The 126,491-nt window shown below is 37.8% G+C and overlaps 3 protein-coding genes and 1 pseudogene across 4 annotated transcripts; 2 read left to right on the forward strand and 2 right to left on the reverse strand.

The window, feature by feature from the left end:
- The first annotated feature begins 19,050 nt into the window (after positions 1 to 19,050).
- Positions 19,051 to 46,950, forward strand: LOC149819370 (acyl-CoA-binding domain-containing protein 4-like). Of its 2 annotated transcripts, XR_016427154.1 has the most exons (15): positions 19,051 to 19,192; positions 20,132 to 20,250; positions 20,441 to 20,518; positions 20,605 to 20,718; positions 20,854 to 20,920; positions 21,131 to 21,192; positions 21,714 to 21,853; positions 21,975 to 22,101; positions 36,921 to 37,035; positions 37,156 to 37,244; positions 44,859 to 44,942; positions 45,817 to 46,137; positions 46,213 to 46,272; positions 46,356 to 46,611; positions 46,845 to 46,950. XR_016427154.1 is itself a non-coding variant. In XM_089984659.1 (14 exons), the coding sequence occupies exons 2-14, from the start codon at positions 20,167 to 20,169 to the stop codon at positions 46,557 to 46,559; spliced, it is 1,545 nt and encodes a 514-aa protein (XP_089840785.1). In that variant the 5' UTR covers positions 19,051 to 19,192; positions 20,132 to 20,166; the 3' UTR covers positions 46,560 to 46,818. The 2 variants fall into 2 exon arrangements, 1 of the variants encoding a protein (XP_089840785.1); XM_089984659.1 differs by lacking the exon at positions 46,845 to 46,950 and having other exon boundaries at positions 46,356 to 46,818.
- Positions 46,951 to 47,795: 845 nt separating this feature from the next.
- LOC149819371 (malate dehydrogenase [NADP], chloroplastic-like) lies at positions 47,796 to 61,185 on the reverse strand (annotated as a pseudogene).
- A 7,717-nt stretch (positions 61,186 to 68,902) lies between these two features.
- LOC149819372 (putative fucosyltransferase 9) lies at positions 68,903 to 70,435 on the reverse strand. Its single transcript, XM_089986393.1, has one exon. The coding sequence runs from the start codon at positions 70,433 to 70,435 to the stop codon at positions 68,903 to 68,905; it is 1,533 nt and encodes a 510-aa protein (XP_089842519.1).
- Positions 70,436 to 91,445: 21,010 nt separating this feature from the next.
- Positions 91,446 to 93,228, forward strand: LOC149819373 (fucosyltransferase 6-like). The gene has a single exon (XM_089984510.1). The coding sequence runs from the start codon at positions 91,554 to 91,556 to the stop codon at positions 93,174 to 93,176; it is 1,623 nt and encodes a 540-aa protein (XP_089840636.1). The 5' UTR covers positions 91,446 to 91,553; the 3' UTR covers positions 93,177 to 93,228.
- The last annotated feature ends 33,263 nt before the right edge of the window (positions 93,229 to 126,491 follow it).

Genomic DNA, 126,491 nt, shown 5'->3' on the forward strand with positions numbered 1-126,491 from the left:
AATTTTGCAATTAATCTTTTTTCAAAGTTAAAATGATAATACATTGGAATATTTTTTTGAAAAGATCAAGTTAGCAAACCCTGGTTACAGGAGAAATATCGAGTAAATGAATTAAGTCCTCAAATGTCTTAAATTTCAGTTAGTATTTTCACACAATCATTCAAACTCATAACCATTCAAACCCAATATTTAGATAGAAACAATTTTATACAAAAATTTCATATACAGAATATTAAAATGTGCTTCGGAGCGAATAATAAATAAAATAGATTTTTGACATCATCACGTCATCACCTGTAGTAGCTGTTTACTTACCACCTAGATCCCATAAAAAGGATCAAACTCATAAAATCTTGGTAAGTACAACAATGTTGATGTCATGTAGTTATACGAAACTAATAAATGTATTAAGCATACTTTAATAACATTGTAACACATGCAACTAAACGATTCACAAATTTGTATAAGTGGAGTATCATTTTTATTTTAATAAATAGTTTAAATATTAACCTACATGTGAGTATTCACATGATGAAATCGTGGATACAACCTGAGACTATTTAGAGGTTTGTTATTTCATGTAAATTAGTACCTCGAATGATTAGGTGAATCTGATCCAAATGAGATGATATAACTATATAGGTCGAGAAAAAATGATGATGCATTTTAAGTTCTGCAAAAGTTTTGGGATCCACCACTTAGGACAATAATTGGTAGCTCTATTCTCTAACTCCGATGATTGGGGATGCCAGGTCATTATCATTCATGCAACATAGTTGTTAACAACTTGTTCATTAGAGCTTGTACCTCTTCTTTTCTTCAAATAAACATTACGTGTGAATGAGTTATTGGGTCCTCTATTATTAAGGGTGTTGCTACATTGGTATATGCCTTGCTTGGGTAAACCGCATCTACTCGTTATGAGTTGGTTTTCAAGTTTGTTATTATTATAACTCATTCATCATGCTCTGGTTTTGAAATCGATTGAGCATCTTGCATGTGAATGTGATCTCTGAATTTGCATGTGATTTTTTCATAGGACAATGCATTGTTGCGCTGCAAGGTTTTGTATAAACCTTGACTCATTCATCAGTATACGAGCATGTCTTATAGTACATAATGATGATAATCAATCCGTTTTTTAGGAAAGATTAATGCTTTTGTGTCTGAAAACCAACAGAGGTATTCTAAGAAATTATCACTATAAAAAATGATATCTCGATCCTCAAGTTGAGGTAGATCTAAGTTATTTTCATATGCATATTAGAAAACTTGATGTATATGTGATCATAGTCCACATAATCAAAGTTTCATATTTGCCCATTCAAAAATAGATTCAGTTGTGTATTTCTGAAACATATCAAACTTATTTTTTTTTCAAATATTTTAATGTTCAAATCACGTAGGGTTAATGTTTCATAAAGTTTGATAATAAAAAATGTTTGATGCGTGCGAACGTAGAACCTCGCACATGTGCTATTGAAAAGTGAATTACAACATGCGTACACACATTAAAATGTGTGTACATATGTAAATCACACATAATTTAATAAAGCAAGCACACACGTAACTATGTACGTAAATAAATGCATACATAATTTAATGAAAGCAGTATCCGCATAAATGTCATCGTAAGTAAATGCACACAGAATTTAAATAAAGCAAGCATACATAAATAAATGCACATGTAATTTAAGGAAACCAATGTCCACATAAATGCTATTGTAAATAAATGCACATGTAATTTAAATAAAACAAGCATACACAAAACTACATATGTAAATAAATATACACGTAATTTAAATAAAATACGCATACACAAGACTATGTACACAAATAAATTATACATATATATATATACATATTTTTATGTATATGATATGTATGTCAGGACCATACAAATACGGTCATCATATATATTTTTCATACCTTAAAAAATGTGTGATCCTTGGCGAAGTTCGAGCATAGATGACAACTCACTTGTGCTTTGGTATTCGTGTCAGAGGTACAAGAATGCATTGATACGCGTGTTTTAAGCGCTCACATATTGATGTCTTGAACATTGAGTTTAGGCATGCAGTTGCTCGAACTGATTAAGGATATAGATGTTCGACATACATGTAATAAAGAACTTTCACAAACAATTGATGGTGTACATGATAAAAGGCTCACTACATAGGATTTGAATTCGCGTGGGCAAACCAGTACCAATGATCTTCATCACAGTAATATGGATGACATCTAGCCTTTCAGGGCAGATAACAAAGCTAGGCATAAGTTGTTAGACTTAGTAATTTATGCTTGAGATATGGGTGTAATGATGGATGTTGTATTTTTATGATTAATCTTAAAAGTTGAAAATACATGAATATTGCATGTATTAAAATAAATGAAGCGATAGATACAATGAATTTTGATTTAGTTTGTGAAACAAAACAATCAATTAGTGGTAGCAACGATGATGTAAACAATGGATAATCAAGATGATATCGATGATGATGAATATACCATGTCTGTTGAGCCAAACTCAGAAACGATAAGAGATGACCAAGACACTGATGACATGGAACAAATAATGGCGGGTCAAAATAATGCACAAATGATAATTGGGAAGTTGAGACTTTGGTATGTTGTATATACTATATGAGCATTTGTTGGGTAGCATAAATGTTTTATGCTTTTACACTAATGAGACATGATTGAATAAGTTTTTGTTCAATGAATTCTCATACAGTGAAGAATATTTGAAAATTATTGAAGTTGATACATCTAAGTTGTACGAGGAATTGCATAACACAAAGCTTAATGATTGTAAATATTTTCAGTGGCTAACAACATGCTCAAATGATTGAGAAATTATTTTTAGCAAAAGGTTTAATGATCTTCAGCATTGTCGTGATTTTTTGAAAGATCATGCGATCAGTAATAATTCTAAAGCAAAATTCGCAAAGAGTTGTAATAATAGTCATTGTCATTTGCACAAGAAAGAACTTGCAGACTATAATTGATTGCCCCTAAAAGATCCATTGCACAAAGGTATGCAAATATGGTTGTCAACATGTTGGGTTTGGTTCAGACTCAGGTGATACTAGACTTGGACCTGATTTTTGGGTATGGTATCGGGTCTGAACCCATGTCTAAACGGGTTTACTATAAGAAAAACCATACCCATACCCAATAAGAACTACATGAACTAGACCCGAACATTACCCAGTCAAACCATATTTTTTTATCATTTTTACATTGAAAAATTATGGGTCTTAATCGAAACTTAGGTCAGGTTTAGGTACTTAGGTCAGGTTTAGGTCTAGTATAAAATTTTACAAACTATACCTGAGTCCATGTATTAGTCGGACCTTCGGGTCCAGACTCAAGTCTTATTATTTATCACCATACTCTAACCCTATCGGGTTTGTTTCGGGTCAGGTTCGGGTAAACCAGATCCGTTGACACCCCCATGCATAAAGAGCGTCCTTTCAAGTGAAAAGTATGAAAGCGAGCATACATGTGGTGGATCATTGGATAACCTTTTAGTGAAAAAAGTGTATTCAAAATGGATTTTAGGTGTTATTTGCAAACTAATGCACAATAACCCAATGATGACTCCAAGAGAAATCATGAATGACTTTAATCATGAGGAAGGTGACATGGCGTGAATGAGAATGGATAAGGGAAACACTATATGGTTTATTTGATGAGTCCTTTAGGATGATTTCTGCCTATCTGTTCTTATCCTTCCTTCGATGCATTGATGTGTTTTTGAAAAGATCTCCTTCAGTTCTTATAGTAGATAATGCATTTCTCAAAGAAAGATACATGAATATATTGTTGTTGGCCCATAATATTGATCATTGTGATAAGTTATTTATGGTAGCATTTACAATTATAGATAAAGAGTCGAATGATTCATAGGTGTGTTTTCTAGAGCATACTAATGAAGAGTTCACTGTCTTTGATGAATATAAAGAAATATTATAGTTTAGAATTATCTCAAATAAACATGAAGGTCTAAAGTATGTTGTCCCTCATATATGGCCTACATGTCATGTGTGATTTTTTTTTTAGAAAATTTAGTTCACCACTCAATGTACTTTGGTGGAATGTAGCTCGAGCAGCCATAAAACAACAGTGCACTTGTTTTCTTCAAAACATGCAGGAGTAAGACTTAGTCACATACAATTATATTGTCACTTACATGAAACTAGAACATTGGGTTAACAATCACTTTTCAACAAAAAGATATGGGTGTTTAACGTCTAATGTAATAGAGAGCTTTAATTAGTGGATTCTCACCATACGTGACAATCCCTTAATTTCTCTTATTATAAGGCTTATTCTCATGCTTATGAAACTTTTTTGAGAAAAGAGATTATTAGGCCAAAAATGTCAAGCATTATAGTGCCTTGGGTAAAAGAAAAACTAGAGGAACTGAAGAGAAAGGTATAATGATGCGGAGTCGACGATGAAGCCGACCCACAATCTGAGATCCAACTGGATCTCCACGCGTAGAAGCTAAGAGTTGTAATAGGAGAGTCCAAACATGACTCAAATGTGTTGTGATTTGAGACAAAGGAGATCTGTTTCAACAATTGGTATAAACATGAAAAATATGCGCGACAGACACACATTTCCAACGGATCCAAGAACACAAATTTTGGATCTGTGTAGTTGGAGTTATGAATGGATCTCTAAAGTAGATTAACTGGTCGCTGGTTACCCGAACGAGTTGCAGTCAGCCGACTTTGAAAGGGTTTTTGGACTCTCTGCCGAAGGAGTTTGGAAAAACTCCAAACAAAAAACATATGCGGAATTGTATTATCTTTTCAACAAATCAAAATTTGCAATTTTTGGATTATCACATAGAAACTTATGATCAAAATACGTTGATATACTTTCTGAGCTAAACTATTTAAGAATTCAAATGGAAACTTTAGCATGCAGAACAAAACAAGCCACTGTTGAGAACAACAGAAGATTGATTCAACAAATCTTCAAAACATGAAAGATATTAATCTAGATGTTATCTTTCTATAACATCAATCAGATTAATAAACAAAGAAGTATTCAGCAATCCACGACCCAAATACTAAACTCTGTCAGAAATTAAATTTTTTATCAGCAACGAAACTAGTTCACAAATGCATGATGAATGTGTCAAAATATTTAGACATTTCTCAACACAGATTTAGACAAAATGCTAAACATGAAAGTTGACGGGTTGGATGTCAACTTTCCAACAAGCCAAAGTTTGTAAATTTTCGTTCAGCCGTTTGAGATAAGCAAACAAATTTCTGAACTCTACCAAGGGTTTTAGTCATAGTCTTCCGACTAAAACACAATTCTGGTTCATAAAACGAATCTCATATTTGAAAAAAAAGATACAACTACAATAAGGAGATTAACAAGTTAAGCAACTCTATTTCAATGCAAACATCAAATCAACAGATTGTTTAGTACTACTATGCAGTCCAAAATAATGATTCTTCAACAAAATTTGACAAACAGTCTTATGATTACAAGGAATGAGGAACAAGCTGCAAAAGAAAGTATGTGTTTTGCAGCTAGCGAAAAACACAATTTCCAGCCACCACACGAATGATTCACGAACAACTTGAACAACAACACACGGCGTTTACAACGTCCAGGACAACCTCACTACAGCAGCCAAGGCTTCACGCCCTTTGTTCACGCACAACCACCTTCCAAAACGTCACAAAAGTCTTCCGTTGTTGAGACAACAACCTTCATCACCACCAGCACCTTCCAAAATCTTTCTTCTAAAAAAAATGAAAACAGACCCCTTGGTCGATCTCCCCTCTTGGATTCTTAAACCCTAAAGAAAGACTCTTCATAATGGAGGGGAGACTTCCCCAAAGTTGCCGCCCACCAGGGCCAATGAGAAGGTTGTTTTTGAATTAAGCCATTAAATCTATTCAACAACCATAAGTCAAGGTTGAGTCAAATGAGGGCTAGAATTGTCTTCTAAAGGTGGCGCCACATAGGGTCCGAAATGGGTTGGATCTTGGAAAGATCCAAACAACTCTAAAGATTGGACCCAGATAAAAAAAGGCCTAAAATTTTTAATAAGGCAAAAAAAGAAAAACTACCCTACAACCCCATACACCCTCTAGTGTCATAAAAAGATCCTATAGGGCACTAGAACTATCCGAATTCGTAGAATCTAACACCTAAAAAAAAAAAAAGAGAGAACATCTAATATGATTTCAAGCTTAACAAAATGGAATCAAATATCAAAATAGCAGAATCGATGTACAAGGGTTACTCTGAGGACCCACTTGCACTGAAAAAGTCATTAATGGCATTGGATCGTCTCGGGTAACGTTGCCCTGATCTCATCTAGAGAGTTGGATTATGATCCAATTCGTCTTTACTGCTTTGATTCTCTGGATTTTCTACATCACACAACAAATTCATGTGCAAGTAGTGCATTGTTACTGACATCAGTACAAAGCCTACGACTGATCTCATAGTTATAGTATTGATGTTGAGAAGTTGTTATGTTCTTGTAAAGAGTGACAAGTTAGAGAGATTCTATGCAAACATGCAATCATATGCATTTTGTATAAAGGCAAGCTACTAGCACATTACTGCGATAAGTTCTTCATAGTTGAATCATATTGAGTTGCATATAATGCATATTCATTTCTTTTGATGGTGAATAATGTCTCTCACATCACTCTATAGACTCTTATTTATGTTTATCTACCAAAAGTGGTTTATAAAGTAAGGCGACCTAAGGTGAAGAGACATAAAATATAACATAATGATGTGTCATATAAGGGCAATTATTGTGGTAAGGTTGGCCACAACAGGTAGAAGTATGAATAAAGTATGTTTGAGTACCTATGCTTTGCAAAATATATATTTATTTAAAGTTGTTTAATGAATTGCTTCTTTGTATTTATCTATTATTTTTTAATAAATAGTTTCAATATCTTATCTCTTTTATTTATATCTTAGGTATTTTGTTATGAATACTTATACACATTAGAAAAATGTGACAATAAAAAGGGAACCAAATTCCCACCCCCACCCCTAAGTAAGGACCCCGTTATGGTGCCTAAGGTATAATGAATGTCTCGAGTCATTTGTGTATACAACTAGTGGTACTGACATATACATGTTTATATTTAACTTCAATTAATAATAAAAACTGGTTAATGAGAATGAAAAAGATACGCAATAATCAAAAGAACTGAAAGAATATGAATTTTACGATAAAACTATGTTGCAAAGTGACGTAAGTGTTAGGTTTTCACGCTTGTTTGTTTGTTTATTCTTTTGTTACATTTGTATGTAGACTAATTTGAATCTAACATGAATCTATCACATACTTTGATTATGTAACATCTAGTAAGATTTGTAGAAAAACTCCAAACATTTCACAACCAGGACATGACAACATGAGCAAAACTGCCAATGACCATTTACCATACCCTGTATTTCTATATGAGTTTTAAAAGCGCTATTTCTATTATTTTTCATCAACTAATAAAAACTAACTGGTAAACATTAATTGTTAACAACAAATGGTTGAAACTAAAGGAATGCAAGATGGGGCTCGTGAGTGCTTTGAGATTGACAAATTATCATATATTTTCTTTGAATCTGACAAGATATTCGTTGGACAACTTTGTATACATACAAAACATAAATTTCTGTATACACAACAATTTTAAATTCGATTTATATTGCAGATCTTAATTTCTATCAACTAATGTAACCAATACTGGGTTTTTTGAAAATTTGATATGAATGCGAGGGAGTTCAGGCTGTACAATTTTATGAAGTTCACAACTAATATAGATAAGAACATCAAATAAATAGTATAATAACATTACTTATTTAATAATGTGCTTATTGTTCTCTCATACTCGATATGTTTAATGTTGTACTGTAGATTCATTTTTTGCAGAGTGATTTGGTTAAAGTTTTACATTGATTGGATGACTTGTCTCATAGATGGTATTCCTCAACGTGAGAATAAGTAATTACTTTGTATATATTTGTTAACTCAATTCATAAGTGTACATGTTCTTAACTTGGTATATAATTGTTACAAGTATGATTGTGGTATATTTATCTTACTGTACATGTAATACTTGGACAAAAACACGAAATTAAACTTCACATGTACATATTTATATATCTTATTTTGCTGTATTTTTTGCATGTAAGTTATAGTTAGTTGTTTGCTAATAACCCTTTTCTCAAAGTAATGTAAGAAACTACATGAAGCATATGATCGAATTCTATAAAAGCGCGAGGGAGAAGACTTTCGAGAGTACTAAAGAAAAGGTTGGGGTAAATAACAAAAAAGAACCGCAATAGAACATAAAAGGTTCAGAAGCCAAAAAAAAGGTGGAGGATGAAGAGACATCAAACAATAAGGTATTAGATGGCAAGATATCAGAAGTTAAGCAGTGGACAATTTTGGATAGTATAGGTTGATTACTATTGTAAATTTTATAGAATTGTTATGTAAATTATGAGTTTAAATTTTGGATGTTCTTTAAATGTTCGATGTTCTTTAAATTATATTTTGTAAGTTATAAATGTTCTTTAAATAGGAAGAAGTTCTGCAAATTTTGTATTTTTAACTTCATTCTAGCTTTAATGTTATGTGACAAGGACTTGTGCAAAATATAGGAAATTATCATTTAGGACAAAATCCATATATTTAGGAAGAAAATTACATATTTAAGAGAAAATCACATATTTAGGATGAGAACTCATATTTAGCACGAAATCCACATATTTAAGAGGAAAATCTCATATTTAAGATGAATAATTATGAAGAAAGTCATATATTTAGGAACAAATCACATATTTTTGTTGCAAAAGTCTCAAATATCCTCATGTTTTGCAAATATAGGTCTTGTTTGCAAAACTTTTTTGCGGACTTTCCCATCCTCACAAATCTTGGTCATTTTTTGCATACCTTCTTATATGAAGATGATTAACTTTAGCCATAGTGCGTGAAGTTACATGTAATATTCAAATTTATAATTCAACATATACCCAATTCACTTGTAACATTCAAATTCGCCTGTAAAATTTAAATTTGCATCAGGTAACATTTAAATTTACAACAGATACACAATTCACCTATAACATTCAAATTCACCTATAATATTCAAATTTATAGCAGATATACAATTCACCTATAAAATTCAAATTTATATCGGGTAACATTCAAATTTATAGCAAATATACAATTGACCTGTAACATTCAAATTCATATGTAATAATCAAATTTACATGTATACAATTCAACTGTTATAGGTATTCAAATATAAAACTATATATATTTATTCACAATTTAAAGTTAAGTTATTACAATCACATAGGTGTATATAATTCAATCTTGGCGTACATTCAAACTAATTAAATTGTTATAGGTATTCAAATACAAAACTATATGCATTCATTCATAATTCAAAGTCAGATTCTTAAGCATAAAATCAATTATAGCTGCATTAATAATTATTTATAAACACAATTTACTTAATTATATTGATTTAAAGAATAATTGAAAACAGAAGTCATTGTTGTGGATATGTTAGGCACGCTCGTAGCTCCTCGATGATCTTATTATTAGCGATAAGGTTAGCATGAGTCTGTATAATGGGCTCCTTTGCTTGAAGCAGCTTCTTCAATATGCAATTTGCAGCCAGTGCAATAGAAACTTTGCATTCACTCCACTTGCAGTCCTTTTGTGCTTCAGACTCCTCGCTCCAAGTTTCTCCACCTCCTCAATGCCCCTCTTTGCAGAAGGACTACTTGTAAACTACAAGTTGTTATAAGCTACACCCTTGTCCTCACAAGCACGTACCTTGGATGACAAGCCGATGTCTTCGTCATCGTCGTGACAGTGTTCAAGTTCAAAGAGGAATATTATGGGGTGATCCTTCATTATGCCTGAGACGGTTTTACTAACTACACGAGAGCTACAAGGTAGTTTCTAAACAAACCCAAATTGCCTGGCCATTCAACTTACCATTTGGCTCTCAACTTCATTCATGTTGTATAACTAAATGTTCCTCCTCGCGATGTCCTTCATTTGCATAACCACATCCTGATTCTCTTCCTCTTCTTCGCATTTTTGTAGGGACACCACTTTACCTACAGAACAAAGTTTCATTTATGATTACTCCTATATCATATTATTTATAAAAATATAAGAAATTATTTCAAGAATACTTACATTTGCCCTGATCAGCTTGCATAACGATTCTGCACAATGAATCCTTCCCATGTGAGGACCCAATGCTCTTCGATCATTCTCCTCTTATTCATTGTATGACCTACTCTATATTGCAACATATGAAAATTCAGGGAGACTGTCACGTCTCATGAGACTTCTAATGAATATGTGCTCTTATATCCAAACCTGCAAGGATCAATACAAAGATTAACACAAATTAATATATAGTATAATACATCAATAATGTTAAATAATATTTCAATATAAATCAAAAGTTTAGATATAATGAAGAAATAAACTCCTCAAATAATACTAACATACTGGAGATGCTTTTTCTTCCATGCCTCATGCTACTCAAATTTATATATAGGTGTGCAAGTGAGGGTGCTCCTCATCCGTATTCATCAACATGTTTCAGGTTTTGCAATAGTTGAATGTATGATCCATTGATTGACTTTTCACTAGTATAGATGAATACACATGTGACAGAGAAGTACAATAATAACGTTGTCACCTCCTTCTCCACCCTATGACTGCCCTTCCCTCCAATACATGGTAGCTTTTCCTTCATTCTCCTCACCTTGCTGGGATCATAGTGCTTCCTCAACCATGATAACTTGAGCATTTCTCCTTTGAACGCATCCTCATATGCTTATAGATAAACACCTAAAATGTGCTTGAAATCTTTCCACCATGACTTTTAAATCTCGTGATTCATGTCATGTCCTCCAATGTGATGGTCATCTTAATATTTTCGAACTGAAATATTTTGGTTACCGGATTCTAAAACCACATAACGGTCTCTAAAAGATTATGATCAATGTTTCATGGTGTGATCTCTAAAAATTTTAAAAAATACATCTAATCTAGCCTGTCATTCACTTCCTCCATTAGTTTTAAAAACCACCCATGTACTTAAAACCAATAGAATCGGTGCATGCGACTTGTTGGATCTTCTGAATCTTATCATTGTGGATCCTATAGTTACAATTAATGAATGAATTGCAATACTCAACATAGTTATCTTGCAAACATTCTTCATACACACATATAACATTTTAAACATTGAACTACAAGAATCAAACTAGTTATCATAAAAATATGCTCTCCCACATACACATATATATGACAATTTAATCAATGATTGAATGTAAAATTGATAATGATTATAAACATCTTATATATATACAAAATAATGAATGAACAAAGTACCTATCCACGAACACCAAACTTTATTCTTCGTTGTGACCTCTTCTTTGAAGCATGCACTTTCTTCTCTAAGGGTTGATATACTAAGACATCAACCTCAGACTCCCGAGGATCCTTCTCTAATCCAACCAAAGGACCATCACTCTCCTCTCATTTTTAAAGACCCTTGGTATCAATTTTCTCCTCAATTTCTCTAACTTCTTTATTCTTCATTTGCTGAGGTACCTCTTCCACCATTGTACAAAATCCTTCTCCTTTGTTCTCCACACTCTCTCTCTCCATCTGGCCACTGCCACTGCAGGTGATTGTGTCTCCAGCTTCATCTAACAGAACATTGAGGTTAGAACAACCTCAGAGTGAGCCAATGACTCAAATTTCTTTACCACTAAGTCCTCGTCTACCTTCTTAGATGCTTTCGAGATGGGAGACAAGATTGTGGTTACATACTTGTCAACCTTTTTTGCAGATTCAGCCTTAGGTTTGGGTCATAATGAAAGTGTTAGATGCTATTTGGTCTACATTGAAAAAGTGTAGCTGTTGTGGGGTTGAGCGCAAATTTTTGGGTTTTAGCCTAGTGATGCTGCATTTTTTCTGTGAAAAATGTCTCACACCTAGGCTTTTGGCCACAGAGCAGGCTCTCTCTCTACCCAGGTGTCAAGCCTACTTCATACTTTATAGTAGAAAGTATCACCCAATGTGTACTTTTTTTTTCTTTGATTTTTTTGATGTGTTTCAACACTAGCAAATAGTGTAGGTATGCCCCCCTCTAAGATAGTTTTACTACAAAATTTTGTACTATTAACTATAGCTGTTGGTCATAGTTAATGTTAAAAAAATCATAGTAAATAAGTTTTAACTACGATCAATGGATAATATTGTTCCTAATACCATTAACTATGACCGAGCCATAGCAAATATAACCGTAATAAATGAGCATGACATTAACTATGGCCGATAGTCGTAGCAAATGAGGATACTAATATGACAATGACAAACTATCAACTACGGTCTCTAGCCGTAGTTAATGATGAATATTAAGTACGGCCAGGGGACCGTAGTTAATGACGGTAGTCATTGATGACTATTAACTATGGTTGATGGTCATAGTTAGTGGTATTTCTTTTACATACGTAGTTGAAAGATCTAGGACTACTTGTAAGCAAAACTCCTTACCGGTTTCTACCAGAAATTGAAAGTGTTTTCTTATTGGAGTTACCAAACAAGAAAAACAAATAACAACTAATGATTAAATCAAGAAAGACATATCTAAAAAAGAAGTCAATTGAACAATCAGTTCCAGATTCCAATAATAGTTAGAGAAGACTTGTAATAGCAAACATAAGCAGCAGAAGAATCTTGAGCTAAAACAATTTACCATTAATACATCGCTATAGAGCAAGTAGTTTACCATTAATACATCGCTATAGAGCAATGACTTGTTTTATTTATGAAGAAATTAAGGGGAATTCATAAAATGATATAGCATACTTGGACAAATTTGGTTTCCCTCACACACACAGTGTAACAGTCCGAGATATAGGAAGACCTGAGAAAACAATAATTACAAGTTTGATATGATTGTGAACACAGCAAAAAGCATACACCACAATCTGACCCTATTGATTTGACTATATTTCTCTTAAGAGCAGTGGTGATCATTCAGGAAAACAAGCAATTGTAAAGAACCTCTCAGGAAAAAACAATTGCTATGATCAAAGTAAAATAGCTAAAAAAAATTACATGCCACTATGTATAAAAAATGCTTTAAAACATTTGTTGGCTAGCAAAACAAAAAAAAAGGCACAAAACAAGAAAAGGATAACCTCTCTATATTCTGTCTCAAACTTAGACAACTCCACTCTTTTAGACAAAATCAGTGTTTCAACATACCTAAGTTTCTTCTTCTCTTCAAAAAAGGGTGCAGCACATACAACTTCTATGCAGTAGCTTGCACCCTTCAAGAAGTTGCCACCTTAAAAATGAAAAGCAAAGAATGAAGAAGAAACAAAGACACACACAAAAGAGGACTCAAGAAAAATACCCAAAAATTCAAAGAAAAAGGAAACCCAATTGTGTGAGTTTAATGAAAATGTTTTTTAAAATAATATTTTTAAGGAAAACAAGTGTGAAAGTCAAACACCAAATAATAAAAACTGGCTCGCACGAGTGGTGGAGTCCGGGTCAATCTCACGGAACGGAAAATACTTTGTATTCAAACACACAATTTAACTACACTTTATTGCCTTAAAAAATAAAAGATTAATTAACTAAATAAACAGTAGAGTGCTGCCCCTCTAGAGGGCTTAAACAAATAATTAAAGTGCCTTATTATAAACCCAAATGAATTAAATAAATGAAATCTTAATCTAAAATAAAAGAAAAGATCTTCAGTGTTTGAGTCTTTTTGTCCCCTTGATCTTCTTCTGTTGTGTTTCTCTTTCTTTTGAAGGCTCCCTAAGGGCTCTTTGGGAGCCTGAAGGGCCTTTTGAGGGAACCTTTTAGGGACCTCAAAGGACTCTTCAGGGGCTTAAAAAGAGGCTCACCGCACGTCCAAACGCTTCTCTGCAAAAATCAAAAACACAAAACACAACAGTATGAAGAAAATTAAACAAGAAATCTAATAACTACTGAACAAAATAAATCAACAAGAACAAGAATTGAACTAACTAAAAACAAACTACTAACAAGTACTAACTATGAACAAACTAATAACAACCTAACACTAGAAGACAAAATAGCAAAACAACCTAACTAACAATAATTCAAGAACTAATTTCTAACAACCTAATAACAACTAATCTAAGAAATCAAGAAATTAACTAAACTAAAAGATCAAGAACACAATCAGCTGAACATGATAAACTAACTAACTAATCAAAAAACTAACATCAACAAGTAATAAAATTAACAAGAACTAAAGCAAGAAAATTAATTAACAAACTAATGTTAACCGATTAACAAGAATTAAGTAAAACTAACTACTGGACTAAATGTAAGATAGAAAAATTAATTAACAGCCAACTGACTCATAATGAAACATGTTGTACGACATTCAAACTAAATCATGAACAAAAATCTGGAATAAAACAAACTATATTCTATAACCTAACTTGCTCTCAAGAAAACTCTAGCTAAAAAAATTGGCTATGACTATTTTCTTACTAAACAAGATTGACGTCAAAAGTTGGGCTGGACTAATGAATAAACAATGAATCTACTTTGATTAACCTACTTCTGAAATTAATAAATTACTAAATGGTAAAGGAAGACATCAATTGAGTCTACGTTAAATAAGCTACTTGCAAGAATGAAAGCACTATATTATGTTCCACTGATTCTATTTTTTCTCTAATAAGATTAACTATACTAACGTGGATGACATACCTACTTTGACTAATTAAATCAAATGACTATCAAGCTACAACAATACCCAGCAAAGAAAAAATAATGAAATAAATAATCTCACCTATTCTCAAGGAAACACAAGTTATCAAAAACAAAATACAATCGGCTATTTGAAAACACTAAATAAAAAATGATAATTGCATAAAATGAAAATTTTCTGGAAGTAAAAGAAACTACTATTTAACTGATAAAATAAAACAAACTAACTTTAATCTACGCTACTCTAAAAAATTCTAATTGAATACAAGAAAGCATATCGGCTAAATAATAAAAAATGCTAAAATGTTATTTAATGGATCAAGAAAAAGACAAAATAAAAAAAAACATGAAACAATCTATTTTAAACTAGATCTAACCTAAACTGATCTAGAACTAACCAAGAATCGAGAAAATATATGAAAACCCTATGTTAGACCTATCAATTTACCTAAATCAAGACTATTCTATGCATAAATCAAGAAACGGCTACGCTAGACCAAAACAAAATATATATTTTTTCTTTTTATTCTTTTCAGATGCAAGATATGAATTAAACTAGATTAACGTGCAGATAATATGAAGATCAACTAAAACTAATATGATGCTATGCTTTATGCAATGTAAAACCTAAAACTACGTAAAACATGAGAGAAAGAAACAAACCTGATGATCCGCTTCCGATGGATTGGATGAGAGAAGAAGATGGTTAATTCCAGCTGAACACACGCCTCCCCAACGAAAAGAATGGTTGCCGACGACGGATTGGATGCGAAGAGAAAAAGAGAAAGAAGAAGAAGAAGAAGAAGAGAGGGGGGGAAATCGACAAGGATCAAAAACAAGGGAGAGAGAGAAGAGAGGGAGGGAGCAAAGGGGGCTTGAGGCTGCTGGAAAAATATTTTTTCATAATGAAAACATGCTATTTATACTAATTTAATTAGGTTAAAACAACTTTTTCAAAACAAGTCCAACAAATTTTCAATAATTTTTAAATAGTCATTTTAAAAAACGTGTTTCATAAAACTACCTCTCCTAACCCAATTCGAACTCCTACTTAAACTCTTCTAAACTAATTAAAAATTCCTAAACTAAATAAAACACTGAAAAAATGTAGGGCAAGCTTTGAAACAAACAATTTTATGATAATTTCTAATTCAATGTGATTTCTTGAAACTAACGATAAAAATGAGTTTTTAAAATGATTTTATCATGGATCATGCATAAATAAGATGAATAAAATGCGAATATGTATGCATGATCTCTCAGTAACACAATTTTCTAGTTGAGACCATCTCAGTAACGTAAGACACAAACAAAATGCACAAATCAAACTAAGTGAAAAAGGCAGAGAAAAAACACAAAGAGAAAAAAAAACTCATCAAAGTGGTGTAGCTCCCACAAACACCAAGCAGTTGGCAACGCTGCATCAACACATCCCAAAAAAGAAAAAATAAATCAGCCACAAATAAAAGATATGGGGAAAACAAGCCAATTACCCAAAAAAAAAAAAATACACATTCTCTTAAAGACGAATAAGAAACCCACATATTTGATGGCATGAGAACCAATACTATGCAACAAGCACAACGAGAGGAAAAAAAAAGAAACTCAACAAACACAAGTAGTTTGCACCATTGCAAGAACATAACACAGAGAAAAGTGCTAATAGACAAAAATGAAAAGATATACAACAGATAAACAACTAAATTGGAGGATAGAGGCATATAAATAGTTAAGGTAACAAATGATTTTGGATAACTAGTTAGACAAACAGACACTCACACTCAAATGATTTAAGTAAAGAAAAAAAAATAGGCTATTGAAAATGCAAAGATAACTTGAAAATCATGTATAATTATTTCAAAAAATAACTAACTCATGGCAATGTTTAAAAAAATATTGATTCAAGCTTCTGTTTAAAAAAAAAAAAATGGTTAAGCCGTTGAAGATGTGCTTACTAAAAAACTCATCATTTATGATTTTGAAAAACTCGATGATAAAGTGCTCTCGATGAATCACTAAAAATAGTTGTTGAAGTCTTTGCCAGGAGAAAGCATGTTGAGATCAACAAAAAATCTTAGTTTATGCGAACAATTGATTTTTAAACAATCAAAGGGTTGCATTTATGTTAACACAAAAATCCACAATCAAGAAGGAAATTTGCAATGTAGTTTCACATATGGAGAGCATATTTGTCTAGGGAGATTCACATGCATGATTCATGAAAGTTGTACATTTTTGCGATGGTCGTTTCAGAATGCGAACTTCACCAAAATTCACATATTATACGAATGTCTACACACTTTTGTGGATCTTATAACAAATTATTTACTCTAAGGAGATTTACATGGTATCTCACTATGCGAATGTAGTACCTTATTTGCGGACATCGGCAAGTACGAAGGGCGATAACATTCACAACACTAAGATGCGACTGTTCCTAATATTTGCATACATCCTTGAGAATCAATTACTTAAAGGAGATTCACATGGTATCTTGCGAATGTGAAACTATATATGCGAAGTTATGCAAGTTTCGGTTCCAGGAGGTTCACAAATTCGGTTATGAGAATATCTTGAGGTCTCAAAAAAATCATGTGAATCTACATTTTAGTGAAAGATTGCGATACACGGAGTGCATATTGATATATCGCGTGAACCTCATGAAATTCGGTCATGCGAAAGGTAAACAAGTCTCAAAAAAGTTGGCAACTTGCAAACTTAGACATGGGACAGATTTCATAATTTGTGGGCATTTTGAGAAACATGTCATTTTTTCATATATTTTATTTACATGTTTTTTGTAATCCTATTTTTTTGAGCTCTAAAATAATGTATTTTTTAATAAACAAGTGAGCTCGAACTCAACTTGTTTAACTCAGGCTGATTATCAGCTTGAACTCGGTTTGACTTGCCACAAGAATGAGCCAAGCCGCCATACTTGCCTAAATTGTTAAACTTTTTTATTAACATTAAAAAGCTTACATCAGTGCTAAAAATCTCACTCTTAGAAAAATCTCGGCACAGGAATCTCACGATATTCTGAAAACTATTGTTGGTCGGAGAAAAATTTCGGAATTATCGGCATTTACAAAATATGTAAAATATATAAAACAAATGAAGTATATAAACCAATACTGGTTTCGAAACAAATGAAGTGGGTCCCATTTAGGATGTCAAGGGTTCCGATATCTGACCCAAATCCGAATCCAATTAATCAGATTTGGTAGCCAAATCCAGATCCCATTAAAAATTGGGTTCGGATTTGGTTTTATTTGTGCATTGAAATTCAAATCCCAGTCCAATTAAGACCCAAATCCAATTAAGATCCCAGCTTCATTAATTGTAAATATCGGGTTTCAGACTAGGCAGATACGGATTCAATTTTAATCTTTTTTTCCATTCGACTACAAATTTGAATCCGATTAGGTCTGATCCGATGAAATCAGATTCAGTAGTGCCTAGTTCCGCACTGAATCTGACCCGCTGACAACCCTAGTCTCATTTGTTACACGGGTCGGACTCATAGGATCCAAGAAGTATGTGAACCCAGGTCTGATTTATGAAATTCCCAAGCTGACCTAGTGGGTCCTAAGTTCCAACTAAGATCCGGTATTTCAAGGCATAAAAATTGCAAAAGAAAAATAATATTTTACCATGTCTGGTGTATGGATCTCTATAACTAGACCCGAATCAGTCTCTGCTTACGCTAGGTCTGTCCGGTCCCTGACCTGGTACTGACACCTCAAGTCAGGCTATGGTCCAGACTAGGGCTGTAAATGGATCAGGTGTCTGTTAGAATCCCGACCGGACCTGAACACGAATGTACAGTTATGGGCATAAAAATTTCTGCTCGAACATTATTTGGGTCGACCTGGATCCAACTTGAGTAACATGTGGGTCAGGCTTGAGGTATAATTTTGCGTGGATATCCAACCCGACCTGCCTGACCTGAATATTTTCTATGTATTTTTTACTGTAAATATACGTTTTAAATACTTTCAGATAATATGGGTCGGGGTTGGGATTCATTTTCTTGGCATGACATAATCCAGGTCAGGTACCCGAACCTCTCTGGTTGTTATTTGGATGGGTTTGGGTAAACCCTGATCCGGCACAAACCCGACCTGTTAACAGCCATATTCCAGATCCACTCGGATCCAACCCGTTGACAAGCCTAAAGACTAAGCGTGTAGTGTACCGTTCAAGTTCTGCCTTTGACTTTGAACCGTAGATCCGTGAGCTTCGAGTGAAGCCTCCCGTCCGATCAGAACAAGAGCGTTACTGGAATTCCAGAGTCGTTACCCTCTTCTGAATCTTCACACCATCGAGCCGTCGAAGAATTTCGCTCGTAATTCATCACCATCTTCCTTGGTACGATTTTTCTTACCGAAATCCTTTTCTTTTTCCTTTCTTTATGGGTTTTTTTAGGTGGGAAAATATTTTTTTTCGTTGTAAGTTTTCTTTCTTTGTAGATTTGTTGTATACCAACATTACCATTATCGCCAATTATGCAAATACACGAGTTTCTTGTAAACCTGTTTGGTTTTTTAAATGACTGAGCTTCTTGTTTCATCAGCTACCAACCTACTACATTGTAATCTTTTCTTTTCGGGAAGTTTCGTTTTCTTTGTCGATCACCATTTTTTGCGATCTTTTGCTATGATGGGCAACGCCCATTTCATATCTTGATAACCCAACAAAGGAAAATCAAGAGATTTAATTAGTAAAGAACAAAACCGAAGTTGGAAAAGGCTAGTTGGGTACTTAATGATTGAATTCGAAAGATTGGAAGCTGTGACATGCGTTATCTTGTGCACCACATTGCGTTTCTCGCGACGTCGAGCTCCTAAATGCTTCTCTCAGCTCCCAAATTGCCAAATCTAGTGTAAAAGATGGACCCAATTCTCAGAAGACAATCTGAGAGTTAATGTGTTTCTTCATGGTTATGTTGGTGTGAGAGATATAAACCTTCTCGTTTCTGTTAGGTTTTATTTTTATGTTATTCTATTTGTAGGATACTTTTCTTGTTTGGGTAACTAATTAAGCGAGTCTCAGTGTCTTTGTTAACCTAATTTCTCCCATAAGCATTTTTCTTTAGTTCTTTATCCTTTCCCTAGATGGTGTTTTGGCAACAAATCAGAAACATGGTCTCTGGTCAGTCATCTTGATGGCTACACTTCAATCGATTGACGACTTCCTTTTCTTGTATTCACCTTCATTTTCATATATGGAATTTCACGCTGTCATTTTCCTCTGCAATTTCGAAGGTTATTTTGTTCTTTTCGTGATTGTGCATCTCATCATCTGTAGCTATGTGAAAAGAGGGGATCGGCGAAGAGGCTCTTATGGAAGATTTCCAGCCATCGATACCTTATGAACAGTGGACACCACTCCCCACATCTGGCTCCCGTCCGCCTGCTCGTTACAAGGTTTTAACATGATTGATTGATGTTCTGTTCTGGTTTCAGCTTTAATTTTGGTGCAGTTGTCTCAGTAGGCGTATCTGTATTATGCCATTGGTCTGGATACAAGTAGTGCAACTCTCTCTCTCTCTCTTTCAATTCTTTTTGTTCATGTATTGCATGCTGACGGATTCCATTGCATTTCAAATATATGCAGCATGCAGCAGCAATAGTGCAGGAAAAGCTATATGTGATTGGTGGTAGTCGAAATGGGAGATATCTGTCTGATATACATGTAGTGTAAAAGGATTAATGTTTTAGTTCTTTGTATTCAACCATCTCTCTGTTTGTATCTCATGATATTCACATAACTTTGCCCAGGTTCTTGATTTCAAAACATTGACATGGTCTGCAGTGAAACCAACATTTGATCAAGGTGACCACCCGGACGGTGGTACTCCTAAACTATTCCCTGCTTCCGCAGGACATTGTGTGGTCAGTATTACGATTAATCTATTACCTTATATGTAGACAGTACTTTCTTCAGTGTTTCTTGGAGGGAGAATCCTAACATGCTTTGTACATTACCTTGTGCATTCTTCTGCATTTCCCCTGTTTATTCCCATGCAGGTGAAGTGGGGAAGTAAACTTCTGGCTGTAGGAGGATATATGAAAACTTCTGATGATACCGTGACAGGTTTGTTTCTTTAAAGTAGAAGTCCAGCTTGAATAGAACTCCATTAGTTCTTTTACCATGCATAATCCAATATATCCATCTTATCAGCCTCATTCACTTCATGTAGTTCCCTTGATCCAGTTCATGTCGCCTGCCAATAAGGCTCTAATTTCAACTATTATCTAGTTAATTAATCAACAATTTTTGCTGTATACTTTTGGTTCTAAGCAGTTCAATCAATTGATGTGGATACTCACTGCTGGAGCATTGTTAAGACATCTGGGAAAATCCCGGTAAGGTCATAGAATTGTCAGCGCTTTCAGTTTGATTTTGTTGAATGATAGACAAATGACACTGTTTCCCTGGAATTATAGAATTTGAGCTTTATCTAGTTTCCATTCAATTCTAGACCTGCAAACAGCCTTTGTTTAGTTAATCTCCTTGCTGTATTCTTAAGTTTTGTTTTCTCAAATTCTCTGTATGTTGCTTACTGAAAGCTGTGGATCTGCTGCTCTTGCTAAAGGAGAAAAGCAGAGCCTCTTAATCGCACATGCAAGCACCCCTACACATACACGCACCCAAATGTGCGTGAAGACATACACATGCATGCCCACATGTGCGCACACATACACCCCCACAAGCATGCCTGTGAATGCACACACACACGCACACACCTGCAAGCATGTGTGGATTCATACACGCAGACCCTGCAAGCATGCCTGAATTCACACATGCACACCCTGCAAGCATGCCTGCACATACATACACCTTGAAAGCTTTGAATTGCTTATCATGCGAGCTTGGTTCACTTCAGGTAGCTCGAAGGGGCCAATCTGTCACACAGGTTGGCTCTAGATTGATCATGTTTGGTGGTGAAGGGGCTAAAGGGCAGCTTCTGAATGACCTCCACATTCTTGACTTGGAGAGAATGCATTGGGATGCAGTGGAAACAACGTGAGACGCTACCTTCTTTCTTCAAAATATCTTATTAATAAAAATTCATTTTATGGCAGCATGTTATCAAACCTGTTCTTCTATTCAAAGTCCCATTGCTTATAGATACTCATTTCTGCAGTCAGGAGTCTCCCTTGCCAAGATTTGATCATGCAGCTACAGAGCATGCTGAGCGGTACCTTCTGATTTTTGGTGGTTGTTCACATTCAACATGTTTTAATGATCTTCATGTACTGGATTTGCACACAGTAAGTTTAACTACCTATAATAGTTAGTAGTGTAAATACAATTTGGAGTTGCTGCTTTTTCACTTCAACATATGTTATTTGAATTTTTTTTTATGTTTGTGAAAGCTCCAACCTAACTATAGTCATCCATATGATTGCCATTTAATCATTTGGATAATGGTTCATCCAGAATTTTATGTTTAATTGGTGGTCTAATGGATTTTTGCATATGATGAGAAGTAGAAAATGTGTGATAAAACTAGAAAGAGCATGACAGACTAAAAAGGATGCAATTACTCTAATTGTCACATATTTTGTCCCCAGATGTTCACCAAAAGAATCTTGAGAGCTGTTGATCCCTCTTGTAAATCCTGGATGTACACATGCATATAGGTACACACATCAGAAACACTTGACTTAAGATGGAGGAGCCTACCCTTATTCCTCAGCTTCATTTGCTTTCTGAGAGTGTTCTTCTCATCCAATGTCACAACCAACCAGCTCACAAACATAAGCTAATAAGAAGACACCTAGGATCTGTACTTCAAGGAGATCTATAAAAAAATGTAATTAATATAGATGTGCAATCATTCTTATTGCACGTTTCAAGTTTGTTTCATAACAGGTTGTGGGTGCTATGGTCATTCTTCAACTGATCATGGTGAAATGAAACAATAAGGGGAGATACAGGAAGTACAAATGGGCACAAAAGTCAAGCATAAGCCACTAAGGGCAATACAACAAGCCACTAAGGGCAAATACAAATGCTCAAAGGCACAAGGTACAAATCGCCAAGACGGCCAACACGTAAAAAATATAAATTTTATTAATAAAATGCTCATTAAGAAGCGTACAAGATAATCGGTGAAGAGCCCATTTATATACAAAATGGAGAGAAGATTGAGAGATCCAGAACTACCCTTCTCGACACCAAGTTCAGGAGGAGGATCCACATATACCTCTTCATTGAAGTCTTTATTTAGGAAAGTATTCTTGACATCTAATTTGTATATGAGCTAATTTCTTAGAAAGGCTATCACAATGAGAATTTTAACATTGGTTATACGGGTTATTGGATCAAATGGTTTCTCATAATCTATATTGTATCCTTAGGAATATCCTTTGGTCACTAGCTTAACTTTATACCTTTCTAATGACCCATTGCTTTTAATTATAACTTTAAATACTCACCTACATCTTATAGTTTTCTTTCTCTTAGGTAATGATTGAATTTGCCAAGTCTTAGCTTGCCTCTAACTCTACATTCATAGCTTCTACCCATTCTTTTATATTCTTGGCTTGACTATAGGATGAGGGTGCATGATATGAATGAATAGATACATGAGACACTCTATAATTGGGTGACAAGGATTCATAGGAGACAAATCTACTTGGGGGTCTTGAGATGTGCTTGGACCTCCTAAGGCTAGGTTCTTCGACTTCATGGGATTGACTGTATTTATCAAGGGCACATGGAGGATTTTCACCATTCTGTCAAGAGTAATGTTGAGGTTCATGATTAGGTTGAATTTTAACATCATTACGTTCAACATTATCACCATATTTTAGATTCTCAACCTCATTCACAAGAATCAAAATCAACTATTGTGTCATTGTTTTTAGGCAAAATATCAAATAAGAAGGCACACTCTATTATCTTCCTCAAACTCTCTTGCACCAAATCTTTTTTCATTTTTAAGGAATGTGACATTTCTAGAAACATAAAGTTTGTCATTTTCAAATCATAGCACCTATAGCCTTTTTTATTTTCGGCATAACCAATAAAAGCATAATCTATGGCTTTGGGAGGGAGTTTATCATGCTTTTTAACAAGAACAAAACACTTGCATATGAACACTCAATCTTTTCAAATTTGGTCTAATTTTAAGAAGTTTTTCAATAGGTGAAACACTTTCCAAAGTTGATGAATGCATTTTATTTGTCAAATACACTGTGGTGAGAGCGGCTTCGACCCAAAAATTTTTAGGAACTTCTTTTGAAATAAGTAAAGTTCTAATAATTTCAATGATATGACAATATTTTCTTTCGGCAATTTCATTTTTTTGAGGTGTTTTAGGGCAAGATTTTTGGTATGAAATACTATGATTTTTCAAATAGTTTTGAATTTTATTAGATAAAATTTCTTTCCCTAAATCGGAGCAAAAAATTTTGATATTGGTTTTGAATTGATTTCTAACTAGATTGTGAAATTTCTTGAAAATTGCAGACTTCAGACTTAAGTTTAAGGAAATAATTCAAGTATATCTACTATAATCATCTATAAAAGTAACATAATAAGATAAACCTCCTTTTGACATGACTGGAGCCGGTCTCCATAGATCCGAGTGCACCAATTCAAAAGGTTCTTCAGTCATAAAAGTTTTAAATCTAAAGGGAAGCATTTTTCATTTTTCCAAGTATACAATCATTACACTGTCTTTTTTCTTACAATATTTTTTTTAAAAACAAAAAAAAAATAATTGACATACTTGGGTGTAGTAACGAAAAGAGTCTTTAGGTAAACAAAAAAAATCGATATAGTAGAGATCTCCTCTTCTATGACCTTGCCCAATAAGCTTTCATAACTGTAGATCCTGCACCAAACAAGCTTGAGATGAGAAGGATATCTCATAATATGATATTTGAGAAACAAAAGTAGATTTTAACTTAATTTTGGAATGACTCTAACCTTTGGAATAAAGAATTTTTTGTAATTTTCTGAAAAATCTTTTAGGTTTTCAATACTTATAATTTTTAAAAAAGTTCAATTGGTGGTAGATACATATGAAAAGTATGGTGCAACAATCGGATAGGAGCGACTCATTAGGTGTCATATGGAAGGAGGCTCCTGAATTTAAGATTTAAGAAAATATACCAGGAGGATAAGAACTAGATATAGTGGCATCGGAGGTGGATGAGGAGGCCTTTAGATATTGTGAAAGTGCTTTCACCAATTGAGAGATTGACAGGTCTTTGAGGTCTCCTCTTTTCTTGCTTGCTTTCTCTCTTTTAGAAGAATCTTCACTCATAGAGGTTTTCTTTTGAGTTTGGGACACTTCGGTTTTAGATGTCCCAGTTCATTGCAAAAATTGGAAATGATCTTTTCTTCCTCCTACTCCATCGTGTTGTCTTCCAAAATGAGGTTGTTTATAGTCTTTCATATTGTTGACCGAGCCAGATACAAGAACTTCATCATTTGATTTGCACATGCCAAGCTGTGTTTATTCTTGCCATACTTTGACAAGTTTCTTATTAATAGGAGGCACAATGGTCCTGTGAAGAAAAGAAAACCCAACTTGTCGGATCCAAGTCCAAATAACAAAATTAATAATTAAATTTAAAAAAGTATAAGATTTATAAAATACAAGACATACCTTTATTAGCATGCATCTTGTTTGAAGATGGATCTTTTGTACGTTTCTTAGTTGAGCTTGGTGAAGTATCAAAAGGAGTAACATATATATCATCCAAATTAAAAGCTGGATCCAACCAAGAATCTTCTAATGCATCTTGTGGCAAAACTGGATCTTCTTTTTCTATAATCCACTCATCATCAGAATCAATATTTTCAAGACACAAAGGATCCTTAACTGTCTTCCTTCTTATATCTCTTTCTTTCAACTTCATATTGTACATGATAAACACCAAAGCATTGAGTTTTTCTTGCTCAAGGCGATTTCGCCTTTTTGTATGTACCTATAAATTAAAAATTTATATAATTACAAATTTGCAATATATTATGCAACAATGAAGAATCAATAATATGAAAATATCTATATTTACCAAAGAAAAAGTGCTCCAATTACGCTCACATCCTGATGCACTACATGTGAGATTCAACACTCGCATTGCAAAGTTTTTCGATTCTTTTGTTTCATCACCAAATGTATTCCACCAATCAGCTGAGAAAATAAAATAAAAAAGAATGTTAGTAAGAAAAAAATTAGATCAATTAAAATTGAAATTAAGACAATATAAAGAAAAATACATACCTGGATTTTTTCTCTTTCTTGTGCCAATTGCCTCTGGTCTACCAAACAAACCAATTGTATTTTCATATGTATCAAGCTGAATCAAAATCTCACAACGTTCTTCTATATTGGGCACCATCTTTTCTAAACATTCCATAAACCCAATTTTAACTTTTTTATCTTTTACACAATCTTCATCATAATGAAAGTGTGGGTTTAGAAAATACCCTGCAGAATGTAAGCAGTGATGCATTTGATTATCCCACCTCTTGTCAATAATATCCCAAATGTCTATATAGTTGCTCTTATCATTGCCTACATTATGAGCTATTTCTTCCTTTGCCTTTCTCATATCATTAAACAAAAATCCCATAACTGGTTTATCATCTGAATCAACCCTTCTCAATACTTTCACTAAAGGTAATGTGACTTAAATGATATAAACAATTGCTTTCCAAAAATTTCTATCTTCAGTGACAATGTATGTTACTTCTTTACCTTTTGGATTTTTGATATAATACTCACTATCTTGAAATTCTGGAGATAAGAACATATTCTTTAATGCATTTTTGTTTACACCAATACTTTGAAGAGTAAGATAAGAAGTTGCAAAACGAGTAATAGCTGGCCGTAAGAGCTCTTTACCATTTGTATATTTTCTCATCAAATTTAAAATCCATGCATGTCCATATATAAATGTAGTTACAATCTTTGCTTTTTCCAATACTCGTTTATGCAAATGTATCTTGCCAATGTCTTCAAGTATCAAATCTATACAATGTGCTGCACAAGGTGTCCAAAAAATATGTTGAAAAGCTTCAATATCTTTTAACTTCAAACCTGCAGCCTTGTAATTTGCTGCATTATCTGTAACTACTTGTACTACATTGTGTTCTCTGACGTCTTTAATAACTTCACTAAATAACTTTACCAAATTATCAGCTGTCTTTCTTATTCCACTAATATCACAAGACTTCAAAAAGACTGTACCTGAAGGATTGTTCACAAGAAAATTAATCAAATTTCTACTTTTACCATCCGTCCAACCATCTGCCATTATAGTACAACCAGTTCTTGCCCATGTCTTTTTGTAGTCCTCCAACATAATTTGAGTTTTATCCACTTCATCTTTTAAAATCCAAGTTCTCATCTCATGATAACTTGGTGGTTTAAATCCTCGACCATAATTAGCAATAGCTTCACACATGGATTCAAAATATCGACTATTGCACAAATTAAATGATAACACATTTGCAAAAAAGAATCGCCCAATAGCATTACATACTTCCTTTCTTTCTTCTCTTTTAAATGCATTATTTATCGTTGTCTGACGAGCTTCTGAACTCACAAATTGATCCATAGGGCCTCTTGTTTGTGAACTTCCAACTCTACTAGTAGTTGGAGAAGAAAGTTCACCACTCATCAGTCCTTGAGTAAAGCTTTCATTCATACCACTTTGTAATATATTTTTTTCTTGTTGTTTTTCTTCTTTCTTCTTTTGCAAGTATTTTGCAAAAAATTGTGTCACCTCATTTGGTGCATGATCACATGGTTTAGCACCCTTGTGACTTCCAGCTAGATGCTCTTTTATTCTTGCTACACCACCTTTATAAACTACCTTACAATACATACATACCAAATTTCCTCTTTTTTCCTTATCATTCAAATCTTCTTCAAAACAATGCTTCCAAGTTGGATCTGTCCTTTTCATTTTTTTTAAGATAAACAACCATCTGCACAAATTTAGATTTTTTTTAAAACAATACAATCCATAATCAAGAAAACATATATTTAAAAGCATCTCTTTATTTTGCAATACAATCTCTTTGTTCATATTTGATGCATTTTTATATGCCCCATCGACCGCTCTCTTTGAGGTATGTTATTTACTCATTCTACAGAATTGGAAGATCAAACAAAAACATGTAGCATATTTAGATTTAATTAATTCTTATGCACATTTCAGTTCAAACTCTGTGTTTGTTATTCAGGCTCTGCGTGAAGAAGCATTTCAGTTCAAACATGTAGCATATTTAGAATAAGGCATGTGACCAAAATATTGTATCATTTAAATAGAACTGTCAAGTGTTTGATCAACAAAAATAAATGCACATGACATGACCAAAAAACCCTCATATTGTTTCATCCCTTGCTATAGTTAAAAATTAACCGCAAATTGTAGAACACATCACTAAACAAGAGTAGCTTTTCAAGAAGAATATGAAAAACAAGAGTATAGAGAAAAGTTTTACAGCCTAACAAAATCATCAAATAAATAAAGAGCTTGCTTAAAATGCTGCAATAGACTACCATAAGCAAAAATACTTGACATATCAAGATTTCACAATCTAATCCCCAAATACTGAGATCTGTACAATGTAGTGATCTACATATGTCCAACTTTTCAAGCTACTGGAGATGGAAAATAGCGTGGTCATCTTTCACATTATAGAGTGGAGATATGGAGATATCTTTCGTTATTGAAAACGTGAGGAAATCTGAACTGTTCTGAGAGTCCTAGACAATGTTGTGAAAAGCTTTGAGGCGTAGTGCAGTGCTATGCCCTACTATGAAGGGAAGTCTAAGCCTCAGTCCCTCACAAATAAATATTAAAAGATTTAGTAAATTATAAAAACTCACAAATAAATATTAAAAGATTTAGTAAATTATAAAAACACTTAGAGAACACAAATAGATAGAATCAAATGCATTATATTTCCATAAACAACTAAAATACTCCTTATGCATGACTAACTGTGTGTGTTTTATATATCCATCCAAATGGTGCAATGAAATATTCCCAGTTCTATACACCTTAGCAACCAAGAAATCATCTCATTTTCAAATAATCAAACTCTGAATCTATGCAGAGGCCTTAAACTTTTTGTAACTTAAGGAAAAAAAATGTCAATTAAGAAAAAAACATTGTCATTCAAGACCTAAATAGGAACAATTTATAATTACTGAAGACGTACTCACAGAAAAACATGAATCGATAATTTATGTAAACAAACATCAAGATGTATCAAGAATGCACATTCTCTCCAATATCGTGCATGACTTAAATAGGAACAATTCATAGTTACAGACTGCATACTCATTGTAAAGCATAAATACTTCATGTAAACAGAATCACGACTACCTATGGATAATCCTAGATAGGTTCTTGCTGTCCTGCTGGCACCAGTGAGGCCCTGCGTTAAGCAAGCCACTTCATTATGCTTTTTTATCCCACTTCTTGATAACTCCAGCTGACAGGCCTGGATAAGCCGTCCAGAGTATGTTTGGATGCAACAAAATTCCCAAAATTTCCTGTATTATCGAGTTTTCTACTACAAATGGGAACATTGAGTAGCTGGAGATAATTTTTATGGCATCAGCGGACACCATTGGGTGGCCTGTTCGTACTAGGAAAATCAAGAAATCAGGAAATTTGAGGGTTCTACTGGAATCAAGAAAAGGTTTAACTAATAAAAAAGTTCATCATCTTATATGAACAAAGAGATTGTATTACTCACACGAGGAAGGAGGCAGCGTCGGCTCCCCTGAGAGGCGTGGATGCAAGGTAGTCGGCGCTGGGAGCGAGAGACGAGGAGAGGAGAGGAGGAGGCAGGTGCAGGCTGACAAAGCCCTCCCTCCCCTGTGCGATTTTTACAGAGGGTTGGGGGAGGCACGAAAAGGGAAATGAGGGGATGCAGCGCGGGGGGGGGGGGGGGGGAGGGGATGAGGGTTTAAAACATTAAAAGAAAGTAAGAAACCCTTTCGTATTTCAATTTTTGGGGGTTGTACATGAGGCGTACGCCTTATAATCGAAGCAGGACTCGAAGCGAGGAACCCACAAACGCTTCATATAGTGCTTCAGTATTTTTTTTTTTCGCTTCGCCTCTAAGGCGTACGCCTCAGGTACTGAGGCGTATGCCTCTCACAACACTGCGTGGCACTTTCAAAATTTTAGGAAGCGGGAAGCGTGGGACGATTTAAAAGTGAATCAAGAATCGTCTCGGAAACTACCTAGGAAGCAAACCGGAAGCGAGGGGGAAGCAAAAAAAAAATAAAAATAAAAAAACAAAAAAAATGAAAAAAAGGGGGAAGCACGCTTCCCATCAATGGGAAGCACGCTTCCCATCAATGGGAAACACACTTCCCAAAAAAGGAAAACACGCTTCCCAAAAAAATCAGCACTTCCCAGTGCGTTTCCCCACTAAGCTAGGTGCTTCCTGTAACTCTGAGTTAGACTAGTTTTTAGACATGTCTAACGGCTGGTTGGCTGTTTCTCTCCCTCTCATTATGTGTATTTATATGGGCAACCTCCCCATTGTAATGTATGCCTTTAGTGAGCATTATTATTTATAAAATTTATATTTTTTATGTGTTGCTCTCCTGCTCTCATACACTCTTTGTTTTAGTGCATTTGTATTGCCCTTAGTGGCGTGTGTTAATGGCTTATAGCACTCTTGTATTACTTTATTGTCATTCAATTACAAATATATCTCGGTGAAGTTGACCTTACTTTTCTATCTTTTCTAGCTCTTATATCTTCCCATGATATTATTTTTATCTTGTTAATACATGTTTTCTGGTTTTCTGTATTCCTCATTGATTGTCTTTGTTGCCAATTCCTTCTTATCGCACACTATGATTATTCACCAAAAATTTGTCATGCTTGGCTTCTGTTTTTCTAATAAAGAGCCTCAATATGATCTGAAAAAGTGGTATTCTGGGTCATTAGGACCCGACCAAAGTCCATTGTATGTACAGTTTGGATAGGACCCGAGTCATGTAAAGTTTGTAATGTTTTATTTTATTCGGGTCTGGACACACCAGACCCGGATCCATATTATTGTAATGTAAACTTATTAATACAAGTTTAGGTCACGATTCCAGTGGTTGAAAATCGTGACAGCCGCAACCCCTCTTACCTTTCTTCTTCTGTTTTCTCTCTCTCTCATCTCAATACAGGTACCAGTGGAGATTCTAACATGGTATAAGAGCGGAGATCCATTTGAGGGCCGAAGAGGTTTCCGACAGGTGCGGCGATCAGAGATTTGAGGTTTTTCGTCCCTTCTCTTCTACTCTTCTTCATTTCCTTTCTCCTCCTTTCTATTTCTCATTTCTTCCCCTCTTTCTAAATTTTTTTGTGTACCCACGTCTCACGTGGGCGTGACATTCACGTGGATCTGAGATTCACGTGAATCCTGTTCACGTGAATCCTGTTCACGTGAATCCAGACTGTGCAAAAGGGGTGATTCTATTTCACGTGAATCGCTGAAATCAATTCACATGAAATACAGAAACAACCACGATCCCTATTTCAGATTTTTTTTTTCGTTTGGTATTATCTGATTTGTCTCCTTTGCCCAATCTCCTCCACGCATCTATTCTGCATATTCAGATATCCCAGCCTTTCTCAGTGACAGTTTTTTTTGCTGTGTGATTTTCTTCCTGATTCTTACTTTCTACATTTGCCCGAAAACATATCTAACGTGTGAAAGTGTTTTTCATCACGTCAATCTCCATTCTTTCAAGAGTGTAAAGGAAAGTTCAGGTCTGACTATCTTCTGAATCTGACAGCCTGCGATTTCCTGTTCTTTAAAAAAAAAAAGGCTGATCACTTCGTGAACACTCTTGTTGAATTTTATTTCTCAATGGATCCTTATTCTTCTCAATCGAATCTTTCTTCAAACTTTCTCAATCAACTCGTTTCTGAAAAGTTGAATACCTCAAACTTCTTGATTTTGAAGAGACAAATTATTTCTTTTATAAGCAGCTAAGGTCTCTTAGGTCACCTGGATGGAACCACTCCAGTCCCACCAGAATTTGTCCCGAGAGAAGAGAAAGATGATAAAGGGGCGAGTTCAATTGTGTATGTCAAAAATGCAGAATACCTCAACTGGGAAAGGAAAGATCAATCAGTAGTTGCATACATCACTTCTACCTTGTCTCAAGAGGTCCTTGTTGCCATCCCTGACAATTGTACAACCCTGCAACTCTGGGAGCGATTGGTTCAGACGTATTCACAGGTTTCACAAGCGAGGATGATTTTTCTCAAGAGGGAATTTCAGTTGCTGAGAAAAGATTTCATGACTATCATAGAATATTTGAATAAGATAAAGATTATCACAGATCAACTTGCAGTTATAGGATGTGCGGTAAGTGACAATGACATGGTGCAACAAACTCTGAGTGGATTGGGATCTGACTACAATATGATCGTCACTTCACTATTGTGCCTGCCTGTCCTTCCTACCTTTGATGAGCTACGAGCTAAATTGATCCAGTATAAAATGACTTTGAAGGGTTTTCCTGAAGAAACTCATGTTCACACAAATCCCCAAGAAGTTTTTGCCACAAGAGTGACTTATGGTCGAGGACGAGGACGAGGGGGGCAAGGGCGAAGTGGACACGGAGGACGTGGTTTGCTTCCCACTCCAAATATGTTGACTCATGCGCAGGGACAAAGACCCATCCTCACTTACTTCCTTTGTAACAAAAGGGGGCATATTAAGGCGAATTGTTGGCATAATCTAGAAAATAAAGGAAAGGCTCCACAGACAGAAACGAAAAGAAAGTTCACAAATATCAGAGACAGTGGAGAGATTAAAGATCTGCTGATATCTGCCTTGTCAGAGTTGAAATTGAAGCAGAGTGATGAAGACACTTGGTTTGTCGACTCAGGGGCAGCAACTCATGTGACAGGCGATGCAGGTAAACTTTCTAACCCTATTCCTTATTTTGGCAAGAGTAAGATTGTCACTGGTGATGGATCCCACCATCCTGTTTCTCATGTTGGAAAAACTGTCATTCCCATGTCACATTCTACTCTTAAACTTTCTAATGTTCTTCACGCTCCCGACATCAAGAAAAAGATTGTCTTTGTTTCCAAACTTATTGATGATAATCATGCTTCAGTTGAATTCACTCCCTTCTCTGTGCAGGTCAAGGACCTACGCACGAGGGAAACATTCGCTGAAGGAAAGAGACAAGGAAATATGTATGTCTTTGAAGAAGCTCCATGTCATTCCGTCTGCCCTGCTCATATGGATTCAAAGTCTTCATTAGAGTCGTGTTCCTCCTCTTCTGCAAATGTTTTTAGTATTTCTGAATGTAATAAGCCTTTCTTATGGCATAGTCAATTAGGACATTGTGGGAGTCATTTTATTGAGAAACTTGTCTCTAATAATCTCATTCCAAAAGAAAGTCTCAATGGGGATGAGAAAAGTCAGAAGTGTCTCAGTTGTCTTTCATGCAAAAGTCATGTATTGCTTTTTCATTCCATTAATAAGAGAGCTTCAAAACCTTTTGAGATAATTTGTTCTAATGTATGGGGACCCACCCCAATTGTCTCTGGATCTGGGAGCAGATACTACCTAATCTTTGTTGATAACTATTCTCGATACACTTGAATATATTTCATAAAAAATAAGTCGAAAGTTTTCCCTTTGTTTCAAAATTTTCTTTCCTTAGTTAAAAATCAATTTTCTGAGTCCATCCAATTTTTCCAATGTGATGGAGGTGGGGAGTTCTCATCTCGTGATTTTATTTCTTTTCTTCAAAATAACGGAATAGGAAGAAGGGTGTCCTGTCCACACACCTCTCAACAAAATGGGATTGCTGAGCGAAAACATAGGCATATCGTTGAAAGTGCCATGAGTATGCTTCATGACAATAATCTTCCCATCAACCTATGGACAAGAGCTTTTCATTCTGCCGTACATGTGATAAATAGATTGCCTGTGGTTGTTCTGGAAAATAAGTCTCCTTATTACTGTCTTTTTGGAGCTCACCCTAGTTATTATGATCTGCGTGTCTTCGAATGTGTTTGTTATGTGCATATTGATCAGTCCCTGAGAAATAAGTTTCAGGACAAGGCTCAGAAGTATAGATTTGCGGGATACGCAGATGACTACAAAGGATATAGGTGTTATGATCCAACCAACAGGCGTATCAGAATCTCAAGGAATGTTGTCTTTGATGAGCAAAATTTTGATCACAGAGCCGACACGATGGATATGTCTCCTAAGACAACTGAAGTTTACTATCCTTGGCTGAATTTAGAACTTTTTGCTAGTTCCAATGAAGTCTGTTCCCCAGATTGTGTGCAGCAAGAAGAAGAGATGTTTGAGAACACTGAGACATCGGGATCACAGAATGAGGAAGAAGTACCATCATTCGTACCGGGCAGATACAAAGGCATTTTCTATTCTAGACAGAGACCAAAAGCATCAAGCCATGCCATCCAGATCATGCCTCAGTCGCCGATCCTACTTCCTCTCATACTCTTGAGGTCAGAAAATCAAATCGCATACGACATCCTATTGATCGGTGAGTCAGCTATAACAACTTCTCATTGGATCTTCAACTCTTTTTAACTGCACTCAATAAGGAAGATGAGCCCATTATGTACTATCAGGCAGCCACTTCTACCAAATGGGTAGAAGCCATGAATGATGAAATGCAGGCCTTACATGAATGTGGAACCTGGGAAGTTGTTCCCAGACCACCTGACAAAAATGTTGTCGGATGCAAATGGGTCTACAAAATAAAGTATAAGCCAGATGAAACCATTGAACGATATAAGGCAAGACTTGTGGCAAAAGGTTTCACCTAAGAAGTAGGGCAAGACTATGATGAGACCTTCAGTCTGGTGGTGAGAATGGGAACAATTCGAATTATTCTTTCCCTGGCTGTTGAACATGGATGCAAGTTGAGTCAGCTTGATGTGAAAAATGCATTCTTGCATGGGGATTTGAAGGAGGAAGTTTATATGGAACAACCCCCTCGATATCAAAAAAAATTTGTAAAACCCATGTGTGCAGGCTAAAGAGAGCTATCTGTGGTCTAAAACAAGCATCTCGTTCTTGGTTTGATAGCTTCTCACTTGAGATTCAAAAACATGGATTTTCACGTTCCGTACTGGATTACTCATTATTTATTTTTAGAAGCCAGAATGTGACCACTCTACTATTAATTTATGTTGATGATATTGTCATCACAGGAAACTCTTAAGCTCACATCAAAGAAGTAAAAAACTTACTAGGTCAGAGGTTCAAAATGAAAGATCTTGGTGTCCTGCGCTATTTTCTTGGTGTAGAAGTTGATAACCAGGCTCATGGTTTGACGCTCACTCAGCACAAGTACACCGTAGATGTTCTCAACAAGGCAGGCATGAAAGACTGCAAACCTCTAGGAACTCCAAGTGTGCTTCACCAAAAACTTAACGCTCATGATGGAGATCTGTGTGAGGACCCCACCAGGTATCGCAGTCTAATAGGAATGTTACAATATCTCACATTCACTCGTCCTGATATTGTTTATTCAGTCAATCAAGTGTCTCAATTTATGCATGCACTACGTACTGGACATATAGAAGCGGTTAAGAGGATTCTTAGATAACTGAAAGGGACTATTGGGGATGGATTGATATATTCACCACAGTTATATGGCAAGGATGAGCATGAACTTACTGTATATTGTGATGCAGACTGGGCAGGAGATCCTGATGAACGAAGATCTACATCAGGATATTGTGTTTTCATTGGAAGAAATTTAGTCTCTTGGAGAAGTAGAAAACAAAAGGCTATCGCTAGATCAAGCACTGAGGCTGAATATAGATCCATGGCTGCCTCTACTGCCGAAGCCACATGGATCAGACATCTACTAACTGAAGTAGGAGAAAAGATCTCACACTCTATCTTACTATGTGACAACCAAAGTGCTCTCAACATGTCATTCAATCCAGTACATCACAGTCGTGCTAAGCACATTGAGATCGACCAACACTTTGTGAGACAAAAAGTTGAAGAAAAAGAGATTGAGCCTGAGTTCGTCAATACTGAAAGACAAGTTGCAGACATATTTACAAAGGGCTTAACAAAGGATCGTTTTTGGATGCTTAAAGGCAAGTTGTTCATGGTCCAAAACCATGATCAACTTGAGGGGGGGTGAAAAAGTGGTATTCAGGGTCATTAGGACCCGACCCAAGTCCATTGTATGTATAGTCTGGATAGGACCTGAGTCATGTAAAGTTTGTAATGTTTTATTTTATTCGGGTCTGGACACACCAGACCCGGATCCATATTATTGTAATGTAAACTTATTAATACAAGTTTAGGTCACGATTTCAGTGGTTGAAAATCGTGACAGCCGCAGCCCCTCTTACCTTTCTTCTTCTGTTCTCTCTCTCTCTCATCTCAATACAGGTACCAGTGGAGATTCTAACATGATCATCTTTGCACTCTCTGCAATCTGCATGCTTCAAATATCTCCATTATTTTTTTATCACTCTGAGTTCAGCTTCTGAAAGTTCATTTGCCATTGCTGCAAATTGACTTGGTTGCTTTATTGTGTCATCGTGTTCTTCTTTTACTGATAAACATGGTGCCTTTACATTTTGTGCTCAGAACCTCAGAACAAGCATGCACCAATTTCATTCAGGATCTGGAATGTTTTAGCTTTTGTCCTCTATCCAAGATATTCTTCTATAGCACAAAGTAGCCCTTTTATGGGCTATATTGTGGATACTCTAGGATTTGCTTCTCTTCACTTAAATCTTTGCTTTAGTTGTTTAGTCCCTATTACCTGTCACAGTACCTACTATCATTTAGGTTTTCTAGACCCTAGATGCATCTTTAAGTTTGTACTCATTTTGGATGATCCTATCTAGCAATAATAACCATAATTCAGAAATTTCTATTTTAATTGGTTAGTCCCTATTTACCTGTCACAACAAATACCTACTATCATTTAGGTTTTCTAGACTCTAGATGCCTCTTTAAGTTTGTACTCATTTTGGATGACCTTATATGGCAATAATAGCCATAACTCAGGTAAAACTTGCAACTAACATTTCAAGATAAATTCGTGCTGCAGATGGAATGGTCCCAGCCACATATTCAGGGTGAAGTTGTGAGTGCTAGGGCTGGTCATGCAGGTGCCACCATCGGTGAAAATTGGTACATTGTTGGTGGTGGGGACAACAAGTCTGGTACATAGAGGGTGTTATCATGGAAATTGGTTTTGATTTTACAATTTATCTGCTGCTTTCTGAGGCTTTCTTATGTATCAATCACTGCTATTTTTACCCCTAAATGATTCAATTGTGCAGGTGCTCAAGATACCCTTATGTTAAGATTGTCTAAGCTTGTTTGGTCAGTGGTGACTAATGCCAAGGATCAGGATCCAATAGCCAGTGAGGTTATTTTCTATGGCTTCTCATAAACTCAGACATGTATAGATGAGCTTTTGGTTGAGAGATATGCAGTAGTGTTGGCTTCCTTTGAGTTAAATTACACACACTAGCTGAAAATAATTGAATGTTAAAATGGGGATACAAAACCACAAAAAGACTTCTGTTTGTTCTTCAGAAATGTCAATATTTCAGATTCACGAGTACGGTTTCATGATGCTTTTGTTCAGTGGAATTGTTAATCTGTGGCTAGAAAATTGATTTTCCTGTAAGGTAAACTTTTGTGGCTTTTGAAAATAGAAGCTGACATAGTAAATTAATAATTTATGGGTATTATCTTGTCTTTCTTCAGCTATGTGCATGTCCTTGAGGTTATGCTATAACTATTACCAAATGTTCTTTGTTAGTTTTATTTGTTAAAACATTCTTTAAAGGTTTGTGGACTTTTTTTTTCTCTCTATTTTTAGGTTCGCTATTAGCTCTGAATATGTTAGAAAATAATTGGCTATGAAGTCAGGAGAAAATTAGCAAGATTTTGTGATGCCACCTGTAAGGTGGTACTCTACTTTTCAAATAGAGACACCAACTTTTTTGTTAATTCCATGCTGGTCTTTAACATTGCATGCCTAGTAGAATCATGATTTGTTTCTTTGAAAAGGTATTACAGTTCTCTTTTTTGTCTTGAAGTTAGAAGTTTCTTATTTCGTCATCATTACTTATCTCTACCTCATAGGTGTAAGGAAATGATAGGTGTAAGGAAATAAGTTCCTCCGAAGATATTCACTTAAGTCACCAAAAGTGGACACTCAAAAGAGTTCCATCAAAATACCAACAAGAACACACAAAGAACCACAAATGGGTTCACTCACAAACACTCTCTAAAGGGCACAAGAACAAGGAATGAAAAAATAATACTCTTATTGATTTCAACCCATAAAAAAAGCTTATAATTGAGAAGGGGTTTCACCCCTATTTATACACAAAGGTCTCCTAAAAGAGACGTTGGGAGAGGTCCCAATGGCTCCAATAGAGCCGTTGGGCTCTCTCTCCAATGCCTCTCTTGGCTGAAAAGAAGCTAAAAATAAAATAAAAGAAAACTAACCTAGTTAGACCAACTGAGTTAGACTATTTACTAGTTAGGTACTAACCTAACATATATCTATATATATACACATACCTTGTATATACCTTTATATGTATATACATTTACATTTTTAACAATAGGAAACACTTCCTTTCACAATAGTGTATTCGACTTGCTGGCCCCATATGGATTCCCAGCTTCGTATGGGTCTGCTTCATTTGAACATTTTTTAAGTTTCTACCCTCCATCTGACTTTGCTTAGTATGATGCATTGGATAGGTATAGGCCATAGTTTTTTGTTTCTTTAAAATGGATCTTTTCTTTGTTATGTTTCATAATATAATGCATCAATCTCTAAACAAATTGGAAAGAATTGACATGTATTCTTATGCTTACTGCCTATGTCACATGTATTAGAATATGGAATATGGATTGGATATGGATCCGATAAAGGATCCATATCCAATCACATGTTTTACTTCCTTTGTATTCTAATGTAACATGTGTTACTAATGAGGGGCACTTTTGTCCTTGTAAAAGATTATTGTAACCCTATTAAGACTAATGTAGCATTACTGCAGCTGCATGAGTTAATAGTGGCTGCCGATTTTTCTACTGTGCATCTCCCTCTCTCTTTCTTTTTCCCTCTTCCAGCTGAAATGCATTTGTGGTGTTCCACACGAATCTGATATACCTTTTCTTACATGGTATCAGAGCGGGATTAATCCTGTGCGTGAAGAAGATCTGAAAGTTGGCAAATCACGTGTCTGGTCAGCGTGAACAGCAGATCCCTTTTCAGCGTGAAAATCTGAAATCCCTTTTTAGCGTGAACAACAGATCCAACGTGGACTTGGCAGATCACGTGCCTGATCAGCGTGAACAACAGACCCCTTTTCAGCGTGAACAGGTTCCAGCGTGGACAGTTCTAGCGTGAACAGCAGATCTGAAATCTCATCTTCTGAAAGTTGGTACCTTTTCTCTTTTCCTTTCAGCGTGAAAGTTGGTACTCATCCTTCTTTTCTTTTCTGTACCTTTTTCTTTCCTTCTATTATTTTTGCAGATCTGCTATATCGTAAATCTGAAATATCTTCAGATTTAACATCGTCTCTCTCTATCTCTGTCGCAAATCTGAAAACGTACTCATCTTTCTTTTCTTTTCTGTACCTATTTCTTTCCTTCTATTATTTTTGCAGATCTGCTATGTCGTAAATCTAAAATATCTTCAGATTTAACATTGTCTCTCTCTCTCTCTGTTGCAAATCTGAAAGCTGCGACAGATTTGCGACAGTTTCTTCTATTACTCGCAGATCTGAAATCCCTTCAGATCTGCTATTCTGTCTTTGTCACAGCCTTTAGTGATCACTTTGTCTGTCGCAGATATGAAAATAATTTCAGATCTACTATCAGTCTTTTTCAGCCCTCAAATCTGTCTGACACACCTACTTATTTTGCCTTTGTCTTAATTCTTTGTCAGTCCTTCATTTTCTGTCCCAGCCACTAGTTTCTTTCCGCTGTCAAATAGTCTATCAATGGATTCTTCAGGTCTCTCTTCCAGTTTCCTGGGGCAGTTAGTTTCAGAAAAGTTAACTACCAACAATTATTTGACTTGGAAAAGGCAAATTGCCCATTTTATTCGGAGTCAAGATCTTTCAGGCCACTTAGATGGATCGACTCCAATGCCTCCAGAATTTATCACCACCGAAGCCAAAGAGGATGGAGGATTGCCGAATACTATTCGCAACCCTGCATTTGTTACTTGGATGAAGCGTGATCAGGCACTCGTCGCATACATCACTTCCATGTTGTCACAAGAAGTCTTGATTTCCATTCCTGATGATTGCACATCTAAAGTTTTGTGGGGTGCTTTAGCTCAGACCTATTCTCAAATATCAGAGGCTAAAGTGTTGTTTCTTAAACGCGAATTTCAGATGTTGAAAAAGGGTACAATGAGCATTGTTGAATTCTTAAATCAAGTCAAAAGCATCACAGATCAATTAGCCATGGTTGGATGTCCAGTCTCAGATAAAGAAAAGGTGCAGGAAACACTGAATGCCCTGGGATCAGAATATCATGTTCTTGTTACATCCTTATTATGCTTGCCTACGTTGCTCTCCTTTGAGGAATTACGCGCCAAACTTTTTCAGTATGAGATGACACTGAAAAGCATGTCTGAAGCTTCAACAGGACAATCATCTACGCATGAGGTCCTTGCCACAGGGGTGATAGCTGATCATGCACGAGGAGGACGTGGCAGAGGCAAGGGAAGTCCAATCCATGGTGGACGCGGGTTACTACCTACACCAACTTCCAATGTCAGTTTTTCAAAGAATGTTCCCACATGCTATCAGTGTAACAAACGAGGTCATATCAAGGCCAACTATTGGTTCAACCCACAAAATCGGAATAGAATGCAAAACAATAGAAATATTGGTATATCAGGAACTGCAGGTACATTTCGGGTCAGTGATGATGCTAAGGATCTTCTACTATCTGCTATGGCCAACTTGAATCTGAAGCAGAATGATGATGGAATATGGTATGTTGACTCTGGGGCAGCAACCCATGTCACTGGCAATGCAGGTAAGTTCTCTACTTTGACTCCCTATTTTGGTAAATCTAATATTGTAACCGGAGATGAGACTCACCACCCTATTTCAAACATAGGCAATGTTCTCATTCCTTTGTCTGAGTCATCTATCCCTTTATCTGATGTTGTTCATGCACCGAACATAAAGAAAAATATTGTATCTGTTTCTAAGCTTGTTGATTCTACCAATTCTTCTGTGGAATTTACTCCTACTTCTGTCTTTGTCAAGGATCTTCAAACGAAAGAGATGTTCGCTAAAGGAGAGCGACGTGGAGACATGTATGTCTTTAATGAAGATCCAGCTTCCAGTGTCCTGAAGCCCAAGTCTAATCTCATCTCTAAAAGCGTCCTAAGTACATCTAAATGTAATAAGTCACATCTCTGGCATTCTCGTCTTGGTCATTGTAGTCAAGTCTTTATTGAAAAGTTAGTGTCCAATGGTTTTCTTTCAGAGTCTGTTTCACCCTCATTGAAGAATAAAATATGTCCCAGTTGTCAGGTCTGCAAAAGTCATGTACTCCCTTTTCATCAAATAAATAAAAGAGCTTCCATGCCCTTTGAGATAATATGTTCAGATGTTTGGGGCCCAACCCCTAATCCTTCATCTTCTGGAAGTAAATATTATGTATCTTTTATTGACAGTTTCTCTCGTTTTACCTGGATATTCTTTATGAAACACAAATCAGAAGTTTTTTCCATTTTTCGTCACTTTCATGCTTATGTTAAAAATCAATTCTCTCAAAATATCCAAATTCTCCAATGTGATGGAGGTGGTGAGTATTCCTCCAAAGAATTTTTAGATTTTCTCCAAGATAATGGGATGCATCGTAGAGTTTCTTACCCGTACACTCCACAACAAAATGGAATTGCTGAACGTAAACATAGACATATTGTGGAAAGTGCAATGAGTATGATGCATGGGAGTAATTTACCCATTAGTCTTTGGACTGAAGCTTTTCACACTGCCACTCATGTGATAAATCGTCTCCCTATGTCTATTCTTGAAAATCAATCTCCCTATTATGTTCTCTTTGGTGCACATCCCGATTATAATGAGTTACGAGTTTTTGGATGCACATGTTATGTACATATTGACAAATCCATGAGGACTAAATTTCAGGACAAAGCCTCTATATGCCAATTTGTAGGTTATGCAGATGAACATAAGGGTTACAGGTGCTATGATCCTGCCAATAAGAAGATTAGAATTTCTAGAAATATTGTTTTTGATGAAAATAATTTTCTGAGAAAAGAAGCAGACGTCAATCGTGAATATATTGGTGCAGTTGCTAATTGGTATGACCCATGGCTTAGTGCTGAACTTATTTCACATGCTGCCGAGCATACTATTTTGACTCCTGAAAACATACATGGTGAGACAGTTTCAGATGATGCATCACAAGCAGAGTGTCTGAGATACAAAGGTAATGTGTATACCAGGAGACCTAGAGAGCAAACGAATGTACCTGCTGAAGAACACATTGCATCGTCTAATAACAGAGAAGCACCAAGAAGATCAGGTAGGATAAGGCATCCTATTGAAAAGTGGGTTAGTTATGACAACTTTTCTATGGACTTTCAGATCTTTCTATCTCAGATTGAAAAACACGATGAACCTCTTGGTTTTCATCAGGCTATCCAATCCAACAAATGGATTGAAGCGATGAATGAGGAGATCGAGACACTTCATGAGTGTCAAACATGGGAGATAGTTGGCCGCCCTCCAGATAAAAATGTTGTTGGTTCCAAATGGGTTTATAAAATTAAATATAAACCGAATGGTAGCATTGAACGTCTTGTAGCCAAGGGTTTCACTCAAGAATATGGTCAGGATTATGATGAGACATTCAGCCGAGTGGTAAAAATGGGAACTATTCGCATTATACTTGGCTTGGCAATTGAACATGGCTGGATCCTTAGTCAGCTTGATGTTAAGAATGCATTCCTTCATGGGGACTTAAAGGAAGAGGTCTACATGGAGCAGCCTCAAGGTTATGCAGAGGGAGACCCAAAAGAATATGTATGCAAATTAACCAGAGCTTTGTATGGATTGAAGCAAGCTTCTAGGTCATGGTTTGAAAGCTTTTCCTTAGAAATCCAGAAACATGGTTTCTTTCGTTCCCAACTTGACCATTCTCTGTTTATATATAGGGATGGTACCACTATGGTTTTCTTACTCATATATGTTGATGATATTGTTATCACTGGTAATGCTCCGGACCACATTTAGCGAATTAAAGTTTTGTTGAGTATGCGATTCAAAATGAAAGATCTTGGGGAGCTGAGATATTTTCTTGGTGTAGAGATAGACAGACAAGATGAAAAAATGTCATTAACTCAACATAAATATACTCTTGATCTTCTGGCTAAAGCAGAAATGACAGATTGTAAACCTCTACCCACACCCAGTGTTGTCAACCAAAGGCTCAGTATTTGTGATGGTGAGTTATATCCTGATGCAGTCAAGTATCGCATTTTAGTGGGTGTGGCTACCATAAGAATCAGCCGCATCGGGTGCGGTCAGCCCGCACCCAGGGTTATAAATGTCAAGAAATGGTCTCGGTCAATCATGATTGAGTCCATTTCAGTCCAAGTTAAAAAAAAAATCATGCTTTTTAGGGGGTTAGGGCACAATTATGTAACCCCCCTTCTCGACTCCTCCTCCGCCTCCTGTCCCCACTCCTCCTCCTACGACAGCGGTGGGACACCAGTCTCTTCCTCCTCTTACTATGGCAGCGGCGGTGACACCGGTAAGCTTCTCTCTCCTCCTCTCTTTCTTCTTCCTTCTCTTCCTCCCTCCACCGCCTCTCTCTCTCTCTCTCTTCTTCCTCCTCCCCTTATTGCCACAAGTAGGGGTGGCAAAATCTGACACGACCCACCAACCCTCTTCTTAGCCGGGTTCGGGTTTGGCTTAAACGGGTTCGTGTTGTAAATGGGTCGACCCGCCTAACCCGTTTATTAAACGGGTTGGGTTCGTGTTAGGGGTATGCCAACCCGGCTGACCCGTTTAATAAACGGGTTAGGCGGGCGGGTCAACCCGTTTACCCGAACCCGACCCGCCAACCCGTTTACCCGACCTTGACCCGCCCGCCAACCCGTTTACTCGAACCCGACCCGCTAACCCGCCAACCCGTTTATTAAACGGGTTAACCGTGTCGTGTCGGGTTACCCGTTTAATAAATGGGTCGGGTTCGTGTTTGCCACAGCCGACCCGTTTAATAAACGGGTTGGGTTCGTGTTGAGGTATGCTGACCCACCAACCCGACCCGATTGCCACCCCTAGCCACAAGGACCGAACCCAAGGTTGGGTTTGGCTCCTGGGTTCAACAGAACCTAAACCCAGGCCTTGGTTCAGCTCTGCTGAACCCAGGCATGCTAGGTTGTGCTTCTGGGTTCAGCAGAACCAAACCCAGGCTCGGGTTCAGCAGAACTAGAACCCAGGGTCGCTGGGTTCGGCTCTGCTGAACCCAGGCTTGTTGGGCTCAGCTCTGCTGAACCCAGGCTTGCATGAATTTATGATATGATAATTATTTTTAATTGGATTTATTGCAAGAATTTATGCATTATGAATTGATGATCTGATAATTATTTTTATTTCATTAGTAATACTAACTTAGTTAAAGTATATATATATATATATATATATATATATATATATATATATATATATATATATATATATATATATATATATATATATATATATATATATACACCCTCCTCGCACCCCTGCACCCGCACCTATGTGACATAGCTTACTGCAGTATTTGTGTCTTGGCAAGAATCATGTCATCAATCCTTCTTGTGCTTAGAGTTTCTTTCTAGTTTACTTTCATTTATTTGTTTTGGTGTTGGATGTTTCATCTTTTTGGAATTACCATTATTATGCATTGCCTACCTACTTGACTAATCTGAAAATAACTTTTGCCTCAAAAACTTTGTGATTGATAGGGTCTCACCCTTGCCACATTGTCATCAAAAGGGGAGAAGCTTTTGGTTGCTTTTGGAGGCTATAATGGAAAATACAACAATGAGGTAAACCAAAAATAACATTTTTATGCTTTTCTATGTGTCAGAACACCATGTTAAGACCCCCAAATTTGAAATTAGTTTTTTTAATGGTTGCTAATTAATACATGCATTCTAGACCATTCCTTTGTTATGTTTCTTTTCGTACTTCAGCACTCTCAGCAGAAGGCTGTTGGATTGAAACACAACTGTTCTCTTCAAACATACAAAAAAGCTTCCTCTGAAAAATCTAAGATAGTTTGGGAAATGAACTATATGTTAAAATACATTGCGTGTATATATATATATATATCAGGGGTATTTTGGTCATTTTATATGTTGTAATATATACAGTCCAATAGGGACTGTATTGTCCTTTAGTTTTCTTTTATTTCTTTTTATTTTTTAATGTAATCTTTTTGGTCTGTTGTGAAGCAGTCCAATCCTTTAGTTTTCTTTTATTTCTTTGTATTTTTTTTAATGTAATCTGTTTTGGACCATTGGGAAGCAGTCCAACTAGTCGTTGGACTGCTCTCAACGGTCATATTTCTTACCGTTGGAAGCAGTCCAATGACTGTTGGACTGCCTCCCTTCTCCTCCGTTTTGGCTGCATGTTCAGCTCTATAAATAGAGCTCCTTGTATATTGCTTAGGTATGCTTTTGAAGCATATTTGTTGAGAATATAAAGAACATTTATTTTTTTTCATTTTCTTGTGAAGTTTGTGTTTTTTTTATCTCTTTTATGAGATTGTATTTGGTCCATTAGAGACCATATTGTGATTGTGCACTTGTGTAGTCCTTTGTTGGCATTGTGATTGTTACCTTCTTGTTCCATTTCACTATATGCATTTTATTTCCAAGCTATTCCCAGGATATGCTCTAAGACGCCTTTTTGCCCCAGGTAATTGTTTTGAAGCCTATGCTGAAAAATGCTCCTCAGCCTAAGATTTTTCAGTCACCTGCAGCGGCAGCTGCTGCAGCTTCTGTAAAAGCTGTTTATGCATTAACCGAAAAAGGAGAAATGATGGATTCCTCAAGCATTAAGGAGACATCAAAGGAAATCACACATGAAAGCACCAAACGTGATGCTGCAGCACAAAAGGATTCTCTTTCTGCAGAAATCAAATTGCTGCAATCAGCTATAATAGAAGCACTGACAAATAATTCCAAACAAAAAAGTGAGCTTGATGAGAAGAATCAGACTTATGCTGAACTCTCCAAGGTACCTACATTCTTCAACAGCTTATGTGGATCTTGATCTTTTGGAATTTTCTAATTCCTGATTGCTGTTTCCCAGGAACTGGGATCAGTCCAAGAGCAGCTAACTGCTGAGAGATCAAGGTGCATTAAACTAGAGGTACAAAATGTCTTTTTTGCATACAAGGGAAACTGTTCTTCAAACAAAGTGGCCTGTAAAGTTTTGTTTATGATGCTTGCCAGGTCCAGATATCTGATATGAAGAAAAAGCTAGAGTTATCACATTCTTTACAACAGGAGCTACCGTTGCTTCAGAATCAGTTGTCCATGTCCAGACAAGATCCAGTGGTGACGGATCCTTCCATTCAGAGGAAAAGATCAGGAGGGCTGTGGCAATGGATGGCAGGCACTCCTGGAAGCCCGGATGATGATAAGGCAAAATACTGAAAGTTCGTATCAGCTAAAATTACCTACCACTCATCGAACTTGTGCTGAGCAGGTTAAACTGCTACAACCATGATTTTTTTTCCTCATTTTTTGAATTTCTTGTAGCAAAATAGCCCCCTTATTGTTGGCCTACATGAAACCAATATTATTCATCTTAGTTGGCTGCCTATTTCATGAGTTTGTAACAGTAAAAGTGAATTGAGTTATCTTCCATGTGGTGTATCATTTGTTTTTACTGACTCAATAAAGTTGCTTCGTCTATGCTATTTTTCTTAATTTATGCAGGGAACTTTTCCGGTTTTGAGTGCATATACAACCCTGTTAGTGAAGTGGGTTGCGGATTTTGAAGAAACCATTTGATTGGTTCGAGACATGATATTCATGTAAAAAACATTGGCATGACTTTACCAGCCATTGCATCAAATTTACTTACAAAACTTGCCAGTGCAGCGGATTGGGAAAAAGAAACTGTTAAGAAAAACACAGAAAAGGCCTGGGGTTACACTTGCATGTTTCTCTGCAGTCCAGTATTTCTTGGCACGGTCTTATGGTTAATGTCTGTTTGATCAGAAGAAAAAGAAATGTTGTTTTCCGGTGTTTTCAGTTAATTTCCAGAATGTTTGTGTGATCATCAATGAAGTGGTAGTGGCATACAAACAAGAGGTTGCAGATCAAAACAGCAAATGTTTCAAGGTTCATGTTGCTTGCAAGTTTTGTTAGTTGGTGCAGTTGAGATTATGATGTTGTGTAAGTTTCTACACAAAATTAATTGAGTAAATTATCCCTGCAACTATTCAAGTGAAAATTGCATGCCCGTACCTGAATTTTGTGAGTGAAGTTTGGCAACCATCTGCTTCTGCTGCTTAGCCAAAATGGGGGGAGAATTAAATGCCAGTCTCAGAGACCAACAGTTTCCAGTTGCGCAAGGCTACACACGACTCCTAACACCAATATCCTTTTTTGTTTTTAATGGATGATACACGAGAATAATGATATTATTACAACAATTTTCACACTTTGGGGATACCATGACCTCAAGATACACGACTGGCGATCTGCCTCTGTTATTTATGTGCCCAACAACTGCTTACAACATTCAATTCTTTGTGCCTCTGTACCCATTTGTTATTTCTGCTGAAAGGGGTTAGCTGAATATGCCAATTGTGAGTGGCTAAGCTCTGAAACAAGAGCCACCATTGTCAAGCTTATTGTTCTCCAGGAAGCATGCCCTGAAAGTTATTCACTTTCTAATACTAAGGATATCTTCTGGCACAATTCAACTGAGGCAACTCTGACCGGTATCTCTCCAGTTAGATGTGCGACACATCTTTTTTCAGCAAGCAGCTCTGCTTCACTCTGTTGCAGCAGCTTGACGTTGATACAGCTTACGGTGATATGAATTATCGAGTCATGTGATTGGTATACTTTGAATAAAAGAGAAAAAAACTAACCTTATTTATCCGTTGTCGGAGGTAATCATCGATAATTACATCTTTGACCAGCTCATAATCACCATCACTCTGACATTACAAAGGGTGGTTTTGAGATTATTTTTATACAAAAAATACCATGATAGTAATCAACAATTTTTTTTCGAAAGGCAAGCTGGGGTTAGGCAGACCCTACTATACCATTGGGTTTTGAACTGGTAACGTCCCAACACAAGGTGATGTGCACTAGCTGCTCCTACCAGACAAGCGGAGCCCTTGTTGGTGTTTATTCATAGACAGCTACAGACAAGGTGACAGAGCCCCCCCCCGTTGGTGTTTTTCTTGCCCCAAGGGGTGTTGGCGTAGTGGGGTGGGGAGTTGGCTGCTAGACGGGCAGTCAAGGTTCGATTCTCATGGGCATCACCCCTCTGTGCAAGCCAACGCATAACATACGCCCCAGAGGCAGGGGTCCTAGCCTTGGAGTTTTATGCTGCTAGTACGATGACCATAAGTATGGAAGGCTGAGCCAGCACGACCAGGTCTTCGTGCTGGGTGTGGTTTTTTTGGGCTATAAATCAAAAAAAAAATCAACAAATTTGGATACAGATGGGTCTCGGAATGCAAACTATTGACCTTTGATCTGCAAGGCATACTGAAAAGAACATTTGAGATATAGGTTACCATTGGTATAAACCTGTAGCAGTAGACAAGAACATTTGAGATATAACTGATATTGCAATTCTCTGAGTACGCACTGGCCATTAGAACCTAACAGCAATTTGTACTAGAGGATCTATGATAATTACATTTACTGCAAAAGGCAAAATATTATTCGCAGTCACCAACTATGAATTTCATTGGTTAAGCTTTTGTTAGTGTCAACAATTAGTACTTGGCCGACAAGTGAAATGGTCAACCATGAATAAGTATAGGAAAACAAGTTAACAATTGCAGATACTTGGATAAAACTGATGCATCTAACATCATGCGCACATGGATCAGAACAATCAGATTAGTTTCTATGTGAAAGTTGCTCTATTTTCCACCAACCCATGCATGTTTTTCCTTTGAATATCTCAACAATAGAAAAAAACTGTGATATTTTGGTAGGAAGTCTTCTTGTTTGCCACAAATATCCTTTGCATGGTGGATATAAACCAACACTTGTGACATTAGTAACCAACTGTTTGGACCAGCTGCAGGAAGGGATGAACAACGAGCCCGAGCTAGCTCGGGCTCGACCTGTTCGGCTCGAGCACATTTGAAAAAATAAATGAGCTGAAATTGAGCACAAGTCCAGGTCCGGTGTGGATAAACTAGCCAAGCTTGAACACAAGTTGCTGAGCTCGATTAAGCTCGAAAAGCTTGATAAGGCTAGCATAAAATTATATATATAAAGTATTTTCAAGATAAAACCAGAAAGTTGTTTCTTTAATGGGTAGCGCGTTAGTCTCTTCCTCAAGAGGTGCTGAGTTTGAATTAAACTTCCTATGTTTTTTCTCTGTACAAAAATCTAGCGGGATTTTAGTATATGTAAATTTTCTATGTCACAAATAAACACAACACAGTTTAGTGTAATGGTTGGGTGTTTATGCACGGCCTGGAGAGTTTGGACATCGAATCTTACTTTTGCATGACCCTTTACCGGTAAAGCCTTTTTGGAACAATGGTCAAGCTCGAGCTCGGAACCAATCTTGAACACAGGCATTTTGAAGCGAGCTAAGTTCGAACAGCCCAGGCTCGGCTCGAACCCTGCTTGTGGGCATGCCTAGCTGCAGGATAATCAAAATGGCCAGTGGAAATGGATGCACATAAAATTTCCAAGCAGGATCATACTTGGTGGTACATGTGTGTGCGCGCCTCATGCCATATACTACTCATCATATTCCTATTGCCTGATTCAGGTAACACAGAATCCAACTACTGGAAGAATGAAACATAAAATATGTAACACTTTACTTTTCCTAATGGTAGATCATGCATAATGGATATAATTGGTAGATAAAAACAGCTTTGCTGAAGGGTGGGTGTTTTATTTCAAGAAGTTATTGATGAAGAAAAGACCTGTTTCCCACAAGACACTACAGATATTTTTGTTTATGAAACATACCGCTGAAGAAAACCAGTCGCCTTCAGGTGTAGGGATAACGAGAGACCTTATGGCATCAACAATAGATACAGCAGTTGAAGCAGCTGAGGATCTCCCCCATTTCCTGATAAGTTCACCTCCTCTCTGACAATTACAATTTACTGCTAAGAAATCACGTATTTATTTATTTTTATAGGTAAGCTGCCAAATAACCACCGTGGGATTTGAAGGCAAGACCCTTTGGTTATGATAGTGTGGCCTAACCATCCACATTTGATTCCAAGAAGAAATCACATTATGGGCCAGTTGGCCAGAAACAAGGCTAGGAAAAGATGGGTCACTCCACCTTATTTGAAAAAGCTTCTCATACTCAAATACAGATTTTGTGATGATTCTCAGAAATGCTTATTTAAATACCTTCTGAACCTTTTGTGTGAATTCCTGCTCTAACCATTTGGTATCAGTGATAACTTCCTTCACAGGCCAAGGATTCTAGCATTTAAAAAATCTGGAACCTGTTATTTTTATGAACTCATTAGTCTTTGTCATATACTATGAACGGATTGTAGCATCCAAGACAAGAAATAAGAGGTGAAAGCAAGATAAATAATCAGGGGTATGCTTTCAAATATCAACACCCAACTGCCTCAATAGTCTATAGTAACTATAGCAACTGAATTCAGCTACCTGAGTTGTTGAATGGTTTCCCCAAATGGTCATGTTTGAAACTTTATCATAAAATACACCAGCTTTCAGGGCAAGCTGCAAAATAACTCAAGTGTGATTCACAATGCAATGGATGAGCTTCAGAAGCTAGATAGTTATCATTGAAAGCCAATATGAAAAAAGTTTGTAATCAGGAAGCATACTTGGCATTTGGCTCTGTTCTCATCCAACCTTGTCAAAGCATGAAAGTTCTTTGCAGGGATATTTGGAGCATTCTTCAAACAAACGAGAGCACTAGCACCAGAAATTTACGAGTACTACTATTTTCCCAGGCTAATTTAACATATTTACCAAATACAATCTTATCTTACTTTGTATTGCATGGGTTGCCAACAACTATCACCTTGACATTGAGAGATGCAACTGCATTGAGGTCTCTGCCCTGCAAGATGCTTATAACATGAATATTTAAGTATGCAAAAAAATAGGGTCTTAAAAGCATGACAAAATTTATGAAAAATTTAGAATGAGAACCTGTTCAGCAAAAAATCTTTCCGTTTATGTCTAGCAAGCCTGCATGCTCCATTCCTGTTCCCCGCGGCTTTGCCCCAATTAGAAGTGCCTATTCAGCATCCCTGAATACCTCATAAGGATCTATACCTATGCTAACCTCCCTCAACACAGGATACAAGGAATCCTCCAACTCTATCGCAACCCCTAGATGATTAGAAAAACTTTTAATTAAAACAAAAGGGAGATTTATGCAACTAATAAAACCAGTCCTGGCCAATTTATGGCTGCAGGTAGGGGTGGCAAAATCTGACACGATCAGCCAACCCGACCCGCTTCTTAGCCGGGTTCGGGTTTGGCTTAAACCTGTTCATGTCGTAAACGGGTCGACCTGCCTAACCCGTTTATTAAATGGGTCGGGTTCGTGTTAGGGGTATGCCAACCCGCCAACCCGGCTGACCCGTTTAATAAATGGGTTAGGCGGGCGGGTCAACCTGTTTACCCGAAGCCGACCCGACCCTCCCGCCAACCCGTTTACCCGTTTACTCGAACCCGACCCGCCAACCCACCGGCCAACCCCTTTACCAGAACCCGGCCTGCCAACTAACCCGCCAACCCATTTACCCGACCCGACCTGTTTATTAAACGGGTTAACCGTGTCGGGTTACCCATTTAATAAACGGGTCGGGTTCGTGTTGAGATATGCTGACCCGCCAACCTGACCCGATTGCCACCCCAAGCTGCAGGTCCCCATAACGTAATAAGAGAATTCACACACATACACACGCACATGTGTACATACAAATACATGCACATTATAAATAATTAAATCAACAATTTAAAAATATAAAGTCTGAAACTCTCAAGAATATGAGATCTTTAAAAATTAGAAAATTAACAAAAAAACATTGTGTGATAATAAAAGTGTTCTAGCATTGGCTTTCAACACTGGGTTCCATGACAAGCCTAAACATTTTAAAATAGACTAAAACCTTGTCGGAGAAACGTTTAAATCTGAAAAAATAGAAGCGAAGCATATTGGCTTACAGTTCTAGATATCAAATATAACTACAAAATTTTTACGGAGGGCGAGATATCATTTTCTCAAGGACAAGTTATGCACTTTCAAATATGATGTACAACTTCAGGGAGCATATTGAGGATTGTTACTGAAGACATTTCTATCATTCAAGCTATATAACATATTAATTATTGGCAGACATTTTTAATTATTTTGTTACTGTATTCATTAATTGGAACCGATTAAAACTGCATTAAATGTCCCTGACAAAAAGAACTTTTTCTAGGGATAAGCAGCATGCACCTCGTCATGAAGTGCATGCCTTTCTATCTGGCAATGGCTTGGGTTCAAGAATTGCAGAAATCTCAACCCAATCTGCCCCATGTACATTAGATTTATATTGACTAATCTATTTCTTAACTAAACATACCTTCAAGAGCCTTAAATGACCTTTCAGATCTCAATGAAATTGGTTGATCTTTGCCAAAAACCTGCCTGACCAGATGGAAGCTGAAGAAGAACAAGGTAGTTACAATGTACATCTAAAGCACAAGTTACAATGTGACTAAAAACTATATCAAAGTTTGAAGCAGAAGAAAATCATGTTTACTGATTTGAATACATTAGAAAAGAAAATGAAATGAAATATGATGACATATGAAAGTAAAAGAGGGATGGTAAGTCATTTTTTCAATAGCATCCTATCTTCATCCTTTTAATCAGCTAAATTACATTCATAGAAGCTATTGCCTTCAAATGAAAATCATCCTAGAATTAGATAATGCATCATGTTCAAAGACAGATGGTGGGTCTCGAAGGCATTGTAGGAGAAACTGATGAGTGAAGCCCATAGATCTAGATATTTCGTTCATCCTGGTTTCACCAAGATGTTCAAAGATTTTCAGAGGACTTATTGATGGAATGGGATAAAATGAGACATTACTAAGTTCGTGTCCCGATGTCTCACTTGTCAGCAGGTGAAGATCGAGCATCAAAGACCTGACAGACTTCTGCAGTTGCTTGAGATCCTAGAGTGGAAGTGAGACGATATATTCATGGATTTCATCATAGGGTTACCGAGGACTCAATCACAACACAATGCTATCTGGGTAATAATAGATCATTTGATGAAGAGTGCCTACTTTCTTCCCATCAATCAGAGCTTGGAGAGTTTCACAAATCTCTATGTGGATGAGATCGTTAGACTTCACGGTGTGCCACGTTCGATAGTATCAGATCGAGATTCTCGTTTCATGTCTCGATTTTGATGCCAACTTTAGAAGGCTTTAGGCACTACGTTGAAGTTCAGTACAACTTTTCATCCACAGACGAGCGGACAGACGAAGCGTACGATCTAGTCGCTTGAGGACATGTTAAGAGTGTATGCTTTGGATTTGGCAGATGATTAGGACAAGCATGTGAAGTTTACAGAGTTTTCGTACAATAATAGCTTTCATGCCAGTATTGGTATGGCTCCGTACGAAGCCCTGTATGGCCGACCATGTAGATCCCCCGTATGTTGGAATGAGGTTGGAGTGAGAGCAGTGGAGTCTCCAGATGTCATCCAGCATTATGCAGACCAGGTGCATTTGATCCGACAACGGTTGGTCGCAGCGTAGAGCAGACAGAAGAGCTATGCCAATCAATAGTGTAGAAAGCTCAGTTTTGAGGTAGGTGATCATGTGTTTGTTTGGATCTCACCTACGAAGAGTGTTTTCCAGTTTGGGAAGAAGGGGGAGTTGAGTCCTCGGTATGTGGGACCCTTTGAGATCCTTGAGCGGGTTGGGGACACCACGTACCGTGTGGTACTTCTTCAGTTTTCGCAGATCCACAATGTGTTTCATATCTCGATGTTGAAGAACTATGTACCTAACCCTTCATATGTGATTCACTATGAGGCGATCGAGGTACAACTTGACTTGACGACAGAGGAGAGTCCAGTAGAGATTGTGGATCGTCAAGAGAAGATGCTGTGGAGTAGAATGATTCCGTTGGTAAAGGTGCGCTGGCAGCATCATGGACTGGATGAGTGCACTTGAGAGTCTGAGTCAGATATGCGTCAACATTACCCATACTTATTCGATACGTTCTAATTTCGTGGATAAAATTCTTTTAAGAGGGTAGAAATGCAATATCTCATTTTTTTCATACTTAGTTAAATTTGAGATTTTGGAAAATTTGGCTAAGTATAGAAGAAAAATCAATAAATTCTCGAATTTAGGCCGATGCTTTTGAGTCTGGGCTTGGTCCAGGTCTCATTGTTAAGGTCTTAACAGGCCACTTAAAATGTGAGAAAATTTTTTATTTGTAACTTTTAAATTCAAGTGAAATTTAAGTTATTTTCAGGCAAATTTTAAAAGAAAAATTCGAGTTATATATCGTTGGATGCGTCTCAAAATTTTGAGCATAACGATATTCTACTTTTCTGAATTCGGGCTACGGTTGGCTCAAAAATCATATTTTTTCAAAAAGAGTAGTTTGTCGGTTCAGATCCTGATTTGGATCAGACTGGATCCAATAGATTTAATCCAAATTAATATAGATCTAGACTCTATCCAAGACCCATATTAATCTAGATTTGATCCAGCCCAAGACCCATTTGGATTTTTGAAAACGGATTTGGATCTAGATCCAAATTCATGCCTAACAATTTTCCAACTTTAAATTCATTAGATAACTTTAAATTGAAGTTAATTAATGTCAAAAAGTCTCCCAAGTTAATTTGGCAACTTTTGGAAGCTTTTGGATAATTATTAATTATTTAATTTTAATTAATTCCAAAATTTAATTTTTATGTTTGTTTAGGACTTCTTAATAGAGTCCTTATATTTTCCTAAGAAGACTTAAGAAAGTTTGAGAAAAGACTTTTAAAAATTGAAAACTTTGAAAAAAGTAACTTAAAAGAGTTCTATTTTTTTTGAAAATTAGGGTGTAAGACTTCTTAAAAGAGGAAACTCTCAATCTTCAGCCCATCTAGAAAGGGCTCGAGAGGGGGGGGGGGGGGGGGGGAAGACCCAAGTATTTGAGTAAGACCACCCACTTCACAATTAAATATAGAACATGCTATGTTTTGAGAGCTCCCACTAGGATTGTTAAGCACCATGACTTGAGACTTTCTCTCATTTATTCGTAGGCCCGAGATTTATGAAAAATATTTAAAGATGATTCATAAGTTCCACATGTTAGACTATGATGCCTCATAGAAAATTAATAGGCCACCCGAAAAAAAGAGGTGCAAGATTGAGACTGAATCTGACACCATGCAACCTTTGAATATGGCGACCCTCTCCACATTGGCAATCATAGCCGACAACACTTTCATGGAAATAATCAAGATAAGAGGGGAGATAAGATCACCTTGCCTCAATCTCCTTCTAGGTTTAAAGATCTCACCTATTTCACTATTAATAGACATCTCAATCGAGGTAGCAGTTATCAACCCTTCAATCTGTTACTACCATTTGTCCCCAAAACCCATGCATTGCAAACAACTCACCAAGAACCTCCAATCGAGAGTCAAAGGCTTTTTCAAGATCAATCTTTAAGATAAATGATTGCATACCTTGAAGATTGATAAAGTGAATGGTCTTGTGAGCAATGACACATGCATTATAAAGTCTTCTTATCGAAATAAATACACATTGCGATTTCGATATGAGCCACCCAAAAAATACTCTTCATTCTTAAGGCAAACACTTTTGAAATAAGCTTGAATAGGGTGCCCACCAAATAGATTGGTAAAACCAACTTAAGTCCTCAGGTTGTGGTTTCGTAGGGGTGAGAACCACCAAAGATTTACCTATGGACATAAGAATTTTTTCATTCATACAAAAGTCCATCATCATTTGAAGCAACTCCCCTTGAAGGGTGTCCCATATATGTTTGTAGAATTCGACAGAAAAAACATCAAGACCTGGTGTCTTACCATTCAAAAGAGACCACATAGCTTTTTTCACTTCTTTTAAGGAGAAGACACGAGAATTTCGCTCTCTCTGATTCATTTAAAGAATTGAAAGTTAAGAGGGACAAATCATATTTTGCAACCACCACCTTCAAAAATTGATCTTTGAAGTATTGGGTAATACACGAAAGCATATGAGATCCATCAATCCTCACCCCATTAATGACTAGAGAGGTAACATCATTCACTCTCTTTCTTGAAGAGGCATATTGATGAAAACAGTGTGAGTTCATTTCTTCCGACTTAAGCCAACGAGCTTTAGCTCGTTGCTTCCATTGGATACAATCACAGATTCTTCACTTACTAATAAGATTTATGAGATGTCTTTCCATTTTCAAATTAGTTGCCTCTTCCACTTCAATAGTTGACTCTTCAAGGGATTGCAAGTGCTGCAATCTAACTTTCCACACTTCTAGATAATTAAATTTTGCAAGACATTTGGATTTATTCCATTGCACGAGATTATTCCTCATGAATCCCAATTTTGCAAGAATTCTCTGAGCGGTCCAACCACTAAGTAAAGGGGCTGAATTCCACCATTCTCATAGTAGCTGATCAACAAAGCCGGGTTTCTGAAACCACTACATTTTCATCTTAAAACCATGGCTTTTGCAAAAGAGACCCTCCCCCCAAGACATCAAAATCATTGAGTGATCTGATATCCCAATCAGATTTGTCGAAGCACGCAAGTCATGAAGCTGATGTATCATAGTAGAGGATACCAAAAAACGGTCCCGCTTCCTCATCACCGGTGTTGCTCGCGTATTGGACCATGTGAATTTTGAACCATCCATGTGAAGATCCTATAGGTACGCGAAACTGAGGTTATTGGACCATGTGATTGATCAATGTGTGATATTCCATTAGTAATGAGGATTCAGAATATCACACATTGATCAATCAAACAGAGATTCAGCAACTAAAAGAAAGATTGATTCTTTGGGATCCTTCCTCTCTTCAAACGGAACGAACAGAGATAGAATCAGATCGATTCCCGAAATACCCTTCTGGATATTCCTCAATGTCCCGGCTATTCACGGAACGTGAAAAGCAGATGAATAATCATCTGTTTCCGGAAAAAATCAAAGAATTTATTGGGAATCCTACAAGAAATCCATAAAATCGGCAAATCAGCGCATGTTCCTTGTGAATAATTGTGTACAATTCGAATCACCCAACCTAAGGATGAAGTTGAAATCACCACCAATGCACCAATTGCTCGTCATTTCTGGGTCAAGCTCTTCTTTTATTTTCCTCAATTCAGCCCAAAACTCTTTTTTGGGGGCACTAGTGCTGGGCTCCTAAACTGAGGTTAGAAGGAAGCTAAGTCGAGTACCCCTAGTAAAAAAAAAACCTAATTTGAGTACTCCAACGTCCACTACTAAGCCGTCCAAATTGTCCCTCCAAGCAACTAGGATAGCCCCAGAGGTTTCAATAGCAGGCTGCACCACATACGAATACCGCTGCCATAAATCCTACATAAAAGCCCTTTCAATTTTTTGACAACTTCGTCTCTTGAATGGAGATGATATCCAACTTTTTGTGCTTGATAACACTGGAAACCAACAATTGCTTTGCTCGACCCCCAAGCCCCATCATAATCCTCATCAGTAACAACTTAAAATTAGCCCTTCCAAGCGTGGCCGCATCAGATCCGCGGGTAAGCGGCAAGCACAAGTCTATCCCGAACACGCCTTTTTGCTGCTCGAAAATCTGAAATCACCGAAGACCATGCAGTAGCTGCCAAATTAAGTTTAATAGCGCATACAATCTTGCTGAGGGTGTGCTCATCATCGGAATCACTATAAGCGCTGTCATCATCGGAATCACTGTAAGCGCTGTCGCTGGCCAATAAAGCATTATAGTTGCATACTTGTCGGCGTCACCTGACAGAAATGAGGAAGAATCCAACGATGGTTCAAGAGCATTGCTTACGGGGCCTGAACTGATGAGGTTGTTGTCGACACCACCAAATCCGATAGAACCAGTGCATCAGCCTACACTGACGTAGAGTTCCAACCAGGGTGTGTGAGGCCCGGGTGAGCCCGAGCATCACTTAGTTCAGTTTGCTGCGCCGGTTCAGACTGTTGGGACAAAGATTGAACCAGTTTCCATCCATTTCCTCATAATATTCAGAAGCCAAAACAAGTAATGTATCCTGGTCCAGGTCTAAGTAAATCACTCCAAGGTTGACCCAAAGATCTGATATGAGAATAGTTTTGGATCCGGAACCCAGTGTGACATCTTTTGTAGTTTTCGGATAGGGTCCAGGGCCAGAAAACGGTATAACCGTTTGTGACTTTTGAAAGAAAAAAAAAAATTGTACATGATTTGTAAAGGGAGGCCCCCACACACTTCCCAAAAAAGGAACAAAAATAGGAAAGCTTGGGCCGTTGAAGGTGAACAGACGGTTCCAAGCTTTCCCTTTTGAATCTCCTATTTACAAGGAGATGCTAGAATTCCCATTAGCCCCCCCAAAAAGGAGAAAATATTATGTTGGCTGGGGTTACTAACCTTGTAGAATGCAATCTGACCCAGCCCATGATTACTCCTTGAAAAATGCGCTATAGGTGAGGAGGCTACCACGACAGTCATTGACGCACCAGGGAGCTTCCGACTGCTGTGCATGCTTCGACCATCATTAGACTGCGTTCTCAGCGTGGTGCTTTGGGTTCTTTATTCAAGTTGGATGTCGAAGAACGATCCCTTACCCACTGCTCATTGCAGGTGACAACGCATTTGGCCGAAGAAGATGACTTCGTTATGAAAGAAGGTGCTAGGACACACTGGGTCATTGGCAGGGATTGCAGAGGCTACCTTACCTTGCCAACATTGACAGAGGAGCAAGATGAGCAATATTTCGGAGGTTCTTTCTGCACGCTGATCTTTGGAGATACGTGAGAAGACGATGGACCATCGAAGGAATGACCGCCCCTGCATATATGGCAAAGCTTACGACGCTAGAGATTTCGGTATTTACAAGAGGGACACGTCCCAAGGTTGTTAAATGCGATGAGGCGAAGTGAGGCGTTGAGCCTGTTATGAAGCGAGGCGTAAGCCTTGAGGCGTTGAAGCGTAAGCCTTGAGGCGTTGAAGCGTAAACTTCATAATCAAAATAATAAAATATTAATAAAATAATGAAAATTTTAAATAAAAGCTACTAATAAATGGCAGTATAAAATAAATACTACTTTCTTATAATTAACTTGTATTATTCATTTTCTTATATGCATGCACATGTAAACCACAATTAAGTTAGACTCATAGTGCAAGATAAAACAAGTTATATCTACAATCATGAAATAATATTGAATACAATGAGGGCTCCGCTTGTATGGTAGAAGTTGTTAGTTCACGTCACCATGTGTTAATACGTTGAGAGATCAAAACCTAATGAAATGTCGTGTAATTCCAACATGTACTCACACGTATACTCATTTATCCAACAATTCATGGTAAAGATCAAGTGCCACCAAATGAAAGCTGAAGGAAGCTACTTCCATTAACACATCTAGTGGCCGATGGTTGGGCTTATGTTCAGTTTTTAAAGAGTTTGTTTGATCTAGTAAAATGGGTTTGGTGAGCCAAACACGAACAACAGATGTTGAACTCAATTCGGCTCTTACATGCTACTTGAATAATAAAGATTGTATATATCTTAAATATATTTTACATCCCAACAAGTTCAAATCCTATTGCATAAAGTTTTGAAACAATGCAATTTCTTTGGCAACTGAGCCAACTCTGAGTTTCCTCAATATGTCTAGAGTTCACTACCTGATTCACAAACTTGATACTCCCCCAAGTCCCCAACTGAATGACCTCGTAGACACTCGACCTCGCCAACCTCATCAATGTCTTCGCTGACTGGATGACCTCGCAGCGGTGGTCCGACCTTGAAGCGCATGCCTTAGAAGTGAAGTGTGCCTCGATGCGAGGCACGCGCTTCACCCATGTGAAGCGTGCGGTTCACGCCTGCAAACGCCTCATACAGAGCCTCAGTACCTTGAGCTTGCGCTTCGCCTCTGAGGCGCTTCAGGTACTGAGGCGTAAGCCTCTCACAACACTGACACGTCCAATCCTTGCTGGCCTTTCTCAGTTCAGTGACCTTACGTGCCTTCCTTTCCACGCTCTTCGTCATTCTTGACATGACCTCAGTCCAAATTTGTTCGTCCATGGCGCCTTGCTCTCTAGGTTGACTGTCACTCTTCACAGCCGTTTAAAGATGTGGGTGACATGAGTCACGATCAAAGACAACGTAGACAGTGCAAGGAGGATAAAGTGTTCAAGGTCGCACAACGGGGACACAACCAATCTGGCGTTTCGGGTCTGAGATGGGCAGTAATCTTCATGAGTCGCAGGGTGCAGTCACCCTGACTCCCTGAGTAGCAATACTGCACCCAGCGATGCATCGCTGTTGGTCCTGGACGAGACCTCTGCTTCTCAATATCAGTAGTACATCTCGCCATAGGAGCACCTGATTGCACACATCTGGTAAGAAACAGGAGCCAAGTTTTTTTTTAAATATTTTTGATTTGTGTGCATAATGTGATCGTTGCAAGAGGCAAAAAAAACCAGGTTAATATCTCTTGACTATCACCAATGGACTCCCTCTGATGAGGCCTCTATGTCTTACAGCCCTGCATGCTTGAATACCCACAACTTCACCTTCTTCGCCGCCAAACTTCTCCACCATATCAGCTTCGCCCCCTCGGATATTGCTATATCATTAACGGAGTTCGCAGGACTGACCTCCAACTTGACAGATTGTGGGTAATTTTTTTAGGTTACGTTCTCAACATCGCAAACTTGCCCAATCTCCTCCACTAATCGAACGGTAATCTTTCCCTGATCAAAGGATACCAGACGCCGAGTCCTTCGGAAACCAGGGATTGTTGGAGACCCCCCAGCAGAGCCCCTCCAATTCCGGCTTCATCTGTCATCCTCATCTCCACTATACAACCTCAACCCTTTTCTTCTTTCTCCTACTATTGTTTTCAACTATAAATTTAAGATTGATTATGGTTGGTGATGTACTTGGTGTGGTGTCATGTGGAGCATATACAAGGTTGCAGTCATCATTGCATATAAGTACTTAAGGCCTCTCATGCGAGAGGGTGGTGTATGTTCGCCCCCGATGATTCACTGAATCCCACGTTTGTGTTCGGAGCTTTGAATGAGCACCACGTATACAAGCACATAGGGCTCGTATTCCCGTGTATGTTGACATAACTTTGCATCAGACTCTGGTGTTGTTGCAAAGACTTAAGTACCCTTTCTTGCTATTCTTCTCATAAAGTGATGGTTTGAGAAAATGACAAAAATGCCCTTCATTCAAAAAAGAAAAAACAAACAGTTCAAAAAAAGGACAAACATGTCCTCCATCCAGAAAGTCGAGGATGATGTTGACTCTTCAAAGTCTTCTTCTTCTTTCTCTGTTCAAAAAAAGGACAAACATGTCCTCCATCCAAAAAGTCGAGGATGATGTTGACTCTTCAAAGTCTTCTTCTTCTTTCTCCGTAAAACACTGTAAAACCCTCTCTCTCTCTCTCTAGAGAAGAAATCAAGGGAGGCAAAGAGTTCTCCCTGGAGAAGGCCATGAACATCAACCCTCTCACTCTCTCTCCCTTCTCTCTCTACTTCTGTGCACATCCAAACGACGATCCTACATTGCTCCATCGCCATCTTCTTCTTCTTCCTTCTCCGTAAAACACTATAAAACCCTCTCTCTCTAGAGAAGAAATCAAGGGAGGCAAAAAGTTCTCCATGGAGAATGCCATGAACATCAACCCTCTCACTCTTTCTCCCTTCTCTCTCTACTTCTGTGCACATCCAACAGACGATCCTACATTGCTCCATCGCCATCTTCTTCTTCTTCCTTCTCCGTAAAACACTGTAAAACCCCCTCTCTCTCTAGAGAAGAAATCAAGGGAGGTAAAGAGTTCCCCCTGGAGAAGGCCATGAACATCAACCCTCTCACTCTCTCTCCCTTCTCTCTCTACTTCTGTGTCTGATTTAGAGTTTTTGCCCTTACAGGAGGGGGGTCCGGGGGCTCCCCCCCAACGCGGATCCAGGGGGGGCGCCCCTGGAGGGAATAACTATAAAGATTTTTTTTTAAAGAGCTATAATAATAGAGTCACTATGGCATGCATGACAAATAACACTCATATAATAGTTGATTGTTCCCTAAAAGATCTATTGTACAAAGGTACGTAGAGCAGATTTCTTTCAAGTAAAGATGTATGATAATGAGTATATATATGGTGAATCACTGGGCAACCTTATAGTAAAAAAAGTGTCTTTCAAGTAAATTTCAAGTATTATCCATAAACACATGTATGGTAACCTGAAGATAACTCTAAGAGAAATCATGAATGACATCACTCATGAGGAAGGTGTGGAGCTTACTTACAAATAGGCATAGCATGGATAGAAACACACTAAGGCTGCATTATATAGTCTATTCGAACAGTCCTTTAAGATGTTTCCTGCCTATTTGGATCATCTGATGAATGCTAATCAAGGAATGCTAGGGTATATTAAAACTGATTAAAAAGATCAATTTAAGTATATGTTCTAATCCTTTCGGCCAAGCATCAATGAGTTTTTGAAATGATATCTAGCTCTTATGATAGATAACACATTCCTAAAAGAAATATTCATGGGTATATTGTTGTCGGCCCATAGTATTGATCCTTATGGTGAGATATTTCTCATAGCATTTATAGTTGTTGATAAGGAGTCCAAAGATTCATGGACATGATTTTTAGAGGTATTAAAGCACAAATTCATACACTTCAATGAGTTTAAAAAGAGAGGAGTATTGACAATTATCTCAGATAGGTATACAGGTTAAAGTATGTTGTCAACCCCACATGTCTTATATGTCTTGTTAGACTTTGCAGACGAAGAACTTTTTGAAGACACTTGGTTTACCACTTAGTGCACTTTGGTGGAGTGCAGCTCGAGCAACCACAAAATAACAATGCAATTATTTTGTTGACAAAGTTAACAAATAAAGCACATATGTATACAATTATATTGCTACTGATGTGGATCCAAAACATTGGGCTAACTATCACTTTTCAACAAAAAGATATGATTGCTTAATATCTAATACAATGGAGAAATTCAATTGATAGATTCTCACCATACATGATAAGCTCCTAATTTCATTTATTGAAAAGCTTCATCTCATGCTGATAAAATTGTTTGAAAAAAGAAAGATTGCGGGGTGACATATGACAGATGTTGTGGTGCCAAAGGTAAAAGAAAAGATGAAGGAACTGAAGAAAAAAGCATAATAAATATGTGTGTAAGTACTGCATTGCCTCTAAAAATGGTACAAAGCCTACGACCGATGTCATGGATACGATGTTGATCTTTAGAGGTGCTTGTGCTCTTGTAAAGAGTGACAGGTTAACGGGATTCCTTTCGAACATACGATCACATACATTTTATATGAGGGCAACCTACCAGAGGATTACTGCGATAAGTTCTTTAAAGTTGAATTGTATCAAGTTACATGTAATCAATATTCATTCTTCTCAGTGGCAGATAATATTTCACATATCACTCCACCTACTCTTATAGTTGTCTATCCACCAAAAGTCATTTGCAAAGCAGGCCGACCTAAGGTTAATAGATAGAAAACAGAACACATGGATGTTGTACCATATAAGTGTAGTGTATGTGGTGAGGTTGGCCACAATAGGAGGCACCATGAAAATATATATATATATATATATATATATATATATATATATATATATATATATATATATATATATATATATATTTAATGAATTGCTTCTTTGTGTTTACATTCATTGTTGTTTAATGAATTACATCTTTGTGTATATATTCAATATTTTTTAATTAAATACTTTTTTGTGTGTATATCTAAGTAGTTCGAGATGTATAATTGTAAGAGTTCTCACAACAGAAGGGAATTCAAATAGCCCTGAGGTTCGAACAACATGAAAAAACCTGTCATACATCAGGTATAAGCAATATCCCAAATTATGTGTGTATATGTGATATTAATTTTATACAATTATTTTGTTTTTAAGAACAAGTTAATGAGAAAAGAAAAACTATAGAAGAGAACATTTGATAGCCAAAAGAGTATGAGTTTGAAAAAGAAACTCGCTTGACAAGTGATGTAAGTGTTTATATGTCACTTCTTTTGTTTATTTTTTGTTACATTTTCACGTAATTTTGTTTGTTCTTTTGTTACCGCACTAAATTTACAATGTAGCATCTAACAAGATTTATAGAATGACTCCAAATGACTCATAATGAGAGAATAAAGAAATCGACAACTTGCCAAAGACCCTTAAGTTATTCTCGTATTTCTCTGTGAGTCTCAAAGGGGTCTTTATACTATTTTACTATTGAATAATAAAAAACAATTGGCAAATCTTCTATGTTCAGTAAATGGTCGCAACTAAAGGGTAGTGAGGTGAGGCAACTAACTTCTTGGAGAGTAACAGCTTGTTGTATCATTTTGTTGATGCTGACAAGGTATATTTTTATACAACTTTACATATTTACAAATAAATTTTTACGTGCACAACGACGTTACACTAGATTTATGTTGTAGCTCTTAATTCTGGGCAACAAGTACTAAGTTCTTTGAGAAATAGACATAAAGAAACATGACTTCAGGATGTACAATTCTATGTTGAACACATATTTAGGAGATAAAAACCTCAAACAAATAATATAATAATATAACTTACTCAATAATGTATTCTCTTTTTTGTGTAAGTTTGTTATCTTCTTTTCGTGCATATGTATTGTGGGTTTATTTTTTTAGTGCAATTTGGGTTCGATTGTTACAAAGATTGGATGATGCAGAGGATAAAGAGCATTCTTCAATAAGAGAATGAGCAATTATTTTGCATTTGTTTGTTAACTCATTTTCTATATGTACATGTTTTTCATTTGGTATTTTCTTATTTTGCAGGTATGACTGTGATATATTTGTTATACAGTATATGCAATACTTAGGCAAAAATTGAAGATTAAACTTTACACATGTATGCGATTATATGTCAATTGTTCACTAGATTCAGATGTTCACTGTAATTAGTTGTTTGCTAATAAAGAGATATATTTAGCAAGATGTCAAATATAAAAAATTGTATGATCAAGTTCTACAAGCACATGAAGGAATGGTATTCTAAAGGTGTGAAAGACAATAAAAAAAGCCGAGACATCAGTTATAGAGGTGATGAAAGAGTTTGTCCAGCTAGCTAAGTTGTGGACAATTATGCACATTTGTAATTGGATGGATCAAGTTAAACATTGACTATAACTTTGTAATGATGCCCACATATTAAATATAACTTTATAATTATTAAACTTCAAGTTATATGATTTCTTGTAAACCAACTGTATTTAGTTCTATGTTAATCATATTTTCTTGTCTATACATGAAAAAATAATTTTGCAAAATTATTCGATTTTAGGCGATCAATAGAATTTTCGTAAATATATTTCATGAGATTTTGAAACATACATGTGAACAAGTATGATATATGCAAATGAGTTGAAAATAATTGCTAAAAGAGAAGTAGGTTGGGGACCACTGGTTGGGGAGAGAAGACAAAAAAAAAACTCTAAATTATGTGAAAATAAGCATGTTGGGGACCACAAAGGGTTTATATATGATTCAAGAAATTCATAAAAAATAAGAAATATCACATATTTATCATAATTTTACAAATATTTAAGTACGATATTTGTGATATCTTGATATTCACAAATAACTTCACGCAAGAGCGTGTAATATATGTGAAAAAGTAAGTTATTTACAAAATTAGTAGTAAGTGTTTTACACGTAAATTTATGCAATTTCATAAAGTACATGCAAAAAAGTAGGATATTTGCAAATATATTTATGCGAAAAACTGAAAACTCCAAAATCACAAATATTTTTATGCAAAATATTGATGTATGAAAGAGTAGAATAATTGCTATTTTAGTGGTTTTGGTTCACCAAAAATTCGCAAATAAATTTATGTGAGTTCATGAGTATAAATTCACATGAAAAAACCTTGCGATTTTGGATTTAAGTGAAAGTTGAAACTAGCCGACGAGCAGTATAATTTTATCACAATAAGGCCTAAATTCACAGTTGCGAAGGGTAAAAGGGTCTTAATGATATTAGATATTTGCAATTTAAGACATCAAAAGAAATTGTAAGGTTTTTAGGAAATCTTGTCAAATTACAATACAATCATTTAGGTTACTCTTGCACATAGTGGGTAACTTTGAAGTCATGTAATGGATGTAGTAGGACATGTGTCAAGTATAGAGTCATCGAGATGGCATGTGAAGAGTCTAGAGAGAGGTTATATGAGTCATGAGTTATGTGAGTTAAGGCATATAAGCAGCATCCATAGCTCCCATCTTTGTGTAACAATGACATCGGCACATTTTGGTGGGCTCCACTGTTTGCACAATGAATAGTAGTGATGAAGGCCATAGAAGGTTAAAGTTATTTCAACACAAAATAACTGTGTTTTGACATATCACCTGATCCGACCTCGTAAAACTGTGCATATACAATTCTCAATATCCAGAGGTATCTATTATTTGCAGCCAATAGAAAACATTGAAACCTTATTTTTCACAAATCTTGAGGCTACCGCCCACCCTTTAATATATAGTATAGGTATATATGTAGATTAAGATGGTGGGGAAGAGTTTGGCAAGTGGAACTAATAAAAATGGTTGTGAGGAGTGAAAAAGGATTGACTTCACAATTAAATACTAATAGAGGGTCTAAACCGAGACCGGATTAAGTATAACATTTGAAGTAAAATGTTAAAAACAAAAAGCAACAACTCGTGTGCTTCAAGGCTCACGGAGCCACATCTACTTTGAGTAAAATAAGTGTTACATCTTGTGTTGGCGTCATACATTAACATTGTAACCCACCGTTTTAGCTGATTCCCTCTCAGCTAAACCACAAGAATGAATGAGACACGGCAGAAAATGCTCAAAAGAATTGTTTGGAAAGAACTTGCATCCCCTCCACTGCCTGAAGTTACAAGCATGTGATCCCACTTTCTTCTAAAGTTAAATATGCTAATCTTGCTTTGAAAGTTAAAGCCAACCTAGTCAAACATAACACATGACTAGATTTTCCTAGTCAATTATACTCACAAGATTACAAGGAATGGCCGTTTTTTTTTTAATTCTAAAAGCATCATAAACTATAGAACTTTGTTTTCGCGTGCACGTCCATACATGCATAAATTGAAGGAAAAATTTCAAATGTTCACTTAAATTTGGTCCTATTTAATATATCCATCACAGTTTTTAGAATTTTCAAATATCTCCCAAACTTTTGACATCTTTAACCAAATAACCTCATTGTTAAGGAATGATGCTCTGATCTACCGATGGATCGAAGAAACAAACAAGAAAACAAAAGGAGAAAAAACAGCCATACACGAAAACAAATATTTTTACATGATTCGGCAAAAATAGCCTCCGATCAACAACCGCACAGTCTTCTTCTTTATTGATTGAGATACACAATACATAGGAGAATGCCTCTTTAAATAGGAGTCTAATAATTTCTATCATTGTTGCTGGATACAACAAACGGGTCTACGATAAAATTACATAACTACCTTTAAAAAAAAATCACCTCAGGACCTAACGCCCCGACCTCACCTTCCTGGCAGAGGGCCGCCCCCCTACAACTCCTGCCAACTTACCACAAAGTTGGTTCTGGGAAAATTATGAATTTATATTCAGGTAAAAAACAAGCTCCACACTCCAACCCTCATTTCTCTACCATCCTCAGTCATTTAATCTTGGATTAATGCTGATTATGAAGTCAAAACCACCATGCTACCATGTAGAAATGCATCTATAAAATTTCCTTATGCATAATATAAATATAAATATAAATTTTCTGCTTCTACAACACACCATATATATGTTCATTATTCCAAAATGTCACAGATTACTACATCAGGATGCCATTTATATTTGTCAATCAGTTTTTTGGTTTAAGGCGGGAAAGTCAAGACAAGGATGTGACTTAAAAAGTTTAAAGTTAGTTATGATTGTGGGTAAATTAATCACTTCAAAGTACATAAATTTAAAGTTAGTTATGATTGTGGGTAAATTAATCACTTCAAAGTACATAAATTTAATGGGAGTTTAATTCAAGGGGTTATTTCATTCACTACAATCAATCAGCACACGCACAAGCATGTGCATCTGCATGCATGCCTTCTCATTTTATGTGTTGATGAGTGGATAGCATGAAAAAAGATTACAGATGCTTCAGTGTAAAGCTTTAAAAATAAATGAACGTATTCTTAAAAAAAACATAAAATGGAGCCAACAATACAGTAGTTGGTAAAACTTTTCTATTCCCCTTTAAGAAATTTGAACCTCCCATCTGAGAGCAGATCTGAATTACCAATGGCCATTCAAGAAGACGATTCAAAGAGCAATCAGAAGGGATTATAAAATAAAAAAAGAGCAAGAAGAAGGCTATTTGGAATGAAAGTAAATAACCAAATAGATAGATAGGTGTATTTCAATTACAAATCTTCAGAGTACTAGTTCATTATCAGGCACCTTTATGACGGTTGCAAAACATAATGAAAATATCATCTGTTTTTCTAGTGTCTAGGAATAGATCACATTGGGGGGTACCACTATCCAACCCGATTCGCGATCGATGCAGGTTTTCACCTTGGAAGTTTTCTGAACAATATCATGCAGGCTAAAGGCCACAGGTTCCTCTTGCACACACAGAAGACTCTTTGGTGCAACATGAAGACAAGGCTCCACTCCAAATCCCATCACACAGCCTTTACCAGCTTCCATTTCTAAGAAATTAGCAATAGCACCACTCAACCCAGCTGCAATATAACCAAAGGTTGACTCCTGGCTGGTGATCAATACATGGCTCATGCTCAAAACCCACATATCTATCAATGCCTCCTCCTGATGCTTTCTATCATGCACTTCCCTTCCATCCAACCTTTGAAAACTCAGCCTGAACTCCTTCCCAGTCTCCTCCATCAACACCCGCATGGTGGAATTCGCCTCCTCCAAGTGACGCTTCGCCAGTGTTGCCATATAGACGCCGAAGTACTCTCCCTCGTGAACCCGCTTTCGGAACCTCTTTGGCAAGAATCCTCCCTTCTTCTTGATGCATTCAACTACGTTTGCATCGTATTCTGATGTATACTTCCCATTATGGAATTCTCTTACCTGGACTCCAATTCTCCTGCTAGCATGGACATCCAAGTTGGAGATAATTGCACCCCACATAGCATCACTTGGTGTTAGTAGAAACCTTGACAACAAATTAAATGGATTCCTTTCTGGGAACAACACATCAAGCAGAGGGGAGAGCACAGGATTGACATAGAACCCTGGCACAAAGTATTGGTTGCACTCCCTTATGGTTACAAAGGGTACATTCCTAAGTCTTGCATAGCCCATCGGGCATGCAATTGACTCATACTCACGCATAGGAGTTCTGTGGTCCAGAAGCAAATTCACCACTTTTGTTTCGCAAATGTTGTTAGTACTCTGCGTGCCCGATCCGCACCTAGCATCCCGAAATTGCAAGTACCATGGGCCTAGTCGTTGGTTGAGCTTGGTTGTAGCAGGAAGCTGGATGGTAGACCCTTTGAATGGCTCACAGAAGAGGTCACCCCATTCTGGGTGCTCAATTAGGAGAACTCTTGCAGACATGATTGCATAGAGGAAGGAGGAGATCAATGATAAGAGTCGATTGCCCAACCCATAGGGGCTTGGTCTCCATATCAAGTACTGGCAGGTGGGTCTCTTAGAAGAAGTATAGAAATCATTGAGGCTTGCAAAGTCTATGTCCTTGCAACGCATGTGCATGGCCACATACTTCTCTAGCACCCTGTTCAAAGTTGGAGATGGAGGCATGGGGTAGGGATAAAGGCCGTAGATGTTGTCCTCTCTGAACTTACATGACTTGTTAGTAGGTAGTGGCTGAGGAGGCGTGATGTTCTTGGGACTAATAGTGTGCCCTTGGCCGTCAAGGGAACCTTCTAGCTCACATAAAAGACGTTCAGTTGGGGTCAGAGATGTGCAATGAAGGATTTTCTCTTGGGAAAGGTTAGAGAGCGTGTGACTGTATTCGGTTGGAGGTGGGCTGCCACTTCCATGGGTCATGGTTGGGTTAAGAGAATACCCAAGGATCAATAATATGAAGGGAATCATCTTGATCACCATGAGATGTTGAGAATTAAGCTAGGGAGATCACAAGTTTCTAATGGTGGCCGTGGAAGAGAGAGAGAGAGATGGCAATGGTTTACATTATAACGATGAAGAAAACTAAGAGTAGAAGAAAGATTGGCTTTGTTATCATAAAATAGTAATTCTTGACTTTATAACCTAGTAAAACTTACCAGAGTTTGAATACGTAGTGAGTAGTGCTGCGCCGACCCCTTGGGGATGTGTCTGAACCATAGGCGGAGCTGGGGGGTGGGGGGCAGAACTGGGCCAGTCCTGCCTCCCGGCCCAGTTAATTTTTTTTTTAAAGCCCAGTCCTAGCCCAGCCCTGATTCCATATGAAATAGATTTTTATCCATTTTTGGAGTCCAGTCCTAGTCCAGCCCAGCCCTGACTGCAGCAAATAGTTTGATTTGTCCATATGAAATAGATTTTTATTAATAATTGTAGCCATTTTTTATTTTATCTCAAAAAGAAAAATTTTGGGGGCACTGCCCCCGAACCCCAGACTATCACACCATTTTTTTTTTTTTTGCTACCCCTTGTTTGCCCCCCCCCCCCCCTCACATGAATCCTAGCTATGCCCCCTAGTCTGAACATGCATCACCTGGATACCGATTGAGGATATTTCGAGAAAGTGAGAGAAGGTTACTGGAACACACTTTCGAAAGGAATAGCCGACATGTACACCATTCTCCCCCGTTTCTGTTTCATTTTGGAAGGCCGACTGCCAACATATTTAAAAAAAATGGCAGCCATGGCTGCCGACATCGTTGCAGAGAGAGAGAGATGGCCAACAACCAGAGGTTGTCGTGGTGAAGAGGGAGGTTAGGAAGGGGCTGTTACCCTTTCGCCTTAAATCCCAACCCAGAAGTTGGCAGAACTGACTCGGTATTGGGGTAAACCAGACCGAGTCGGATTTGTCAGGTCCTGGGTCTCGGTTGATCGAATCGGTCTAGACTAAACTGGATCGACTCGGTCTGTGTATGAACCCAGACCAGGTTGGGTTTGACCAACACCAACTTTGTCTAGTTCAGTCCAGATCGAGTCTGGTCAATAGTTTCAAACCCGACTCGATCGACCGAACCAGACAGAGTCGGGTCTGACAAGGTCTCAGTTCCCTGTTTGGTTTGAATTGGACCAGACTGGATCTGGGTCCAATTCGATCCAGTTGACCTGGACCGATCCAAGTTGAACTGGATATAGAAAAAAATTGGGTCTGGATTGAGTATGGGGCTGGATGGAAGAGTACTAGATCTAGATCAGAACTGGATCTGGATCAAGTCTGAGACTATTCAGATCAGTTTTGGATCTAACTTATAGTTGGATCTAGATCCAATCCATAGTTAGATGGATACGTTCTGGATTCAGAACAGAACTAGGTCTGGATCTAGTCTGACAGTTCTGAATCCATATCAAAACCAGATCTAGATCATGTTTATAATTTAGTATGGATTTAGTTAGAACTAAACTGGATCCAGTTCAATCTGTTCATGATTAGGACTTAATTGAACTGGTCTAGTTTGTCTTTGACTGAAACAAAACTGAACCCTCTTGGAATAGTTGGGTCCAATCCAGTTATACCAAACTGGATATTGATTCATATATGTTAATAAGTGGATCTATTATGATTTGTTTGAGAAATCAATTGAGTTTGAAATCAAACCAAGTTGAGTTGAGACTAGGTTCAGTAAACCTAGTACTCTAAACTTAGATCAAACTTATTTTAACCTAGGATGAGTCAGGTCAAATCAAAAAGTTAAAATAACCAAATTACCCTTATGTGTACCCAATATCGAATTAAGTAAAATATGCATAACTTTGCACTCTAAACTCAAAATTGAGTGAGGTTTGGTGTGTTGGACTCGTATGGTAGAGATAAATCTTTTTGTTCTATGATTTTGACCAAACCAGAGATATAAAAATTGAGGTCTGGCAGATCACCTCGAGAGGAGCATTTTGGTAATTTTGTTAAAATATAAATAATTTATGTGTATTACTATGAACATGCTTGTGTGATTATCAATTTTCATTGTTAGAGCCACTTGAGACTCGATTGTGACTAGAGTGCAACATTTGCATTCGAGGCAAGGGATATTATAAGTAATCTTAGTTGTAATTAAATCATATTGTGTTGTATGTTATTATTGTTGTTGTATATTAACATGTTTAGAAATATAGCTTTTGAGTGTTAACATGATATGCATAGAATGACTATGCATGAGTTAATTACAATGAGATAACTATATGCACACGCTAGTCGTGATATATCATGCATATTAGAAAGAGATATTGTCTTATGACAACATATCTATGTTATAATCTTCGAATAACATGCATTTTGATGAGATTGTTATTAACCTTGAGTCTCTTAAATTTGGTCATATTGTTTGAATTGGATTGAGATTAATATACTTAACCCCTTAAATCTAAAAAATGAGGACCTATGAAAGGAGCTATCTGGTTCGTGGCTAGAGTACAACCACCATGGATGGACATGTCATTACATGCTTAGTATGATACAAAGTATGAACCCTAATGTCATTTTGAGATTGAGAATGAGATCCATTGTGATTATTTCATGATGTCACTCATGGGAGAACAAGTGAAATAGGAGCTTGAGTATAAGGTTCAAGGTAATGAACCTAAGATACTACTTAGGGTTTTATATTCACACAATATTTGAAACTCTAGGCAACCATGAATGGTTGAAAGCCATTATAACTTGGATATAGTATGAACTATGCCAAGTTTGAGCCTTACCTCATGGCTAGCTACCAGTGGGTCTCCCTTGTTTCACTGCAATGTCTGGTAATCTGAGGATCACTAGGTGCGTATGGTCTATAGTCTGGCCAACAATGTAGAATTTGGGTATTCTACACGAGTTGCTATGCCTATAGACGAATATGACCAGTATAACTGACCTAATATTATAATTTATGAAGAGTAAATGTTAGATTGAGAGAGTTAAGGGGCAAAAATTAAAATATACAAACCTTGTGTGGTGTATCGAAAATGAAACTCAGATTAAGGGCTTAGAGCTCACTGCAGTTGTAAGTTAAAGTCAAAGTCATTTATTGGTTGTAAATATTTTTTACTGAGTTGTAGACTCACCTTGTGGATAATTACAACTATTGGTTATAGGCACACTAGCGCATGCAGGACATGATTAGCTATTTCGATTGTGCAACAAAGTATACCGTTAATTCTATTTTTTGTCATTGAATACTCATGTAATTATTATTTTCATATATTATGAATGATGAACTTTGTCAAAGAAATTGAGTCTATTAAAAAATAAATAAATAGCTAAAAATTTTAGCTATGTTTTATTTGTGTGAACTCTATATGCTTTCCCTTTATGAAGTAATACCAACTGGACTTGGACCCTCGAGGTGTTACAAAGTGATATCAAAGTCAAGTTCACACAAAAGGTACATTATTTATAATAAGTTCAATGATATAGAATATGATATAAGTCTCTGCTCACTAAAAACATGATAATGACTAGGTTGTTTTGTGATTAGGAATGACTGAAGAGCACAATAATCACGAAGAGCCTGAAACATAAGGATCTTCTGAGCTGTCAGTCCTAGGAAGAAGAATTTGCTATCGTGATAACAATGGCTACTGGAGTCATGGCGAGCATGACTCAAATAGTACGAGAGTTGATACCCCAACCCCCACTAATCTATATCATAACTAGGAAAAAAGATGTGTACTGGCAGAATGACCTTCTAATACACTACCTCGTTAGTACTTAGAGGAGACAACCATAGCTCTACGAGCGAGGGACTCACCAGTCCTACCGTCAGAAAGCTCGGTTAGTATGTGGGTGAACGGTAAGAGACTAGATGGTGGCTCAAGGTGGAGTCGCAATGAGAGCATCCCTAAGTACATACTCTATGTCCCAAAAAAGGTCTAGGATGGCTAGGGTGTGAGGATGACACTTGTCTCAGACCAGCTATGTGGTTGCCATGAGCGCAACCAATAAAGGGGCTTCTGGCTCAGTCATAAAGTTTCTTACTAAAAAAATAAAGAGGGTGGCAATTCAGACCACAGAGGCAGCATGGAATGCTGCATAGCTTAATGGAGGCGACCTAGGACTGGCATAGGGACGAACAACCTCTGTGAGTTCATAGGAGGAAGGTGAGGACGAGGATCCCATTGTTACCCCTGCCTCACCTACCTACACTCTAACTTCGCCCCCATAAAATATGGGTGCCCCTTCTGTGTCACACCCTCAACATACACAAATGAACGCAGAGAGAAAAGCAAGCTTAGGATGGATTGAGGAGTGATATGATGTTTTTGTGTCTGTATATGTTTAGTCTTGTTTGGTATAGTCTGGTTATGTCTTGTCATGTTCTGTTTTCTTATTGTTTTGTTTGGTTTTGTTTTCTTCATGTGTACTGGAATGTTATTAATGAAATAAAATACTTTTGACTGAATAAGTATCATAAATGCATGCATGTGGTAGAATTTTGTGCAAAAATAGCCAAACTAACTCAAATAATGATAAATTCATTATGTGATGAATTTAATGCAGTATATATGGCTACTTGTAGGGGAACATCCTATCTATCTAAAGACACCTTAGCCACCAAATGTGAGATGGAGCAACCTGATGCAGTAACTGAAGATGGTGAGCGCCTTAGCAGACCATCCGGAGGGCGCCTTCATCATCCCACACTTTGAGAGGTGCACCAGTTCAGAGAGAGCCTTCATCTTTCTATACTCTGGAGAGGTATGCTCTATGCAGTGATGGAGAAGAGAGTATAGAGATCCTACACGGATCACCGATGGGAAGTTGAGGAGAAAAAAACACGGGGATATCTCCTGAGTATAATACAAATCGCATTTTATATGAGCTCTTGCAGACCACTCGAGCCCAAAAAGAATAACCTCAAATAGTCATTTCAGACATCACTTCTTGGTCTCAAAGGTTCAAGAATATGCAACCTCCACTTTTTTATGGCACTCCTAATGGCATCGTAGCAGAAATTTGACTTATGTGGGTGAAAAAAGCTTTAGATGTCATTCAGTGTGTGGAGGATCAGAGGGTATGAATAACGATATTAAACTTGACTAGCGATGCAGAACACTGGTGGAGGACCATCCGAGACACTCTAGACCAGGACACCTATTTGCCTTGGTCCACCTTTGTAAGGAGGTTCTACATGCATTTTTTTTTCAAAGTACCAGATGGTGGAGAAAAAGGAAGAATTCAGGAAGTTGAAGTAAGGGAACATGATTGTTGCCTAGTATACTGCATGATTTAACTCTCTCTCCCATTTCGCCAAGTCCTTGTTGATGAACAAGAAAGAAAAGTACAGACACTTTGTAAGGGGTTTGAGACCTAAAATTTTAAAGTTAGTAGGGCCACTGCAAATAAAAATGTACAGTCGGCTCGTAGACCATGCTTCAAGGTATGAATTTCGAGAACTGAGGATGAAGAAAAAACTCAAAGAAAAAGAAAAGCTAATAACAAAAGAGAAGGCCAAACCCAACAACGATGTGGTTGAGTTCTCTCGAAGGAAGTTTTAGTATAAGAAAAAGTTTCAGCGAGAGCACAAGAAGCACTACGGATGTCAGACTAGTAGTCAGACTAGTAGTCAGACATAGGGTAAGCAAGTCAAGAATTCGGGAGGCCATCAAGCTAAGAGGTAGAAGACTCAAAATTCGGCCCACTCTGACAATTTGTGCAAGACTTATGGCCTTTAGATGCACGAAGGCAAGTGTGACTCGAAGAATGTCAAGTGCTATAACTGTCAGCCGATGGGTTGCTATGCCAACGACTGCCCACAACATGACTGGAAGAATAGTGCAGTTCCGAAGCAGAAGCCCACAATACCAGGTCGCGCATATATGGCCGCTTTTTAAGCCGCTCTCGGCAGCCCTGAGGTGGTTGAAGGTGCACTCTTTATTTCTGGTAATTTTGCACATGTGTTGTTTGATTCTTGACCTACACATAATTTCACCACCTCAACCTTTGGAAAACTATTACTAGTTGCACAGTCACAGTTGATTGTTTCTTACTTGAAAGAAATACCCATAGAAGAATTCACCATAGTGGATATTGTGTATAACAACTGTGTAGTAAAGATAGAGAACCATGAGTTGCATGTGAGCTTGTTGCAACTCGACTTCAAGGATATAAACATTATCCTAGGTATGGACTAATTTTTGAATCATTATGCCACTATTGATTGCAAAAAAAAGTGTGTTAGTTTTTAAAACTCCTAGACTCTAACTTTCATATATCAAGGTGCTAGAAAATTAGCAAGGCCTGCAATCATATCATGTTTGAAGGTAAATAAATACATTTAAGAAGGATGCATTGAATTTCTGGCTTACATGAAGATCGATGAGAGAGATGACCTCACCATATCATATGTGGATATAGTTCGAGAGTATGCAGATGTTTTTCCAGAGGAACTGCCACGTCTCCCTTCTAGTCGAGAGATTGAATTCCATATCGATATTGTATTGGGAACAACACCTATCTCAAAGGCCTCTTATCGAATGTGACCTGGAGATCTTAAGAAATTTAAGGAGCAACTATAAGATTTATTGAAGAGAGGTTTTAAAAGACCATCAATATCTCCTTAGGTGCTCCAATTTTGTTCATAAAAAAGGACAAATCTCTTCAAATATGTATACATTATCAGTAATTAAATGCAGTGACTATATAGAATAAATATTCATTGCCTCAAATAGATAACTTGTTTGATCAACTACAAGGAGTTGCATGCTTCTCGAAGTTTGATTTGTGATTGAGTTACTATTAGCTGAAAGTTAAGGAAGAAGACGTAGCTAAGATGACTTTTCGATCAATATATGACCATTATGAGTTTTTAGTCATTTTTTTTTGTCTGACAACTGTTTTTATGGATATGATGAATAGAGTTTTCAGACCATATTTGGATAAGTTCATGGTGGTATTTATCGATGATATTCTTATTTATTCAACCACGAGAGAGCAATATGAGAAATACCTAAGGATAGTTCTGCAAACACTTAGAGAACATCGACTCTATGCGAAATTTTCAAAGTGTGCATTTTGATTGGAGCATGTGTCCTTCCTTGGTCATATGATATTCAAAGAGGGAATTATGGTAAACTATGCAAAGATCAAAGTGGTCATCAATTGGGCTGGACCCACGAATCCTATAGAGATTCATAGTTTTTTGTAATTGACTGAGTACTACAAGCGATTCGTGAAAGAATTTTTTATGTGGCAACTCCAATGACCAAACTTAAGTGTGAGTAGAGCTTTCAGAAAACAAAGAAGTGTTTAACTACTGCTCTAGTTTTGGTCTTACCTGATCCCCTCGCGTTATCAACAAGTACTTTCAAAACAGGGATAGATTCAAAAGGTCTGAAGGTGAGTGTGTGTAAATCATGTCAAATGAGATTTTTGAGGTTTTCAGTATTTTTTTTAGCAATTGTGACCATATAGATGTGTTTGGCTGAGTCAATTTAATAGGAATTGACACCTGCTTTATGTCGTTTCTATAAAAATAACTAATATTTGGAGTGTCAAAAGTTTACAAAGATTTTCGACAGAGAAAGATGGAGTTAGGCAGACCCCTACCAGTTGTACAACCACACCATTTGGGATTCGAACTTGCAACGTCCCAACACAAGGTGACGTGCACTAACTGCTCCTACCAGACAAGCAGAGCCCTCGTTGGTAAGTTTACAAAACTCATGTCAAAACCCAATGCTCAAAGAGCTGATTCCTATAAAATCAATAACATAGAATACATCTATTTTTGTCAAAATTTTAAAATACAATAAAATAACTTAAAAAAAACTCATTTGAATATATATATATATATATATATATATATATCACTACAACAGAGCAGTAGATTAGCGACGACCACCTTTCGTCGCTAATCCGTCGCTAATCCGTCGCTAACCATGTTAGCGACGGATTAGCGACAACGCGGCGACAGTATGCTTACGTCGCGAATATTTCGACGCTAACTGGCGACGGAATTATTCCGTCGCCAAGTCCGTCGCTAATTGCGACGGAATAACGAGCGCTATATTCCGTCGCCAATCCGCCGGTACTAAACGGCGACCACGGCGTGGCGACGGATTTAATTCCGTCGCTAAGCCGTCGCTAGATTAATATGAATAGCGACGGAATCATCCGTCGCTAATCCGTCGCAAAAACGAAAAAAAATCAAAAAAAATTTATTTAAAAATTAATTACGGAGAACTGTACAATTTATATTTCCTGTACAATTTATATTTCCTGTAAATAAAAAACAAACCACACAAAAAAATTCATATAACAAGTATCTATAATAATTAATCGTTCCACCTTAAAACTAAAAAGTTTAATTATTTACAATTCAACAATTACAATTAGGAAAAATAAAAAAAATAGAACTTCTTCAACACAGTCCTCTAATCATCGCCAAGATTTTGTGCGTCTTCTTGTTCATTGTCTTTATCTGTCCCTTCAGCTCCACTACCCTGATTATCGCTAGCAGCCTACACAAGAAAAGAACAGTCAGTATTGATAAACAAAATATAATGAAATAAATTACACACTATATGTGATTCTATCATGTGCTCATGTGTGATCTAAGGCAATAAAAAAACTCTATATGTGATTCTATCATGCTCATATGTGTGCTAAGGCAGTCAAAAAATTGAATATGTGATTATAGCATGTTCATATGTGTTCTAAGGCATATAAAAAAACTCTATATGTGATTCTACCATGCTCAGATGTGCTTTAAGGCAAGCAAAAAACTATATATGTGATTCGATCATGCTCGTATGTGTTCTAAGGCAGTAAAAAAATTGAATATGTGAATATAGCATGCTCATATGTGCTCTAAGGCAGGCAAAGCCAAAAATTTTATATGTGATTCTATCATAAATGATATATAACATGTTTATATGTGTTCTAAGGCAGTTAAAAAACTCTATATGTTATTATAGCATGTTCATATGTGTGCTAAGGCAGTCAAAAAACAGAATATGTGATTATAATATGCTCATATGTGTTCTTAGGCAGTAAAAAAACTGAATATGTGATTATAGCATGCTTATGTGTTCTAATGCAATCAAAAAAACTTTATATGTGATTCTATCATGCTCATATGTGCTCTAAGACAGACAAAAAGTTAAATATATATATATGTGATTCTATCATGCTCATATGTGTGCTAAGGCAGTAAAAAAATTGAATATGTGATTATAGCATGTTCATATGTGTTCTAAGGCATCTAGAAAAACTCTATATGTGATTCTACCATGCTCAGATGTGCTTTAAGATAGTCAAAAAAACTATATATGTGATTATACCTGAGAGGGACCTGGAATCGAAGATCCCCTATCCTGAACAGCGGCCTTGATCTCATTTCGGAGAAAGGGGGCGACGGTGTATTGGAAGTAGTTATTCAGTGATTCATTAATGATCTCGCGTACATCATCACCGGAAAGAATAGTCGGCTGCTTGGAGCTTATGTCGGCGCAAGAAGTTGGTGAGCCGTAACTGGAAGAACCAATAACTGGTGAAGTGTTCATATTACTCCCAAACCCGAACACGCGACCTTTTTTGGGTTCACCTGCTGCAGTCACCCATGCTGTAGGATCAAATGATGGATGCTGAGTAGCGTCTTCACCATATCGCTCTACCATTTGTTGCTCATATGCCTCCTACAAAATAATGTTTAAAGTATTCATTAATAATTAATGATAACATTATGATGACTTGCATATATATTGCAATGATTATTAATAGAATTAATACATACCGTTGTCGTTCTCGCCTTCTCTGATACGAAGACTCCCGTGGTCTTCCGTTTATGTGTTTCTACAAACACATCCTTATATGGTACACTGCCTCCTTTTTCTGCTTCCTGCGAAGTTAAATGACAAAAGATTTAGTACACAAATTTGCAACTATACTTATAAAATTAATATTATATATTGATGAGTTACCATTTTCTTTAGGTGGCTCCCAAATGTCTTAGATCCACCTGTGTGTAGATGGGCTTCGGGCATCTTCGATCGATTTTGTGAAGCCTTCGCAGAGCGATTTTTAAATGCATCTCCCGCCCACATATCGCACATTTCATCCCAGTAATCTCTCCTGATAGTAATAGGACCATGGCCCTTCCACAGTAATGGATCATCTACTACGCCAGATGCTTTTTTTGCTGCAGTCTTCATAGTGTGCAGCATGTCTGCAAATCGATTGGCAGCCACCTTCTGCCACACCTTCCTTGCATCATTTTCTTCCACCGTAGTTGCAAAGCGATTCGAAGCCTACAAATATTTTCAGAAAGTTAGTAGACATTGCTTAAATAAATTAAATATGAAACACATTAACTATGAGGAACAACTGTATACCATGAATGAGGACCACAATCTGTCTAATACCTCCTTTGGGTACTCTTTCCATTGAGCAACTGGTCCTGGTAGATGTTGAAGAAGTGAATTCCTAATCTCCCGTACTACTTCTTGTGGCTCAAACCTCGTGCTGCACATGAATTGTTACACAGTAAATATCAATATAAAATATTTAAAAGATATGCAATAATTGAAAACAAAATACTTACGGTCGATTATCGATATACACTATTCGAATGAGTCTTCTTGTGCCAGCCTGTGAAGACCCTGTTTCCTGTGTTGGCTGTTGACTTGTGCGATCAACTGGTGTAGGTGGGTCGTATACAGGCGCAACATCATCTGTAAAAAAATACACACCAAGTTCTCAGAATGTGCATTTGAACTAATCAAGCATCTAATTAGTTATATGATATACCTATCACAGGAGCCCGTGAAGATGAAGGTTGAGCCTGGCTACTACTGGATGAGCGACCACTATAACCTCCACGAACCATATTCTAACAAATAACATATGTCATACAATACATTCAAATAATTCACATCAAGTATTACAATGCATTCAAGTCATTCACATCAAGCATTGCAATGCATTCAAATAATTCAAATCATTGACATCAAGTATTGCACTAATTCAAATCATTCGTTAATTGCATAAATTATAATACATTCAGATAAATTACAATGCATTCGAATCATTCGTATCAAGTATTACAATACATTGAAATAAAATTTTTAATCATTCACACCAAGTATTGCAATACAACTCACATCAAGTATTACAATGCATTTAAATAGAGGTTTGTAGTATAAGATTTTTTTCACTAGCTTGAGAATTCTTCCTCGTCACTAGTTTGACTTTCTTCTTCTTCTTCTTCTTCTTCTTCTTCATTGTTTGCCCATCCACTTGGTACATCATTTGGATCACATTCCTCTATGAATGTTTCATCAGCCAATGGAGATATGACATGCATATCATGCGCAACATCGTGACCATAAGCGAAGTCACAGACATCATCTGATTGATAGTAATCACTGTCTTCAGCTAACTCATCTTCTTGTAACTGATCATACTCGGGGTATAGTTTGGATTTCACCTTGCAAACTGCCCACCATTCATTTCTATCTGACTTTTTTATACTCGGATATGAAGTATAATAAACTTGTTGAGCTTGCGAGGCTAATATGAATGGTTCATATGTTCCAAACCTGGATTTATGATTCACCTCCACAATGCCTGAAGCTTTGTCGAGTCTTGTTGCAGTTGGATCAAACCAATGACACTTGAATACCGTAACCCTGTTATTCATGCCTAAGTAAGTCAACTCCATTATTTCCTCTATAACACCGTAGTAATCATGTTCATTTTCACCGTAGCTGCTACCCTTGACACACACGCCACTATTTATCGTTGATTTGTTTATACCGTAGTCTTTTGTATGGAATCGATAACCATTTACGATATACCCGTTGTAGCATTGCACAACTTTGGTCGGACCATTTTCTAAATCACATATTCCTTGATCTTTAACATCACCATGGCGAACCTACGCACAGACATAAACAATTATTGTGATCACGATCAATTAAGTAACTTAGTGTTGTTTATAAGTACAAAATTTATGTTAGCTTCTTTACCAACTGTTTCAACCACTCCACAAACTTAGTTTCACGTTCTTTTTGTACTTCTGCATTAGTGAGATGTGAAACTTTGAGGTTCGAAATATGAGGTTCGAAGTACATAGATGAGAAATTTGAAATCTCTTCTAAAGTGTACGCCTCACAAATAGAGCCTTCTACTCTTGCTTTATTACGAACCTTTTTTTTTAGGTCGAACATGCATCTGACAAGAATATACATTTCAAATTTTAAATATCTGTCATTAAAGAGACAAATATAAAAAAACATATACCTTTCAAATGGGTACATCCATCGATATTGCACAGGGCCACCAACCCTTAGTTCATATGGCAGATGTATGATCAAATGTTCCATAACATCGAAAAATGCTGGCGTAAATATCTTTTCTAACAGACAAACAGTGGTGATGACAGAGTCCTCGAGATTCTTTACATCTGATACAATGACCTCCGATGCGCACAATGTTCTGAAAAATCTGCTCAACTCAGACAATACCCCCCATATAGGTTTGTCTAACATATCATGGAATGCTAGGGGTATCAATCGTTGCATAAAGATATGACAATCATGGCTCTTCAACCCATATAACTGTCCATCGTCAATCTTCACAGCCCGAGCAATGTTAGAGACATATCCATCTGGAAATCTCAGTTGTCTCAACCATTGACATACATGTTTTATTTGATCAGGTCCGAGCACGTACTTCGCCTTTGGTTTCAGTACTTTGCCATTATACTCTTTGAGTTCCAATTCTGGTCTTTTACATATTAATTTTAAATCCATACGGGCCTTCGGATTATCCTTCGTTTTTCCTTTAATATTCATTACTGTATTGAACACATTATCAAACACATTTTTCTCTACATGCATCACATCCAAATTATGTCGTATCAATAGGGTCGGCCAATACGGTAGTTCCCAAAAAATAGATTTTTTCGTCCAATTGTGTTCCTTCCCAAATCCACGGAAGGGTGTAGGACTGCGGGCATCTGTTAATACATTTGGAAAGTATCGCAATCTTCTTAAAATCTCTATGCCAGACAATCTTGATGATGGACCTTCCATTTCAGTTGTGCCTGCTGTAAATGCATTCTTTTGACGTCGGAACGGATGATCGCTGGGTAGAAATCGACGATGGCAATCAAACCAGCAAGGCTTCCTTCCATGCCTCAATCTAAAAGCTTTGGAATCCTCCATGCAGTACGGACAAGCCAACCTCCCATGTGTGCTCCAACCAGATAACATACCATATGCAGGGAAGTCACTGATTGTCCATAGAACAGCGGCCTTCATGTTGAAATTTTGTTTTTTGTGGGCATCATACGTGGTAACACCGTCATCCCACAGTACTTTTAATTCATCAATCAATGGCCTTAGATATACATCAAGATTTTGGCCAGGTGAGGTCGGACCAGGGATCAACAGAGACAAGAAAAGATTTGGACGTTTCATACACAAGCTTGGTGGAAGGTTGTATGGAGTTACAAATACTGGCCAGCATGAGTATGGAGTTGATCTACCCCCAAATGGATTAAATCCATCTGTACATAGACCGAGTCTAACATTTCGCACTTCCATTGCGAAGTTCTGATGAGTACGATCAAAGTGCTTCCAAGCTTCAGCGTCAACAGGATGCGTGATCTTGTTTTCATCGTGTCGAACTTTATTTGCATGCCATCTCATGTGTTTAGCTGTCTTTGAAGACATATACAATCGCTGCAATCTAGGAGTGATAGGAAAGTAGCGGAGCGACTTGTATGAAACTTCCTTTGATCTCGTGCTACCATTGCCTCTTGTCTTTGGCTTGAACCGAGGATGCCCACATGACGGGCATGATATGTCGTTTCCTGCTCCTTGAAATACAACATGCAGTGATTTGGACAAGCATCAATCTTTTTGTAACCCATACCTAGAGCGTTGACCATAACTTTCGCACGATAGAAATTTTGTGGCAATTTCTCATCTTTAGGCAACATACTCTTCACAATCATGCACAAACGGTCAAAACATGATTGACTCAAATTATACTCGGACTTCAAATTCATTAGTTGAAGAACTGCAGACAAGATAGTGTGACTCTCACAACCGTTCCAAAGTGGCTCATCAGCATCTCTAAGTAAATCATAAAATCTACTAGCTGCATCGTTTGGTGATTCTTCATCTACGACAGTTCTTACATCACTAGAACTCATAGCAGAACCCAGTTTTGTTCCTGCAGCATCAAATATCAAATTCGTATATGGATTATCGTGCACCACATTCACCCGTGCATCAAAATCGTTTCTAAATTCTTCTCCATGAAACGTCCAGTTCTGATAATCACTCACAAAACCCTTCCTGTATAGGTGATGTCTAACGCCATGAGGTTCTACAAATCGATTATTCTTACAAATCTTGCAGGGACACCTAATCCGACCTGTGGGATCTACCGTACTGACACTTGCCGTTGCAAATTCAATAAAACTGTCGACACCATCCATATATTCATGCGATAACTCATTGTCTACTATCCTACGGTACATCCATTCACGGTTTGCAGTCATTCTGTCGTATGATGTTACGAATAGTATCCTAACCAGTTAAAAGAGAACCATCAGAATACTATGATGAAGAAAATATCAAATTTATCATGCAATATATGATGTCATACAATCACAAGAATTATGATGCATGCATTGATAACTTAATATTTTCATGTGCAAACTATTCATGACACGATACATTCATTTGAAGCATGCTTTCAGTATACAATTTCACATGGAAGACATAATCAAATTGAAAGTAACTACATGTAAGCATGGATACAATCACATCAAACATTGCAATACATCGAAATAATTCATATCAAACAAATATCAAACATGTACCTGCAGCAAACACACTTCAATATCCCACTAACTACTACCATGCATAGCATGGACTCCGTACTCCAAAAATAAGAACACTTCCATATTCATACATTAAAATCATGCTCAGCATGATCTCCGAACTCCAACAAAGTAGTCATAGATATCAACAACTAAGTGAGTGTGTGAACAATAAAGTGTTATATTCAATAAATTAAATAACATGTGATGCGCTTGCATCACTTACTCACCACGGGTATTTACCCGATTTGCATTGTTTTTGTCACTTACTTACCACGGGTGGCGGGGCACAAGCAAGTTCTGTTGAGAAATCTGCAAAAAAAAATGATGTTTTAAAATGAAGTCACCATGAAATTATTCGACCATATTAAATCATAAAACCTTAAAATACAAGAAAATAAATTATAAATAAACCAAAACATCATAAACTATAAGAAAAATAAACCATAAAATTAAATAAAAAAGCCACAATTTAAACCTTAATCAAACAAGGAAAAAACCTGCCAAAATCAAATACAAAAAAATCCTTCATCAAATTAACTAAAAAGTATTAATTAAAAAAATGTGATTTAAATCCCTAATTATAGAAAATAAAAATAAAAACTCTAAATAAATAAAAAAAACCTAATCAAATTAACTATAAAAGCCTTAATTAAAAAATTTTGATTTAAAGTCCTAACCAAATTAACTAAAAATCCTTAATTAAAAAAATTATGATTCAAATCCCTAATCATAGAAAATAAAAATAAAAGCTCTAATCAAATCCAAGAAAACCCTAATCAAATTAACTATAAAATGCCCTAATTTTTAAATTTTGATTCAAAGCCCTAATAAAACAAAATCAAATAAAAAACCCTAATTAAATTAACTACAAATAGCCTTAATTTAAGAAATTTGATTCAATTGCTTAATAAATGAAAATCAAAATAAAAAATCCTAATCAATGAAAATCAAAGAAAACTAAACAATAAAAATAAAATAAAAACCCTAATTTCTGAAAAAAGAAAAAAAAGAGCAAGAAACCAGGGGGTCGACCCCCGGCCGGACACGGCAGGGGGTCGACCCCCGGCCGGACATCAAAAGGGGTTGACCCCCTGCCGGACAAGGCAGGGGGTTGACCCCTGGCCGGAGACGGCAAGGGGGTCGACCCCGGCCGGACAAGGCAGGGGGTTGACCCCCTGCCGGACATCAAAAGGGGTTGACCCCCTGCCGGGGTTGACCCCCTGCCGGACACGGCGGGGGGTCGACCCCCGGCCGGACATGGCGGGGGGTCGACCCCCCCCCCCCCCCGGCCGGACACGGCAGGGGGTCGACCCCCTACCAGGGTTGACCCCCGGCCGGACACGGCAGAGGGTCGACCACCTACCGGGGTCGACCGCATGGCAGAGTCGACCCCCTGCCGGAAAACGCAGGGGGTCGACCGCCTGGCAGAGTCGACCCCCTGCCGGAAAACGCAGGGGGTCGACCGCCTGGCAGAGTCGACCCCCTGCCGGAAAAAGCAGGGGGTCGACCTCCAATCCATTTACGTACCTGCGGTTGCTCCGGGCAGCGACGGCGACAGCGGAAGGTTGACGGAAGGAAGAGGGCGGCAGGAGGGAGAGGGCGGCGGGCGGGAGCAGCGAAAGGAGAAAGGAAAAAGAGGGCTGGGATTAGGGGTAATGCGACATATAGCGACGGCTTAGCGACGGATTAATTCCGTCGCTAAGCCATCGTAATTCAAAAAACAAAAAAGGCGACAGAAAATATTTCGTCGCCTAGGCCGTCGCTATGTTGCGACGGAATCTTAGCCGTCGCAATTCCGTCGCTAACTGTCGTATTTATTGCGACAAAACATTATCTCGCAAAATCCGTCGCTACTTAGCGACGGATTTTGCGAGGGAATGTTTTCTGTCGCTAGTTTCGTAAAATTCTACAAATATAGCGATGGATTCATTTCTCTCGTTAATCTGTCGCTAAGTAGCGACGATATAACTCCGTCGCTAAATTCCGTCGCTAATCAACTATTTTTTTGTAGTGTATATATATATATATATATATATATATATATTGGAAGCTACACATTCTTCTATATATTAAAAAATGATGAAAACCTACAAAGTGAGTTGTGCTAAATGGCCCTTTCAGGGGGTTTTATTTCATAGATGCAATCTACATGTTTGATTTCATATGGATCAGCTCTTGGTTCGTCTGAATTTGACACATGGTTGAGTTTTTATAGGGTCAGAAAAAAATCAACGGCCCAAAATCTTTGAAAATCTTTTATGCTGGAAAAACATTTTTTTATAATAAAAAATTTTATTCAGTTGTTGATTACATTCTGAACACGCATGAAGCTAGAATTGCAAAAAAAAATTCTGAAAAACCTATTTTGACCCATTTAATATATTTCATTTTGTAGGTTGTTATATATATATATATATATATATATATATATATATATATATATATATATATATATATATATATATATATATATATATATATATATATATATAAGAGGAATGATCCTCTCACTAAATGGTCAACCCACCAGTTCTCTCACCTTTAAGAATCGTATCTGGACGTGCTTTTTGACAAGTCGGATCTTGCGGATGCGTTCTCTGTGATCAAAAACCTACAAACAGGCTCAAGTCTAGTGCTAGATATGGATCTAATTTGGATCCCACGAGAAGATTTAGATTCAGTTTAAAGGTAAAGCTGAGGTACTGGATCGGCTGAAATCGGGTGAAATCTTTTTTTTCTTTTTGTTAAGCTAGTTAGGTTAGATCTGGTTCCAAAATGATCTCGGATTCTCACATATTTTATCAGGATCTGACAATATGGGTTGGATCTGGAACAACTCACGTCAAAACTCCAAACCAATTTTATTCTCAAGAGGAAGGGCAGACCTACCTATGTTTTATTATAGGTAATGAAGGAAAATCAATTCTTGGGAATTTAATTCTTTTGTTACATTAGGGAATGTGATTCTCAGGAAATTAAGTATAATAGGATTTCAATCCCACGCAAAGAAATGAGAGGAATTGGATTTCAATTCCCCCAAATTCCCTGAAACACCCCAAGAGAAATGTCTAGAAAGGTGCTCATCAAGTTTGTATGTTCGATTTTAACGGTTTCTCTTTTATTTTAGAACTCTTGGTGATTAAACATAGCTAGTATGCCACATTGGATTTAGGATTTTACATAATTGAATAAAGATTTGTGGACCAAGGGCTGTCAATGGTTTGGGTTTGTGTCCAATACTCACTACAAGAAAATGAAGAAACAATGACGGTTTGTACCTCGTCATTGTTGATTTTTAGTTTTAGTGATGGTCAGAACCGTCACTAAAATGTAAAAGAAAGGGTGAGGGCATTCAGTCCAATAGACCTTTTTACGTGATGTCCAATCTGACCTTCCTCTCGTTCAGGGTATACGAGTTAACATTGATGCATTTTCTCAACTCGCCTTCTATCTTTCTCTTCCATGCCTTTGTCTCCTCCTATCTCATTTTTTTACGAGAAACCCTCCTCTCTCGCTCATCCTCTTGTAAATACGCATTTGCTGCAGCTTCTCCATCCCTTAGATCCACGAAGTTTTTCAGTACCGTTGATGGCTTCTCCGATCACCTGACGCAACGAAAGTGTCAAGTACTCTCCATTCATATAGGGTCCAGACCCGAGACTTAATTGGGTCTTCTTATTTGTCACTATACTCGGACCCTATAGGTTTTGGTTCGGGTGTGTCGAGGTAAACCCGACCCATTGACACCCCTAATCATATCCACTTTCGGATCTCATGTTGCAACTTGTTTTGTGTAGGCACGATGACTGTACATGTAAGGCAGGCTGAGCCAACGTGATCAAGTCTTTATGTCGGGTGCAGTTTCTTGAGGTTATAAATCCAAAAAAAAAACTTGTTTTGATCAAAACTAACTCACTAAATCGTCTACATGTCATTTTTGGTGTTTGGATAAATCACTTCCTAAATAACTTGAAATTGGATATTTCAAAAGACTTAAAATTTATTGTGACAAAAAATCTGCTATACATTTGATTCAAATTATGAAGAATGAAATAATAGTAGATTATGTTTCTTCAAGTGACATGGTAGCATATCCATTGACCAAGACAGTGACTAAAAAAGTTTTTACTAGACATGTTAGAAATGCTTAGTTCTTGTGTTTTATTTTTCAATTAGCATTAAGCATGAGTAATGAACGCTTGATTTTGGTTAGAATATTAGGGATTTTTTTAATTAACTTAAAGCTATGATTTTTTTACTTTGAGAATCGATTAGGGTTTTTCCAAATGACTTGAATATGTATGTAATTAAGGTTTTAGGATATTTTTATGCTATTTTTTTTCAAGTATCATTAAGCATGATTCCATTAATGAAGGCCTAATTTTGGTTATCAAATCTCTAAATCTTTGATTTTTTTTAAGAACTTAAACTTTTTATTTTGGTTTGTTGGTTCTAGGGTTTTTGTGTGTTTTTTAATTACTTATTAGGCATGAATCAATGAATATTGTGCGATTTGATTTTGGTTAGAATATTATATTTTTTATTAATTAACATAAATCATAATTTTTTATGTTTGTTGGAATCAAGGTTTTGATTTATTTTTTTAGAATGACATAATATTTGGTTATGGTTTTAATTTATGAAGCCTGTAGGAGTAGAGTTTTGATTTGTTTTTTTTATATCATGAATTAGTATAATTATTAGTAATTATTTATTTTTTTTACTTTGCAATCCTAGTGAGATCTGATGAATAAGGGTTGAATTGAATTGGATTGGCTTAGATAGATTATTCTCTTAGTAAAATCTAATTCAGATCAATATTTTGTATTAGATCTATGTTTAGATTCAGACCAAATTTCGTCCAATTTCACTGGTTACATGTAAAAAGCTCATGTTAATCAGTTTTTTTTTTTTACGAAAAATGGTTGGACTGCACGAAAAATATGACCTACTTAAAAAAAAACAGCCGTTAACACTTCTGTTAATCAAATGTCACATGGCATTCATCCGAAAAGTGTAAGGAACGGTCACGATTTTAGCATGAGCCTTTTACTCATTTAGTCATGATCTGCCTCCTAAAAAATGTTATCCAAAATGAACTCTTGTTTATAGAATAATAAAACTTATACAAAACCACCCAGGTGGTAAGCATCGTCCTGTGTCTGGCTGGAAGGCCCAGCATCGAATCCATCTACCACATAGGGAGGCTGTTGTTCTGGTACGTGCCTAACGCTAGCTTGCCTTTAAAAATAAATAAATAAATAAACTGATACAAAGTGATTGCGTTTCATTTTGCTTTCGTTACTGAGTCATGTATTTTTTGTCCTTTTTTTTCTTTTTGGGTGGGTGGGTGGGGTCCTTACCATGCTTTGAATTTGAAAAAGAAGAAGTGAGAACATTTCAATCGAAGGGTCGAATTTTTGCTTTTAATTAATTGCTAAAATGAGCCACCGTTTTTTAATTTTTTGACATGGGCCATGTTTTCCTGAAAACTATGAAACAGTGGTTTACCTTTATTATTACCTATGAATGCAGGTTAAGTCATAGGTCAAATTAAAATAATAAACTCATAATCAACAGTTCAAAATATTTGTCTTTTTATAAAAAACTTTTTAATTTCAAAAGAAAAAATAAAGAAGAAAAGAAATCATATTTTTCCTCTTCTTTTTTAAAAAAATAAAGTCATCAAGGTTGTACTTGACTTGAAATATCCTTATATTTGACAGTTTTCAGCAAAAATGTGTCACAAATAAATTTTTTTTTAAAAAGCGAAACCCATATTTGAAATAAGGGGCAAAAGGTTAGCCCCTCGCAAGGAAATATCGTACAAGAAGGTAAGTGGGGGGCGTCGGCGGGCTTGACATTGATGTCTTCTTTTCATTTATTTACCATTGTCACCCCCAAAAATATCTATTCAACTTTGGTGTCAGTTTCATCATTTTCCAAACAATTAAATAAATCTTTTTTTTTTTGTGGTCTTCCTACTTTATTCACCAGTACCCTTTCTTTTTGCAAACCATATCTCTCTCTCTCTCTCTCTCTCTCTCTCTTTTGGGGGTCTTCTTACTTTATTCATCACTATCCTTTCATTTTGCAAACCATTTCTCTCTCTCTCTCTCTCTCTCTCTCTCTCTCTCTCTCTTAACAGGTACTTCTCTCAACATTTCATGGTGATCAAGATGGTTCCCTTCATATTTTTCATGCTTGTATATTTTCTTAGCCCAACGATGACCAATGGCAGTTACAACCCACCTCCAACCGAATACAGATACACCCTCTCCAACCTTTCCCAAGCGAAAATCCTTCATTGCAACTCTCTGTCCCCAACTGACCGACTTCTATGTGAGCTAGAAGGTGCCCTTGATGCCCAAGGTCACCCTAAGACTACCAAGAACACCAAGCCTTCTGATCAACCACTGTCCCAAAAGAAGCCATGTAAGTTCAGACACGACAACATCTACAGCCTTTATCCCTACCCTATGCCTCCTAACCCAGTGTTGGACAGAGTGCTAGAGAAGTATGTTGCCATGCACATACGTTGCAAGGATGCAGATTTTGGAAACCTCAATAATTTCTATACTTCTTCTGAGGGATTCCTTTTCTTCCAACGGTATACTCCCTCCAAGAGACCCACCTGCCAGTATTTGATATGGAGACCAAGCCCCTATGGATTCGGCAATCGACTCTTAGCTTTGATCTCCTCCTTCCTCTACGCAATCATGTCTGCAAGAGTCCTCCTAATTGATTACCCAGAGTGGGATGACCTCTTCTGTGAGCCGTTCTTAGGCTCTACCATCCAACTCCCTTCCGGAACCAAGCTCGACCGAGAACGCGGCCAGTGGTACGTGCAATTTCGCAACGCTGGGTGCGGATCGGGCACGCCAAACACTAGCGACGTCTGCGAAACAAACGTGGTGAACTTGATGCTGGATCACACTACTCCTATATATGAGTATGAGTCGATTGTATGCCCTATGGGCTATGCAAGACTTAGGAATATACCGTTTATAACTATGAGAGAGTGCAACGAATACTTGGTGCCAGGATTCTATGTCAACCCTGTGCTCTCCCCTCTACTTGATGTGTTGTTCCCGGAAAGGAACCCATTTCATTTGCTTTCAAGATTTCTCCTTACACCAAGTGATGCTATGTGGGGTGCAATTAGCTCCAACTTGGATATCCATGCTAGCAGGAGAATTGGGGTCCAGGTAAGAGAATTCAATGACCGGAAGTACACGTCGGAGTACGACGCAAACGTGGTCGAATGCATCAAGAAGAAAGGAGGATTTTTGCCGAGGAGGTTCCGGAAGCGGCCGGTTCCGGACGGAGAGTACGTCGGTGTCTATATGGCAACGTTGGTGAAGCGTCATCTAGATGAGGTGAACTCCACCATGATGGGGTTGATGGAGGAGACAGGGAAGGAGTTTAGGCTGAGTTTTCAGAGCTTGGATGGGAAGGAAGTGCATGACAAGAAGCATCAAGAGGAGGCGTTGATTGATATGTGGGTGTTGAGTATGGCCCATGTCTTGGTCACCAGTCCGGGCTCTACCTTTGGTTACATTGCAAGTGGCCTGAGTGGTGTCCATTCTAATTTCTTACAAAAGGATGCTGGTAAAGGCTGTGTTACGGGAATTGGGGTGGAGCCTTGTCTTCATATTACACCGGGGAGTGTTTCTTGTGTCAAAGAAGAGCCTGTGGTCTTTAGCATACATGATATGGTTCAAAACTCTTCTAAGGTGAAAGTATGCAATGATCGTGGGGAAGGTTGGACTGTGGCATCCCCGATGTGAACTAGAGAAAAAGTAAGTAATTCAATATATTTTTTTAGCTGTCATAAATAAATGTGATTGATGATGAATTCAATATGTTGATTATGAACCGATCCCATCATCTGATGTGTCAATCCTTGCCGTCAACAACGGAGGCACCATGTAGTTGGTAGGAGCTGGTTTCCCGGTAGAACCCTATTTCGACCAACTTGGGGTCGCATAGTGCAGGTCCCACTGATCACATGGATGTAGAAAAAGCTTTTTTTTTTTTTTTTGAAGAATTGGAAACATCTCTTTTCCTTTTCCATTTACCGTGTTCATATCTAAAGTGGTACTTTGAATAATAAATGGTGGGGTTGGCCTAACCCCAGCTTGGCTTAAAAAAAAAAAAAACTTTGCCGTCCAATCAATGATTAGGATTAGTTCACATCGTGCACATGCATAGGATCAAGGTAAATTCTTTGACCACATTTCAAAGGATATTTAACAGAGTCCCGATCGGGTGCAATCACATGGCACAAAATTTGTCCACCCCGTGCAGGGATGAAGGTTAAAATCCATTCCCGTGCAGGGATGGAGGCGGGGATAGACTTATGCTTTCTCCCGTCCCAACCCATCCCCATCCCGCCCCGCTCCATCCCCAATCCTTCTAAGGGATGACAATAGACCAAGGGAAAACTTCCCCCACCCCGCCTCACGCCTGTTTGGACCGGGGATGGAGGCGGGGGTGTAGGTTAAAATCTATCCCGGAGCGGGGATGGAGATTCAGATTTTGAGATGGGGTGGAGGTGGAGACCTTGTCCCCCGCTCTGGTCCATTGCCATCCCTAAGAATGTGCCACGGGATAGTACTTTTTTTCCTTAGATTATCCCCCCCAAAAAACATGTCTAGATAAAAAAGAAGGAAAATCAACCCGTGTTACTCAATAATGAGATGCCAAACAACCATTTGCTTGTTCCTTATGATTTCCTATAATTCTAGTTAATGAAGAAGGAAATTAGCCCGTGTTACTCATTAATCATGATGGTTGTGTGACCAAACAGCAATTTGCTTGTTCCTTTTGATTTCCTACTAGTGCCTAGAGTTTCAATTGTATTTTAGTTTGTTCTTTCATTAGAATATACAGTAGTTTGTACGGAGAAAAATTTCGACCCCTATTTGATTTGCATCACATCTAAAAGAGGGACATTGAATAATTGGTCTTAGATCATAATTCAATTGAGTTAAATGCCCGGTTTTCAAGATTGAGGTTATGAAATAATTCATGAACTCATCGTCTAACTCGGTTGCGCTTAACAATATGCGAAACAAATGTAAAGAAAAAATTGTGATGATAAAAAGTGGTTCAAAGAAAGATGGCTTCGACACCGTGTGACTTTTTTTTAACAAGAAAGTCAATTTGCAACTATGCTTGACTTTAATGTGGTCAATATATATATGATGCCGTGACCTAATCGATGACATCAGAGTTTTACGCTGACAGGACAACGAATAGCTGAGTCAGCACGACTAGGTATTTGCGTCTGTGGTGGTTTCTCCCAGTAAATATATATATATATATATATATATATATATATATATATATATATATATATAAAATGTAAGACATCAACATCATGTTGACCTGGAGCCTTTAATTTGACAGTTACCCAAAAGTGGCAAAATATTAAATTTTAATACAAGTGGCAACCTAGAATGAACTCAAGAAATTATCACAAAAAGGGCCAGCTGACCCTCGTCATGCTCGATGTTGTAGACCTATTCTTTCAAACTTGGGGTGCACCGCCGATTCAAACGTCGTTGGAGTTCTGTTATTCGGGACCTCTTGTTTGGTCCTATGAGTTTACGAAACAAAAAAAAAAAAGAAAGATTATTATGGCAGGTATGGTTGTTTTCAGTATGGTGGGTGATATGGATTGAACGAAACGATATCTTTTTCAGGAGCATAAAATTCAATTTTGGAAGGCTACATCAGCGGGTTATGTTTAATGTGTATCTGACTCTTAAATTACATAATAGAGACGGGGTTATGTTTAATGTAGCTGTCTTACTCTTAGGTTCCTTTCTCATCCAATATTCGGTTGGATGTATTTTGGTAATGTTGAATGATAAATGTTCTCTCGTCATGCTCGATGTTGACGCCTTTTTCTTCATTTATTTTTTTTTTATTTTTTAGCTGGCAAAGGTATAAGCTAAATTCATATTTGGCCCAAGTATCAGTCATATTATTTTCTAAGCAATTGAGGGGCCGTTTGCCTGACGCCTATAACGGCGTTCCTGGGGAGTAATTTTTTTCGGATCATTTTTTAAAGCATTTTGTTTTTGCTTTTTCTTTTACAAGATTTACCAGCCGTACTTACGATCACTGTCCACAGCGGACTACTTTATGAGCTGTCTTTGCCCCCGCCCCCCTCAGGGAGTCACCACTCTTCGGCTTGCGCAAAAAATGATGCCCATAGGATTTGAAGCTAAAATTAAGGGTGTCAACCGGTCAGGTTTACCCTAACCTGACCAGTACCAAACCCTATAGGGTCCGTATTGTGATAAATAAGAAGACCTAGGTTCAGACCAGAAGGTCTGATTAATATATAAACTCGGTTATAGCTTGTGAAATTTTATACCAGACTCAGGCCCGACTCGAGTTCTGATTAATTAGACCTGAATTTTTTTAACCTAAAACTGATAAAAAGTTATTGTTTTATAGAGTATATATGGGCCAACTCTGGTTCATGTAGTTCTTATTAGGTTTGGGTATGGTTTCTCTTATGGTAGGTCCGATTAGACCCAGGTCTGGTTTCACCTAAGTCCGAACCAAACCAAACCAAACCAAACCTGTTTACACCCCTACCTAAAATCATATTTTCTATAAAATTTGAAAAAAAAAATTATTTCATCAAAAGTCTAATTTTCAAGCAGACCTTGTGAAGGTCATCAACTTGACTGGACGTCATGAGTTCGAAACCAATAAGGAGAGTTCTTTGTCGAAGTTAGGTATGCTTTTCGGTGGGCGAGGGTAGCAATGCAAATGGATCAGATTTTGGATCCCAAAATGCATTGAGAAGACGGATCGGTTCTGATACATCTAAATTTTGCAAATTTGGCTTTTTGAATCCGACTCATTTCCAACCCTAACAAGGGTGGTGCTCAAGGGTTTTACCAATTCAAATCCAGCCAATAAGCAGTCAATGATGGCGAGTTTTTTCTTTGGCCAAGCAAGAAAATAATAATAAAAAAACTATGTTTATTCGTCGGGGCATGGTCTGTCTGTCTTTATTTCACAGGTAGGCCCAAAGTTGTCAATATCATTGCAAGTTGGATTAATTTGTTTGTATTTGTAATATTATTTTAATATTTTTATGACAACTGTTGTCTACCTGGTTAAGAGGTGACCGATTCACGTTCGCTTTGGCTTTTGAAGAACCTTGGGTCCAACGAATCATGTGCTGTATATCTACTACAAAATTTGTTGTAGTGATCAGTGGCGGAGCCAGGAGTTTTTCGTTGGGTGGGCAGACTTCGTGTCTCGGAGACAATGCTGAAGGACGATCCATTTATTCGGATCAATGGCGGAGCAAAAAAAAAATTTGTTGGAGGCACAGTCATTCGTGAAGAGATAAAACATAAATAAGCCTTTGAATTATATTGAAATCGATTGGTTATCAATGTAAAAAAAAATCAACAATATTTATCACAATATACTCAAATCATTTGCGATCAGTCTTGCATACATTCAGCTCAAATAAACAGCAAGGAACCAGAACATTACGCTGCTTTCCAAAAGCAGTTTCTAAAGCTTAAAACGCACAATCCAGAACCCAGTTGAATGCAGATTCGAACTTGGGGAGTGACAGACGCTGGTCCAGATTAGGTGGAAGCTTAGGGTGTATGTGATACCGCTGCCACGGGAAGACATAAACGTGTCAGCAACACTCACTGATCGCTGTCCTGGGAGAGTGCTCGCCACCTAAAACAAACTACATCTAAATGACAACACACCACGGACGATAATATCCAGAACAGGTCAAGTCCAAGACTCCAACACTAACAATTTTTCAATTCCAAGCATGCGTTATTGATCCTCGAGCAGATTGCTGGATTAAAAGTAAACAGACACTTATTTTATTTTTGTCACACACCAGACAAATTAAAACACACATAGCGGTAGGCATTAGCATACAAGAGTTAAAATCAGATTCTTTGTTTCTTTACGAAATATCGCTGGTGGCACAGTATTTTTTTTTTCGGTTTCAAATTCTAGGGTGGGCGACTGCCCACCCCTGGCTCCGCCACTGGTAGTGATTAATGGTGAGCTCGTTCCGATTTCACTAGCAGTAGGGTAATTCGCCAAGGAGATACCCTATCTCCCCTTTGTTGTTTCTCATTGTCATGAAAAGGTTGAGTCGTCGGCTCCATCAAGCAGAAAGTGAAGGTAAAATTATTCCTATTTCAGTAAGAAGTTTTAATTGGAATTATTCTTTGTTTGCAGATGATCAAATTTTTTTTACGTGATAAGGACTCCAGGTAAATCTGTCTTTGTTTCTTTCCATGTGTCTGCTTCTGGTATGCATCAGTTTCACAATTTGAGTGGATGGCAAATGGGATCTCTTCCAATTTGGTATTTGGGGCTTCCAACTCTTATAAAGGCAAACTTACCAAGTCTGTAAGTGTACCATTAGTGGATAAATTTTGTAAGAGACTTGGAAACTGGAGTTCTTGAACTCTATCGATGTCAGGTAGATTAGTCCCTATAAAATCTGTTCTTGCATCATTTCTCATCATTTGGATGTCTTTTCTATTACCAACAACAGTGATTGCCCAGATGAAAAGCATTATGAAGCAATTCCTTTGGTATGACTCAGACTCACACTGCCATATTCATCTCATATCGTGGGATAAGATCTGCAGACCAAAATATGAAGGTGGGTTCGGTATAAAGCCTCCACGAGGGCATAATGCAACTTGCTTAGCGAAAAGATGATGAGAGATATTTCAACAGAACACGAATCCATGGGTTCAATTATTTCATGCAAAATATCTTCAGAGAGCAACAATGTGGTTCCCAAAAATCCTTAGCAGTGGGTCACATGGACGGGTTGCAGTTTGATAACGAGGGAATTCAGAGGCACATAGGAGATGGGCAGGATACAATGTTTTGGTTAGATCCATGGATTAACCACACACCACTGTTTAGGCATCTCCACATGCCCATTACGAAATCTCTAATTAAATCTCTCTTACCTATTAAGGTGGCTGATATGGTTTCACATGATCAGGTCATTCAATAACAGATCCCGGCCAACATCAGGCAGATTGTAATAGCAGCATAACCCAGTTCAGATAAAACATGGTTTTCAAGAATCGATAACATTGGGTCAGAATCATATCTCCTTCACAAAATCGGCATGGAGTGCTTGTCATCAAAAGCATCCTATATACCCATTAGCACGATGGATCTGGTGCAAGAACCATTACCCAAGGGCTACCTTGAACCTCTTAGTGGTGTGTGAATGAAGGCTGATATGCCAAGATTGACTCCAACAGTTGGGAATTTCATTGGCAAACAGGTGCTATATGTTAGAGGATGTAACCATACACATGAAGAGCACATATTTAGAGAAAATAAGAAACAACCCACGACACAATAATCTTGCATAATGCAGTTGCCTATGCTGGCTTCACATTTTTTTAAAATTGAATCCATATGTACCATAACAACATTTGCTGACGGACACCTCAAAACCAAATAGTGATCTGCTGAAGGATTCTCTTATCTCTAATAACGATAACATTAGAAAAGGTAAGGACGTGCGTGCAACACTATCTATGTGGCAAATGGGATGAGACACTTTCGCACTTTTTTATATCAAGTCTAGTTACACACCAATCTTGGAGTCTAATATGTAGAATGTTTGGAAAATGGTGTATACTAAAAGCAACTGTACAAAAGTATTACAGACATGGGGTAGATGCCATCAGCCTTCAAAGATTCTTCATCAGGCATGGATGGTTGCATTCCAAGTTCACATTTGAAATTTATGGGAAATTCGAAATATGCTCACTTTTTAAGAGAGGAGGTTATCAAGAATTCAGATTCGACAGATGTGTTTAGCTGCCACAAGGGAACATGTACTAAGAGTATGTAATGACACAGACCATTTAATAGTTTGGAGATGGAGCTATGCGGGCCAATGAACCTTGTTACCTGCAAATTGGATCCAGATCAATATTGTTTGGGTGTATCAAGATCAATGGCAGGTAGGGTATGTAATTCGTGATGCTCAAGGATGTCTTTTGAAGGCAAGCTGGGGTATTGATGATGTAAGGTCATGTGAACCTAAGGTGACTGTTAGGGGCTTTTCAACAGTCAAAATATTCAAATTCAAGAGACATGTCTCTTGAGGGATGAAGGGATTTCTGGCAGGAGTTATGTCTCAAAACTAGAACTCTTCTCTTCACTAAGTATAAAATGCAATGAAAGGATATGATTAACAACGTATGAATGACATACAAGAAACCATACAAGCATTCATGGTTATAGTGAAAAAGCATTTTTGGTTTGTGAATGAGTTGAGAATTCGGACTCCTTGGTGATTTCAAGCATAACTATGAAGTCTTCACCATAACGATAGAGGAGACTTTGCAAGCCGGAAAAGGTGGGGAAGACTGGAAAGAGATTGACTTTGTTTAATATAGAACAATAAAATCGAAACCAGAGTTGAATGCTTCCAGAGGTTGGATGGAAGGGAAGTGCATGACACAAAGTAATAGGAGGAGTCATTGATTGATATGTGGGTGCTGAGCATGAGCCCTGTGTTGGTCACCAGCCAGGAGTCCACCATGGTGTTGCAAATTTCTTAGAAAGGGAGGCTGGCAAAGGCTGTTTCATGGGACTTGGGTTGGAGCCTTGTTTTCATGCTGCACCAAAGGGTTTTTTTTGTGTCCAAGAGTTGCCTGTGGCATTTAGCCGGAATGATAAGGGTCAAAACTCTTCCAAGGTTAAAGTCTGCAATGATCTCCAGTCGGGTTGGACAGTGGTATGATCCCTCCCTACATGCTAGAGAAACATATAGAGTACTTTCAATATTTTGTCTGACTGCAGTGAATTCAGAGAGTTTCTTTTTTCTGGTATATTTTTTAAGGTTATGTATGTTGATGGTGTCTCTACATGGCCCTTCAAATTGTAGGTTATTTTTTAATGAAGTTCATAGATTAATTCATATAATATCAAAATCAATTAATTAAATGAAAGATTAATGCACCTAGAATCAATGCAATGAATTAGGTAAATAATAATAGTTACTAAGTTATTATGCAACTAGCTACTAAAAAATTAATTAGGTAGCTTAGGCTCATTGTGGTCGGCTCGGTAGCCCGTAGTCTTACCCAAACCCGGCTCATGTATATAATGGGCCAGGTTTCAGTCCGGTAGCTAATGGATCAGGGCCTAAAACCTTGACCCAAACCCGGCTCATTGCCCACCCCTAATCTAACCTATATAGTGACAAAAGTTTAAAACCACAATTTATTGTTCGAATTTTTCAATTTTTTCTGATGAGATTTTGAAAATATTTAGTTTGTCTCATTTTTTTTTTGATAAATATAGGATAAAAATAAATAAATTAAAGTTTGAAAGGTAGGCAAGATGAGAAATTTAGAAAATGATACGGATTTAAGGACTTGTTCAAAATTCAAACATCTAAATAAAATCATTCAAAACTTTTAATTTCCACCCTGGATTTTAGGAAACCTTTTCCATTTTCTACAGAAACCTTTTCTATCTTTAGAGTATGCCTGATCAAATAATGGTCACAAGCTCCTAGGAATTCAGATTTCTTGTAATTCTCCAAGTTCACTATATATGGATGAACATTTATATATTGGAAATATCTGTCCACACAGATGGTATAATACTTTTTTTTTAATTATCCAAGAAGAAGCTCCTGGATCACTGACTGACCACTCGGCCAGCCTCCATTTGGTACCACCCTTGAGTAGTGCTGGTAAACAAGCTGAAAGAGCAGAGCTTGAAGTGTTGAAGTTTGGTTCATTATTGTAGCCAGCCAAGCCGAGTTTGAGCTCATAATGAACTCAAGTTAAATGAGTCGAGTTGGAGCTGTTTTGTTTATAGAAAAAATACATTGGTTTAGAGCTGGAATGAATATGATTATAAAAAAAATACATGTAAAGTAATTGTAAAATATAGGCGAGCCGAGTACCTATTGTTCATATTCAGCTTGCTGAAACTATTTTATGAGTTCGAACGAGTGCTTTGCGAGCCGAGCCATGAGTGGCTTGGCTTATTTCCCAGCCCTACCCTCGAGTCTCCCCAGCCCACTTGGAAGTATACCTAGCTTAATTTGACCTTGGGTTAAAGAATACCTCTTTCAAACTCGTAATGCCCCTTCAGCTTGATGACAATTATGAGTCGGGCCTACCAGATGAGAGGAGAGGCATAACTTGAAATATCCTTGTGACATAGATTCAAGCATGTTTTTTTTTATGTTGAAAGAAAAATGTATGTATATGTTTTAAAGGCTAAACAGTAGGATTTGAACACTAATTATTCACAATTTATGCACATTTGTACATTAGGTCACAGCTTGCCAATCCCCAAAAATAAAAAGTTAAACATTAGGTCATCATTGCAAAATCTCCTAACGGCAATCAGCTTTCTTGTATCCCTAAACTAGAAAGCTTAGAATTTAATATGAATATTCAGTTTGATTTTGGGGTGTGTTTGGATTTAAGGAAATGGTGGGGGCCGGGATTGTTAATTCTCTGTATATGATAAACTTTCTTAGTTGAGATGCAGAAAAAAATCACCCATCTTCATTCCTGCAGTATCAATTACGGCAATCAAATAGCAACAACCAAGAAGTACTGAATTAGTTCTTTGTTTGGGAAAAAACAGAGAATTGCTATTTTATTCTGGAAATTTTTACACGGGCCGATGATATATATGGCAAAATATCTGAGGCCGAAACCGTCTCCTTAAAAACCAATAAGGGCTCTCAATATCGGTGTATGAGTTGCTTGACTGCGTCACTATTGGCCGAGTAGTACTCAATCTCTGACTGAAATCCAAGCAACAACAGAAATCACCAAATTAATGAACATAGATAACAAACACATGAAAAATCTGAGGCATCCATAAGTGCCGCTTAAAATGCAGGTCTCATCTTAAGTGAGCAAAATTTTGCATCTGGCTACACGGATGCCACTCAGACCACTGAAACTTATATGTGAAGGGAGACAGTCCAACCAAAGGAAGGTCCAAAATATAGAACTGATGATAATCAATGGTGTTCTTCTTCTAACTATCGAGATTTTCATGGATCGGACTTTATATATTGGATTTTTATCATTCATTTAGTGAGCGACGTGTTTTGGATTATGAATTTTCGATATCTAGATGTGTTTTTGAAAGCGATAAAAATCAACGGCCCACAATACTTTGTGAGTCATCAATTTTTTACGTTTCAAAAAACATGCCTATATGTTATATGTCGTAAAGTCATATGTAAATCATATTTTTTATTAAATAAATCATAAAGAACAAATATATGAGGTCCGATCAATGAGATGCTCAAGCATTGGAGAAGGAGAACTGCCTGATCATTGTTGGTTGTAGATTTTGGACCTTCCTTTGGTTGGACTGTTCCCCTTCCCTATATATATATATATATATATTGAGAATTCCTACTTTAATTCTTTTATTTACCTAAGTTATCAGTTTTTGAGTTTCCCTACAAAAGAGTTTAGTTTCATATTGAAAGTTGTAGGAACTTTCATTGTCCTTAAGGGCATGGCCTTCAAGGGCATTAGATTTTGAGCTTGAATAAACTTTGAATCTTGGATTTATATATATATATATATATATATATATATATATATATATATATATATATATATATATATATTTAGGTTTGTGGTTTCGGACTCAGCTCGATCCAGTCCGATTTGGTTTGGTCTTTGATTTTTTTTGTAGTACTTGGGATAATTTTAATCCTCAAGTATTTTTCGACCTTTGACCAACCATTAAATAAACTTTGACTTTGCATTAAAACCTTTTTAGATCTTTCTGGATCTTATCCGGATCCGTTTGAATCAAGCCCAATGGTTTCACATGGGCATTGTGTTCCAAAATGGTCCAATAATGGCCCATTATCCTTGACTTGTTGATCGTTGATTCTTTGACTCGGACAAGGTCGGTCTTGACCCTTTTAGGGTCATTTTGGATCTTGTTTGGGTGCCCTCCTTACAAATGGCTGACCGTCTTGGCCAACCATGACCTATTTATAGCTAAGCATTTTACCCTCTCAAAGGCTCCTTTATGGGTGGCCATGGGCTTGGGCCTATATAAAACCCAGCCCTTTTCTATTTATCTCATCTCTCATTGCTCTCTCTTCTCTATCTCGAGTTCTACTCTCCTCTCTCTTAAGTTAAGATTTTTTCGCATTTTTTAAAGGTCAGTTTGAGGTCGTTGCACTACATCACATAAAAGCTAAGATTATAATGTTCTTGATTACCACTCACCAGCTAATGTTATAAACCCAAACATCACACATTTGTTTACAATCTCATAGGAGAAATATATAATGTACCGACCATTAATTCCAGGCGACAAATTTCAATAGTAGGTAAAATGCCCGTACTTCTTATATAACTTTGTATTACTACCAAATTTAAGTCGCATAAATAACTTAATATCTGCAAAAGGTAGAAGGCTCTATGTGGAACCAAGAGAAAAAAAAAAGTCTTCAGCATTCTTACCCTGTATGTATTTGAATAGGCAAGTCAAAACATAATGCCACCTCCAAGCTGCTATGTGAATATGTAGTCAATGAAGCTCTTGCTCTTGATACTGCCACCTGAACAGAAGTAGAACTAGGAACAGTTACATAAAAATGTTGCATAAGATCAGTTTTGTGTATCCAAAAACATCATGAACACCAAATACAGCTCACCACTAAGGTCTTTTAGAAGTTCATCCTCAGCATTCTCCTTACAGATATGTGTATCAATTTGTAGGCCACTTCGGTAAGCAGCTATGCTCTTCAGAGCCACAACTTTACCAGCAGCTGTACAGTTTTGATAAGAAAGACATATCTACTAAAACAGTGATTGGTAAAAACTAAAAGTACATGTCAGTAATAGAAAACCATTTCATAGGATATTCTTTCAACTTCGTTAAGAAAATATGATTAAATCTATCGAGCGTCCATGCCTGCCCATTTTGTAGCCCCTGAAAATAAATGAAAACATAATCTCAAGAAATTTAATGCTGCAAATTTAGATCAGAAGCACCTTTATCTGTAAATTTGCTACATGTGACACCCCTTTATTTCTCTTTTCAAGTAGAGGAGATAGTGTTGGGAAGATATTGAGGTCTGACAGCCCAAGGCTGCTACACTCGACATGAATGAGGTGTGGACAAGATCCATCCTCGACAAGGCAGTAAAGCACCATACGGTCTAATCACTTTTGCACCACTTGTGTGAAGTATTTGCACAATTGATACTAGTAATTAGTCTAAGATGTTTCTAAAATGCATTGCAAACAAACAATCAAACAAAATAACCTTCATGCAGGACTTCAAGGTCTCATTCTTATCTAACTATGCTTATTATTGCATCAACTAAACTGGAAGCATAGGTCACAAACAACATTATAAGACAAAACAGAACCTAAAACATATCAAATGACGTGTTGCAATGGAACTCTCTTATAAGGAAAGTTCATGGATGCTATAATGAACCAAAGAGGTGCTAAGAATGAAAAAACTTCTCCAAAATACATAATGCCTATACCAGGTTACTATTTGTGTGAGGTGTGTGCGTGTGTGTGTATATATATATATATATATGTATATATATATATATAGATAGATAGATAGATAGATAGATAGAGAGAGACCTCCTCAAGTATTTCCTCAGCAAGGCTTTCAATTCTCAGTATTCTACTAACAATAGGCACATAACTCTTGTGCCACTCAGCATCATGCATTTTATTGAAAGTGATCCCATCATCAATAAAGACCACAGAAATCTTTGCATCTTCAAAACATTTTTAGCAGATCCATTGAAGCCCAAAGGACTCACGATGTTTCTGTACTCCATCTAATGATGCCTCGCAGCCATATAGGCTAGCGATATCCCTTATGCTTCTCTGTTGTTTGAAAGTATCAATTTTGTTTAGAAACAGGCGAACCTCTATTATCAAGGGTAACAAGCCATAACAGCATTTAATCATGTAATTGAATAATAATCAATATGAGCATGGAAAAGAGAGTGAACAAGTAAACATTGTGCAATAGAGAAATGCCAGCACTCAGATGTGACTATGAGCTGTCAGTATGTCATTGCTACAAACAGAGCTTCTATTGACAATTGAGGAAATCCCTAGGTGACATCGTGACAATACAAAAAAGAAAAAAAACATCAAGAAAAGAATTGACAAAGTTTAACCTCACCTAAAACAAGCTCTAAAAAATCCACTTTGAATTTCTTCAAAAACCATCAAACTTGTATGATTCGAGGTTAAGCACAAAGAGCAGAACTATACAACTCTTTAGGACAAGTAAAATGCAGTACATATAAAAAACACGGACAGAAGTTCCTGTATCACAAAATAGTAAATTCTCGCTTCGACAACTATGCGCAGTTTACAGATACAGAGATTCACCCGAAGCAATGCAAGGTCGTACACATCCAAGTTTCCTTTGCAGCACTATGCAGAATTTCAAACCCGAATTTCAGAAACTATTGTACAAACACAGCAATCTTCCACATTCATCGTGAAATTCTTCTAATCAATGCCTTCACCTACCAGAGATCAGGAGAAAACAGACAAAGATCGCCACTCTCCATCTTTAGAAGCTTAGCAAAACAAAATCAACACCGACGTTTTCATAAATTCAGTCGTCATACTCCATGGTATCCACCATCAACCGTCCTAATTTAAGCACTTCTCAACATCAAGATTCACGTTCCAGTGACCGAAGCTAATCTATAGCTCGCGCAATCATCTACCAAAAGGTAACAGCTATTAGGTCTCATAACTGTCGATTAGGGTACGTTTGATGGCTGTCCACGAGACGAAAAAGACGTTGAGAACAGAATTTTCACAAACATTGGACGCGGCGGACAGCATGCTTCAGCGGCATTCATTAACTTGACTTACTTTCGATCCACCTCCCCCTGTTACAAAAATAACAGGAATGGAGGGAAAGACGTTAAAAAAAAAACGTCTCTGTATCGGCAAGCGGAGTGGCCAGTGCCGCCGGAGAGAACATGACCCCGCCGTCCTCCACGGCGCCGGTAATCGATCCACCACCGTCGGCAAGTAATCCGGGGGGGGGGGGGATCTCCAGCATGCTCTGGTGCCCCACCATCTCTGTCGAGCTCACCCCCCACACCAAGTTCGCCATCAAATCCTACCTTCAACGGCCGAGAACCCTCTGACGAAAGTCGGCGAGCCCTTCATTGTCGTGGCACTAGGAAAGGACTCCGAGCTCCTGAGAAGCGGGTTCAGGCTGTGCCGGATGAGCTCTAGGGTTAGGGTCTTCGTCCCTTCCAAACCGACCTCTTCGGGTTTGGCCAGAGAGATCGGTGACGGGCTCGAGCGGAGGATACTTTGTCCGATTCCTCTGGTGATCGATCTCGAGGAGCCCCCCATGGTTTCCGGATTCCTCGTCTCCCTGGAGCTCCAGAACTGGGTTCCGGAGAGGGTGGATGTGTACGTGACTAGGTGGGTTCAGGGTGGGTGCACGAGGCCTTTGGTTGGGGAGCGGGTGTGGACGCCATCGTGTTCACGAACACGGCCGAGGTCGAGGGGCTGCTCAAGGGGCTGGCTAGGCCTCCACTGGCGAGATCTGAGGGAGATGTGGCCCAGCCTGGTGGTGGCCGCTCACGGGCCCGTCACCGCCTGCTGGACGACGAGGTTGGGGATGGGCATGGACGTCGTGAGCTTGCAGTTTGGGACTTTCGAAGGTGCGGTCAATGCCCGCGCATTTCCACTGGTAAGGCGTGTTGGGATAAGCCATGCATCGTGGCAGTTACCCACAGTAAGGTAACTTTTCTTTTCGGATAGGGAGGGAACGGTTAGGCTAACCGTTTCCTTGTTCCAGTTATAAAAAGGTATTCATGAGCGACCTTGGAGATAGCGAACGTATAGAGAAAAATTAAGAAGAGTTAAAGCATAAATTATCTTTTTGTGAGCATTTTTCATAAAAAAGAGGAATGAGGGATTTTGCCCGTGGACTGCTGAAAGAGCCTACGCTCAACAGAGGATTGTAGTTCGCTGAGTAGCTAAACTCATCCTATTCCAACCATCAGTTGTTTCTCCTTCACTGGACGCCACAGCCTTCCATCGATCTCGGTTCACCGATGGTGGCATCAGGTACACTTTTCGCTTTCTTTTGTTGTGCCTTGCAGGAGGATCCACAACATTGAGTTATGGGCCCACGCCATGCTTCTGCTGTGAGGGCTGTTGGCATTTTTTCGGTGACTATCGTCATGGGGCAACAGTGTTCTCCGACAGAAAGGAGTTGCCCTGGGGCGATGTTGCTTGCAGTTGACAGCAGGTCATCGTGGAGCGACATGGTGTCACCGGTAGACGGCGACTATCGTCATGGGGCGATAGAGGATATATATATATACACACACACACACACACCTGTGGCCATCGGGCTGTAGGGTGATCAGTCGTCGCCAGGGTCGTTGAGGTTCACCATCAGCGTCTTTCGCCAGCATTCGAAATGGGGTTTTAAAAAAAATGCCTTTGCTACCTTCCTCGATCGTTGGGCGTTGAGGGGCTATGATTGTCGACGTCGCTGACAGCACAAATCCATCGTCAAAGTGTCGCTATCGCCGGACCTCCATGCTGTTTGGTTGACCAAGTTTTGGATTGATTGGCCGTTGATGGAACCCTTTCGTTGAAAGGGGGTTTTCCCACAGGTCGCCGGCAGGCGGCGTGGGTTGTCGGTAGGCGACATTGGTTGCCGGCAAACCAAGAGGGTAAAAGCCCCCCTTTTTTGTTTCCACCGACTTTGTAAACCTCTCGGGTTTCTGTTTATAATTCTTTGTCGGTGGAACCGGATCGGGTTTGGGTATGGGTCTGATCCGGTTAAAATTAGGTCGGACCTGAATTCAGTTAGTGTTGGGTCAGACCCAAATTCAGTTCATTCCAGGTCAGACTCAGATCCGGTCGGTAACCGGGTCAGACCCATATCTGGTTCATATTGGGTCAGACTCGGGTCTGGTTAATACCGGGTCTAACTTGGATCCAGTATTTTTCGGGTTGAACCCGGATCTGGTTAATACTAGGTCTGACCCGGATCCGATTAGTACTGGGTCAAATCTGGATCCAGATGGTAACCGAGTCAAATCCGAATAAAGTTATAACTTGATCAAACCCGGATCCAGTAAGGGTCCAGGCACTATTTGGCCTGAATCGGATCAGGGACTGATTTGGCCCCTTTTCGGAACCAGTTCGGAGTTGTTTTTGACCGGTTCCTTTCAGTTTCTCACCAGTTTTGAGATGCTAAGACCCTGTTTTCATAAATATAAGAAGATACAAGGATTTTGGCATACAGTTATAGGGTTTTTATAAACTTTTGTTCATACTTAACACCGGTTTATAAGGTTCAGGACCGATTCGAACCCTTGAATGATCGGTTCGGGGTTGTTTCAGACCGGTTCAGAGTGCTTTTAGACTGGTTCCTGCTTATGGACCCAGGGTTTTACCCATTTAAGCTTAAATTTTATTATTGTTCATGCATTTATTTGCAATTATGCATGCATAAATGAATGTATAACATTGGCATCAAGGATAACTAGATGACTTAGTGAATTCATGTCACCAAAGTGACTGAATACATGTATGTTGTCATATTTTTGTACTATCATATAGATTTAGTCAATATTACTGTTGTACTTAGATTCATGAAATGGTAAATGACTCAAAGGTACTTTTATCGTGTTTAGAATTTAAGTAGGGTAAAATGAAGCAAATATGTTGAGATACATTGCACATGTGTATCCAAAGGTACCATGTGTTGGTGGTCTAGCTTCACATGAGCCTCAGTTTTACCAACAATGGTTGGTAGGCGTAGTGATTACGCATGTCGGAGCTCTTACCAAAGTAGGACTCTGATGACCCCCTACACTCACCTAAAAATAAGCATATTCAGAACCTTTTATTTATTGCTTTTTTCATGAAGCTTTTCTCGTATGTGCTTTCTTTTGATACATGTCTTTTGTCATGCAATTTCTAATTTTGTGATTTTAGATGGCTCAAGTTCTATATCTTTTCTTGATGTATCTAACTTTAGTGATTGAAAAGAAATTGTTCTATTTACATTAGGGTATATGGATTTAGATCTGGCCCTAAGGATAGATGAACCTGCTACCCTAACTGATCAAAATATTGTTGATCAAAATATTATTTTTGAGAAGTGGGTGCGCTCAAATAGGCTTAGCCTGTTGTTTTTGCAATCTAAGGTGGTTAAGAATATTCGTAGTGTCATCTCACAATACAGGACAATGAGGGAATTCCTGAGTGTCATTGAGGTACAGTTTGTGAGTTCAAATAAGGTCAGAGTCAGTACCTTAATGTTAAAGCTTATAACTATGAAATATTCTAGAGGGGATAATATTCGCCAGCATATTTTGGAAATGAGGAATATAGTGTCTCTGCTAAATGATATGAAACTGACCGTTTCTGATTCTTTCATAGTGCATTTGATTCTGACGTCCTTACCTTTGGAGTATGGACCTTTCAAAATCTCTTACAACACACATAATGATGAATGAACATTCAATGAACTTATGTCCAAGTGTGTTGAAGAGGAATAGAGATTGAAAGGAGAGAAGGTGCAAAGTGCACATATGGCTTCTCATGGCTCCAAGGTAGGACCAAAGAAGAATGCATTCAAGAAAAATGTTAGGAAGAATTCAGCAGTAGATAAGACATCCCAAGGCAAGCAATCCGGCTTTGCTCTCATAAAGTGCTTTTTTGCAAGAAGAATGGACACAGGAAGGCAGATTGCATAAAGTATAAGAAATGGTTGGAAAAGAAAGGTAATTTATCATTTATTACTCATGAATGTAATTTATTACAAATTCTTGAAAATAGTTGGTGGATTGACTCTGGTGCTACTGTTCATATTTTCAACTGTTTACAGTCGTTCCTGAACAGAAGGGAACCAACAATGCATGAGAAGAGCATTTATTCGGGGAACACGATGTGTTCGCATGCGAAGGGTGTTGGGACCTGCAGGATCACTCTAGATACAAGTGTACATTTGGATCTGCATGATGTCTTTTATGTTCCATCATATAGTAGAAACTTAATTTCAATTTCAAGATTAGATAAATTTAGATATTGCTTTAAATTTGAAAATTCTAAGTTATTCATATGCAGAAATTCTATTGAAATTGGTTCTGCATCAGTTTAAGATGGTTTATATAAATTGAGCGTGAGGATCCAAACTGATGAGTCTTTGACTTCTGAATACGCATTAGTTGAGAATAAACGTAGCATGATTAATGATAAATCCTATATGCTTTGGTATCGAAGGTTAGGTCATATCTCTGGAAAAAGAATAAAGAGACTCGTAAATGAAGGGATCTTGAAATCTCTAGATTTTACCGATAATGACCCATGTGTTGATTGTATAAAGGCTAAGCAAACAAACACATATAAGGAGGGTGCTAAACGTAGTAGTGAGATATTGGAGATAGTCCATACGGATGTATGTGGACCGTTTATCCTCTTTTACACAGGCAAAAAATATTTTGTTAGCTTTATTGATGACTATTCATGGTTTATGTATCTCCACTTGATTTTCAAAAAATCTGATATTTTTCAGATATTTAATAAATTTAAGAAATAAGTGGAAAAATAAACCGATAAAGTTATTAAGATAGTCAGGTCTGATAGATGTGGTGAATATTATGGTAGGTTTACTGAGATGGGGCAAATGGAAGGACCATTAGCACGATTTCTAAAAGAGAAAGACATTGTGCCTCAGTATATCATGTCTGGTAGTGCCTACCAAAATGATGTAGCTGAAAGAAGAAATCGTACACTTAAAGAAATGGTTAGGGCCATGTTGAATTATTCAACACTTTTTATGAAGTTGTAGGGTGAAGCCTTAAGGACTGTTGTGCATATTTTGAATAAGATTCCTATGAAATCTGTGCTTAAAACTCCCTATGAGTTATGGACAGGTAGGAAACCATCACTGTCTTATATGCACATATGAGGAAGTCCTGCAGAGACTATGTTGTATAACCCTCACATTAAAGCCTTTGATCCAAGAACAACCAGTGGATATTTCATTGGTTATCCAGAGAGATCAAAATGGTACATGTTTTACTGCTCATCTCATTCACCACAAATTGTTGAAGCAGATAAGGCAAAATTCTTTGTGGTTCAGTTGTATTAAGTGCACTTCAAAACCTTGGTTTTGAGGAAATACAGGATCCAATTTCATTACCTGTTAAGAAAAACACTGAAAGATACTACATTATTATCCCTAATGATGATGTGGTTGATCACCCGGTTGTTGATGCACAAATCTAAAGTGAACCTATTGTGGACAATGCAGAAGAGCACGAACATGATGAACATGCTCAACCTGAGCCTGAAGAATGACCTGTTTGGAGATCCACATGAGTTAGGAAATCTGTCATACATCCTGATTATGTGGTATACCTTCAGGAGTCTGATGATTTCATAGATATAGATGATGACCCGTTGACTTTTATGAAAGTTGTTGAAAGCAAACAATCTTCGTACTGGATAAAAGCCATGAAAGAAGAGTTGGAATTTATGCCTAATAATCAAGTATAGAATCTTGTCAAGTCACCTAAGGGAGTAAAACTCATAGGGTGTAAATGGGTCTTTAAGACCAAAAGGGACTCCAAAGGTGACATAGAGAGACATAAGGCAAGATTGGTTGCTAAAGGTTTCACTCAGATGGAGGGCATTGACTATAATGAGACATTTTCTTCTGTCTCAACTAAGGAGTCAATGAGGATAATTTTGGCCCTCGTAGCTCATTATGACTTAGAGCTATATCAAATGGATATGAAAACAGTGTTCATCAATAGGGATCTGAATGAAGAGGTATACATGGAACAACCTCTTGGTTTTTCTCAAGATGATTGTTTGGTTTGCAAGCTTAACAAATCAATATATGAACTTAAACAGGTCTCCCGATAGTGATATATTAAATTTTCCCAAGTCATTGTGACTTTCGGGTTTATAGAAAACATTATTGATCAATGTATATACCTTAAAGAAAGTGAAAGTAAGTTCATTATATTGATGTTGTATGTGGATGATAATTTGCTGGCAACCAGCGATATAAAGTTACTTTCAGAGACAAAATAGTTTCTTACATCACATTTTGATATGAAAGATATGGGTGAGGCTGCTTATGTTCTTGGCATTGAGATCCGTCAAAACAGAGCAAAATATTTTCTAGGTCTCTCCCAAAGATCCTATATAAATAAGGTATTAAAGCGATATAGGATGGAGAATTGTTCTCCTGGTACGTCACCATATCAAAATATGACAAATTGAGCCTAAAAGATTTTCCACAGAATGAAGTTGACAAAGCACAGATGAGTGCTTATCCATATGCATCAGTTGTTGGCAACTTGCAATACACGCAAACTTGTTCACGTTCAGATATTTCTTTTGCAGTAGGGATGCTTGATAGATTCCAGTCTAATTTAGGCATATCTCATTGGAAGGCTGCTAAGAAAGTCTTGCGGTATTTGCAAGAGACAAAAGACTATATGTTGATGTATCATAAAGTTAATCACATCGAGGTCACTGGCTACTCAGATGCAGACTTAGGAGGATGTCTTGATAGTAAAAGGTCTACTACTGGATATGTCTTCTTATTTGCTGGGGGCACGATCTCTTGGAGGAGTGGGAAACCGACAACCATTGTTGCTCACACCATGGAGGCAGAATTTATAGCATTGTACGAGACTACTTCGCAGGCCATATGGTTGAAGAACTTCATGTCACAGTTAAAGGTGGTTGATTCCATCGAGAAACCATTGAAGGTCTACTGTGATAATGAAGTTGCTGTGTCTTTTTCGAACAACAACTAAAGTACTACATCATGCAAACATATGAAGCTAAAGTATTTTGTTGTTAAAGAAAGGACAGAGAATCATCTAGTGCATATTATAAATATTGGTACCAAAGAGATGGTTGTTGATCCTCTTACTAAAGGGCTAGCATCGAAATTATATTCCGAACATGTATTGAGGATGGGCTTGTTAAACTCTTTTTGACATATGCATATGAATAAAGTAATCATATACAGTTTATTAATTCTCATTGTGGTTGTTGTTAATCTCATAAGGATTAGAAATTCAACTAAGGATCTGTAAAATAGATTTGTAAAGGCCAATCTATTCATCAAGTCATTCCCATAAAATTTACTAGTTTATCGTCGGAACAAGTGGAAGAATGTTGGGATAAGCCACGCATCGTGGCAGTTACCCATAATAAGGTAACTTTCATTTTCGGTGTTTCTTCCGATAAACATACAGGGAGGGAACAGTTACGCTAATTGTTCTGTTGCTACAGCTATAAAAGGGTATTCATGAGCGACCCTGGAGATAGCGAGCATATAGAGAAAAACACAGAAGAAGGGTTAAGGCATAAATTACCTTTTTCTGAGCATTTTTCATAAAGAGAGGTTAGAGGGATCCTGTTCACCGACTACTGAAGAAGCCTGCGCTCATCGGAGGGTTGCAGTCCGGCTGAGGAGCGAAACTCACCCTATTCCAACCACCAATGGTTTTCCCTGCACTGGACGCCACCGCCTTCCATCGATCCTGGTTCACCGATGGCGGCATCAAGTACGCTTTTCACTTCTTTTTGTTGTGCCTTGCAGGAAGATCCCCAACAAGGCATGGTTCTGGTTCTTAAGAAAGCAGGGCCTCCCTCCCTGTGTGCATCAGGAGAAGCTCTATCGCAGCAAGAGCGAAGGCAGAGGGTACGTGAAGGAGAAGCTCTCCTAGTCGGCCATCTTCGTATCGGTTGGAGTTGTTGGAGGTGCTTCAAGTTTAGCTCTAGGAGTTACTCGGTGGTGAACGACTTTGCCAAGGCCCTCCACCACCACCATCCTGTTCCGTCCAATTGAGCAGCGAGGAACCCCCTCCTCTGACCCTTATCGGCCCTCTAGATCTTCACTCATTGGCTATTGTCTTCGTCATCAAACAATAGACAACATCTAAGTACTCTACAAACAAATGTTAGACTTGGAACCATTATTATTACGGAACACAACCAGTGTTTTGTTCTATCTTTTTGTTGATTTTTATCTAATCCTGAAAAAACCATCAAAATACCTTTAAGGGGCTATTATGCACTCATCGTGAGCCTCCCCACGTCTTCCTATAAATAGGTGAGATCTATGGTAGTTTGATAAGCACTACCATGAGGGCATACATTTATTATTACAGAACACAACCAGTGTTTTGTTCTATCTTTTTGCTAATTTTTATCTAATCCTGAACAAAGCATCAAAATACCTTTAAGGGGCTATTATGCACTCATAGTGAGCCTACCCACGTCTTCCTATAAATAGGTGAGATCTATGGTACTTTGATAAGCACTACCATGAGGGCATATATTCTTGTTTAATGTTACACTCGTGTATGATCTCTTTCTCTAGGTTCAAGAGTCTTGCTTACCACTGGAGATTCTGGCTTAAGCTCATTGAGGGCATCGATTGATTGAGGAGATGTCGACTATTCGCATCCATTGAAATGTTGTTCGAATCGTTCATGGCTGCATCAGGTAAGTGGTTCTTTTATGATTCATTTTATGCTAACATTCGGTTATGGGCCCACACCACACATCTATTGTGCATATTTGAGGTGGCATCCATGTGACGCTTGCCAAAAAAAAATGGTATTGATTTCTTTTGTCGAACTTTTCTTTGGTTTTGAGATGTCAAACGATGATAAAGGAAATATTGACAAGTGACCCATCACTTGCCATAGTCGTTTCAGTCAGCCATTTAGTTGGTTGTTCATTGGCGACTGCTAAGGCAGCTTTTACTGTACATCCTTAAATTTTGGTCATATCTAACGGTGGATTGACGATCCGCTATTGGATCTGAGTTCATTGACATGTGATAATCTTGTCTGAGTGATTTGAGGACCATCGGAGTTGTGTAGAGGGATTCCAACATGTTTTTTGGCAGCTCTATAAAATTTTGGCAAAAATCTATTTATGCACAGTTAGGTGCCTTGATTTGTGTTTTCTAGTGAACCAGTGCAGAATTCGGCAATGATGTCAAAATGAAAGTTGTTCACAATTAAATTTTGTACAACTTTTGTTCAGACCTCGTCGGTATTTGAGATCTCCAACAAGATATATTTTGAGAAGAGCATTTTGAAACCCATTGGGGGTTTTGGGTGAACCGGGTCTAAGTCCAACTTGGTTGGACCCAGTCCAGAACCCAGACCCATTGGGGTTCTAGGTGGATTGGGTCTGGTTCTAACCCATTGAGACCCGATACAAGACCCATTATTATTTTTTGATGGACCGGGTCAATAACCAAGGGTCGGATCAAGGCCAAAATTAGACCATTTAACCCATTAAGGACAAAATCGGTCTATGAACCAATATGGTCCTTCTGAGACCGGTTTAGGGGTTCCTAAAACAAGTTTTGGGGTTTCTGAAACTGGTTCAGACATTCTATAACCGACTCATGCATTTTGGAAATTGGTTCAATAGTTTTTAGAGAGGTTCATGTATTTTGGAATCGATTATGGCTTTTTAGGAATCAATTAGGTTCGGTACTTTTGGGACCGATTCAATGGTTTATGAGATCAGTTTGATCCTTCTGTGACCAGTTCAGTGGTTTTTTATGACCATTTCAGAGCTTTTTGTAATTGGTTTATTGTTCTAAGACCTCAATCTCGAATATGACTCGTAATGCACGTATTTGTCATTTTTCTCATACTTTTTGGCAACTTTAACATGATATAAGGTATATTTCATATTTTTTTTAGTTATCCATGATTATTTAAGCATGAGATTATGAATGTATGCACTTTATTTGTGCTATGACACGCTTTACATGAACTTACGATAAATGATTTTGATCAACTCACTTTGGTTATCACCAAAGTGATCTAAATTTTGTTAATTGAGGGTTTTTTAGACCGTATTGAGATTGAAATTCAGTATTGAAATTGTGTATGACTTTATGAAACAATGATTCTACTCCAAGATAAGTTATTGTATTTCAAATTCATACAGGGTGTAATAGTACATGTGTATACCAACCCATGAAGCATGTTCATACCCAAAGATACAATGTAAATTATCTCTAGTCATATGATCTACTAGTTTCACCAATTAAAGTTAATTCCTTGAGATTTAAGGATGTAAAGCAACTTAGAGTATTATTGTTTTCACTAAAGTGAAACGATAATGACTCTATTATACTTGCCTTAGAAAAGGTAAATAATAAAGGGTCTCACATTTACTTATTTGATATGAATCTTGTATAGAATAATTAATCTCTCATTCATACAGAGAATAACATAATCAAACAGAAGATTGTCTATAAGAAGTGGGAGCGCTCAGAAAGATGTCTATAAGAAGTTGTAGTGCTCAAATAATCTTAGCATGTTGTTTTTGCAATCATGAATGGCTAAGAATATTTGAGGTGTCATCTCTCACTGTAGAATATTCAAAGAATTTTTTAAAGTCATTAAGGCAAAATTTATTGATTTAAATGAGATTTCATCTAAGGCCATATGAATTAGAAGCTTCATTATGGGTCTTGGTATAGTGGACTCTATTTGAAGACCACTAAAGATCTTATGTGATAATTAAGCTATTATGTCCTTGAATAACAATAAGAGCTCTACCTCATGAAATTAAAATATTTTATTGTTAAAGAAATGACTAAGAATCATTTAGTTTGTATTGATACAATCAGTAAAAAGGATATGACTGAGGATCTCCTTACTAAAGGGCTACCACTGGGATTATATTCTCAACATGTAATGGGGATTGGTCTATTTGATTCATTCTAATGTATGACAATACATTATTTTTATATGTGAACACATTTGTGAAACTAAATTGATTTTCTATGGTTTTGTACATTGTTGATTCTGTATAGAGTATCTCTCATTTGGGTAGGGAGAATAGCAGAATAACAATACTAAAAAGATCAATAAAATGAGTCAGACATTAACTCATTCATAAATGTATTATTAACATGCTCAACACGGAAAATGAAAAATATTATAGTACATGAGAATATGACATCTAATATAGAGGTGTTCATTTTTATGACTCATATGATTCATTCTTGTGATACAGGATAACATATAACCCATATAGAGATTAAATCGAGATAACGGTAAGAACCTTGATTATGTTTTTTTTCATGTTAATAGGTCAAGTGGGAGAATGTTGGATTTTGGATCAGATCAGATTCAACCTGAATATGATCCATATTAACATAAGCACGTCAAGGGACATATATGGGAGATGCTTTTGGGTTTTGAACGGTTACATTCATTCATGCGCAATAAAGACCTCCACTAGTGCTCATTATGAACACATTATGAACCTATCATGGGTCTCCCCCAGATCTCTCTATAAATAGGAGACTACCATAAGGGTATACGTGGTTGTTGAATGTCACACTCATGTGTGATCTCTCCATTTGGGTTTAAGAGTTGTGTTCACCTCACGACATTCTGGCCTAGGCTCATTGAGAGTGTCGATTGGTTGAGGAGAACGCTGACTACCAGCATTCATCAAAGCATCGCTCAGATCATCCAAGGCTGCATCCAGTAAGTGGTTCTTCTGCGATCCATTTTATACTAACACTAATCTCCTAACAAACTGATCAACTCAACTGAGTGTGATCGAACATGCAAAATCAAGATCCTCTCAAGCAATTAGTGAGCGATAGATTGCGCACGAACACAACAAACGAGCCAAAACAGAATTATCGAAGAACGAGAAGAACGTCAATGGGAGGAAGTCAGTTATAGAGAAAAGCTAAAAGAAGAAGATAAGGATCGAGGGAGTTGGGCGACCTTAAAGGAGAGGGTGTGAGGGGCATCGTTTAGGGCACCTCCTTTCACATATGAGAAGCATCAGATGAAGGGAAAGTTAGAATCGAGAGCGATGATGTTGTGTATGTGAGTGTCGACCAAAGGAATGTTCTCTATCACCTTCTCTAGTTCTCTGTACTGCTTCATCATTTCCTCGCACCTCTCTCTCTCTCTCTCAATGTATCTTCGTCTTGTTGTGCTCCGACTGGCTTTTTAAAAAAGGCCAACCAATGCCTCTTCATTCTTTAGACCTAATAATTATTTTATTTTATTCTACAAAGAAAGCCCTTGTCATTAGGGATGGCAGTGGATGGGGGAAATAGTGCCCTACCCTGCCTCGCTCCATTTGGACCGGGAATGGAGGACATGAAACAAGGGTGGAGGCAAGGATGGAGGTTAAAATCAAAACCCGTGTGGGGATGGACTTATGCTTTCCTCTGCCCCATCCTGTTCCTGTCCCGATCCCTGTCTTGCTTCACCCTGTCCCCAATTCTTCTTTAGGGATGGCAATGGACTAAGGGAAAATGGGGCCCCGCTTTGCCTGGCCTCGTTTGAACCGAGGATGGAGGACATGAAACATGGATGGAGGTTAAAATCAAAACTTGTGTGAGGATGAAGGTGGGTATGGAGGGTAGGATTTTGTGACGGGGCAAGGGTGGTGACCTTGTCCCCCGCCCTGGTCCAGGGCCATCCCTACTTGCCATGTCATTTTCCTTTTATCTAATGCTTCTTTTTTTATAATTTTAGAGTGTGAGAGCAAAAATCTTACGCAATTAGCAATGGTTAATGTATTTTTCGCATTTTTAGTCACTAGAATACGAGAACTGCTATGTTAACTGGCCATTTTCAACGTATTTTTTGAAAACCCAACCATATAGATATGTTCGGAATGATGGAATTGCTAGAAATCAACTGGACCGTGTATTTTTTTTATGAAAAATACAGTTTTTTATGTAAAGATTATGAGCCATTGATTTTAGTCTTGAAAAACATTGCTTATGCATCATAGATTCATAATCAGATGATTGAAGAACTAGTCTTTATAAAACCAATCATATAGATCACATCTCAACGGTTAGATTTAAGAGAAAAAGATAAAAAAAAAAAACATGAAAATCACAGTTTACATGGTAGTTTTTATATTTGGAGTTCTCATATTCTTGTGACTTTGGTTAATAAAGCTATATTTAAAATGCATCTTTCTCGATAAATTTTTTAAAAAGGTCTCTTCTGAATGCTAGTTAAAGAATTGGTTCGACTGGGTTTTGCCTGTTAAAGAATGGCAGTGGATAGGGGCAGGGTCTTGGGACAAGGCCAACCCCGGCCTGTCTCAAAATCCTGCCCTCCATCCCTGCATGGGTTTTGATTTTAAACTTCATCCTCACCTTCATCTTCATTTCATGTCCTCCGTTCTCAGTCCAAACGGGGTGAGACAGGGTGACTTCGTTTTCCCTCGGTCCATTGCCATCCTTAAAGAAGAATTAGAAACGGGGTGGGGCGGGGAAAAGCATAAGTTCATCCCTGCACGGGTTTTGATTTTAACCATTATGCCGGTTTTATGTCCTCTACCCCAGGTCTAAACGGGGCAAGGTGGGGCTCTGTTTTCCTCGGGTAGACTGCCATCCCTAATAATATTCTCTTTTTTTTAGGGTGACGGCACACTGTAAGACTTTAAGAGTGCTGCTGCACTTGATCACCCACCATCTGGCTCAACACGAGAGGACCGGTGAATCGGGTGCAACAGCACAGTAAAAAGTGTACAATCACATTGCACCTAATCCCCCCTCCATCCCTCCATTTTGCACACTTAGTGCTGATGAAGATGTTGGTTGAGGTGGCCCAAGTGAAGGGCCACACGAGCTACAATATGAGTTATTTCATTAAATGCGTACCATCAGTATAAATCTCTAATCTTTGCAGCATAAACAATAGCTTTCACCATTAATGACAAAATTTTGAAAAAATTATCTTGTTTTCTGAATGTGGTATTGTGAAAATTTATGATTTTATTGTGTTATTAACACGTTTTAAAATGTCTTGATATTGCAACAATTTCTTTCTGCTTCATGCAGATTTTGATTTAGATGTTTACCTGACAAAATTCCAAGAAAATGAATTAAAAAATTTGTGATATTGATTAAAAAGACTGTGCTTTGAGGATAAATAGACACTCCAAAAAGTGCATAAAAGATTAGTTCTTTGGTTTTATCACAACCGTCGACAAATATTTCGATTACGCGGGACTTAGAAACTCGGTTCTTGTTTGTATGCGTTTTTAATTATCTCTGAGACAAGAGTGGACTTGCTTTTTTAATGCTATGTATGTATTTTACAAACGCTTGTTTTGATTATCTCGGAGACAAGAGTGGCGCATTTGGATTGCGGTGCTTCACATGGACACGTCCATAAAGACATAGAACACGTCAATTTTGTGCAGTATACATGCGTGTAAGTTAGGGGTGGCAATTTCTGACACGCCAAACCGACCCGCTTCTTAAGCGGGTTCAGGTTCGGGTTCGGCTTAAACGGGTTCGTATCGTAAATGGGTCGACCCGCCTAACCCGTTTATTAAACGGGTCGGGTTCGTGTTAGGGGTATGCCAACCCGCCAACCCGTCTGACCCGTTTAATAAACGGGTTAGGCGAGCAGGTCAACCCGTTTACCTGAACCCGACCCACCAACCCTTTTACCCATTTACCTTTGGGTCCTTTTTTCTTTTGAATACTTGATTAGGGATTTAGGGTTTCTTTGGGAGAACGACGACTAATCCGGTGACGATCTTGGCTTTCTTGTGGGCACTCTTCGGCTTGATCGCCGGCGGCGTCCACTCTGTCACCATCACCCTCATCTAACCACCACCACCGGTGGCGTCCTTTCCTTGGTCGAGATTGTCCCTAAAGCGCAACTCGAACTCGTCAGAAAATCTGATGGTAGAAAGGCCGGAGGGTTTCACGGCGATGGTGGTGGCGGCCTTCTTCTCATCTTCGCCTTGGCTCGGCTTCGTCCGCTCGTAGGGGGAGAGCCATTTGGCACGCATGTACTCGGGCTTCCGCCAGGGTGGGAAGTGAAGCCCCTTCCTCTTTGGTGACTGCTTTGCGGCCTCGGAGACGATGGTGACGATCTGGTGGAGCCGGTCGGTTTTCCCGACCAAGATGGACAGCAGGGATTGGAGCATTGCCCGGTAGTGGCTCGTCGACCCATTTACCTGAACCCGACCCGACCCACCTGCCAACCAGTTTACCCGCTTACCCGAAACCAACTCGTCAACCCGTTTACCCGACCCGTTTATTAAACGGGTTGGGTTACCCATTTAATAAATGGGTCGGGTCTGTGTTTGCTACAGCCGACCCGTTTAATAAACGGGTCGGGTTCGTGTTGAGGTATGCTGACCCGTCAACCCGTCGTGTCGACCCGCCAACTCGACCTGATTGCCACCCCTAGTGTAAGTTGAGGGCACCTTTGATTGCGCGGACATGGGGCCACTCACCCACGCAAAAACCGGGATGCATAGATGGGTGGGATACCTGGACGCGTTTTCGTGTCCGAGCTCCTTCCTGAAACAGGGTAGAGTAGGACAACCCTGGACACCTTTGAAAAAAAAAGGAAAAAGAAAAACCAAAAGCACCCACCCCATGAACACCTTTGACTCTCTGACAGGACAGGATAAAACATGCTGTCCTTATCCATACCGAAGTAGATGGATTTTTCTGGGCTAACTGCTATGTCAGACTTAGCTTCAAACTCATGAATGAGATACAGAAAATTGCTAATGTAGTTTTTTTTTGTCTCTCACAAAAGATAGCATCATCAGCAAAAATGACCGACTCCAACTAAAACCCTTCAATGTCACTGGTTGAAAAAAGACCCTCTGATTCTGGGTGGTTAAGTGTAAGACTAAGCCTTTCCATAACCATTAAAAAAATGGAGTTAGAGGGTACCCCCTGACAGATAACCCTTGTTGCTATGGAACTCAGGACCAGGTTCTCCATTGACAACCACTACAAATGTGGGTATAGAAACACATCCCAATCTTCAGCGAACCAGAAGAGCTTAAGAGTGTCTTTGTAACGACCCAAACTGCGGCCTTTCGAGTCCGGGTTAGTGGGCTTTAGCAATGTCATGGAAGACACAAGCTCATGTGCTATGAGAATGCTCTCCTGGATATTAGGCATTTTAAGAAAAGCTCTCCCGTTCTGAAAAATAATACGAGCAAGGCTTTAGCCGTTGGTTAGATGACTAGGATTGAATGTAAGACGGAACCTATCCTATGTCAATTCATGGGATCAACATACCTGATACAGGTTGGGTACATATCCATATTGGATTGGATATATATGTCCAGCTCTAGCACATTTACATTGGACAACATCACATACACTCATGTTTTCAGTTGGATATATGCAAGTTGGATTATTTGCTACTTAACTGTTGTCTATACTCCCACCAGTATAACTTAAAGGGTAATTAAAACATTTTTTACATTTAAAAAAATGCATACATAATACTTTGATCCTCAGGGTTGGGTCGGATACCTGGGGAAAACTATATCCCAAAGCTGGCCTATTTTTCATTCACAATCCCAAATATTCAGGTTCGGATTGGGTAAAAAATCCAACACAAACGCGACCCATTGACAGCCCTATCTATGCTAATAAAACATCTACATCCATATCTAACTTCTTTTTAAATCGTTACTAGTATAAAGATCCATGTGTTTGGTATGTTTTGCAATTAAAAATGCATTCAGCTGAATTGGAGCTCCAACCTGGATCGGACCTACATTTTTGGATACTTGTACTCCTCCGAAAATGGGTCAGAGCCATATATGCAGTTGGCTCCAAGTCCCGTATCGGATCAGCATAAAAATAAGAAAATTTTTCTAGGTGGGGTTGGGTCCAAACCAGACTATTTCCTGTATCTGGTTATGAGACATGATTGACCCGCTTTATGATATTTAGTTTCATAAACTTGTGACTGGAGTCGGATCCGGATCTTTGTTTTGATATTTGAGTGGGATCCGGTTCTGGAACTGAAATTGTGTTGCCATAGCAGATACAGTTGGGGATGAACTGCAAGACGTGGTCCATATCCAAAACATTTTCATCCCTCTAGTTAAAATATGGAAATGTCACTGTTAATGGCCCATATCTCACTAGATCCAAATGGAAACTTGCAAAGCAAGAGTGCCCTAAGTGGATCTCTAAAACCCTGTGGAGCCTCTCGCGAAAGAGGACCTGAAGGAGAAACTTGTTTTGTTGTAAAATCTTGGAGTTGGAATCCAAACATTAAGAAATCTCATAATTAAGCAAAGCTCATAACACCAATAAGATGTAGGGCTGTCAATGGGTCGGGTTTGTATTGGGTACCTAACCCGAATATGAAATTCCAGGTATGGGCATGGAAAGTGCAGACCCAAATAATATTTGTGTCAACCCGAACCCTACCCGAGCAATATGCGGGCTGGGTTTGGGTCATGATTTAGGTACCCAACCCAACTGGAATATTTTATATATATTTTTAATAAAAATAAATTTCAAAAATTATGCAGATCCGGGCTTGGGATCATTCCATTTTCGTGACCTGGCAATACCCGAACCCGGTAATTTGTTATTTGGGCAGGTTTGAGTATACCCTGATGGGTCGGGTACCCGACCCATTGACAGCCCTAGTCTTGGTTTTAGATGTTTGATGGCGTTTCGAGTGGGCCCACATTCAGGAGTTTTGGAGCCCATGAAATTCGGCCAGATGATTGGCCGTTATGCCTCAATGTCATACAGTGACTTAAGTATAAATGGCATAATAAGGGCAGTCAAATTATTGTGAGAAATTGATTTTTTTTTTTGACAAAATATCTATTTGAAAATGGTAAAAAACATGTAAATAGGGGAAATAAAAAAACATATAAAAAGGTAAAACAGCATGCTTTTTAGGAGATATAGACAATAAAAACATGAATTCCTGATAGAATTAATCACGATATTTTTTGTTAAAACGATAATTTCATTAATATTTTAGCTGATCAAAACAGTGACCAAAATGTCGCATCTTTTTTTGTGATATTTTCAGAATACGGCCGATATTTGTCACCATGGTCATTACGTACAAATGGGAATGGCTGACTATTGCATACTATTGCAGTTGTAGGATCAAGAGACGCCCTGCCTCATGGTCATTGATCTCCTATAACTCTCTCATGTTCTTTAAATCTCAACATCTCATTTTATCTTTTAGTAGTACTTTTTTTAATCAGAGAAACTGCCTCAGGCGCAGAGACCTAGCCACATTGGCTCAGCCTGCCGGACTTACGGTCTCTGTTCATGTCGGCGTAAAACTGCTTACCCTTCGACCCTAGAGAGTCGCCAAGCTTCAGCTTAAGCAGGGGTGACCTCCATGAGATTTGAACCCAAACTGCCCGTCCCACTACGCCAAACCCCTTGGGTATTTTAGTAGTACTTTAGTGGTGTTGCTTGCGACCAATCAGAAAACGTTGGATAGACAATTATCTTGCCTTACCACATGATGTTTGGTGGGTTTGAAAGGAATCCAAAGTAAGATTTCTGTCACATTTTGGTCCCATGCTTTGAGATTTAGTGAAATATACGACACAATTGAGATTGATGGTACCCAAAGGCAATAATTTCTGGCTTTCTGTTGTTGTTGTTTTTATAGGCAAGCTGGGGTTAGGTAGACCCCCCACCAGTTATACAACGTACCATTGGGTTTTGAACTTGCACGGCCCAACACATGGTGACGTGCACTAACTGCTCCTACCAGACAAGTGAAGCCCCCACCCCACCTCTCCCCTTGGTAAACAAGTTCATCTTTGTTTCTTTAGGCACTTCAATCAACGTTAAAGTTCTAGAGCTGTAGCCCCAACGGTTTGGCTGAGCGTGATGGGGCCTAGGCCACTAAGCAGGCGATCTAGGTTTAAATTGCATGGGTGTTACCGCCTGTGCAAGCTAAAGCTAGGTGACTCTTTGGAGGCAAGGGGTAAGCCTACAGAGTTTTACGCTATTAGTACGGCAGAGCCGCAGAGCCAGCGCGACTAGGTCTCTAATCCTAAGGACCGTGTAAGAAAAAAAAAAAAGAGTTGTATAGACACATAAAAAGCTAGAGAGCTTCATAGGCTAGATGGAGAATTTATGCTTTGTGCCTCGATGGCATCTTTCTTGATGCAACTTTTGGTTCCACTCGTTTCTTATGTCCCTCATTGTCATTACCCTTTTTAGAATATCATTGATACAAGTTGTTTTGCTCAAATCTGACCCCCATATATGGATTAATCATGGTTGATTTAATAGCAATTGACCCTCTTGGATTGTATTTTTTTCAACAAAAGAAATGATGTTTTTAAATCACTAAAATTTCATCTTTTTTGGGCTGGTTGATATTTCAATTGCCAAAAAAAATCCTGCACACAGGTTAGATTCCGGTGATTCAAATGTTGATATTGGCTTAATATAAAATGCAGATCATAATCTACAGGGTCCGATTTGATCAAAACAACTTGCCCCAATGAGAGCCCAGGGAGGAGGAGCAGGGGCGTAGCTAGGATTCATGTGAGGGCGGGGGGAGGGGGGGGGGTAGCAAAAAAAAAAATGGTGTGATAGTCTGGGGTTCGGGGGCAGCACCCCCCGAAAAAAAAAATTTTGAGATAAAATAAAAAATGGCTACAATTATTAATAAAAATCTATTTCATATGGACAAATCAAACTATTTGCTGCAGTCAGGGCTGGGCTAGGACTGGGCTTTTAAAATAAAAAAAAATAACTGGGCCGGGAGGCAGGACTGGGCTACAGCCCAGTTCGGACCCCACCCAGCTCCGCCTATGAGGAGGAGTATGATGATAAGGTGACTTTGGAGATAACTGGGACTGAATTGTTCGAAGTGCTCCGACAGGAGATCACTCATCCGGCTTGAAGCTGGATTTGAAACAACTACTTCTGTCTGCCCAATAGGTGCCCATTTACTTAGGCAATTATAACTGGTAAAGATGTGCTTAAACCTCAGCTTGACTAGCCATGAAGGGGACAAGAAATGGGCGCATGTAAATACCATATATTTATTTCCGGAATTGCAAAGTTCTTGATTTCTCACTTTTTTGCATGTCGCAATTGTCTCTTTGGATATATTTTCACTTAAACAGTGCATAAAAGGGGCCTTGAGATCTAAGGTTGGCAAACCTTTTACCCTTGTTATATGG

The sequence above is a fragment of the Nuphar pumila genome, chromosome 13 (assembly GCF_984573655.1).
Source record: "Nuphar pumila chromosome 13, dmNupPumi1.hap1.1, whole genome shotgun sequence".
NCBI classification, from domain to species: Eukaryota; Viridiplantae; Streptophyta; class Magnoliopsida; order Nymphaeales; family Nymphaeaceae; genus Nuphar; species Nuphar pumila.

Coding starts and splice junctions, on each gene's coding strand:
- LOC149819370 (XM_089984659.1), top strand. CDS start 20,167: ATGGAAGATTTCCAGCCATCGATACCTTATGAACAGTGGACACCACTC. Junction 20,719..20,853: donor CTTCCGCAGGACATTGTGTG/GTCAGTATTACG, acceptor ATTCCCATGCAG/GTGAAGTGGGGAAGTAAACT. Junction 21,854..21,974: donor TGGGATGCAGTGGAAACAAC/GTGAGACGCTAC, acceptor TCATTTCTGCAG/TCAGGAGTCTCCCTTGCCAA.
- LOC149819372 (XM_089986393.1), bottom strand. CDS start 70,435: ATGACCCATGGAAGTGGCAGCCCACCTCCAACCGAATACAGTCACACG.
- LOC149819373 (XM_089984510.1), top strand. CDS start 91,554: ATGGTGATCAAGATGGTTCCCTTCATATTTTTCATGCTTGTATATTTT.